The 144,179-nt window shown below is 35.6% G+C and overlaps 6 protein-coding genes across 10 annotated transcripts in view; 2 read left to right on the top strand and 4 right to left on the bottom strand.

Moving 5' to 3' along the window:
- Positions 1–12,730: 12,730 nt before the first annotated feature.
- Positions 12,731–51,662, top strand: klf7a (Kruppel-like factor 7a). The gene is made up of 4 exons (XM_052547071.1): positions 12,731–13,073; positions 38,281–38,911; positions 43,439–43,562; positions 46,298–51,662. The coding sequence occupies exons 1-4, from the start codon at positions 12,885–12,887 to the stop codon at positions 46,347–46,349; spliced, it is 996 nt and encodes a 331-aa protein (XP_052403031.1). The 5' UTR covers positions 12,731–12,884; the 3' UTR covers positions 46,350–51,662.
- An 11,659-nt stretch (positions 51,663–63,321) lies between these two features.
- On the bottom strand, positions 63,322–117,261 carry hecw2b (HECT, C2 and WW domain containing E3 ubiquitin protein ligase 2b). Of its 3 annotated transcripts, none has more exons than XM_052545789.1 (30): positions 116,792–117,261; positions 93,517–95,193; positions 86,982–87,089; positions 85,912–86,006; positions 84,190–84,265; positions 83,503–83,672; positions 82,937–83,079; positions 82,730–82,830; positions 81,394–82,073; positions 80,171–80,486; positions 79,146–79,247; positions 78,865–79,015; positions 77,241–77,341; positions 77,009–77,133; positions 76,568–76,753; positions 75,770–75,922; positions 73,810–73,909; positions 73,557–73,653; positions 73,394–73,477; positions 72,775–72,884; positions 71,195–71,315; positions 71,004–71,117; positions 70,630–70,782; positions 70,356–70,454; positions 68,719–68,848; positions 68,496–68,642; positions 67,127–67,241; positions 66,850–66,935; positions 66,659–66,771; positions 63,322–65,522 (listed from the first exon to the last, which is right to left on the bottom strand). In XM_052545789.1, the coding sequence occupies exons 2-30, from the start codon at positions 93,848–93,850 to the stop codon at positions 65,411–65,413; spliced, it is 4,422 nt and encodes a 1,473-aa protein (XP_052401749.1). In that variant the 5' UTR covers positions 93,851–95,193; positions 116,792–117,261; the 3' UTR covers positions 63,322–65,410. The 3 variants fall into 3 exon arrangements, with proteins under 3 accessions (XP_052401749.1, XP_052401751.1, XP_052401750.1); XM_052545791.1 differs by having other exon boundaries at positions 75,788–75,922; positions 116,792–117,260; XM_052545790.1 differs by lacking the exon at positions 116,792–117,261 and adding an exon at positions 105,777–105,897.
- Positions 117,262–118,493: 1,232 nt separating this feature from the next.
- Positions 118,494–130,090, bottom strand: gtf3c3 (general transcription factor IIIC, polypeptide 3). The gene is made up of 18 exons (XM_052547241.1): positions 129,907–130,090; positions 129,646–129,724; positions 128,407–128,681; positions 127,672–127,795; positions 127,335–127,526; positions 126,263–126,428; positions 125,842–125,989; positions 125,000–125,138; positions 124,698–124,798; positions 123,965–124,136; positions 123,681–123,883; positions 122,569–122,670; positions 121,580–121,715; positions 121,176–121,401; positions 120,248–120,438; positions 119,950–120,074; positions 119,300–119,452; positions 118,494–118,708 (listed from the first exon to the last, which is right to left on the bottom strand). The coding sequence occupies exons 1-18, from the start codon at positions 129,991–129,993 to the stop codon at positions 118,586–118,588; spliced, it is 2,742 nt and encodes a 913-aa protein (XP_052403201.1). The 5' UTR covers positions 129,994–130,090; the 3' UTR covers positions 118,494–118,585.
- Positions 130,091–130,386: 296 nt separating this feature from the next.
- Positions 130,387–137,626, bottom strand: fastkd2 (FAST kinase domains 2). 2 transcript variants are annotated; one of them, XM_052547204.1, is made up of 13 exons: positions 137,553–137,626; positions 136,732–136,813; positions 135,941–136,575; positions 134,969–135,072; positions 134,779–134,887; positions 134,144–134,267; positions 133,922–134,061; positions 132,865–133,037; positions 132,561–132,724; positions 132,275–132,487; positions 131,104–131,188; positions 130,901–131,015; positions 130,387–130,739 (listed from the first exon to the last, which is right to left on the bottom strand). In XM_052547204.1, exons 3-13 carry the CDS (start codon positions 136,538–136,540, stop codon positions 130,611–130,613), a joined length of 1,956 nt encoding a protein of 651 aa, XP_052403164.1. In that variant the 5' UTR covers positions 136,541–136,575; positions 136,732–136,813; positions 137,553–137,626; the 3' UTR covers positions 130,387–130,610. The 2 variants fall into 2 exon arrangements, with proteins under 2 accessions (XP_052403164.1, XP_052403165.1); XM_052547205.1 differs by having other exon boundaries at positions 135,941–136,572; positions 137,553–137,607.
- A 206-nt stretch (positions 137,627–137,832) lies between these two features.
- mdh1b (malate dehydrogenase 1B, NAD (soluble)) lies at positions 137,833–141,769 on the top strand. Its single transcript, XM_052545832.1, has 9 exons — positions 137,833–137,854; positions 138,011–138,123; positions 138,229–138,363; positions 139,485–139,627; positions 139,715–140,229; positions 140,686–140,827; positions 141,050–141,225; positions 141,327–141,466; positions 141,601–141,769. Exons 1-9 carry the CDS (start codon positions 137,833–137,835, stop codon positions 141,649–141,651), a joined length of 1,437 nt encoding a protein of 478 aa, XP_052401792.1. The 3' UTR covers positions 141,652–141,769.
- Positions 141,770–143,558: 1,789 nt separating this feature from the next.
- retreg2 (reticulophagy regulator family member 2) overlaps positions 143,559–144,179 on the bottom strand; it is a 10,497-nt gene continuing 9,876 nt past the window's right edge. For both annotated transcript variants that reach the window (XM_052546107.1, XM_052546108.1), the window contains exon 9: positions 143,559–144,179. This exon is cut by the window's right edge. The gene's annotated coding sequence lies outside the window, so the exon portion shown is untranslated.

The raw sequence follows: 144,179 nt of genomic DNA, 5'->3' as shown, positions 1-144,179 counted from the left end.
TCCTTACCAGCAAAAAAAAGCATAATTCTAATATATTTTATACTGTTCAAAAGTTTTGAGTCAATAAGAACTAAAAAAAAAAAACAACACTTATTTAGTACACATGAAATAAACTGATTCACATTTATAATGCTACAAGACATTTCTATTTAAAATATTTGCTGATCTTTTGAACTTTCTATTTATCAAAGAATGCTGAAAAATATATATCACTGCCTCCACAAACATATAAAGAAGCACAATGATTTTCAATACTGACAATAATACTAAATGTTTCTCGAGGAGCAAATCAGCATATAAGAATGATTTCTGAAGGATCATGTGACACTGAAGACTGAACAATTTAGCTTATCCATCACATGAACAAATACACTCACCACCCTGTTTAATTGTTTGGTAACAGAAAAGTGTAGATGTGTTGCAGACGATTTGCTGAAGTTTAAACAGAGCATCAGAATGGGGAAGAAAGGGGATTTTAAGTGACTTTGAACATGGAATGGCTGTTAGGATTTTCACCCACAACCATCTCTAAGGTTTACAGATAATGGTCTGAAAAAGAGAAAATATCCAGTGAGCGGCAGTTGTGTGGATGAAAATGGCTTGTTGATGTCAGAGGAGAATGGGCAGAATGGTTAGAGATTATAGAAAGAGAGCAGTAACTCAAATGACCACTCGTTACAACCAAGGTATACCAGATTACCATCTCTGAACACACAACACATCGAACCCTGAAGCAGATGGGCTACAGCAGCAGAAGACCACACCGGGTGCCGCTCTTGTCAGCTAAGAACAGGAAACGGAGGCTACAATTCACACAGGATCACCAAAATTGTACAATAGAAGATTGGAAAAATGTTGCCTGGTCTGATGAGTCTCGATTTCTGCTGCAACATTCAGATGGTAGGGTCAGTATTTGGCGTAAAGAACATGAAAGCATTGTCTCAACGGTTCAGGCTGGTGGTGTAATGGTGTGGGGGATATTTTCTTGGCACACTTTGGGCCACTTGGTACCAATTGAGCATCGTTTAAATGCCACAACCTACCTGAATATTGTTTTTGACCATCTACATCCCTTTATGACTATAGTGTACCCATTTTCTGATGGCTACTTCCAGCAGGATAATGCACCATGTCACACAGCTCAAATCATCTAAGACTGGTTTCTTGATCATGACAATGAGTTCACTTTACTCAGATGGCCTCCAGTCTCTAGATTTCAATACAATAGAGCACCTTTGAGATGTGGTGGAAGGGGAGATTCACATCATGGATGTGCAGCCGCTGAACCTGCAGCAATTGCATGATACTATCATGTCAATATGAACCAAAATCTTTGAGGAATGATTCCAACACCTTGAATCTATGCCATGAAGAATGGAGGCAGTTCTGAAGGCAAAAGGGGGTCCAACCAGCTACTAGCAATGTGTACCTAATAAAGTGGCAATTGAGTGTATATTTTAAAATAAATATAATATAACATTTAGTTTCACATTTTAAATATTGCTATGCAGCCTCAAAAAGTATAAGATACTTCTTTGCAAAACTTTTTTAAAAAAAAACATATAGACTTTTTAATGCATTGTTAAAATACATTATTAAAGGAGGCTAAGTACATTTCCAGCAAATATTGACTTGGCAACAAAAGTAACCATCCAGAACACCCTAGCAACCCCCTAGAAACTGCCCAGAAGATCCACGCAGCGACATATTAACAACTCAGATGTGACGGTTCATTCACACAAACGTAAAACTAAACAACATGAACACTACTCCTTTTCTGCTATAAAAAGCATTGGAACTTCTTCTGGAAGTGTATTTTTCGATTAGTTCCAATATTCTTGGTGTTAAAACGAATTGCAGTATATGTAGGGAACGACAGTTGGGCCATATAAAGTTTCATTAGCATTTATGTCATCTTCATGTCATATACGATATTTGTTTATGACTGCCCTCAAAGCATTTTTTGGAGGAGCAGCACTGTCGCCTCTGTCAGGATGGGGCATGAATAAATAAATAAGCCCCCAGCTGTATGCAGAGCTGTGAGCAATCAGCCAGCTTCAAAAGCTCTAATAATGAAAGTGGTGTCCCACGCCTTTTGCCTATTAATGGAATCTCTCCACCCCGAAGGCCAGCTCAATAGCGCGCACACACACAGTCCGCCCAGTCATTAGCCTCTATGGCCTAAGATAAACAGCACGCTTCGCCTCGGCCCATTACTCCCCGTCTAGTGCGGTGTCAGGCCCTGATGAACTCTGTCTCATGGGCCCCCTGATGCACATACAGCCAAGAAAGGTTATGAGCCCACCCAGCCAAAATTGGCCTTATGAAGGGACGTAATTACAGTGTCCCCGTAAAGCACTACTGCTCCATCAATACTGCATGAGCTCCACCGTGGGGGAAGGTATGGGCCCGGTGACAGAGATGATATAGGCCCCGAGGCAGCGAGAGCTACCGCCCCCATTGTTGAAGAAGGTATGATACCAAACGAGGGCATGGTAGTGCAACTCGCATAGTGTATGAAACGTTGGTTTTGACAGCTACCTGGAGAGCTCCCGCAGTCCAGACAGGTGGAGGAGGATGTCGACGTCTAGCTGATTGGGTAAGAGACAATCCCTGATGAACTATCTCAGGATGGGTCTAATTACTGCAAATGAGCACAGCAACGTCTTCCTAGAGTGATTCCTGGTGAGCAGTGTGGCTGAGCTATATGATTTAGCCCATTTCTTCCTTTTATCTGCATTAAAATGAGCTGTATAGACCACATGCTCTATAATGATGGCAGTCTTGCGGTTTGGCATCTGACACAAATGATGCAGGCTAGAAGAACACTGAGGGACTGCTATGAGCCATTTCCTGCCCAATCGCTGTTTTGCCCTTCAGTAGGGCACTTAGGGTTGGTTATCTCAGTAGGTGACATCTGCATTGCACTGCGAACCTCTGTTAACTGAGAGATCAAATGTTCAATGGAATGTTGTTAGTCATATTAAATTTAGTCAACAAACCTGTATGGACCATTTGGATTTCTTCTTTAGAATATACAGTAATGGCAGGTTGTTGGGGTACAAACTACATAGGATGCCACTGACCCAACATTGTCCTCTAACCACCTGTCATTCATATCTACACTCATCTGCAAAACACAGAGGAACAAAAAAAGTTATGCTAATGCAATAAAAGGCTTGCAACACTTAATGCTGTGTTAACAGCTTTTTTTTCAATAACAGCATACAAATATGCTTATGTTCAACTATCAAGCAAAAGTACAATGGGAGGCTACTATCTATCTATCTATCTATCTATCTATCTATATATATATATATATATATATATATATATATATATATATATATATATATATATATATATATATATATATATATGGTACAGTTGTATAAATTTCAGTCACCGAAGGGGAAAAAAATGAACAAGAATGGCTTGTGCGATCAAGTATTCTAAGCTTTAAAGATTAAAACATGATAACTGTGAAACCCAACTAACTGGGATTAATTACTGATAGTGAACCCTTAAAACAATTAAACTGAGAATAAGAGCTCAAGATTAAACAAGATTAAAGGATTAATCATTTAATGAAGAATTAAAAGTGACCCAGACCTTATTAGCTGAGAAAAGGCCAAAAACAAATCTTTGCTCTAGGCTTAGTTTTTGGTCACTTATGGATGAAAAAGAAATAATGTTTATGGAGGTGGACTTAATAACAAAGGGCAAACTGAAAATGGATGCACTAAAAGAAAGTATTGTACCTTGATGACTCGTTCAAACAAAATTTTGCTATCAGCAGAACCTTTAAACCACATGTACCCTATAAAAATATTCCCAGACTAATTTTAAGCTTTGAAAGGAATCAATATTGGTAGCTTTTGTTTTGAACAGCGCAAGCAGAAAGTTTATACGAGCGGCAGAATTACATGTCGTGATTGAAAGACACTTCCTTTACATTCTAGCACTGTCATTTACAGCAACTGCTATGATTTTCCTACCCGGTTAAATCTAGTTTTAAACCGTATATTCACATGTGTACCACAGTTTCAATCTACAAGACCAAAGAGTTCTGTACAAAGAGTGACAAAGCCATCTATCCTTCTCTTTCATTTCTGGAGGTCATGGATTTTGTGGCTCTTCACTGTCCCAAAAGGATTTCATCCATGTTCACCATCACATTTCTCACTAATCTGAAATCTTAATAGAATTCCATGGCTGAGACACTCTAGTAACAGAGGTTATCTGGCTAACTGGAGGATACACTTGAGAGATTTAGCTTAAACACACACACACACACACACACACACACACACAGGCAGAGGCATATGAAAAGCTGAACCAGAAGCAAAGAATTTAACATTACAGGCATTTGGGCTTAAACATAAAGCAAAAATATAATTTAAATTGTTTTCTCTCAGAAAACCTAAAATGTTTAATTAAATTTACTCATTTTTATTTTCATATTCTTATTTGAAAGCACAAAAATTAACCTGTAACACAATCTGTAAAGCACTATGCAATAAGCAAATATGTATGTACTGTATGTACTTATATGTTAGTGCTGTCAAACGATTATTCACAATATATATATATATATATATATATATATATATATATATACACACACACATTTTAATAGTATAATTAATGTGCTTAAAGACAAAAAATTACAGCCGACTGTGTATAAAGTCCCATATCACATGACACATGGTATGCGGTGTTTCCCCCTAACAGCAGCATGATGGGAGAACAGACCAGTTGTTATTGAAACATTCACTGAAAAGACCTCACATTGTGCTGTTACTGTCATCTTTTGCAAGATTCCTGGAATGTGTTTGGCTGAAGCCACATGAAGGTCAGGAGACTGAGATCAGACACAGAACATGTGATCTCGATGCTTCTCCAGTCAACAACCAACTGACAGCAAGACTATTCTCATCCATATTTTCATTCATCCATTCATTTGATAATATACAGATAGGCAAGTAAGTAAGTATATAAATACATTTAGGGTTAAGAAAGTGTTAAATGTCTGTGTCTTGATATCAAATACCTTAAGACCTCAGAAAAAATGAAATGGCTCCATCCGCTTGTGGACAAGTGTAGCTTTTGGATTCTCTGTCTTTGTTGACCTCAGACTGGACAAGTTATGAATTCCACGGATGCCTGAGGGCAAAGACATAATTAAAAAAGAAGTTATTTCACAGAATCATAGCGCTGATGAAAACAGTGCCTGAGATGGTCTGCAGGGGCATGTTGTGTATTGATTGGAGGAACCTGTTATCAGTATCCTCGCATGAACTGAGGGAGCTGAGCGCTCATGATAAAGACTGTCTAGAGTCAGAGCAGACGTGTGCGCATGGCCTGAGCTGCTGGGGAAATGGATGAACAGACAATCTTTATCCTTTTAGCTGAAGTGTAGCCTGTGTCTGAAACCTCACTGTTCGCTCAGTCACACACTTACAAACAGCATTTTTGATCCCTCATCAGCAAACTGCCTTCATACTGACCTCTAAGTTACAACAATGGGATCTAGAAAAGAATAAAAAAGCAAATATTTCATGCATCTTTTTGGTAAGGGTTTTTTTTTTCAGAAGCTCCATCAGATGCATTTTTTTTTTTTTCACCAGCACAACATCACGTGCAAGGAAGAACACAAAAGGGTTTGTACGTACCTTGATGCCTTCCTGCCTCCATACATTGCCTTGAGAAAGTTTCTGTACACTTCAGTCAGCATAAACAACAACTGGAGGTTCTAGGCCAAGTCTAATTCTCAAGCAAAGCATTTTTATCCACTAGACATTTGCAGATTTTCAATGTTTCATCAGCATAACGATCAACAGTACTGATTATATTTCTACCACTCACAGCCAATTTAGGTCCAATAAAATATAGCATCCATTGTGGCTAAAGTCTACAGACTCTCTTTAAAACATAATATTGTATAATGCATAAAAACGTTAAATGGTTCACGTTGTTCAAAGCTGTATTTTCTTTGTTCTTTAATGATGTTAATGCAAAAATTGTATAGTGCGGATGTTATTTCAGCACATCTCATTGCATCTATCCCCAGACATTGGCACAACTTACCCCAGTAGTGGGGTAGATTGTAACAGCAGAACCCTTTGTATTTGACATTAACTCAAATAATCTGTGATTATGCAGTGCACATCCAAGTAAGTTCAAATTTTAGTAGACATGGTGAGTAACATGTATCAAAATTTGAGACATCTAGCACAAACAGTCTATGAGTTAGTGATGCTTAAACAAAAAGTGCATATGGTAAGATTTAGGTGTTTTGTATACAGTAGTGGTTTGGCACTTAAAGAGGCATATGTCACTCTCCAGTTGATGAATGATTTGTGTAAAGACACCCCCCTCCCCCTCTACACAAAGACACACACCAGTCAGTGAATGTCATTACCTGACAGCTGCTACGCTGTGTCCGTTGCCATGGATTCCTGGTGAATGGCTCAAATCTGTGACCTCTGACTTCTCTTTTGTGCTCAGTCACCATGCAAACATCACAAATCGCACACAGTCCACACACTGAACTGTTCACTGCTCATCTGAGACACATCTGAATTAATCTCTGCATTATGTCAACATTATACAAAGCTGAGCTATAATTGCCTTCTTTCATTTCACATATCCAGCACAAAAAGAGCTTCAGTGGGTTCTGATCAATGCAGATTGGTTTTTATGGAGATTCTCACTAAGCAGTCTTTTGATTTTCTTGTTAAATGCTCTTTTAGATGCTTGTTAAAGCTATTTCAGAAAAACTGACAACGTACAGATCTAAAGGGAGCTTGATCAATGAAAATTATGCTCTTTTAAATGGCTTTTGTCTTTATGCTGATGACTTATTTAAATATATTGACTTGCATGTATACATGTTTGTTTGTTCCCAAAGCACAGTTTTACTGCTCGGGTTCAGCACAGAGCATAAAACTGAGTTAATCTGATTTATGGATAATTTGATTAAACTGAGTTTATTCCGACCTTATACTGCAGGTATCTTGGCATATTGGAGCACAATTTTAGACAATGCTGAGACACGTGAGATTACTGGTGTATTTTTCTCAGGACACTAAAAAAATTAAAAATAAAAAAAACATAAAAAAAATGGAATTTTCTCAAATCATTGCCACCTAGGAGAATCTAGAAGATATTAAGGAGATCTACTTTGTGATATTTTCAATAAGTGTTCAGCATGCAAGCCTTCAGAAGCTTCTGTAAAATCACTAATTACCTGAATTGCATTCAAAAATTACATCTTCAAATCCCATCTCTCCTGGGCCCGTTAATAAAACCACACAGACTAACAAAAGGCAAGCGTGTTTATCAATATTCTCCACAGAGACTACATTTGCATCCCTGTAACCTTTCAGAGCAAGGCAGGGAGGTCAGAGGAAATTTCCTGCCTATGTGCCATTCTCTCTCATTTAATTGGCTTGAGAGGCTCTGCCCTTTGTGGTCCTGTCTGCATTTTCTCTTGTCTGCTTTCTGCTGTTTATTCCTCTGGCTTGGCATGAGAAGCACCAGCGCAGCATTAACTGTGAGAGCGAGCTGAGAGGGCGTTTTGTAGCACTCTATTCTTTTTTCTTGAGCAACGGGAGGTTTAACATTCAGAGTCAACAATAATGATATTTCCATTACTTGTACTCCTTCAGGATGAGTAACTGATTAAAAATAATGATCGGAATCTAGCCTCAAAGTTAGATGCAAAAATAAAGACTATAGATACATTAATGCTCTGTGTCTATTTAACATTCAATCACGACAAAAGTATTCTTCTTAATCTGTATTTACATCCTGCTTTCCAATATGTCCTCTAAACAAGCTGTATACCCTTGAGAAGGCCAACAATATTTGCATTTACTGTTTAAGTTTGTCAAAAGAATGAAAACGACAAACTCAACCAAGCCTCAAAGTATTTTAACAATGAAAGCCAAAAGAAAATGTCTACGTGTCATATGCTTTCTATACAAAAATATTTCGTAAAAAAAAAAAATTAATTGATTAAATTATTTATTGAAGAATATTTTAATATTAATATAATATTCTAAAATAAAATAAACCATACATAAACCATTCATGCTGGGTGCTCAAAGCCATCATTCAACAACATTGTTCAATATAAATCTGTTATATAAAATATGAGGGAACACTGTTGATTTAACGTGATTGTATGAAGATTCAAAATGACTTAGCATTTGTGGATTAAAAAGTAAAGTATGGAAAGTAATTGCTTTTTTTACACTGTAAAAACAGGCTTTTGCCATTTATTCTCAAGAATTAAGAAAAATCCTAAAGCACAGCATATGCTAAATTATGTGTTAGATAAACAGTTTATTTTATCTTTGGTTGTGTTTTTCAAAGACATCCATCATTAGCAGCTAATAAATTGAATTTCATGCACATAAATTCTTTTTGATTCTCGTGTCTTGCACTGTGGCATTACATTAAAGATGAAAAACTCCAAATACGCAGTTTGCTGCCATTAGCCTTTTCATGGTGGTGTGGTGGATGGCATCTTTTCCATTATTAATGCCGTAATACCACTAACTGTCAGTAAATAGCTATGTCAGCAGTGAAACGAAATGCAGGAGAGTGGAGATTAATGTATTCGTCAGTGCCTCCATGTGGTTACGGACACATTATGGCCTTTGCCATAAAAAATCAGGGCAATATGACTGTACTTATTGTAGAGATAAGTCAGATGACAGGTTTTCTGAAGCAATACGGTGACGGTAATTGGCTTTTTGGTTTAGATATCCTTTAAAGTCGGTGCAACTGCTTTAATATTAATGTAAAATCAACAGCGCTTTTTGGAAAAGAAAAGAGAAGACTTGCAGAGATGTGCGGTGCACAGAAGGGTAAAAGCAGAATTTGTGTGAGGGCAATGCGAGTTCACTTCTCATTACTTTGGTGTGAGACATAAATCAAGTCAGATTACAATTTAAAAAGTAACATTTTACATTTTTCTGAAGAAACTATAAGTGCTGCTTGCCTGTGTAACAGTCTTAATGCTAGGGTATAATGGATGTCAAAAGCCACAAGTTTTTTTTCTTTCTTTTTTTCTTTGGAATAACATGCGAGAGTAGATACATGCATTAAGAAATAAACCAGGGTCTGTTTTAATTTGATGTTAAGTTTTAAGGCCTTTTTAACCCCACAAATCACAATTCTGTCACATTTAGTCATGTTGCTTCAAACATGCATGGTTCTCTTTCTTCTGTGGAACAGAAGAATTATAGTCTTTTAATGTCTTAAGTTTTTCAGATGTGTAATAATTCTGTCATTAAAGACGTTGTAACGTGACATTTTCTGGCAATAAGGAGCTAATAAATGTCTAAAATGTTTTTGTATGATATTTCTGTTTACTATTACTTCAAATAAATAAATAAGCAAAAATCTCTTTCACTAAAAAAGCTCTATAAACATTTCACATCATATAATTTTTTTTTAAATAAATGTATTTTCACTTGTTGTTGTCTAATACTGTATTTTTGTTGAATTTTTGCAAATACATAAATAAGAATAAAATATATATATATATAATTGATTGTTGATTGTTATTCTAGTATTTTGATATAATATAGTTTGTTTTGCACAGAATGTGGAATGGCATGAACACACACAATAAAAAAAGAGTGAAAAACTTTCATATTTTGGGTGAAATATCGTTTGACTTTATTGACATATATAGTTTACTGAAATCATCTCGGTTTATGCATGTAGCATGGTTCCCCTTCTAGGGAACTCCACACTGCGCCTCCTTGCCATGCCCAATGTGCCCCCTAGGGGGCACAGCGTGGAGTTCCCTAGAAAGGGAACGTCTCGGGTTATGCATGTAACCATGGTTCCCTGAGAGGGAATGAGACATAACTATTGCCATAACTAGTGCCAATAAACATATTACATAGCTGTGTTATAAATTATGTGGAATGGCAAACACATTTGGTGTTTGTTTGTGTGTATAAGTTATAGATAGAAAGAGATAAAGAGGGGAACGTGTCAAATGGATAAATGTCAGTGGGCGCTTCATCGACAGCAGGCCCTCCCCTCCCTGTTGAAATGCCATGTGTAAATCGTAGTTCCAGGGCCGACAGCCAGCCTCCCAGAGCAGAATAATGAGATTACAGCACTCGCTGCCACTGTGGACACACAGGGGTGGGCTGGGGAGGCATACATAAACCTGGCTTACACAAAGAGAGCAAATCAGCTACATTTCACACACGCTGAAGGAAAAAGTAGGCTTTACACTGAGGCAGATTACAATTACCTCACTTTCCAACTGTCTTTCACAGTCGGTCTCTCTTCAAGTTACGTTATCTCTCCAGTCTCTCGCTCAAATCAACTGTATCCAAACCAATCATTCACATATTTGCATAACATGCAGTTAACATGCAGAGTTGATTTAGCAGAGATGAGAGTATGCTCAGATAACAGGGGACACATTTCTCACAATCTCTTTAAAAAAGTCAAAGCTCCAGGTAGAAATTAAAAGGGTCAACATGTCATCAAGCTCATTGTCTAACTCTAATTGATTCCAAAATGCATTAAAAATCCAATTTATACAGACAATGATTAATTCATTTGTGTGTGTGTGTATAGACATATGTTTAGTTTGTGAAACTTTCATAAGAAAGTAAAAAAGGATGATTCAAAGGAAAAAGAAAATTCTTAATAAAAAGGTTAAACAAATAATAATAAAAATAAAAACTGTTTAAAAAACAAAAACGGAGAATGATACATAGCAGACCCCTGTAGACTATGATGACTGTGTGTCAAGGTCAGTAAGTATATTTGATGGACATTTAAGTTCAGCCTGCCAAATAAGAAAGGGTTCAACCCCAAGGAAACTTAACTAAATTCATGCTTCAAAAATGCTATATATTTTTTTTTCTTTAAATGTTTATAGACATATATTCTTTATGTAAATTTTATCCAAAAAAAATATTTTTTTAAACACATGAATCAACATGAATATAATATTATTTTTTTTATGGGGGGGGGGGGGGGTCATTACAAACTTTATTTGTTATTAAGTTTGTTGCAGCCTGACCTTCTTAAGATTTTTGGTATGGTTTAATTATTTTTTAAATCAATACCAATTTGCTGATCTGAAGTACCTCTCATGAAACATATTTTATAATCCAAATCCGAAGAACCATGCCAACTCACATCCATATAGGTCAGTCATATTGACACGTGAGAGGACGTTCATAACTACTAAAACCTCAAGACCTCACTTTTGATGGAACAATCCCTCTGTCCCCCAGCCTTCTGTTTTAATAGCACAGAGGAAAATCCCAGTGTCTCAGACCATCTTGGATGAAAACTGCTATAGAGGAGAGAAACACATTTGTTCTTTACCTCCTCCGTCTCCAGAGTGTTTTTTAAGGTCACTTTTAGACTCACCGGTGAATTCATGAATTCATTCATACCTCGTTCCTTCCATCTACAGAGCAGGTACCAGATGAAAGAAATAACACATGCTCACCAAGAGCCAAAGTATCATCTTGTGAAGAAAATGAATAATTCAAATCAAATGAGCCATAACAACTAAAGCCTATTCCACGATTCCCCCCACCCTCCTTCCCCCACCTTTTCTTTCCAGCTGAAGCGAAAGAGCGAACAGATTTGGTCAAGATTTTCCTTTCAGAGCCTCTCACAGTTTATAGGTTCCACTTATCTAATTACATGCATGACACAAGGTCAGGGATGTTGTGAGATGGCTGAGGAGTACTTATAGTTCAAAGAGGTACTCAAGCTTATATGCCATCTGATTTCCATGTAAATAACACACGAGTTAAGTGGCACATAGCAAATCAAAAGTCAGGGTTAGACAGTGCATGATAGACAAGTAAACAGACAGCTACTGTAGATATACAGCTAGATAAAGACAGACAGACAGACAGACAGACAGACAGACAGACAGACAGACAGACAGATAGACAGATAGACAGATAGATAGATAGATAGATAGATAGATAGATAGATAGATAGATAGATAGATAGATAGATAGATAGCAGTAACAAAAAAGTAACGTAACATTGTTAATCTTTGAAGTAGAAACAAGTTAAAGTTTTTACCTTAAGAAATTTTGAATACATGAAAATTTTAGTTCAAGTTGAGAACGTTTTTAACTTTTAGCAAACACATAGCTATGTGTACTTGTGTCATCTATTCCTGTGCTTCACTTCAGCTAAAATGCAATTTGAGCAAATACATCAAATGAAATAAGAATTTCATAAGCAAACATTTTTTTACTGACAGTAAAAGTAATAGTTGTTTTAACCGTGCTATCGCGAGCAAGGTTTATGTCAACATTTGCTTTGTTTTTACGTTTAAAGTGTCGTGCATTAATTGTATATTTTTACCACTGTAGTCTGTTGAGCAGACCCAAACCACCACGTTGTGGCTCTCTGGATGCTCTAGCTTCGAATGAGGCTCGAACGCTGATTCGCACGTTTTATAGGGGTCTAAAAATAGCTCCGCTTTCAAAGGCGTGTATGTTGTGAGTGACAATTCTGAAAACCAATCGAAGATCCACTACACATTCGAACTCCTCCCACTGTGCGAGTGTAGCCCCGCCTTTACGAACCTCCACCAAAGTTGTCGTCCCTTTTTTCCTTATATGGTTACGCAAGAAGTTGATTGACAGAAAAAACACGCCCCCTCGATTCGCGGCCATCCGCAGACACTACGCTGGCTCCACACTCTGACTGACACAGTAACCTGTGCGCTGCTGTGCTGCCCTTCCAGAAACATTGTGAGGAAAGAAAACAAATCTTCATGGATGGATCCTTTACTTTTAAACACATTTTAGTATCAATAGTGAACTGAAACGTTTCGGTTTTCGCGATTGATCTGAATGTTTCAGTCGCTCGCGCTGAAGCGAACGCGGATTCCTCGCGCAGAGAATCAAAGTCTCTCAAACGCACCGTTTAGCTGCACAAACATGGATGTTCTGGCCAATTACAGTATTTTTCAAGAACTTCAACTGGTTCATGACACTGGCTACTTCTCCGCGATGCCGTCTCTGGAGGAAAACTGGCAGCAGGTGAATTGCTTTTTATCTCTTTCTTTTTTTTTTTCTTTTTTTTTTTTTTTGCAATTTATCCACAACTTTTTTTTACACTTGTCAGTGCGCTCCTGCTTGTGCGCGCAACTTATAAAGACGCCATGAACAGTATTTATTGCAACTCTGCATACTATTGCATATGCATTTAAAAATACCACGTGGTAAAAATGTGTTGATGTTTTAATGCCATGCCGCATACTTCTTGCGACCAAGTGCAATGTAGCTAAACATGCCGGGAAATTAAGATCTGAATAATACAAACAGAGGCTCTTTGAATAATAGATCTACATCTGTCCTATCAGTGTTTTTTCAGTCCCATCGGCATTGCACAGACTCTCGACTCTACTGCATTATAAATAAATGCACGCGCGTGATTGACTCATGATGTGTCTGGCAGTTAAACGTGGATGACAGAAGTATACAGTGCGCACATCTATGCAACTGTGAAGAGTTTTATGTATAATCAACTCATTCTCATGTAAATGCCACTTTTTCTCATCAACGAGGATGGAGACATGCGGCGCGTGGACAAAGCACACTGACATCCACCTGGACGCTGGTTTATGCACCGGCGTGCATTCATAACGATTTGAGATTTGTGAAATCCATTTAGAGAATAGAACTGGTTTGCACCGTGCACATGAGAGTAATGCCAGTGGTACGTCGCGGGCGCATGGATGGAGGCATGCTTTGCGCAGAGTTGAGCTCTCCGCAGTGCTGAAGGGGCAACGCGTGGTCCATCCATTGATGCCGGTGCATTGCCTTCTCAACGTGCATTGATTTTTAGATTGCTCGGCCATTTTTATTAATCTATGGGTTGTGATTGCACTGCCATGCATTTTTTTTTTTCAGTAAGAGAAGTGAAAGCATATGCATGCAATGGTGGCTGCTTTGGCACCCTGGTTTTTTGGTTGGATTATTTGCTCTTTATGCCTCTAACCTTGCATTTTGATAGATCGTCATGCATTATTGGTCATTTTGAAATTGGATGCAAGAAAATCTAAAATGTAATGCGCTAATTCATATGCACATGCATAAAAATAATTACAATGTGTACTTTTAAAAATCAACTTATAAAGACCATTAAGCGAAATGCAAAGAATCTAAAGGTTATTAAAAATGTTGAATGGTAACAATTTACAGAAACTAAAATGTGCATTTAATTTTTTTTTTTTTCTAATCTAGAAGAAAGTTCATAGATATGACTGCAGTGTGTAATGGTAAGTGAGTTTGTCGGAGCTTGAAAGCCAGTGTTTGGCTTTGCTATTGACTTTCAGTGGTTTGTATGAATAACAAACACTCAAAGACTGACATTTGACCTCAATAGAGCTCCTGTGCCCTTGGTGCTCTATAATGCTAAGTGATCCTAAAGGCCAGACTTCTTCCTCCAGAGCAGCGAATATTGCTCACAAACCGTGTAATCTCTAGTAAGTTGAAAGAAATAGGCCAGAACAGTAGAGACCTTCTTCCAAGCTTTGATAGGTCTACAAGAGTTTCAAGATTTTCACCTCAGGTTAAGCTTCTGCTTGTTTTTAGATCTGACTGAATGCGGTTGGTGATGATGTGTGAGACTGTGTGTAAAAACATCCTGACTTTAGCTAAGCGAAATGTCAGTCATCATATTGACACGTTGCACTTGAAGACCTCGGAGGCCGTTTCAGGTCATAAATATGATATTACTAGAAAAATCCAATTCATTTTTTTATGCGCAGCTCAAGTATCCATCTATGTCAAGCAAGAAGCTATTGCAAAGTGTTGAGGAGGGATTGAGTTGTCGCAAGATTCAATTTAGAACAAAAGTTTCTTGCCCGAAGCCACTCCATCAACCATTACATGCCCTATAGCCATGACAGAGGATATCCAAAAAAATCTCACCTTGACGAGACTGTCAGTGTGACTCACCTACTCCTGTGGAGAAGGGTACCTGCAATATTGGAACAGAGAATAGAATGGCGCCTGTTCCCATCGAAACCGAATGACCATTCTGGAACTCATGGGATACTGTGGCACATCAGACTATTCTGGAGTGCTTTTGTCTCGCAACATCTATTTTGAGACTTAGGGGAACTTGAAATGTCTTTTGTTCTCATTGCTTTCATTTCAACTGTCTGGTATTTTTAGACTTGGTATTGAAATCTTGCTTGCAGCTGCAATAACATGTTGTGGTGCATGCGGGACAAGAGAAAGAATGCCTTTATGAGATGTTTCCCACTGTTAAGCCATAATAATAAGCAATAGAGGTGGATGATATGACCAGAATATTTTAAAAGAATAAAAAACTAAATAACATAAAAATAAAAAACGGAATAATTACTATAGTGTGAGTATAGTGTGCTTTTATACGGCAATTCAGTGAATAATAATGTAATAATGAGTTACATTTTAGACGTAATATTGAAAGTGTTTTATTTTCTGTCAGACAAAACTTGTTTGAAACAAAGCCACTGCAGAATGTTTGCAACACACAATAGTGGCGTTACTGAATTATTCAGTGTTTTTGAACAAATCAGTTGAGTGAATGATTCATTGACTCACTCACTTGCTTCGCTCCTGACCGGATCAGTTTTTTAAAGCACGAGTTGAACGACTCACTCATACAGACGCTTGTCACCATCTACTGGTGAATCAATATAACCAGCAGAAATAATCGCTGAACATTTTCAATACTAAAACAAAAAACTGACTATTAAAGCAAATATTTGTATTTATTTCAATTGTTTAAATTAATTTTGTGGAAACATCTATTTTTGCAAAATCCACTGATTTATGCAAATCAAAAGATAAGATGGTTCATAACATGACAATTCTGACATCAGTGCAGAAACTCTTACTCAAACAGTACTCTCAAAGAAGTGAGTTTTAATTGCCCTGTTATACCCCATTCTGTATTTTGTTAATCACATAATGTTAAATAGTCCTGCCCTCTTTTAGCCCACCAATGCACATTACCCAGCTCTAATAAGTAGCATTGCTTTATGAGATTATGAAAATGTTAATGGATGTAGATATCAAAAATAGTACTTTTCCCACAGCATGAGATTTGAGTCATTTAATGGCGCTACAGTAGTTAATGGTGCTTCCCAGCTGTTCTTACATGATTTGTCATATGGCAAGCAATGAACTACTAATAAGCATTAGAAGTCTGACTGACAACGCAAAAGGAATTTTACACTTATAGTTCTTTGAAAGGTCTTTTCTACATTTAATTTATGTGGTAATACTATAATCACAGAGAGGATGTTTGACCCCCTCATTTTAAAATGTTCTTGTATTTCTACGTCAGATTGTAATCAGGATGTGGTTAAGAAAATGTTTTTACAGTTTTGGATCTTTGCGAGCTCCGATCCACCACAGAGGTTTTTTCTCTTGCATCCTCAGGCCAGGGCAAACTCTGTAACTGATACTGTAATGACTCTCCAAAGAGCCTAATGCATGTGCTACGGCAGCACATTGTGTGTTTCACAGTGTCAACTACTTACAGGAACGCTTCTCTAAAGTCATTACGTTGCTTTCTTGACTAAATGCCCCAAGGAAAAGTTGGGAGAAAAGACTAAGAATAAACCAACCCTGTTTAATCCATTCCTCCCAAAATGATTTTTCAAAGTTGTAAATAACGAGTATTGTAGTGCGTTTTACAATAAAATATTTAGTTGTATTCAATATAGGCTATATTCAATATTTTATTTCAGTTTTTCTATGTCAATATTGTGTTAATTGCTTTCTCTTTTTATTTATTTTTTTAATTTGCAAAAAATTGCTTATTATGTGTTTTCTCAGTTTAACCAAACTTTGATGCAATGCCAAAAGAAAAATGACCCCCAAAACTTTTTGTGTCTTTTTGTGTATTTTTTGTGCTCTGCCAACAAAAATAGTTATAAAAAAACTAATGCAAAACTATTGCAACACACAGTAGTGGCATTAATGAATCAGTCTGTTCTTGAATGAATCAGTTGACTAAATGATTCAGTGACTCATACATGAAGTGTAATGTTTTTTCAAAGCTGTAAATAACTGGAGTAGCTTTTAATATATATATATATATATATCTGTTATTTTACGTCAACATTTTGTTGTTTAATTCGGTGTTACTTGCTGTTTCTCTGTAAAATGTACTAGCAATTTCCGAGTAAAAAATGTTTCTGCGCCTAATTTTTTTCACTGTAGGCAAACCTCGATGCAAAACAAACCAAAACATGCTACGTTTCTCATTCCCTCTCTGAAATCTATCCTATGTCATGTCCTAAACTACTGACCGGCTCCTGTAGTTGCATGCTTATGAGGATTGACAGGAGGCATTGAGCAAAAGTGCCAAGCATGCATATTCCGTGCTGCAGTCTCTGCCACTCTGAAACCCTGGCTGCCGAGAATACAGAAAGAAAAAGAGACTGAAAAGATGAAGCCATATTTGTGTATACTTCCCCATTCTTGGTTGCATCACAACTGAGTTTTGCACGCAGCAAAACTGTCTTCAACCCAAGCTCAGGCCCGTCCAGGCAGTGGCCGCAAGCTCTCACATATCCGCCTCCTCATTTAGGCCCATGGATCTGAGCGGATTCCCATTACCGTAGGCGATGGCTGTTGAAATGTGCATTATGTAATTCTCTCAGCGCCACAGCTGCCTTCTTACAGTGTGTGAGTCGGCCTGCCGGAGAAAGCCAAACCCAGCCAAATCACTGTGAAATCTTAAAGAGGTTTCCGGATCACATGGCTCCATGGGCCACGTCTTCATGCTGGGAATCAGACCATAAGGATCATTTGGTAAAATACACAGAGTTCTTCCTCTTAAGAATAATTTATGGACTAGATGTTTAGTGCATGTGCCTCGCTTGGGAAAAAAAAGAGACTGGCTGTCCATTGGCTGACTTTTTTTCAATTCTAAAATGTTACACAAAAGAGACTTTTTCGAGCATCCACAACCGCCTCACAGCCAACGCATATTCTGAACCAGTATGCATCCGTAAATGGGTCCATTCGCACCCTTAAGAGATTCCATTCACACTTTTCACTTGATTGCATGGCCCTGAGATTGAGTCCTCTACATTATCGGATGTGCTGGCTCATATTAACTACATCACAGTCCTCATTTATCATTGAAACCAGCGACAGATTTTTGGATAACACGCCGTGTAATGGAGCTGAAATGATCTGGTTGCTTGAGATAACATCAGTGCACCGATCCCATTGCTACTGACAAGCATCAGTAATTGAAAATGACAAAGTGATAGCGCTCTCCATCGCATGAGTCAATTCTGGGAGTTATTGCAATATAGTTGTCATGCGGAGAGCATGGCTACTGCTTTAAGACAGTCGAGTCGAGCGAGAAATGTGGGAACCTTATAAGAGGTGAAGCGTCTTTAAATATGTAGAGATATCATTAGTGCCTTGGCCTCGGTTTCGCTGTATCTTCTGACAGGTTTACTTCTGCGGGTGGATTTTAGGTGTAAAAAAAGAGCCTGTTTCTTCAGTAGTCTTGACTCCCACAAAGCAGACATATGGCGCTTTATCAAGATTGCTTAAAAATGTGGTTGCATTCTGCTCTTACATGACTTGCTTGACATTGTTTGATAATTCAGTGATTGTGCAGCACCCGCCTTAAATAATATTCAGTATGCAGTTTTCTGCAAGCTGGTGACATAAATTTTGTTTTAAACCTTACAATGCCCTACCCCCCCAAAAAAAAAAAAAACTACAGAAATGCATAAAGGGTGTCAATGTAAATGCAAAGTAAATGCATCCTGTTTTTTTATATTATTGTCAGGGTAATGAAACAATTTAAGAATTGTACTATGCGCAAATGTTTTGAAATGTCCATGTGTTCACTTCCTGTGTAAATATACAATTAATATGTAATTTATTATACTATTTTAAATTATCGGTTACATTATTTGATCCAAAATATAGTAGAAACAGTAAATTTGGGATATATTTTTACAAATTAAATAGGAATTGATGGTAATGTGAAATTTTCTGCTGCAATTCGGTGTCACGTGATCCCTCAGAAATCATTCTAATATGCTTATTTGGTGAAACATTAAGAAAATATTTATTATTGTTAACAAAGATAAAACAGTTGCTGCCTACTATTTTGTGGAAACAATGACACATTTAATTTTACAAAAGAACAGTATTTACTTGAGCTAGTAGTCTTTAAAGTAAGTTTTAATCAATCAAAATATTCATAATAGGGTACTATGCATATGTATATATTTTACTTTTTAAATGAGGATTTATTTATGAAAATAGGCCAGACACCACACCTTAATCAGGGGTGTGTTTCCCAAAAGCTAACTACAATAGATAGCTAACGATGCTTTTGGGAAACGTTTATACATTCAATGATTATTTGATGGCTCTATCAATATAATCGATACAGGACAGAAAGTTCTGCGCAGTTGAATTTAGCTGGATTCAGACTCCCACAGCATCATGACCAGTAACCCATAGGCCATGGCTCCGCCATCACCGGTGACATTTTTGTCAGATAACCTAAAACTTTTCCCCCATCCTTTTCATCACAAACTCGCATGCACTTGCATTATGTTGTCGCATATGACACTTATCTTAACAATGACAACAGTCTTCCCACTGCCGAGCTCAAGTGCAACTGTCAGGGTCACCCTGTAACAATACTCAAGCTGACCCCTAGCAATCCAATTAGACTCCTGCACTACAGCAGTGAGTAGGCAACCCACTCTAGGTGCTGAGATCATTAATCTGACTGGGGCCAGATGATTGCCCATGATGGTTGCCACATTGAAGGGTGATGAAAAGGTTAGCGTCTGATGAAAGAGAAGACGGGAGATGGTGCACTCATTTGTTGAAGGCCTCTGGAGTAAGTGTCAGCACCCAGAGCTGCAGAGCGGGGGAAAGGGAGTGAAGTGGAGCATCTTTATGTATGAGTCCCAAATCTAGCGCAGACGGGAGACACAGCACTGGCACTCAAGGCTCTGATTAACAGGCAGAGTAGAACTGAGTGCTTTTTTCACTCGCGCACAGCTTGACAGCAATTTTTTTCCTCATTTAAGATAACTTTTACAAGGCGGCACAGGGCAGGGAATGACTGGACCGGCAATAACGTGCATAAGAAATGCAAATAGTCTCATCTTCATGTGGAAAGTTTCAGGAAGATTGGTATTTTCGAGTCAACGTGGAATCCAAATGAACCCTACTTTAATATATTAAAAGTTTGAAAGTTTGGTCAGAATACTTCAGAAATTAACAATTTAAATAATTAATAATTAAATTGATCAAAAGTGACAGTAAAGACTTTTAAATTGTTAAAATGTTCTATTTCAAATAATTGCTCTTCTTTAGAACTTTCTATTCTTCAAAGAATACAAAAAAAAAAATGCATCAGTTTCCACAAAATTATTAAGCAGCAAAACTGTTTTCAACACTGATAACAATCAGAATTGTTTCTTGAGCAGCAAGTCAGCATATTATAATGATTTCGGAAGTATCATGTGACACTGAAGACTGGAGTAATGATGCTGAAAATTTAGCTGCGCATCACAGGAATAAATTACATTTAAAAATGTCAAAATAGAAAAGAGTAGTGTTGTCAAATGATTAATCGTGATGAATTGCATCCATAATAAGAGTTTTTGTTTGCATAATATGTGTGTATACGGTGTATATTTATGTATATATAAATACAAATGCATATATTTAAGAAAAATATGTTATGTTTATATATGAAATACATTTATATATAATATAAAATATAATAATATTAATATATAAATGTATAAACGTAAATATTTTCAAAATATATACTGTCTGTATGTATGTATATTTATATATATACATAATAAACACAGTACACATACATATATAATGTAAACAAAAACATTTATTCACGATTAATCGTCTGACTACTAGAAAAATATTATATTTTAAATTGTTATAATATTTCACAATAGTACAGTTTTTATTGTATTTTCATCAAATGAATAAAGCCTTGATAAGATTCTTCTCTCAGAAACATTAGTGCGATTTATCGGTGCAACATGTTCCAAATTGTTTATCTGGGGTCTTAAAGGAGGAACTCGGAACATTTAACACATAAAGGCTTTTGAACCCTTGTATAATGAAAAGTATCTCTCCGATTTCAGAGGGATATTGTTAACTCTCATTTTGAATCATATTGTTTGCCATTGACAGCAGGATTATTAAAGAAACGCGTTGCTAAGGAACAACATTTTGTTCCAGCTATTGAACTTGTTTGTTTTGCCGTCGTTCTCCTCATTGGTCACTGTATGGAATCTCACAGCCAGCGTCTCCTGCGATACCTCCAGAGAAAGTCTTCCAACAGACCTTGAGAGATACATTGAAGGACAATGTTCTCTCGGTAAACATCCCATCGCTTTTCTTCTCTTTTTTCATCTGAAGCCATCAATCACCGCCGGCAACGATTCAGCCTCAAAATAGGTCATGAAACATAAAGCGACAAGAGGCATTGTTTATCAAGGTTTATGCAAGCTTTAATCAATCACTCCATCTATTGCTGCACAGAGAGACGAGTAGGACGCTATTTTGCAAAAGAATTGAAAGTCAACTTTTTTTGTTTCACATGGATTGATTTTGAATCAATTATGCACAAAAGCATGCATTGCTCAATTGTTACAATAATTAGACCTTTGCATATTATGACATGAAAGCTTTTGCAAAACCACATATGAAAGACCATCATGCTGTATGCATGCACCATGCAAATGTGCATTTGTGCATGCATTTGAGTGTCAGATGAGGGATTTCTCTACAAAACATCGCTGAGCTCAGCACTTCTACTGCCTCAGTGTCTGTGGCGCGTGTGTGTGCGTATGTGACTTACTCAGCCGTGGCATATATGCAAAGCCAGCTGTATTTCCATATGCTCCAAGTTACCGTTGTCTGAGTTCCACATGACCTGGCCTGGCTCCAGTACTGGCCTGCATTGTAACACCTGGATACAGCAATACCCAGCTTCACCACCACCCCATCCCTTATGCTGAAGCAGGCAAACACATTCTTTCTTTCTGACTGCTTTGCAGTTGCTGCTCACTGGAGGAAGTGAAAGGAAGGCTAGCAAAGCACTGTCCAAATTTGGATGGACATCAGTCAAACTGAATTGGTTCATGTCAAGATTGCCCAACATTGGCAGCGTGTGTTGTATCTTAATTATATGCCCACAAAACGAAACTTGAAAAAGATCAAATGAGGCACTGGTTATTAATATTTAAAGCTAAACAAATCATTGATGTCTGTAAGACTGTTTGTTGTCTGGTAGTGGGAAAACATAAGTTTGATCATGTAGAAAAGGGATTTTCAAGCTGTATTTGTGGCTTTTTTGAAAGTCTTTTAATAGAATATGACAATCAATCCGGATTATCTCATGTCAACAGAAAGAATGAAAAATAACATAATATAAAATTCATTTAAAGTAATTATAATCTTAATGTAATTCTATTTTGTACTAATTTATATATATATATATATAGAGAGAGAGAGAGAGAGAGAGAGAGAGAGAGATTCCTCTGTATTTATGCGGTCTACTTTTTTCTAAAAGGAGTTGGTTACAAATTAGTTACATTTAATTAATCTCTCAAACATATTTATATATGCATATGTTTTTATCTTTTGAATTTTTTGAATCTCCCAATTTTTCTTTAGAAGAGCCTGTACAGACTCACCAGTTCTTGTGGCACAAGGAGGTTTGTCTTTGTTTTAGCATGGGAGAGCTATTTGGGTCGGAAGTTATTTTGGGATGCATTGCTAGAAATACCTGTGGGAGTGAGTAATAGTTAAAATGAGACCATCTTTAAGTTAGTTTGTGTGTACTCATTTACACGTTTAGCCATGTTCATTCGAAATCAACAATGTTATTGTTGTTATTCAGATATATTGAAAAGCATAAAAAATTCCAAATATACAGTATGCATTTCTCCAGCCCTCTTTAAAAGGCTTCATGCTCTGGGCTTTTTGGTATTCAATCATCTACTTCTAATTAATCCAATTATGAGTCATTTGAATCACAGCACATGTGGAGCCGCAAACTCAAGCAGGTGTTAAAAGATCATCCTCCCCATCTCAAATCCCAAGGTTTCGCTTTCACTCTTGGCTCGGACTCTCATATTCATTCCTCGGAGGTTGAAACATTACCCACGTGCCTCGAGAACAATAGGCTAGCGCTGCCATCCGAAAGCATGACTCACCATCCTCCATTAACAGGCATGTTAATCACATACTGGAACAGAGAAGGATCAGCTTGAGTAAACGGGTCCAAGAGTGGGAGTCTTGAGATGTCTGGACTCCATCTTGCATCCTCGGTTCACTCTAAAGACAATACAAAAGTTGGCTGTAAATTATTTGCAATAACTCAAAATGGCCACAGTAAGTAGGCTATAGCAGCTCTGTCTTAATGGACTGAACTCAATGAACTCACCGTGGAAGGGAAGGCGGGGCTGTCGCGCTTCCCTGAGATGGAGGGAGTATGAAAACGGCAGCTCTGCGCTACCTTGAGGTGCATCCGCTTGCAGTTGGCTCAGCGGATTTGTTCGTTTTTATACCGTTGCGTGTGTGTGTCTACAGTAAGAGGGGATGAGTTTAGCTACAGCAACACTTCCACCCTATAGGGAGAATGTGATAGATCAAAATACTGTTAAACTGAGGAGAAACGAATTTGTTTAAATTTGTGGCAAGGTGTGTATGAAGATGCTCCCATTGAAACATTTAAATCAGAAATGTTTTACTGTCAAGGATGCCTGTAGATTTTGGAATTGATAGATTAGGTTAATCAACCAAAGTGAAAATCTCAAATTGCCCAAAATGTGTCCAGTTTCACTAGAAATTGCACATCAGGATTACACCACTACGCAATGGATCAAGTGAACCTTCAAAGTTCAGGGCCATGAAAATGTTAAGTAGCATTTAATAAGTCTTAAATGTTGTTTGCGGAGGTCTCTTAGGCTAATTTAAAAGCTTTTAGCTAAAGTTTCCATCAGAGTCCATGAATTTTACTGTTTTCAGTTTGAATATATTTTAAAATATAGTTCATTCCTGTAATGCTAAGCTGAATTTTCAGCATCACTACTCCAGTCTTCTACTCAAGTGTCACATGATCCTTCAGATATCATTCTAATACAGTATATTGATTTGATGCTCAAGAGAAATTTCTTGATTATCAATGTTGAAAACAGTAGTGGAAACTTTTTTCCAGGATTCTTCGATTAAAAAAGTTACACACACACACACACACACACACACACACACTATATATATATATATATATATATATATATATATATATATATATATATATATATATATATATATATATATATTATGTGTCATCCAAACCTTGATGTTAAAACTTCACTTTTAACTTCTAAATATGTATTTGTTTGTCAAACTTGGTCTTAACTTGGAATTAAAGTCTTAAAATGTAATTAAACACGCAGATATTCTGGTATTAGGAGTATGTTTAGATTGCACTTTGCCAGCTATTGAGACTCTTATTAGAAAATGGGCATTATGTTCGCACATGACATCTTCACAGGAAAATGCTGCCGAGTTGAATCTAAAAATCAGCTTCTCCAATATCATAACCCACACAGACAGAGCAGCCTTCAATTTTAGAAATAATGATTGTTTCTTGCTACTAGAGTTACTGAGATATTTAAGACTCGCATGCAAGCAATCCGCCAAAGAATTTTGCGCAATCACCACAGTACAAGCCAAAAATCCCTCGCCTTTTGGTCCGAAGCTGGCCAAAACTAAAAGCTGCATCGGATACATCAGAGCAGCGCTGGGAATCTCCCCACACCAGGCCTGTTGCACTGTGTCGAATGTGCGCTGCATAACAACACAATGGCTCGCCGTAGAGGGATGTTCACTGCCAGCTTACCCAACCCAAGCCCTTTGATCCTGCCCTTTGTAATGCAAATCAAAAGGAGGAGAGAGTAGGACACCAGGGAGAATCTTCATGATGGTACCATGGTTCATGCTGATAGAGGGGGTGCAGTTGTCAATTTCTCACTCAAAATTTGGGCTACACAGTTCATCTGGATGCATTGAGAGCGTACTGACTCATGAAGGTAAGATATGGAGCCAGTATCTCTGGTGTCTTGATGAATGTGTACAATCCTTTATTTCTTGTAATGGCCTTTTTGCCTTTATAGGACAGCGGAAGAATGGATAGGATCAGAAACATACTAGTGGTTAACCAATATTGGTTTTTAATGGTTGATGCTAATGTTTAATGAGCCATACAATACTGAAAAAACAACTTGATGACAAATGAGATAAAATCACTCATCAAATTCAAATAAAATCAAATTCATTTTAAACAATATTTACTGTACACTGGAAAAATAATGATGTAGGGTTTAAAATATTCTTATTATTATTTTTTTTTATGATACTTGTGACAAAACTTTTGAGTTTTTGTTGTTGTTGTTTTTAATATTGTAATGTCATCCAATGAACCAATCAGTATTCTGTCAAAAATCAATTAATGAAATATGTTACAATAAATTGTATTAATTTATTGTAACATTGTTAAATATTAAGGACAATAACTGGAATTAATTTAGGCCATACAGACAATAAACTTCTGTGTAATTTTTTTAAGTAAATGTATATTATTGATCTCATTAATTTAAAATAACATTTTATCTATTGTAATTATAACATCATTCAGTAGCAAATTTGGTTTTCCGTAATACTTTTTCTAACACGATCATTAATAGAGCCTTTAATGAATCAGAATCATTATTCACAATCCCATACCTACTAATCACCGCCCTGCAACATGTCAGAGCACTGCATCTCCCATCTCCGATTTAGGAAAATGGGGTGGGAATGTGTTGTTTACATTGTTAAAGCTGACTTGTGATCATAGATCCGCACATCATGTTTTCTGAAAAACATTTCCCTTTAGCTCATTAAGCAACGTCGCCTAGTTTTTCAGCCATTATCCTTATTTTGCTCCACGCTTTAATGCTTTTGTCTTTGTGGCTCTCATTATGAGGATTAGGCCCGCTGCCTCGTGCCACAACAGGTCGTCCCATCCTCAGGGCAGACAGCCGCCCCTTGTATGGAAACAAGCTGTTAACCCTCAGTTAAAATGAGCAACACCCCCTTCGCTCCCCTGCTATCAATGGATTCACACTGAGACTTAATGCTCTATGAGTGCTTTAATGAAAATTGGTGGATCTTGATAAGATTAGTTTGCATTGCCAGACTGCGGCCTGTAAGGCAAGCCGTAAACACATAAACACCCAAATCCTGTTAAAGCTAGATAGTGGATCCTGTACGGCGCTTTAGCATTGTCGCTCGGATTATCTCTGGCACGCCGTCTTTATTTTGCTTCAAGAAGCATCGCTGCACGGTTCAAGCATTCGAATCAATGGGAAATATATTGGATTGACTTTGAGGCACCACCGCTAATGTTTCTTCTTTTGTAAATCCTGATTTAGCCCTCGCACAATTTTTCGTGGATTAATACGACGTGCTGATAGCAAAGCGCCTACTCCCTTTTAGCTTCCACTCAAATCATTGCGAGGGAAAATGTCAACACTAATTCATATTCAAATTAACTCCCTCTGACAATTAGAGTGACAAAGGCCTTGACGCATACATCGAGAGCGCAGGGAACACTGGCGAGGTGCGAGGTTGCAGAGCGCACAAAGCGCTATTGCGCGCCTGACATAGTTTTGCTGATGAAGCGTCTGACTGGGGCTCTGTACCCGTGCAGTGACCTCTAACCCGGGGTTTTTAACACGGCACTATATTGGCACTGTGACTGTATTGTGCTGAACTGCCTGAAATAATGCAAAGACTTGCTACCAGAAGTCAGCTGAGCTTGCAGCCAGTTATCAACAGCTCACTGCACTTAAATGACTCTCAGCTGATTTAGTAGTGAATCAGAAACATACAGTGTGACCAGAGCATGACCAAAGAGTGATTAGTATTTTTTATTTATTATTTTAAATCTTTTTTTTTTTTTTACTGTGAATAAGTGTGAGTTCTTTTATTATTATTATTGAATCAAAAACATACAGTGTGACCAATGTCGTCTGATTCATAAACTAGTTATTCTTATGAGCCAGTTCTTTCTAGTGAATCAGAAAGGTACAACACAAGTGTAGTCTATTAGTCCCTAAAGCATCATAAGCCTAAGTTGATTGTAGCTCCATTGGTCAAAGCTTTTGGGATAATATCTTTTTGTATTTCTACTGACTGATTGGCTATATAGTTTTTTTATAATGTTACTATAGTCTCTCTCTCTCTCTCTCTCTCTCTCTCTGTTTGTGTGTGTGTGTGTGAGAGAGAGAGAGAGAGAGATAAAAGTATTTTATTTACAAATTTGTGTATTTATATTTTTTTTATAATTTATCATACTATTAAATGGAATGATAAAAATAAATTATAGTTCTGAATAATTAAAGCAGAGTTAAGTATATATAATTAATATATTACATTAATAATATATATTATTATAGAAATATTTAATTATTTGAACAAATGTATTTATAAATGTATATATATATATATAGCTTCTAAATATATATATATATATATATATATATATATATATATATATATATATATATATATATATATATATATATACTATTTTTGTTTATATATTTCTAAATTTATGTTTATTCATGCATAAGGTTGACAGGGCGCAAAACTAAATGCCACTAGAGAACCTTGTTTAGCTTGCAATAGTCACATTATTGGCAAGAAATAACGGTCAGTGCACATTCTTTTTACGTTCGAGCCCTTTCTTCCTCAAAGAGTAAAACTAGCTTCTAATGGCATAGTGCTGATTGATCCACACACATCAGAGAGCTGGTTTATTGCTAATTACATTGCCTTTCCCCCATAAGTGCGAGCATAAGATTAGCACTACAGCTCAGGAGGGACTGGAACACTTGGAGTGCTTCATTTGCCTCCGGCTTGTAAAAATATACCAGGGCCTCTGTGTGAGTGTGTGATTTCTTAATTGGCGTTATGTCATATCTGCTATATTACAGACACCTGGTTTATCAGACCTGAAATACATGCTACTTCGTACCTTTAGCACCTTTAATCTTGGACTGAAGATATTCTGTTTGCAGAGGTTCTTTGATAAGCACAGGCATAATTAAGTCATTATCCTCTTCTGCCGTTATATGCGACATGCTGTGTTTGGAATGGGACAGGTCCATATATCAACAAGGAGATGACAAACGTCCTCTGAGAAAACATTTACATCTTTAGTGGAGGCCATTGTTTTGTCCCTCACTGCTCAGGCTCCTATTAATGCTTATGTCAACAGGGCTCTTCCGGATGCATTTCACGAGTGCCAGCTTTGCCTTTATGGTTACTTAAAAGTGTCAGGAGGCATTAGCCTACATTCAGCAAACGGCCGTGCTCCGATAATGTGAGCATTCGTACACTTAGATCAATGTCATTCCTTTGAGGAAGTCAGCAGGGATGCTTAGAAACTACTCTGGAGTCTGTGTAATAATTTAATACGTTTTGTGTATAGTTAATTTTAGGTTTACGAAGTCAAGCAAAACCGTAAAAATATTTATGTGAACATATACAGACACTTGGCTAACACAGTGGCCAGTCCAGCTTAGCATGCATTTTTATGTTACTGTTGCGGTAACAAACTTTAAAACTCAAAGGGGTTCTTAAATATTTCTAAATAGATTTCTCTTTGAGTAAATCTAATTACTTAGGTAGCTGGTAACAAATATTTATACAGTCTAGCTAGCTGTAACTAACTTGCTTAGTGAGATTCGAATTTAATTATGATAAAAAAATTTTTTTACAAAGTATAGAGTATTCTAAATAGCAATAATAATAATATATTATTATTATTATTATTATTATTATTATTATTATTATTAATTGTATATAATTGTATATAATAATAATTAATCATAATTTTAATACAATTACTTATAACATCTTTGCTCAGAAAATATGTATAATTAAATGAATAAAAATATGAAAACATTTTAAAATATTAAAACACACACACATATATATGATATAAATTATTTGTATTATTTTTGTTCCATATATATATATATATATATATATATATATATATATATATATATATATATATATATATATATATATATATAGTACTATTAAATTGAATAACAATTGTTAAATTAATAACAGTTCATTAATAATAATTTAATAAATTAATATTTAGAAACATATTTAGAAAATAGCTTTCTTGCTCAAAGAATATTTATAATTTATATATGATATATATCATTTGGATTAATTATTTATAATATTATTATTATTATTATTATACTGATATTATTATATAATAATAATACTGAAAGTGTCTGTCGATCTATCTATCTGTCTATCTATCTGTCTATCTATCTATCTATCTATCTATCTATCTATCTATCTATCTATCTATCTATCTATCTATCTATCTATCAAATGTTTAGTAACTTGGTAATATAAATGCTTCGAACTTACTACAAAGTCTTCTTAGTCAGGTCTGGCTCTTGCATCATGGCCGAGACTATGTGCCAGTGTGTGTGTCTGCAAGCTTCCTGCAGATGAGATGTAGGTTATTTTTAGGCGCCGCCTGGCGAGGCTGTAAATGGGAGGCAGGGCGAGTTGTGAGGGCCACTGTTGATGAGATCACGCACGGCCCCATCATTCCCCCCGTCCTATCGATCGGCTGCAGCCTGAAGGGGGATTGTGTCTCAGGGTGCCGCCAGCTGGCCAGTCCCTTCCTGAATCAAAGCACTGGCAGGTGGTCATTTGTGGTCCCCCTCTCCCTTTAGCCCAAGTCTTACATTACAGATCAATGACTGATCAGAGAACAGGCTGGATGAGTTTCACTTCTGAGCCCATCCGTCAGGAGGGTGTCATTGGAGTAAGTGGATAGCTGGAGTCGGTGTGTGTATATCTAACAGGGCCTGGTCTTTTAAAAAGCCTTTGGAAGGGTTTCTTTGTTGTGTCCAGTGACTAATCAGCTTTCATGTGGTATATCAGACACTTGGTATGATCAGAATGGCAACAAATACCTTTTTGCGTTACTCATTCAGGAACTTACAGAGATGAATAATGTTCCTAATAATTAAATGAATAAAATACACAAACTACCGATCATAAGTTTAACCCTTTAACTGCCTGCTCAACCAAATGGTTGATTTGTCACTTTATGGTAAACGTAGAAAAGCTAAGCTAATGTTTTCAGATAATCCTTTCTGCTGTCAGAATGTACTATTTGCTGAGAAATATAACTTTCTGATCATTCATTATAGTTCATATTTTCTGATTTCCATAGTATGTGTATGAATTCTGGTACTTTTGCCATAAAGTGACATATCAACCATTTGGTAGAGGCCGATATTTTAAAAATTATGGGACGTGTTGAAAAAAAATACATTGAGTGTGGTAACTAATGACATAAGGAGATAAGAAATGCAAACAAAAAAAATTTCAAATGCTTTTTTCTTGGTGGGGCAGTTAAAGGGTTAAAATAATTACGATTTTTAAAAGAAGCCCCCAAGGCTGCATTTATTTGATTGCAAATACAGTAAAGACTGTAATATTTTGAGATTACAATTTAAAATAACTGTTTTCTTTTTTAATATATATAAAAAAAATGAAATGTATTCCTGATTAGCTGCTTAATAAAAAACAAATATTATTTCTTATTATCAATGTTAATATTTAACTGCTTAATATTTTGGTGGAAACCATGATACACTATCATTCAAAACTTTGTGGTAAGTATGGATAAACATTAAAAAAATAAATGTAACTATATAAAAAATAATAATAATGAGGATATTTATTTCCCAAAAATGCTAGTTAATGTTCATAAGACCAAAATTTTAGTATTTTTTTTATTATTATTTTGTATTATTTATTGTAACAATCAGTCCCCAATCCATTCCTCCACACACACACACAATAAATTATTATAAATTTCTTGTTCTACTGTTATCACCAAATATTGGATTCAACCATTTTTTCAAACTTGTTTTCTTGGAATCAAGAAAGATTTGGTGATAAAATAACAAAATATTTTTAAAAGGCTGGTCACAGGAACACCTAATAGTGTAAAGGATTTTCAGCACAGCACAACAGTTAATGCATCTAAGTGCAGATGCTTTTGAAAGGAGGCCGATGTGGAAACGTCACGTGTCCCGAGCAGCACACGATTCTTCCATTCTCGAAATTGGAAATGCAGGGTCCAGCCGCAGAGGAAGATTATTTTCCACAATTGACAAATGTTCTAGTACAGCGATCAGCAACCTGACCTGACCTGATAAATGACCCCCGTTCCCATGTTTTTGCCTCTCCGCCGCCAACGGCCTTTAGCTGAGGACAGCTGATTCTAAATCATCTCCCTAAAATTAATAGAGCAGTTCTCTGTCAAGTTGCTTAACAGCTGTTTGCATTTGGTCTAGATGTCGGTGCTGCTTCTCTTCCACGGGCTCCTCATTCATTTTTATAACCAGCTTGTTTTATTAGCTTTGTCTGCTGGAAGGATGCAGTGCTTCGCTGTTAATTGGTGCGCCACATGACGGTATTCCCGCTGCGTGACATGGTGCATGGGGAAGATTGTATGAGGGTATCTCTCCTTTCTCAAATCAGATTACCCTATATTAAACTTAATATAAAGTGAGCAATAGCTGGTCTTATATTGTGCTCACCCGTTTTTGTCGTATATACATTGGTATTGTGATGGGTTCGATGCCTAGGGGCCGTACTGAGATGCAAGAGGAAGTGACATGTTGTCACAGGTGCACAGATGCAGAAAAGATAATTGCGCAGCGGGTTCGACTACAGAAGACAGACGTGTCAACATCGCTGCCATAACAACCGATCGCGAGCCAGGTTCATCACTTTACAGATGATAAATCACGCCAAACCCGCGGCGAGGAACAGGTCACAAATCGGCAACGATGGACAGGCTTCCAAAGAAAAGGGCACATAAGTGACTGACAGTGAAGGGCCTTGTGTTTCTTACTCTCATATTCTCAGCTGCGCTCGCTGCGGGGCACGTCACAAATGACTCACTTTATCAGTTCAAACCTCACCATGTTTGACAGTCGCTCCTTCTACGATGTGGTGCGAGATGCCGGCAGGGGGTCTTCACTTGCTCAGTTTCTGCACCCAGTGACATTAGATACTGGTAGATACATGCACGCTTTATAAGGTGGAGTTAAGATGCAACTGAGGATTATTATGATTTAATTATTGGTGTATTAATTTTATACCATATCCTAACTACACTCTTAACTCTTTCTCCGCCAGCAAATTTGAAAAAGTTTGGCAGCCCCCACCAGCATTTTTGATCATTTTCGCTAAAATCTCATGGCCTCCAGAATATTTTGTTGTTTCAGTGTCTGAACAATACATCAAAATAAAAGAACAGAGCCTTTGAGAAAATCAAATTTTTAGCTAATACTACATCTGGATCATATTCAGTATGATGATCAAAGCAAAGATGCAGTAGATCACTTCCATCAGCAGCCCCAAAATTTGCACAGTCCTTTACCAGTTCCTGGATCGACATTTCACTGGATAATAGGGAGTTTTCATTTATATGTTGATGATCACATTATTTTCCATATGCATATGCTTACATATGAAATCGCTAGTTTCTGCTTCGTCCTCGCCTGTGTTCTCGATCAGCACATTCTGGACTCATTCAGGAGATGTGTAACAGCTTCCCTGAGTGTATACCAGTGAAAACGCAGAAACCCGGAAAATTCGGCAGGGAAAGAGTAAAAAATTTAGGGTTGCTTTAGAAGAACCATTCTGGGTTGCCAAAACAACCTTTCAGTGAACTGTTCAGAGAACCAGTTTTTCCTATTGCGAAAGCCATTTTAATAATCTGAGGAACAATTCTAGGTTTCCAAGAGAACCAAAAGGTTCTATATAGTGAAAAAGATGTACTTGAGATGTTTTAAATGTTCTTCACGTCAAGAAAAATGTGTTCTTTTAAGAACTGTTCTTTAGAGGAAAAAAAATGGTTTCTTTTATGGAATAACACACATACTATATATATATATATATATATATATATATATATATATATATATATATATATATATATATATATATATATATATATATATATATATATATATATATATATATATATATATATATTGTGTCAGATTTTGTTTAAAAATAAATAATTAATACAATTGTTTTTACGACGTTTCATTCATTCCTATGGCAGGTGAAATTGACCCGTGACACCCACATAAAATCCTCGAATACACTCAGTTTTTGTATATGTGATCCATGTTCAAGTGTGACAAAATTAAATGAAAAAAAATAAAAATAAATAATAATAATAATAATAATAATAGAAATTTTATTAAGAACCTTTATTTTTTTGCATATTGGCACAGCAGAATTTCAGCAACACATGAATGTTGAAACTTCTGTATTAAAAGAGCCGATTAAACAGCCAATTAAAACATATTTGGTGGAACAACGGACGAAAAGATGTTTTTCATTTTTTTTGTTGTGTTTCTGTGGTGATGTTTTTGTCATGTTCATTTTGGCTGCTTAAATACTTCAAATCAATCAGCTGAGTGTAGAACCAGTTCTTTCTGCACTATTTTTAAATTGCCTGTCTATGTATGGATCAGAACAACGTGTTTTACCGTTGCATCACATCTTGCCAAATTTATAAGCATCTCGAGCCTCAAATATTGATTGCATTTTTAAGAGAGCACGTCAAGAGGAAATAGTTAAAAATGTATCTCAGATACCAGAGTTCTGTCTGCATTTTTATTTTTAAACTGAAGAACATGTGCACCAATTCTAACCAATTGGACTACCAAATTAAAATTGAAAAGTTTATGACCTTCAGGTATTCATTCTTGATCAATCATTGCGCTATAATGCATGAACATTTCTAGCTGTGATTTTTACTATGGTATATTTACATGGTACATATAAATATAAACATAAACACATGGTTTTATATATTCATAATAAATATACACATAACACACACATATATTATGTAAACAGAAACGTATTTTGGATATGATTAATCACGATTAATCATTTGACCGCACTAATATATATGTGTATAAAGGTGTGTGTGTGTATGTATATATATATATATAATTATTACTTTATTATAATTATATATATATGTGAATTTTAATATAATAATGTATTAATAATAATGTTTGTTACTTTTAATAATATTATTAGAATTATATTACATTTAAAATAATACTTTTATTCTGCTGGTATTATTATTAATAAATTCGATAAAAAAAAATAATAATAAATCATAAAAAAAATAAAAAATCACCAAGTAAAATGGTTTTAACTGTTGCCTATTTACAATTGCCAGCTCGTTTCTTGGGTTGTGAATATCTGCTGTTTGCTTGCATGTGTCTCATTCAATCAAGACAAGCTGTTTTTTAGAAAGTTTATGTAATGCTAATGGCGTTTCATCTAATTGGTTTTTGCAGATGAAAACTGTGTGGCACTCTGTCTGTTCATACTAATTCAAACATCTCAGCTTCATGTATACCTAATAGCTTGGCTTGGTTTTCTGATAGCTATGAAACGCCTGGAAGACACCGAATGACCTTGACTTGGGACTTGAGCTTTGTTTTATGTCACAGTCTCTCACAGATCATGTGTGACCCGCACAGGGACTACAAGAAGAAATTCAAGCCATCTGTTATCAAACTGAGCGACGCTCTGCCTTTTTATTGCCTGTTTTATGACAAAACTGGGGCGTCGAGTTGCGAGCAGTTTTGATTAAACATCCAAATTGTCAGAGATTTGCGAATCCACCAGGTAGCTTTTACAGCGTCGCTTTCGACTCGACTGGCATCCAGTCTGCAGCACAGCTAAATCACATGGCCCAAAGCGACCCAGACGGCACTGGACGCATTGAATTTGCTGCCATTTTAAGTAACAATATCCCCTGAATGTCACTTCCTCAGGGCCTGCGGGAGGAGGGGCGAAGAGACGGAGAAAAGCAAAAGAGCGATAAGAAAGACCTGACTCCCAAACGCCTCACCTTCAAAATCTATCTGCCTTTTTTTCCCGACGCACATATGCACATGTCTGCCCTTTCTCGATATGACGTGCTCACACGCACTCCCATGAACTCAGTCTGCCCGTGTTCCTGTCATACGTGTGACGGTTCAACAGCATGCAGGCATGACATGCCAGACCACCGCAGCCCTATAGCACATTAGAAAATCAATCCCTCATGTGTCGGCGTGCGTCCAAAGGGCCCATACAGTGCGCACCGCTGCCGGCGTGCTGAGTGGAGGCTTTTAAATGTCATTGGTTGAGCTGGGAAACATGCACAGAGATGCACAAGCCCATCAGCGCTTTCACTGAATGGAGAGTATCTCTTTACTGCTTCGTTTAAATGACTAATTACCCATCAGTTCAGGGCACAGCGAGAAACCATGTGTGTTTTTGTAAAAGGGAAAACAACAGATTTTTAGAAATGCAAATATTTATTTTGAACGAGTTGAGAGACGTGGTTCCTTAAGCAGATTGCTCGGAGACGGTTAAGCGAAGATGTGTGTCTTCTAACTATAGCGTCTTCTGTCGTGTTTCGATTTTCCAGGTGACGTCTCAGGTAATGTCAGTTCAGCTATGCTCTGTTTACCTGACTTCTGAAACCTTCAGTTCAGCACAGACATTAAAATGCTTTTAACGCTGAGAAAAAACGGCAGACGCTCCTTTCATAAAATGACAAGCAAACAACATCGCCTAGCAACAGAAGCTGCTCCGAACCGCCGTCGTGTTTGGAGCCAGAGATTCAAGCGAGACATTTATAGCTAGAGGCCAGTTTGTCTGAGATGATAGGTTACTGTTCTTTATGATTTTGTAAAAGGTTTGGGTCATGTTATGAGAAACATTTCAGAAAATAAAAACTTGACTTTACTGCTCTTTCTTAGACAACTGAGCAAAAAATGTACTTTTAAAGGAGGAGCATTTTATTATTTCCAATACACACAGACACACACACAAAAAAAATACATTCTTACATTTTTTGTAACTAACACATGTTTTATTTTTTATTTTATGTAATATAAATAATACAATTTAATGAAAAAATAAATATTTATAAAAAAAAATGAATTTGCTATTATTATTGTGTGTGTGTATATATATGTACAGTGTATATATAGCTTTTTATTGCATCCAATTTTCTAACATCCTTCATTATTAGTGATATTCACAAAAAAGTATTTATCTGTTTATAGTTATTTTGGGGGGAATTATTCATTTTTGTTTTTGTAATTTAATTTTTTAAGTCTTTCAGCTTCCAACTGTTTTTGTTCCAATTGGGTTTTTTCAATATCCTTTAAGCATATATGCATTAATGTAATGCTCAGTTGGCAAATACCAAATAAGTGTTGGTAAATATTAGTGCTCAAAAGATCAATCGTGATTAATCACATCCAAAATAAATGTTTTTGTTTACATAATATATGTATGTGTACTGTGTTTATTTATTATGTATATATAAGTACACACACATTCAATATATATTTAGAAATTATTTACATGTATATACATGTATATATTTATATTTTATATTATATATAATTATTTGTATTATATAAACAACATATTTTTCTTAAATATAAACATGCATGGGCTTGTATTTATATATACATAATAAATATACACAGTACACATATTATGTAAATAAAAAATATATTTTGGATGCGATTAATCATGATCAATCAATTGACAGAACTAGTAAATATATGCTCCACCCAATATGGGCTCTAGCCATATTTTAATAAACTCATCAAACACAAAAGAGCATTTAAATTTTTTTTTTTTTAAAGCAGTTTACAGTTTTAAAATATTGTTCACTGGAAGTGGTTTTGTGTTGTTTAATTTCAAAATAAAGAAAATGTTATTGTTCTTTATACTGTATGGCCCCTTGAAGTATCTTAGTAACTCATAAGTTGCCATTAAATCGTATCGTGTTGATGCTGCTGTTCTGTGCACAATTCTTTAGACTGAAATATAAAAACTCATCCAAAATGGGAGAATCCAAGTCTGATGGCTCTTTCTCTTTCACACACTCTCTCTCTCCCCTTCTGTTTGAAGAGCCAGTTTTGCTCCACATAAAGCGCTCTAACAAGCAATCCAGGCCAGGTCTGTTTCTTCAGCTCCAGAGAGCTCCAGTCTAGCCTGTGTAATCAATCACAGTGTAACCATCTATTCCTGAAGACCTGCTGAAGCAAATGATATGCAGTAGCAGTCTCAGTACCCAGTTAACAGTCCAGAGAGGGGTTAGTCTGAAGAAAAAGAAAAAAAAAACACATTACTTTACATGCAGCGCTAATGAGGTAGATTAGCATTTAATTGCTTGGGTTGTTTAATAGGTACAAACAAAATGCAATATTTAAAGTGGTATTAAAAGAAGAAATGGATCTGGTGTCAAATAACAACCGCATTTTAAATGCATCTCAGTGACAGGACTGAGGCCATATAAATAAACCTACAGGATGTAAAGTATTATGACTGATGACTAAATCATGTAACCAGCGCAATAAAAGTGTAAACACGGATGTAATTCTAACATAATTTTTAATGCAAATTATTAATGAATGATTTCTGTATAAACGGCATTCTTTTATTACTCATGTAATAATGCTATACAAAAAAAAATATATATAATAATAATATTGCATTGCATTCATAATAGTGCCAATTTCAAAATAAAATTGTTTAAGGGGTTATGATTCATTTGAGAGTATTTTCTACGAAAGCTTAACATAAAGGTTTTGTGAATAAAGTACAAACAATTGTCAGAAGAATTGTTTATGAATGCTTGAAGTTCTATATGAAAAAAAAACAGCAAATCAAGCGTAATTTTACAAATAATAATTATCATTATAATGATTTTAAAAATATCTCAATGGTTTTAGATCACAAAATGTTTATATATATATATATATATATATAAGTATGGATTGTCACACGACTGGGTTCAAAAATACTTCATATAAATTTTTTTAAGAATAATTTATTCAAATTTTGAAGTCTTATATTTTTATGAAGTCTTGAGGTTTTACAACAAAATTGTAAAAAAAAAAATTTGTCAGTGGAACAGCAAAAATAATCTATGTAAGAATGGCATATAAAAAAAATAAAACACCTTAATCTTTTTCCACAGACATGTCTGGAGTTGGAACGCTATCTGCAGACAGAACCCAAACGACTGTCTGACCTTTTTGATGAGGAACTAGACGGTCTCCTTACCCCCTCCTTCATGAAGGAAGATGCGGATGAAGACCTGTTAGACCCCCTCCTTCCTAGCCTCAACGACCCCCCCAGTCCTCCACCTCCTCCTCCTCCTCCTCTTCCTCGCCTCACCCCACGCAAAGAAACTCTCTCCTCCACTTCCTCTACTGTGACCTCTCCAGACATCGCCTTAGGGGTCAACGCAGCCCAGCTGAACGCCGTCACCTCCCTAACACCTCCCTCATCCCCAGAACTGGGCCGTCACTTAGTCAAACCCACCCACACACTCAGTGCCTCGCCCGACGGGACCCTCACGCTCAAGCTAGTGGCCCGAAAGGTGGGCTTGAGTTCTGCCAAGCTGGTGACGGCCCACCCGGTCCCACTTTCTCCCCAGCACGGCAGCAGCGGAGCACAGAGCGACGGAGAACAGGGCGGCACCTGCACCGTGGGAGCTGGCGAGATGGCAGAGAACAAGAAGAGGGTCCATCGCTGCCAGTTCAATGGGTGTCGAAAGGTCTACACCAAGAGTTCACATTTGAAGGCACATCAGAGGACACATACAGGTAAGCGAATATATTTTTGAAATTCACTAATTATTTGCAATTTGATTATTGTGCTGATGTTTTCTCATTTTTCAGTGAATGGTCCTGCATTGCAAAGTTCCCCAGTAGGTGGCAAGTGGACCGCCTTTGAATTAATGAATCAGTGAATCATTCACTTAACTGACTCATTCAAAAACAATCAACAATTAACTGTATTTATGAGTGAGTCATTGAATCATTTGAATTAATGAGTCAGTGAGTCATTTACTTAACTGACTCATTCAAAAACAATCAGTAATTAACTATTTTTATGAGTGAGTCATTGAATAACTTGTGCAACCGATTTGTTCTAAAACACTGATTTATTCAGGAACAATTTAAAAAAATGAATTGATTTGTTCAGAAGTACTGATTCATTCAGGAATGAAACAAGTGACTTTCTTTATGAGTGATTCATTGAATCATTTGTAGAAATGATTTGTTCTAAAACACTGATTTATACAGGAACGCTGCAAATTACTGCATTTGAGTGAGGCATTGAATCATTCATTCAACCAATTTGTTCTGAAAAACTAAATCATACAGAAATAAAAAAATGACTTTATTTGAGTGAGTCATTGAATGATCCATTCAACAATATTGTTTATATATATATATGTGTGTGTGTGCGTGCATGCAAGTGTGTGTGTGTGTGTGTGTGTGTTAATCTACTAAAGTGTTTAGTTTAGTTGCAGCTATAAAACCTTAACTTGCTCTTACAGTAATAACATGACATATTTAGAAATACTCAGTCAATTCCACCACATTTATCATTAATTTTCTTATTTTGCACAATCAATCTAATTGTACACAACAAGCTACAAGCTGATGTAATTAATGGTACTTCGTCGTCGCCTTGGCAGCGTGCCTGTCTGGCCCCTCGGCGGCAAACATCTTCTCAAGGTTGCGACAGTACTTCCTCAGCAGATTCGAACGGTGCAGGAAATGGCCATAATTCTCTGTCTCTTCGATCTCAATCCAAAAGCACTCAGACTGCTGTCCCAAAGCTGTCCACGGAGTGAATAACTGCCTCATGATGGATAGACCAGCTGAAATGAGACGTACTCGTCTGTATATTTCCCTATGTCTGCTGCACGCCTGTTAACACACCAGAGTAGATCCCCATTTCTTGAAATCAGAACATGCCACATGTTAATGGCTCCCTTCTGATGTATTAGAAAGTATTTAGGCCGTATATATTATGACACGAAGATTGACGGTCCAGAATGCAGAATACCAGGACGCCTTGTCAAGGTCTAAAGAGGACAAGAAAGCGCCATAAAAGTATTTGAAATAACTTGTGCACTTTCCAAGCTTTCAGAAGTCTTATAGTAACTTTAAGTAACAATTCTCTGAAAATCTTACTGTCCACTAGTTCTTAAATCTAATTTGTGCATAGTCAAGCTTGACGTGTCACGCCATGTTTAATGTGAATTAGACACAAAAGTAACATACGTTAAATATATTGGAACACAAATAATATTTGAGAATGACATATGTGTATGCATTTATGAAATATAAAAATCCATTATAATATAATATAATATAATATAATATAATATAATATAATATAATATAATATAATATAATATAATATAATATAATATAATATAATATAATATAATATATTTTTTCCTATAGTTTTTGATCAATGAGTTGAGTTGCATTGAACTCTGATACAAACAATATATTATAGAATGTTTCAATAATTTTCCTAGAAAATTTATCATATAACTCTATTATTCATTAGCTCCACTACAATTAATTTTCTAGATAGCATTAAACTCTGATACCAATGATGATTACACTCAAAGTATTATATTATATTATATTATATTATATTATATTATATTATATTATATTATATTATATTATATTATATTATATTATATTATATTATATTATATTATATTATATACTTACTCGTCAACTCATTTACAATTAGCAAAATCCTATTTTGGAGGCGTTATTACTTTGGCAAATTCTGTGATTGAGATTTGTACAGAAACAGAGGCAGCCTGAATGGAAATGACATTTCCCTCTGGATTGTTTTATGAATGGCGTTCGGGAACTATATAGGAGCAGGTTTTTAGGGAAATGCAGAGGGGTGAAGAGGAGAACGTGGCAGCACTCGTTTCCACTTTGTCCGTTGTTCTGCATTCTGTTATAACAAAGTCTGATTCGTAAAAAACATGGAAGAGCAGTGAAGGGCAGAAAATGGCTTTCTGCTTGGTGCCGCCGTGAGCCGCACAGATCATAATGAGTCTTTCTGTCTGCAGTTTAACTGAGAAAATGTAATTAAGCGAGACTCCGGCACCTGTAAGGGTGCAGAGAGAGAGAAAAAGTGTGTGTGAGAGAGGAAAGGTTGTGTGATGGGGGTGGGGAGTTGCCAGGCAACTGGTGTGTCTCTGAATGGGACTCTATAATTGGGAACGATTCTCGGGTCTCGCCACTGGTTTCAGCTTACACTGTTAACCTCGTCCATGCACTTTCATTCCCACTGCACATACGCACATATATCCACTTGTACATACATGTATCATGTAACATCCCGGTTGCCAGGCAACTGCATCCTCCCCTGCCAGTATGAGCAGTAATTGGCTGGTGGCACACAGGGACAGACGATGCCAGATCGAGCCGGCTCCACTGCTGCCTCCTACGTTACGCTCCTGCCTGGTTGCTAGGCGACAAAGTCGAGCATCCGAGCCTCCCTGACTTATAATTGGCTGGTGCTGCGGTTGTAGGGAGCGCAGGTCTAAACCTGTCCTGCTTAATGTGGCTAGCTATTGAATGTGTGAGAAAGGGAACGCAATTTAGCACTCTAATTCTGATCTAAATATAACTTGTTATTGTTTTTACGGCTCAGAGTGAAAGTGTGGCCGTCATGGAAGCATCTTCATGCTAAACAAAAAGTCGACACAAAATTAATTTACAATGAATTTTTCTTTCTTAGTGGTATCTGTTTCAAATTTCAAATCGATTTTTATTGTATTTTTTTATGTAGGATTATGTACATTTTGTAATGTAGTTTTTTTATGAATAAATTAACTTTTAAAATAAATAAATAAATAGATAAATAAATAAGCTTCAGAAATAGCCAAATAAATACACTTTTAAAAATAAATAAATAAAGCTTTTAATAAAAAATAAGTAAATAAATAAATAAATATTTAAAATAAACAAATAACTAAATAGAAATAAATAAATAACTATATAAATAAACCTAATAAATAACTTTTAAAATAAATAAATACATAAATCATTTAGTTTTTTTTTATAAACAACCTAATAAATAAATAAAAAGAGCAATTTTAAAATAAATTAAAATACAATTAAAAAAATATATAATAACCGAATAATCTAATAACCTAATGAATAAATGAAAGGCCAACTAAACAACTAAATACACTTTTAAAATAAATCAGTAAATCAAAAACCAAACAAATAAATAAAATAACATTTAAATCAAACAACAAAATAGGCTTTTAAAATAAATAAATAAGCTTACATATATATATATATATATATATATATATATATATATATATATATATATATATATATATATATATGTAAATCTCGAATGAATGAATGATTGAATGAATGAATGAATGATAATTTTCAGTCAATCAATCACACGGGTAAAACAAATGTGTTGTAATAGTAGTACTTCCCACCTGAAACTACTTGGTTATTTGTTAACAGTATATTAGGTTAGTTAAAATGAATGTAGTTTGATTTTTTTGTTGTTGTTTGTTTGTTTTTTGTTTTGTTTTTTTATTTAAAAAATTATCTTTTTTTTTTTTTTTTGTCTTTTTTAATTCTGATTTCATATAGACTAACATGTATTAAGATCAATTTTGATTTCTTATTTGAGTTCATGTTGATTTAATGACTGCTAGTTAAATTTGGGAGCCGTGTGTGCATGAAAATCTGACTTATTTTATCGTCAAGCAATTTATATGAAGCTACAGTCTCGTTTCTGAAGATTTGTAGATGTGGCAAACAGTGGAGACAGGGCCAGCTGCTTGACAGTAAATATGAGGTTCCTCCCCATTACCCATCATTACTACTCCAATTATAGCCTCTCCCAGAGATCCAAATAAACTCTGTCTGCCCCCCATTTCATACATTCCGTTCAGCAGCGCTAATGAACGAGCGATGAGACCCCATACGAACCGCAGCCCTCCTACAAGGCAGCTCCCATCCACAACGAAAACATACAACATCAAAAATGTGCACGCAGCCTCTCACATCTGTTAAACGCAGTGAAGATCTCATTGGAAGCTCATTGAGTGCGAGTTCATTGGGTCCGACAGCTGTGCACTCTAATGACGATCATGTATTTCATAAACTCCAATTGTGTCAACACTCTTCCGATAGGCTAATCAACTTAAAACAAATGAATTAGACGGCTGGCTGGACCGAATCGCTGATTTCAAGCCCTCACGAGTAAGAAGGTGCGTTTTTAATCAGGTGTGTGTGTGTCTGTTTGTGTGTGTGTATCAGGGGAGAAGCCGTACAAGTGCTCATGGGAAGGCTGTGAATGGCGGTTCGCGAGAAGCGACGAGTTGACAAGGCACTACCGCAAACATACCGGCGCCAAGCCTTTCAAGTGCAATCACTGCGACAGGTGAGTCAAAACACCAGACGATCACCTGTGTGACGCCTACAAATGACAACTGATATGTCACATTTTTAAAAAATCTTATTACAACTCATTACACCTCAAATTATAATATTACACTTAATAATATGAAGTGTGTCATGACATCAAACAGTGAGAATGCTAAACTATTTATTTATTTATTTATTCATTCATTAAACCTTTTTCATTGTTTTATAATGATCTAGATGCAATATGAATGAGACATGTACATGTAATATAAATAATTTCTAAGATTTTGGCAGCAAGACAATTTAATGGTGACCAGCACCTAAGGTAGACAGTTTACCTGTACATATATTAATGCAAAAAAAAAAACTATTTTGTAATTATAAATATTATAAAATAAAAAAATAAAATATATATATTTATTTATTTATAATTATTTACAAAAAATATATATATTTTATGATACTACAGTTTATTTGTAATTTCAAAAATAAAAACATATCAGCCTCATTTAGTTCTTACTAAGCCTCGTTTAGTTCTAGCACCTTGAAGGGATGTTGGGAATAATTGGTCAGCAATTTGTGTGACCTGATTTATATCTTAAACATAATTTTTAATGGCAAAATCTAACACAGGTGTCTTGGGTCTAAAAATGTGATGAATAGTCGGAGATCTTTTCATTTTCAAATCTGTATGGTCCACCTGTCACCTGTGCCAGTAGATGTAGCTTAATGATTTAAAACATCTGCTATTCAGACAATGGTTTCTCTGTATTCACCAGGTCTTGTAGATACGCTTTCAGAGTGAACGTGGTGAGTGACAATGTCTGATCTCATTGGCACCCAAAGTAATAGACTGGGACCCAACCCGGACCCGGCTGACCATTTCAAATACACACACTACTGTGCAAAATTGTAGGGCCACTAGTATTTTGCCCAACAAAATAATGGCTTTAAGTCAGTTATTTGTATAATTTGCCATAGTGTGTAAGTAGGAAATATCAGTTTACATTTACAAACATTCCTTTTGCCATTAATTGTAAAAATGCAGTGAGATTTTTGTATGCACAAACAGTCTGATAACAGCCAGTGCTCCACAGAGAGATCTACGATTCCTCCCTCTGAAATCTCCCTTACCCTGTATCGTGCTCTCTCATTGGCTTCACCTGTAGATCTTTTCTGATGTCATTTCCAGACAAAGCACATTTCACAGACAGGTCCAGATATTTAGATTTCTAGGAATCAACAGTTTCTCAAGCCTTTGATAATCCATCATCAGTCACATGAACAACCAATAATTTTACAACATTGGGCCTTAAATTTACATATTAGTTACCTGAAGACTTCTAAACAAGTTGCGTTTTCAGATATTGTTAACTTAGTTCCAGCAATAACAGTTCTGTCTTAGACATTACTAAACTGAAATATTCAGAACAAAAGCTTTAATCAATGCAAATGCATGCTGGTACGCTCTAAATCTTCCAACATACTTTACATGGAAGTACTTTTATTTCATAAAACATAAACATCATAAAATATAAAACAAGTATGCATTTCCATTTGAGTACAAAGCCAAGCACGCAGATCTGTGCTTTCTTTCAGAACATTTTCAATTTGGGTGCAGTGCCTGTGAGACAGTTGCCTCCTGGTATTGACCAAGAGCTTCCACCTCTGAAGTGAATCTTAACTCGTCTTCGCTTTGATGTATAAATAGGTCCTTCATGCTTGTTAGACTTGCGTATCTCACTTTGAGCTCAGCTCCGCCCTCTCTTGTCATCCTGGCTGCTTGTACACCTTGGGGAATCCATTCGGCCGTTGTCGAGGGAGCCCTGGATTACCATTACAATGATGGAGTTGACGGGAACAGTGGAGAGCAGCATGCGGAGGGGCTCCCTGTCTCGTCTGAACAGTAAATACAGTAGACTAAGATGCTAGACCTGTAGCCGTGGCCCTCAGGCCCCTTCTTAATCCAGCCCGACTGTGTCCGGACCCCCTGTCAGGACAGCGTGGTGGGGGTGTGGAAGAGGGTGGAGGTACACCAGCTGGTTTGGTGCCTCCTGGCAGTGGCTTGATCTGCCATCTGTCCGATCCTGCCAAAAACACACCCATCGATTTCCCAATTCAGGTTCCTACCCTTGCCGTTTAAGGGCAGGTGAGACTTAGCATAAAAGCATATGTCTTAGGGACGGGTCAAGATGCTCCAAAAATCAATAGGTTTATCTAGACAAGGGGTAGTTCAGTAGTTAGGTAAATTCGGTTCCGGGTTTGAAGCTGAACTCAAGGACCGGCTCACTAGGACCGAACTTGCCTACACCTGATCTAGACTCTCATTTTTCAGAGAATGCTAAAAAAAATATAATTAGTATTATTATTGTTGTTGTAGTAGTTATGTTTGGGTACTTGGTAGTGTTAAGAGATCTAGAATATGATCATGCAGAATATGGCATTCATATGTGCTTTATAAACAGCCAATAAGCTAGTAATATACCTGCTAATAAGCAACTAGTCAATAGTGTGTTCTTAACCAAAATTTAACCAAAGTTTAAGAGACGTAATTTAAAAAGCTCTTATAATCAGTCTTTTAAAACTAAGAAACTCATCCATTTCATGTGTTGTCAGATTATATTGAGACACAATCAGCTCCAATATAATCAAATCCATTGAATGTTTCCAACCAAGTTGAATATTGATAGATGATGCAGATTTCAGATCACACAGGTTTGCTAATCAGTCTTTTTTTTTCTTCCCCCTCAGGTGTTTCTCTCGATCTGATCACTTGGCACTGCACATGAAGAGGCACATCTGACGAGGAGGAGGTGGCAAAATGGCGAGGTGGAGGAAGAGACGGAAGGTAGAGGGAGAGAAGGAGAGGGATTATGGAAAGAAGCCGGATACCACTCAGGCCGTTCGCTCATCCCACCAGAGAGTGGCGTCCTGTAGAGGAACCGATCAGCACGGGCTGAACTCAGACCAGGTCTTGAGGTTTGGTCGGCCATGTCTGACCACGAGGATGAAAATTCGAAGGTCTACAGATCTGAGAAGGTGGTATGACATCTTATGTCACTTAAAGACAACGTACTTCAGTAGGTTTTTGCCTAATTCTCAAAACATCAATGACTTGATTTAGATACTATTATTACGTTCCGACTTCTCTGAGAACCATTTAAAGCTTTCATCAATTTTACATTGAGTACGCAGACTGTCGCAAACAGACCAGCTACCAATGCATCTGGTTTGAGTTACTGCACGTGGTGTGCAGGAAGTGTCCCAAAATCATCTTCTCAAGAACCTTTGGAGAACATTGTAGCAATAGGATGCCAATACAAAGAGATGGATTTTTTCTTTGTTTCCCATTTTAAGCAAAGATTATCATTCTGCTTTGATTCCACCAATCCACAGCCAAGATGTAAAGTGGAGCATCCATCCCAAAAAATCTGGATTTCAAAGGTAAAGTGGAATCACCCATCGCTCAAATGTGAATCTGACTGGGGGCAGTGGATGAAACACTCTAACACTACCTTTTCGTAGACAGACAAATCTCTCTCTTTCACATCCCTCATTGACAACCAACAGCTGCGCAGCGACACTTTGAGACTTTTTATAAAGGAAAAAGAAAATTTAAAATAAAAAAAGAGATCTTTTTGAATGATGACTATGTTATATAATTCAGAAGACATCTTTTTTGCTTTTCTCCTGTGGATGTGTACAAAATAGAAAAAGAATTAAAAATGGACCAAAAAAAAAAAAAAACTGCCATATGCACAAGCGTAGAGTAGTGGATTCTACACTGGCACAGACGCATCTGAGGTGGACTTCATTTCTATAGAAACGCAAACTTTTAGTGGCGAAAAGAAGAAAAACAATGTTGTTGTTGCACACGTTTTGAGCATTACTCAACATTATTTATGACCCATGAAACGTTATCCCATAAACTTGGGTTCCTTCGGGATTTCTAAGACTAGCATGAAATGAGAAAAGCACCATGGTTTATCTGCCGACTTCAGTACAGAATAATGACTTCCATCATTCAAGGCAGAGATTCGCAATCACAACGTTTAGATTTTGTAAATGCATCACAGTATGTCCTGAAAAACTGTCCAGACAGACATTTCCCATCAGTTATTTTAGTTTGCACGGATGGAAGCATTCGCTGGTCCTGCAGGTGACATCTACATGTTTAGACTTGTGATGTTTTTGTTTTTTTTTCTTATACATTGCATATCTGCCTTGTGTTCCCGGTAAAAACAGCTGTACAGTGTGTAAATTGTATAGTAAAAGTGAGGTTTAAATTACAACGTACAATCAAGTGTGGGATGGAAAGTGTTCCTGAATGTAAGGTTGTTTGATTGTGGACGGCCCTGCACTTATGCAATCATTCAGACCACGGAAAGGCCTGATCTGCTCAAGATAGATCCCACTGTGGCTCATGCATGAAGATCTACACAAATGCATGTTGATGAAGGAATAATTCACATCAGATGAGAAATCGCTTATTGTTTACTCACCCTAATGTCATTCTAAACCAGTATGACTTTCTTTCCTTCATGGAATGCATTAGACGGTTAGAAGAATTTCAATAGCATTCTTCTTCCTACAGTGAAAACAGGAGGATGTCAAACTCCAAAAAATTGACATGGAAGCACCAAATCTCTCATTCTCACTCCCATATTTTCGAAATGGCAAAAAACTATTATAAGACATGGAAAAAACATAGGCTTTTGGGCTTCAAATTTATCTTCATGCATAAATGTTGCTTGAACAAAACTATAACATTTCCAGATTTAATTTTAAATATAAGTTGTATTGTAAAAATTCAGTTCAAGTCATACAGCTTTGGACCAACATGAGGGTCAGTAGTGTGTGAACTATCCCTTTTCCAACAACCTAACATAGTTGTTTTGTGCGCATTGTGGTGTAAACCACATTTGTATGATTGAAATCAGAGGCCCAGATCTGAAGATGTATAAAATGAGCACAAAAAAAAAAAGAAAGATTTATTTTTAACCATTGCATACTGTATATAAACATCAAGATGCTGATTCAAAGACTTCTAAACCCATGAGATCAATGCATAAACAAATTCAAAATGTAAATTTTGGATAGCATAAACATGATTTTATTTTTTTTTATTTATTTTTTTTTTGCATATCATGACAATTATTAACAATATCTATAAGATACAAAACATAATATCACCCCAAAAATAGGTGATGGACAAGGATATTCATGTCTTGTTCAAGCCGTCTGTCAGTTTCTTTTGCTTCTCACTCACTTGTCTAACATGGACCAACAGGAGGCCTGTCTGACAGAATGGCAGTATTGGTAATGAGAAAGGAATTGGGCTCTCCCGGCAGCGGCCAGCACTGGTCGCACCCTCAATGGGGCGGAACGGAGTAGGACCACACTGGGGGTCACATGCCACACTTATGCTGACCGGGAGATCTTATCCCAACCGCCCGACACAGTCAATTTCACTGTGTAGCTGGGTGTCAGCTTACCTCCCTCCCTGGCTACATTAGCTCCAGAAAAAAATAAAAATGACACAAGGTCACATCCAATGTCCTCAAGAGACCATTGTATGAGCCACTTTTCCAGCTAAAATTTAGTGCATGAAATGTGCTTTTCATAGAGGATTTAAGACTGCAACCTGAAATTCTACAATTTATCTTTTCAGTTTGTAGTTCAGAAAACATGGTCGTGGGATATGCAGACTAGGAAGCAAAGCATCATTTTGTCCCGCATTTTTGGGCAACACAATCCATGTAACATCTCAAAAACTATTAGAAGATCAATCCTGTTGATCATGTATGCAAGATAATAAATTCAGTTTGACAAGAAGTTAGATCTGAAATGGATGCAAACAAAGGCATCAGGTATTTATTTTGGGTCAGTGGCGAGAAGGATGAACTGCATATGAGAAATATCATCATAGAACCTGTCAAAAACATGCTTCATATTTCACCTCAAAAACCGAAATAAATAATATTTAAGACTTTTTTATTTTTGGCATTGTGACATTAATACCCAATTCTCATTTAAAGCTGCAGTCTGTAACATTGTATTATTATTATTATTATTGTTTTATAAAAAAGATATCCAAAATAAATTTTTGGGCAAGTGCATGAGCAGCCAGTGTTCAAAACTCTCCTCAACTTAGTTTATAATAATGAGTGGTATTGGTAGGTTTTCACGGGAAATACAAGCATGCTGCCATTTGTCTTAGCATCATTTAGTCACATCTGTTAAAAAACAATAAGTTAGTAGACAATTTTGCATGTGAGGATGATGCATGTGGTGCATCAATAATAGCCTTTTCTCTCAGCAGCATTTTGATGGCAGATTGTAATCCAGAAAGGTCCAAATGACGATCATCTGTGACAACTGGAGATTCACCTGTAATGCTAATACACAATAAATACAAGTAGTCATGTGATGCTGAAGTTAACATTAACATTTTGAGTACAAATTATAACAATAATAATAATTTGCATGGTTTTATGTGGTATTAGCTAAGCGATTGTCAGATTATCACCATTGGGAGTGTGATGTATTGTAATGCTTTTTTTCTTCAGTTGGTCAGAACAAAAATGGAAGACATGTTACTGACTTGTTCAGTTGACATTTTTCGGTGCAATTTTCTTATTTGGGTCATACTTCCAAGATGTAAAACTAGGTGATTCCAAAGTACAGTGGATATCCACACCAATGCAGTGACTAACAGGCACACTTGCTCCTCAAAACATTAGATTAAGAGAAGCCGTGCCGATGCACAACCAACATAAAGATGATAATTCTGCAAATTACTGCATTTGCAGGTTTTAAACAGAGATGGCGACAAAGAGGCAAAACTTATGGACTGCAGCTTTACATTTCAAATTTAAATGTAATATTGTCACAGTGCAAAATAATTGTCATATAGGCTTCAAACTATTTTAGGTGAAATATGACCTACTGTAGGCATTTCTCGTCGGATTTTGTGAGGATTCACAATGTACCTGGATGCTCATGGGACAGAAACAGTGTTTATTAACATTACAAGACTTGTGTTCAAATTCTCATTGATCTGTTGATCTAAATCCATATGAATCAAGATATATGATGTTCACTAGTAGTTTTCCTTGTGGACTTTTGACCATTTATTCACTTTAAGTGCACATTTTTCTCTAAAATCCTTCTTTAACATCCTCCAGCCGGACCAATTAGGTATCTTACCTTGGCAAAAACTAGCTAATGAGTTTGCCTTAATGGTCCTGAGAAACCCCACGGAGCAGCTCATTGTCTGCTTTTTAGGGCTTGTTTTATGTGCACTGTCTTTAGTTTCTCTCAAGTGTGTATAAACCCTGTATGTTAGCCATTTAAACAGCTTTAAATGGCACAGACAACTAACTGACCTTTTTGATGGGATAATGCAATTATTTGTAATTACCGATGCACACTTGCAGGTTCGTTTTTACATTCAACAATGCAAAAGTTCAATCCTAACGATCTGGCATGAGCTGAGACACTACTAAACATGCAGGGAACACTAAATTAGGAGTTTGAATGCATTGCACATCTCGTGATACTATGATTAGTCTGTATTAGAGGTCTGTTGTTTTTGGATTGACGCATTAGTCTGTACGTTCAAGTTAGCCGCTGGTCTCCATTCAGTCCCACTAGACATCTGAAGCATTGTTTTCTTTGTACCCTTCTATTGCTCAAAACGCTGTGCTAGAAGCTTTCAAATGGATGGTATGAAGCTGATAAACAGAGTGATTTCCAATGTCCGTTGCACTCGTAGCGTAGTTTTCCACACTTCCCGCTGTAAATGAAATCTGTTTCGATCCCTCTGCTTTCCGCTGGCTTTTCATGCTTTCCAATTTGCTCCAATATTAATGCCGTTTTTTAATTTTGATGTTTTTTTGTTTTATTTGCTGTAAAAAGTGTTTGCATATATTATTTGTATTATATGATGTTAGTATGACAATGTTCTTTATTAAGGAAAAAGGAAAAGAGTTTATTTTTGTTACTGGTTTGTTTCATAATTCTTTTTTAAATTGGTATTGTAATATATCTATGCAAGAACTGTTAAGTGAAGCATTTTTATTTAAGAATGTCATTATGTGTAATAAATGGTAGAATCTTACTGATACTGTAGTCTCCTTGTTATTTTGTACCTATTTTAAATGCCCTGAAGTCAGAATGTCTTGGAATAATTCTACTGTGCGTCCATTTCAATAAGGAATGTATACTGCTAATGGAATTTCTATCATCTGGAACCAAAAATACAAAATGATTCTAATGGGATCAAAAACAAAGTAATTTCCAAATGAAAAATGTTTCCCAATGCCAATTCCTTAAAAAATGTTTGGTTTTATTCTTGTGGTTGGATTCTCTTTTATATGAATTAAGGTAAGCAAACTCCACATCCACAATTCAAATATATAGGCTATATAAATATTACAAAATTGAAATAATGTGCAAAATACATTTTTCAGACTGCCGCACATTTCTGAGTGAAAACTGTTTCTAAAAAAACAGTTTTCATTGCAAATATTAGTGTACAACTTTTGATGTAAATCAACAATCCACATTATTACAGGGGGAAAAAATGTGTAAGTAAAGGAAAAATAAAAATGTTATGGAATATATTGATTTTGTTATCTATATATATATATATATATATATATATATATATATATATATATGTGTGTGTGTGTGTGTGTGTGTGTGTGTGTGCATCTCATTATTCCATTTCAAATAAGAAAACTTGCAGGTTACTTGCTCAGTCTCTTACACTTAATAAACTAATGGCTTCCTTGTAGCTATTTGATTCTTAATTACAACCCGAAGATGCTCATGAATATATGTATGCATCTTTCTCTCCACCTCTCCATCTATGCTTCTTTATCTCTCTTTCTCTGTCTGTCTCCATCTTTCTCTGCCACTGTAGTGCAATCTCTCTCCATCCCTCTCTCGCTGTATTTTCCCTTGCTCGCTGTGTTGCAAATTTGGAGCATTGATAACCAAGTTGATGATTTCTCTTCCATTTATTAAGCCTTTGCCCGTGACAAACAGATAAAAGGGTAATTCAATAACTAATGGATAATTAGGGTGCAATTATGTACAAGAAAATGGCCTTGCACAGTGTATTAATTCTGCAAATGTATTCTGTATGGGTTATTCCCAAAAGATTCCTCATCTATAACTAATGTACATAATTGAAACGGGCACCCTCATCTTACGATTCATTCTCTTGTATCTGTCTGACTTATTGCCTATCATTTTACAATTACACTGACATGATGGTTCGTGTCTAGAGTGCTTTGGAGACTGGGAATCCATTTGCAATAGAGAAAAATCTCTGAATATGACGTTCCTTTCACTTAAATGGTGAACCACACAAGACCTGTCCAGATCATGCGCAGGTCATATTTCACTCCAAAATCCAGACAAAGAGAATAAAAAATCAGATTTTGCTTTCTGAAAATGAAGACCGTTATAGCATTAGTTTCATTAAGCACATTTTAAACCCCAGTTCTCATTACCACAGTGCGAAACAATCTCATGCACATTACCATAATAAATAAACCAGAAAGAACAGATTTAAACTGTATAATATCTACGTACATTGTTATTGTATAATTTATACATTTTTAAATATATAATTGTAATATATTTTTAAAAATTATATATATTTTATCTATTTTTACACACACACTATGAGAATTTGACAGTTTAATTATCATGACAATAACATCACAGTGAAACCAATCTTAATGGTCTTTAATAACAGGATTTGTTTTTTTATGCAAACAATGTATTATTCTTTTTGAGTATATTGAAATATGACAGGTTCCTGTTCTGTCGTTCTGTTGGTGTATAAAATACATGTTTGTGTATATACAAGAAATATCTATTCTTGCTTTCAAATAGCAGCAGGTTGGAGGCAAAAGATTTACTCAGCATTGCCTTGGCTTAGTCAGCTCTTAGCCTCACAACCAGCATCAGTGCGTGTATATGAATGGAAGCGTGCATTTTCTGCTTTTGGCTTGGATTCTGCTTATTTGCTTTAAACAAAGACAGTCCCGGGAGAAATACTTCCTAGAAGCCGGGGGGGAGAGGGGGATGGAGGATGTGTAAGGAGAGTAAATGACAGAGGAGAGCAGCTCTGGGGGCTTTACTGCCTGGAAACAGGGGGCTGGAGGGATGCGCTGATCAAAGACACTGACTGGAGAGATAATACCAGACAACCCAGTTGTGGAGCTTGCTTTAATTGTACTCTGAAGACGTTTGCTTTGAGTCGTCTGGGCTCTTTGTAACTCATTTCTGTGTCTCGTAATGCGTCTCTTATGATATGATAAGAAGATGCACAACTGACTGAAGATGGCAGTTCTGATGAGAAATGCAATCCGTTGCTGTAGAAATACACAGGCTTTTAGAAGTAATAGGTAAATGTCACATACATTCACCATAAAGAAAAAGATATATTTTGGCATTTTGTCAATATTTTGTAATTTTATTTCATATTATTATTACATTTTATATATCTGTGTTTGTGTGAGTGGACAGTTCTACAATATCTAAATGAAACTTTAATATTTTTGGATGCATGTCTGAATGATAGTTTTAGAATTAGATATCAGATTAAATTATGTTAACTAACTATATTAAATATGAATATAAATGTATTTTTTGTGAAATTTATATTTTATATCACGATTGTTGACATTTTGTCATGAAGAAAACATTTATGTGATGGAATAATGAGAATTGCCACTGAACGTATAATAATAATAGTACAAAAAAAAAAAATCAATAATAAATAATGAGAATCGCAAGAAAAAACTAGAGTCAAAATCTATAAATTAAACTTTGTGATGCATTAAAATGATGAGAATTGACTGGGTAAATCTGGTTAATTGTCATGAAAATAATCATGTAATTAAAAAAAAAAAAATCTTTATTTCCTCTATGCCATTTGTCCCTAGTGTTGTCTTCAGATTCACCCAACTAGTAAACAACTTGCACTGTGAATGTGCATCCTTAGCTATAGTCTAAACTAATCCATAAGAGTGCAAAGGACATGCACCTCTTTCTGTGAGTCTAAATTGTAGGCTATATTTGCAATGTGGAAATTTTAATACCAAGGTTGTTGTTGTTGTTGTTGTTTTTCTTACTGAATACTCACCATAGGTGAATACTGGCCTGGCCGAGAGGAGGTAGAGTTACACAACCACTGCTTTGATCACACATACATAAAAACATACCCCACACTGACTGCATAGACTAAACACACTGCCCTTCAACCCCAAGGCCTTCTGATCCCACTGTATGATTCAGTGTGGTCCTGCACATACATATAAAGCACAGATACCTCCCACTGTCTTCATAAACTGTCACTACCCCTTGATCCTGCTTTAAAATTCATCACGATCAAATGTCAGCACAGAGACACGCACAAAGAAATCCACACATTGCCCTATATCTGCACTGACCTGTTCTCTAATTTCACATCTCATCATATCACACATACAGTATACAGTGATGGCGTAATGCTTTTCTGGCACAGAAGAAATCCGACCTCACGACGGAACAAGCGTCACTGATTCTGAATCCGCTACGTGTTCATGAGACCCGACTGTGACTAAAAAGATTGCGACAATAATTGTAAATGAACTTAATTGAAATCAAATTTGTCAGAAACTTGTGACGCGGCGGTAGTTCCTTCATCTTCCAAGTGCATGTCAGTGTTTCCTTCACAAAAACAACTAAGTTTGGCCACAAACTAGAAGATTTTAAGAAGCACGATTTTAAGATTTATCAGTGTTTTTAGTATACACTGTTATATGAGCAGCAATAAAACAAAAAGATTTGGATCTCGCGATAAAGCTCCCTGTTCACTTCGAATCAGAAATAACCAACAAATGACTCAAATCGTTTTTCTGATTGATAATGCATACTGGTGTGTCTTACCATATTATTTTAGTGGTATTCTTAAATAAGTCCAATTGTTTTTTGTTGTTTTTGTGTGTGTGTGTGTGTGTGTGTTTCCAAACAGGCCCAATCATGGAGCGTGTTTATGCCACAAATACAATCAGCATTATTAACTATTTAATCATCTATACACAAAATTTGAAAAAGTTTAGTAACAAAAATGTCGAATATTAAATAGTAATAACAGCACACAGCAGTGACTGTTGTTAAAAGGTGAACAAGTTATGTACACAATTACTAAATGCTTCAGTTTAGCAACAAATTGTCCCTTAATATTTTTTTATATTTTTAATATTGTTTTTTTTTCTTTCAGTCTGGGGCTGTGCAGTTTCTTTTCAGAGTCTGATGCAAACCTCGATATGAATTGAGGTCGCAAAACTGTCATAACTCCTCGTCACAGGGGTGTTTTTAAAATAGTGCAGGTTTTATGTTGTGAAGTCTCTAAAACGTTCTTTTTCAGTTGGGTTCTTTTCTAAAACATAGTGCTAACCTTAAAATGATTTGAGGTAGGTAAATCTGTCATACAGTCGCTCATCTCTTGCATCATTTCATATTTGGAGAGCTGTGATGTGGGATGAAAGCGCGGCATCAATCAAACAGAAGAGTGAAGTCACTCTCTCTCTCATGTTAAATCCCGACATGTTTGACCTTGTGTTTGCCGCACGCTGACAGCATATAATCAGTGGAGCGTTTGTGTCGTATGAGTACAGTCCATGTTTAATTTATACCAACAGCCTGAATAACATTGGCAACTTTGTGCCATTACTCTCAGTTCTCACTCCCTCACCTTTTTTTTTTGTCAGATTGCTGTTTTCTAATGGGGTCTGACAGTCTGTATCAAGTCTGTTTAAACCTTAATTCATCCAGGCACCAAGACAAAGGGGTGAATTCTTCTCCAGCCTAATTGAATTAGTCCTTTAACTGAGAATCTCAGCGTGATTGGAATGAAATGTAGGCCTATTCTTCAAACGGATCGCGTTTTTCAAGTGTCAACTACTTGTTCGACCAAACTTATGTTTATAGAGTGTGGCTATTTGGTTTCCCATTCATTCTTTAAAGCAATAAAGTGGCGATTATTCCCGATGATGAAGCATCAAACCCTGAGAAACTTCACTGCCTTCTTAAACACCTGGAAACTCTTGGAGATTTAGCTGCTGCAGCTTGGTAATACCAAATCAAGCTCCTTTGGACGGCGTCAGTCTAGCGTTAAGGGTGCGTTTTCAAAGTGGGAGAAGAATCTGGAAGCTTCAGAGCTCTTAATGCGGCGGGACAGGCCTTACAAAGCCTACTGGCGGAGAAACAGCAGAATCATTGAGAGCTGTCAGGTATCTGGCAGGCAGCTGGCAGCGGTTACGGGACATTATTGTCACATTTGGCAGTGTTTACAAGCCTGCCAAGTTAGAAATAGAGTTCAGCGTCTCCGCTTATCTTGCTCCTCACTACAGCTTTATTATAAACAAGCCTGGCGTGGTTGAGAGGGTTTACTACGGTAGTCTGCTTTAGACTCCAATTCACCACCCTCGACAAATTCATTTGATTCACTCACAAGAGCGTAATTCAATTGTTTTATTTTATTACGTAACACTTTGACTATAACTAAAGTGTTAGGTCGGTGTGCCAAACCATAGATTTTGTGTTGTAACCGTAATATAACTGTGGTATATTTGAAATTATACCACAGTAGCCACATATAAAACCATAAATAGCTTCAGGTTACCATGGTTAGTTAAATTTAACAATGGCTTCTATTGTATTCGTTATAAAAACAACACTGTTTATTACTGCTTAGTCATTTAGAAATAAACTGTAAGTTACAAAAAGTACGAGGCATCAGATAAAATACATTATTTGATATGTACTATGAATATTTACAATTTTTTTATGTGCCATTGGGTATTAACATACTTAAAAAAAAAACGTACTTATTAAAAAAAACTGTTTTATAATGATACCAAAAAAGTTTTTAACAAAATATTATTTACTATAAATCTACAACATTTACAAATATATATATATATATATATATATATATATATATATAATTACTTCAATGATATGTTACTAAATTAAAATTATAGGACATCATTTAATTTTGTAGCAGTGGTTGGTACAACTAAAATCTATTAAAAAGATTTTACAAAAATCTTACAAATTTAAATAATTTAATTAATTAAAAGGTCACACTAGAATGGTTGACACTTAAAAGAAATATATGATTATGCAAACGATACAGTAAGTAAAATTTATTGTGGAATCCCAATAAAAACCAAAACAAATAGGAAAAATTTTTGACAAGCTCTTTATATAGAATCATAAAAAAATATAATATCAAATATAAAAAAAAGTATAATAGCAACTCGATTATTAAAAAAAAAAGGTCTATCATTTTGCTTAGAGAACATCAGAAAATAAGTCTAACAAAATAAATCCACAATAAATATTAAAATAACCCAACAAATAAACAAAGAAAACATTACGGGTTTCAAATGAAATATGAAAACGCATTAATGTATGTGTTTGTTATTTTTTTAAGTGGAGCTGAGATGGAGGAATATTGACAGTGTGCTAATTTAAAGACTCTCCACCAAACATCTTGCTTCTCAAAAGGGAATAAACCTTCCTCAAAGTCCCTTGAGTAGACAGGTTGAAACAGCATTAAAGGTGCTTCTGAAGAGATGCTGTATCTGGTCACTCACCTCACAGAGACGGTTTAGAAGTTTGATGATCACACTCACTGGATTCTCCATCTTCACACTGACTGCTTCCTGTTTGAGGTCAAGGGTCACAACTGTCTGTCATAAAGGAGCAGAGCGTACCAACATGATACAAATTTGGCATCAGCTTCCACCTCTGAGCGAAACATGAAACAGATGACTGTGATACAAAAAGCCTTCAGAGATATAAGTTTAGTTGATAAACGTTGATGTATTGAACATGAATACTGAAAACAAGAAAAAATTACATTCTGACACTGTGTTCAACTATCTCATCTGGTCGATAAAGCTCTTTCTCTAAACTCTGAACAGTGCTTGAAGGAGACACCAGAAAGTCAAGGGGGTCAGTGGTGAGCTAAATAGACATCTCATTAGGCGCACTAATGTATTCTTTTGTGTTGTCCTGCAAATCAAAAAGCCCAAAAATATTTCCAATTATTGGAAATGTGTCAAGCTGACCTGTTGTAATTAACACTTAATCATCATGGCTGGATTCAGAAAAAGCTCCTCATTAGTCAACACCTGTCTCCAGAGATCCAAACCGCTGCTGCTGCTCATGAGAGACACACTTCACATACAGCTTTTTATTCAAATCAGCCTTCATTTGACTAAATCAACTATGCATTACTCATCACACAACGGGGCTTTTATCATGGTGTCACAATTTTACATTTCTAGAAATTCTCAGAACTTGCACAGAATTTTGTTTTAGTTGATTAGCATTGGATAATATAAAGATTTTTACCAGGACCAGTGAACAACCACCTACTGTAGTAAACATCCTAGCAAACACCAGGGGCCTGTACCGTGAAGCTAGATTAAGCTAGATAGGTTTCAGGTTAGTTTGCACCAATCCTGGGTTTTAGGTACCACTTAAGTGTCTTGGCTTTTAGCGGCATTCATTGCCGTAGTAACTTACACGGCAATAACACGGCTAACCTGCTCCGGGGCAGCTGGTGTTCTGGGTTAGAGATCTCAAACTGAAGGTGGACCAATCAGATGTGAGAAAAGTGACACATGTCTAACACAAAGTCACTCCCCCAGTTTATCTTGCTCCAAATTAAAGGTCACTAATGCTAAGAAGAAAAAAGAAGTCTGGCTTTAACGATAAATACTGAGTCATTTTATGATTTATATAAAAGCGTCTGCTAAATGCATATTTTTTTTTTATATATAATTATTGTGATTCATATTATTTTTTTAATTATTTATCTTTTACACATAAGCAATTTTAGTTTAACATTTATTATAAATCGATTATTTTAAATAAATATAAATGTATGCAGATCATGTATAATATGAATAAGCTGTAGTATCAAAAGATTGCACCATTTAAAAAATAACAACTCTGACCTTACATGTTCGAGTCTCTATCACTATTTATTTTCAAATGTACAAACTAAGTTAACAAGTTTCTCTTGTCACTGCACTGATAGAGCAATATTGTTTATCCTTCATTTTTAATTTGACGTTTAAATTTGTCATATTCTTCAATCTCTTAACCTTAGTTTTGAATCTCGCTGGGTCTCTCGCGAGAAGTAAATCAAACTTGCTTTGTGTTGCAAGGCTTGTGATTGGCTGTTCGCCAGTGATGTCACACATTCATGTGCACGCGCTCCACAAACTCAGAATCAAAGCCTGAATTGACAAAGAAAGTTGAACAGCATCATGGTACCAACAAAGCCGGATTGGAGAGGTTTGGTTTTGTCAACTTAAAACTAATCCTCTAACCCACTGCAACCCCATAACAACATGTGGAAAAAACACTTAGAAACTATATAGAAACCCTAAATAAATAAATAAATAAATAAATAATTATATATATATATATATATATATATATATATATATATATATATATATATACACACACACACAGATCATAAAACATACATACACTTATACATACATAGACTAAATATAAAGGCATTCTTTTGTCTGTTGTGTTGTCCCACTAGAGGAAGTGCTGTTTATTCGATCCTCTGCTCCTCTCTTTCTCTCGGGCTATGCATAATGCAAGATAGCCTTTCCATTCCACTTCCTCCTGCCATGGCTGTAAAAATAGACCCGTGGAGGTCCACGCCGTTCCTGCTTCGTTATTTTATCATGCATACTCCTGTCCTCCACAATGCAAGCGATCGCATCAGAGCTATACGTCAACTTCACCACAGATGTGTTTTGTAAATGTGTGATGATAAAGTTTCTGGTGAGCTGTGGCTGCAAATTGTCACACGGGAGAATTGATGTCTGTCTGTTTCCATGGCTCACGTTTAGTGGGTATTTTTCAGAGAAACGTTTATCCATGTCAAGATAATTCTCGTGATTGAATAGACATGTAAGCATACGACATCCATTTGGAAGGAATGACAAGGAATATTCAAGATTCAAGGCTTTTACTGTCACCATTATGAAAAGTTTCAGGATCTTTTCTTGGTTCTGGTGCTACAAAGACAAATGTAAAACTCAGCCACAAGCAGGATCTTGAAAATAAAAGGAATTTACAAGTAGCCTAATGAAGAAGATAAACTATAACTATAACCTTAACCCTAAAATCTGTCTAGTTAGTGAAAATGTTATTCTTGGACTAACAAATTGTTTATGCAAGATCATAACTGTCCACAGTACTCTCTTACAAAAACATACTGTGGTGGTCCAATGATATAATGAATGAATTACATTTACTTTTACAAATACTATGATACTATGATAATTCTTTACAGTTTGTAGTCAATATGTTAGATTAAAATATAGCCTTCTTTACCACACAAAAACACTGTGTTGGGACGACAGATATTTTGCACTCTCTCATTTTGTTATTTTTATTATTATAATTTATTTTAAGTTACACTTTAAATCAAATCTGTCTGGCATTAGGCTATGACAGTCTTTGTCTGTAAAAACATAGGATTACCATGATGCATTGGCATTTATATAAAAATTACTATGGTACTACCAGTTTTCATAAACTTGTAACACAGTCGCACTATGGATTTCTTGGAGTAAATACCAAAAGTACATACATTTCCATGAATAGTACTAGAATCCTGTAATATTACAGTAGAGTATTGATATTGCTGCAGTAGCCTACTGCTTTGCAAGACATAAAAAAAAAAAAAAACAGCAATACTTTGGTCCTATAATATTACTAATATATATCATATTAATATTGTATTACTTTATGAATATTATTTCAATATAAATTGTTCATATATATATATATATATATATATATATATATATATATATATATATATATATATATATATATATATATATATACACACACACACATATATATATTTATATATACACAAACAGCATGGTAAAACCAGCATGGTAATACCACGATAACTTCTCGTCTTTAGTTGTTAATTGTTAATAGTTGTTAAGATTTAGTTTGACTTTAACCAACAAAGACATTTACAAAAAATACATCCCAGACAACATTTTGATCTGTAGTTTTTTTTTTTTAAGAACCGATTTAAAAAATGTAAACCCTAACCCTAAATATGATTTTGTGGATTATTTAGGCTTGTCATTCCTCCAGCAAGGGGAAGATGCATCATTCTGTTGAGTGAAATCATTCACAGGGAATCTTTTAGAGGCACTTTGAGCTTTTTTACTCCCTCAAGGTCAATAACTCAATATGTCTGTGCGTGTGCATCTGGATGTGCACATTTGTGAGATATTGGAGTGCACGGAATGACAAGTCAAAATTGTCAGTGAATTGTGAATCTGTGCACACACATCTGATGCATCAATACCAGTAAGTGCATTTACCATAATATTTTGAGCCAAAAAAGAGTAACCTTCCTGATTTATTATTATATATCAGATGAATTTCTCACGTCCCATGGGATCCTACACACCAGCTGTTACAGCTCAGGGTCACCCCCACTCACTTTACACACACACACAGAAATAGAGCATGGTCCATGTCACACTAAAAGCACAAGGGTTTATGGGTAGTGTCAGCAAAGCACTACTGAAGAGATAAAACAGCTGAAATAGGTTTCTAAGGGACCCTGGAAATACTGCCTCATTGAACAGAGGCTGAGGGCCCGGCTTTCACACAACCGCCAATCAAGGCCCGTGTGATTGTGCGGAGAGAGGCTTCTAGCACCCGCATCAGCACGCTCTTTCATGCGGCAAAGACTTGATGTGTGCGCTTTACAGCGGAAGGTGCTAATTAGCATCTATTCTCATGCATCTTGCTCACTGCCATACTGTCAGACAGACTGAAATCTGACATTATTGTGCAGTGTATAATAAAGCGGCTTTGAGCTCTCTCTCAGCGAGATTCAGAGGTTAATAAACATTTCAGATTAGATGGACATTTGAAAAATCTCTGATGCTGTTATGGCTGGAGACCCTCGAAGGAAACCGTATGGGTGGTCTGCCATCTGCTGTTCACAAACAGACATGCATGCGAGACCTATTATTAATTTAGTATTCATGATGCATTGCTTTGATTCCATATGAATGTTTTAGCATGGTTTCTGTAAATAGTATAGAATTCCGGTTCCTTGTTCGGGATGATGTCAAAAGCTCTGTAAAAAGGAAACAAGTTTCAATCATTTATTATAAATATTAAAATGCAGATGCAAGTTTCATATTTTGTGCATTTTATATTTAAATGTCTATTGCTGATTTATTAATAACAAAGCTGTTGAGGCTGATATTTACAGAAAACAATGTCATAACAACCTTAACACAAAAAGAGCCCAGTTTGAATCAGTGATTAATTAAGCTACAGTAAATCACTGTAAAATGTTACGTTTTATTTTCTTTCCCCTTTAGTTTTAAAGTTATTAAAATTATTATTTTAGCATTTTATTGGGTCTTGGGGCTTTTGGAAAGCACACGTGTGCATTAAATGGTCAGAATTGATCCAATTAAAAAAAATATATATATATATATATAATGTCATGCATTATATGTACTTTATAAACACTAATAAACAGCCAATATGTTAATAATAGACATGCTAATAAGCAACTAGTTATTAGTGTGAATTGGACCCTATACTAAAGTGTTACCGAAATCAACATAAGCTGAATCGGAATATGGAATCAAGACTCTGAGGCATTTTCCGTGAGATAAACAGCTTTATACAATCATCTGTGCTGAAACAAAAAACAGAAAAACCCAAATGTGGAGCTCTGAAAGCTGTTATCCAATCAACAGTCGCATGTTTTCAGAGCACGTGAAAGTTTCAACATTGAAGTAGTACAGAAAGCTTTTTTAGTAACATCAGCAGAAAGCCAGAACTTATGTGTGACCTCAGTCTGAAGCTTCTGGGATCTAGAAAGGCAGGGAACATTTAAAGGAACAGTTCACAAAAAAAAGCAAATTCTGACATCATTTACACAAGATTTTCTTTCTTCCAAGAAACACTGGAGTTTTCTACACTCAAAGTTTCTATTCACTTTCACAGTATTGGAAATAGCAGTCTGGACAATCTGTGAAATAACTTTTATATTCCACAAAAGAAACAAAGAAGGAAAAAAATGCATTTAGGTTTATAAACCTATAACCTCAGTTTTTTTTTTTTAGCTGAACTATTCCATTAAATCTCCAGATAAAGCATACATACATATTTTCAAACACCGACAGAAAGCATAATTGTTTCCCCAATGTAGAATCTTTTTTTATATTGTGTGTAAAACTTCATCGTGAAAAAGCTACTCTAAAAAGTCAAATTAAGAGGAACAATTGGGGCATTCAAAAAAGGCTTTTATTATTATCATTATTTGTTTTTTTCAGAAATGTTTTCCTTTTTTTAATGAATCAAACATGGACAAAGAGGGTTGGGACAGTCTATGGCTGCCCTAAACCTTTGGTACATTCAGCACAAATATCAGCACACCACTGCAAAAAGCCTTAATACAAAGATGAAGATCTATCTGGTTTGTCTTAGCGATCTAACCGGCCGTAATCAAACTGACAAAGATGATATGCTCGTGTTTGTCTTCCAAAATTTGATGGACCTCTTAAAGCCCCATGGCAGTTTCAGCTCCACCTCTGATATTAATTCCTTACACAAAATTCAGATTACAAAACATTCAAGAACTAGAGTACAATCCATTGTCCCGCAGCCACGGCAGTGTTTCGTAAAAGGCTTGAGTTGAGTTCACGCAAATGGAAAAGTCTGGAATGTATCGATACGGTTTTGTGGGCTTGATATTCCAGGATCAAATCATACAAGAAAACACGATTGGACTCGAGAGAAGAGAGTGGATAAATGAAAGGAGATTCAAGAAAGCTGCGTCTGCAACATTAATGTCCCACTAAAGCGATATGGAAATAATAATTAAGTCAACATGTAATGGTAACGCAAGCTATTTTACTCCATTTAAATCAGAAAACCTTATTATATCACAATGAAGCGTATATGTAACACAAACAGTGTTCGTTTTAATTTCATGCTGACTTTGAGTGTTTCTGTAGCTTCGTTCTGTGGATATGTGACCACTCGATTTGTTCAAATGTCATCAGAAATAAAATCGTGTAATCCGAGGACAACAGAAAGGCCAAGGTTGGACTATGAAGTCACAAAAACCATCTTCTATTGTTGATTTCTTTTTTTGATCACATTTGTGACATGCCCTTATGAAAACGTCGCGCGTGAGAGTATATAAATAACCAAATTCATTCAACATGACAGCTACTTGGACAGCATACGGTGTCAAAACAAACATATGAGAAAGACTAATGTAGAAATATGACAAAAAGAAGAGACAACATCTAGATTTTTTTTTCAGTTCAGTATAGAGGGCAGCGCTGTCATGTGTGATAGTGTTTGAGACGAACACAGTATTTGTTCATTCACGCTGCATTTTGATGCTCTGTAGAAAAGTCTTTTTTACAGATAAAAAGAGAGTCCTTTGGGTTTGTTATATTCCTCATTTGAATGAGCATTTGGCTGGTCACGTCCTCCTCGATTCATCCCGAGCCGATCAATGTTTGCATCTGAGAAACAGTCAGTCCAGTCCAGCTCACTGATGGGTTTTTTCTGTGTCTTTCTTTGCGAGGAAGTATTTTTAAGTGATATGGTGTACCAAATATACGTCTAAGTGCTTCTGGTGTCTGTTTTAGATGCTTACTTCCTTTGTTCTTCCTGACGGGTCGTGGAAACTAAGTATATTTGATCGGCTCAAAGTGCGAAAATCAACCTTCACTCCAAACCGAAAGTGCTGGTTTCCTCCACTGCCGTCAGCATCTTCTCGTACAGCATGGAGAACGAGGGGTACGGGGGGAGGTCCAGACGATTGAAGCACGTGTGAGCTCTACAACCACAAATAAAGACAGGAAACTTCATTTTCAGATCATAGCAATTTCTCAACTATTTTTGAGTGACTGTATTATGAACTGCCGCTTGATTGTGCCATCTTGTGGATCACATGAGCAATGACAACTGTGGGAAAAAACCTCATTTAACATGAACGGTGATATTCTGAGGTATTTTTGTTTGTAAAATTAAGTTTTTTATTTTACTGGATTTTTGTAATCCATCTGTTTTTGTTCTTAAAATTAGTGCCAACAAAGTATGAAAATATGAAACCAATTTAGAAATACATAATAGACATCAACAAAAACATTATAAATATATGCATATGAAGTATTTTTTTAAAGTTTGCTCTATTTAATTTGTATTTTTTAAAGAAATAAAAATAAATAACAATGCATTAAAATGTCATTAAAAGACATTATATATATATATATATATATATATATATATATATATATATATATATATATATATATACAATTATTTAATATTAATTATTATAATTTATTATTAATTAATATGATTATTATTTATTTTAAGTAAATACTTTTCTTTTCAGCTTTCTATTCATCAGATATTACTGAAAATAAAAATGATCACAGTTTCCACAAAAATATTAAGCAGTTCAACAACAACAACAATAATAATAATAATAATAATAATAATAATAATAATAATAATAATAATAATAATAATAATAACAATAATAATAATAATAATAATGTTTCTTGATCATTAAATCAGCATCGAAGAATCATTTCTGAAGGATCATGTGACACCGAAGACTGGAGTAATACTGCTCGAAAATCAGCTTTGCATCGAATAAATAAATTACATTTTAAAATATATCAAAATAGAAAATAGTTATAAATATCTAACATATAAATAGACTATGTTAGATCAAATAAATGCAGCCTTGGTGAGCAGAAGATACTTTTTTCAAAAACATGATTTAAGTAGTGGTGGGCATCTAACAAAGAAATGCATTACAATGATGATTTAAAATAAATGTAGAGCTTAAACATAAATGAATTCTGACAGACATGGAGTAGTTATGATTTCATGGCATGTGGCATTTAAAACTGTGACATTCCAAACTTTTAGAAACAGGATCTTGAGTTGAGTTGGGATTACCGGGGCAGAGAGGAGATTTTCCCCCATTTCTCCACACAGAAGCGGCGCGGCCCGTTGCTGCCCCTGAGAGAGGCGAAGCCCTCGTACGGGATACTGGACGTCCCTGTCACAAACTGAGACAACAGAGTCATGTCACACCCAGGTCACATAAAAAATAAAAAAAGAGCTTGTGTTTCTCTTTCATCACTCACTTGCAGCAATCGGAGCCTCTGCTCGTTGTTGAATCTCTCCACTGCCGCCCAGAACCAGCGAATCACGATGTGGTTATCATGATAACCTGGAGGGAAAACCAATAAACGTGTCCTAATAAACTCGAGATGCGACCTGTAGGGCTAGGAGATGCTATAAAAGCCCTCAGTCTATCTGGAGGATAATATTTCAGTCATAACTCCGATATCTTGATTCCGTGTTTTACCCAGAGTTTTGGACACTAGCATGATGGTGGTAATATCATTCGGTCACGGTTACCTCCTCTATACTCTGTATTGTTCCTCCAGTCTCCCAGATCGATCTCCGCCGTCCCAGCGATCACCAGTTCCAGCTCCCGCGCATCAAACACCGACACCAGCCGTGCATCTACAACCTGCGGGCAGTTCACAACCGTAACACATCTGCTTCCAGCTCAGGGCCAGCGCTATGAGATATCATGGGATGCCTGTATTCCTGTTGGGCAAGGCTATAGAAAATGATGCACCTGAAGATTGAAACATTAAACCTACCCGGCTGTATTCATTAATTCATCTTCTTTTCTCGTTTCATTCAAGGTAACACTAAATCATTTCAGATTTTTAAAAATGCATTTGATTCCTCGCTGGCAAACATGATCTTTTGTGATTTTTATATTGTGATCCTGTTCCTTTTGTAGGTTTTCATGATGGAAGAGGCATTATAATCATGTAATGACCAGGCGTACTGAAAGAAAGAAATTTGACTGAAAAGCTAACGTAATTTGATTAACAACACTGACATTTAGAATTTGACCCTTTGGGTTTTTAATATTGAATTCAAGTATGTGGAAAGTATGTGCTTATGACTATAACCTTCAGGATTAAGAATATTTTGTAGATGCTTTCAAGATTTTATGCAGATGTAACACTACTTAAGAGTTTAAAAAATGTAATATTATTCAATTATATTAATTAACAATATATAATACAGTTAACTCTTGATATATGTGAATTTTTTCTCCAGTAAGATGATTTAAATGTTTTTGAAGGACATCTTTTACGCTTAAAGTTGCATTTATTTGATAAAAATTATAGTAAAAACATTAATATGGAAAAATGTTATTAAGTTTAAATTATCTGACTGAATGAATTCAAAATGTAATATATTCCTGTGATCCGCAGCTGAATTTTCAGCATCATTCCTCCAGTCTCCAGTGTCACATGATCTTCAGAAATCATTCTAATCTACTGATCTGCTGCTCAGGAAACATTTCTCATTATTATCAGTGTTGAAAACAGTTTTGCTGCTAAATAATTTTGTGGAAACAGCGATGCATTTTTCATTCTTTGATGAGTAGAAAGCTCAAATGAACAGCGTTTATGTGTTTTTGCCACATTATGTCACTTTTGATCAATTCAATGCATTCTTGCCGAATAAAAGTAATAATTTATTTTAAAAAATTAAATAAAATGTTCCTGACCCCAAACTTTTAAATGACAGTCAAGACATCTTGCTCTACTAAAGCAAGCGAAAGCACTTGAAAATGCACAACGACCCAAATCTATCAAACAGAATTTCAATAAAAAAGCATTCTGGAATATCTCATGGCAGCTCGACATGGCAGAAGTTGCATGTTTTAATGTGACTGAAAGCTGCTGTATTTGAGTACCTCATAAAAGCCCCGCACCAGGCTCTCCGTCTGTTGGACCACCCCGCGCTCTATACGCCACTTCACCATACGCTCGATGTACTCCTTCTTATTCCTCTCTGACACGGGGATATTAGCACCGCCAGGCTTCAGCTCGCGCTCTGTGATCTAACACACACACACACACTTCTCTGAGACAATGGCGAGAGCTTGTGCAAGCTTACACAAACGGTCACACTCTGACCTGTCCGAAAACCTCCTCGTTGACGGTGAAGGTCAGGTCCAGCATGTCTTCTATGTCATTGTCCTTCATCCACTGAAGACTCTGATGAAACTCCTCATCAAGATACTCCAGATCGCTCAGATCACACGGACTACACACACACACACACACACCAACAAAAACATATGAACTAGAAATAATGGCTCTGCTCTAGGTAATCAAACAGAATGTGAAGTCTAGTTCCAGGATTTCTTGACGAAATCTCAGATTTATGTTAGTATTTGTTAAATAGTTTTAGTTTAAATATTTATGGTATTAAAATAGAGATGCGCTTTAAAGGTAATAAAAACTTGAAATATTAGTTCAGATTACAGGGTTTAAGAGAAATAAAATCTAAAAAGAAAGGATTCTAAAAATTACTTAAATGTTCCACTGAAAAAAAAAAAACATACAAACAAACAAACAAAAAAAAAAAACATTAGGGTGAGTAAATTGGGGCTGAAAACAAATATTCTTTGTTTTATTTTGTAATTTTGTTTTATTTTTCTCTTGTTTTTCTTGACTGAAGCAGGTATCAAATAGTAAAATCATCTGATAACAATGACATTTAAAAACCGACACTTCAAAGATCATAATTATGTAATTAAGCCGTTAAAAATCATCATATTATGATATTACGCATTTATGCACTTATATATATATTTTTTTTTTTATTCAAGATTTTTTGTAGCCATAACTGTACTTGTATTATTTTTACATTTGATATTGTTAAATTATATTTAACTAACATGAGCACATATATGAATTTTATATTTTAGATTAATTTTACTCCGTCAACTATAGAATTTTAAATTATAGATTTTTTTTTTCAAATACACCACCATTCAACATTTTATAATATTATTATAATAACATATATTATCATGTATCATATTAGCATTAATGCTAATTAAAAAAGAATGACTAAAATGTTAATTTATTATCATTATTACATTATCATTACATTAAATTACTACATTTTATATTATATTAGTATAAAAGTTAAGGTAACACTTTAGAATAGGTAACACTTGATAACTATTAACTACGACATTTCTCTCAATAAATTCTTAATTTGCTGTTCATTAATAGTTAGTAAGGGAGTTGTTAGGTTTAGGTATAGGGTAAGATAAGGGATGTAGAATAAGGTCAAGTAGAATAAGGCATTAATATGTTCTTAATTAGCACTAATACATGGCTAATAATCTAGTAATATGCATGCTAATAAGCAGCTAATAGGTGTTTCCTATTCTAAAGTGTTACCAAAGTTAAAAGTAGTTATACTTTTTAACACTTAAACAGAACGCTTGATATTAAAGTGTATTGTCATAGTCATGTCATAATGACATAATCAATAACTACAGGGTTGGAATATATAAACTTAACAAAACAAAAAAAGAAAATCAGTGCTATTAATATATTTAGTTCAATGTTTTATCTTCAAATACTAACAAGATCACATTTAAATAACATTCAAATAATGTCCCTGCTTAACTTAAAACTCAATATATATATATATATATATTCCAGCTAGAATAAGAAAACAACAACAACTACTTTTAGAATTTTAATAACAGTCTATTTATTATGAAATAAAGATTCAGAAATGTTTAACTCACATTCGCAGTAACCCTTTGTAGAAGGGTCGTGTGAAGAAGGCATCCAGCAGGTACTGATGGATGAGAGCGAGACCCAGAATACGACCACTAAACCGAAACCTGACATGACAGAACATGTTTAAAACTTTGAGGTACATTTCTGTTAGTTCAGTCTGGTAAAGGACACCTTAAAGGCACAGACTGATGGAAGGACCATCGGAATCCTTCTTTTAATCTTGGATGGTCATCGATCAAATCAAAGCAAGCTTCGAAACGAAAGCAGATGTGCACTCACCACTCATGGTGGTTGTCGACGAAGGCAGACATGGGGCTGATCTGGACGGTGTAGGTGTCATTGGCTGAATACTCAAACAGGCCGTAGTATGGGTTAAAAAGCTCCCGTGACACCAGAAAGAAAAACTCTCGGGACGGGCCACTGTAGTCCAGTCTGAACGGGAGACAAATTAAACCAATGTGTTCCCAATCAAAAAAATGGAATTTTTTTAATAAATAACCATCATTAAAATGGTAATAATAGCAATAATAATCATTGTTATTATTATTACACAATAACATGCTTTAGATATAAGGGTATGACGATTTATTTTTAATTAAGTATATTTTGATATTGGTTGTCTGGTTATGTCTTAAAACTGTGGAAACACTGACCCCTCTTCTCCAACAAAGCTGACGTAGAGTTTACTCCTCTGTAGATCTTTGCGAGAGTAGCACATGATCTGATTGAAGGCGTCCTCCAGGAGATGATCCCTGCGGATTATCAACCTAAAACACGCACAAGTCAGCATGAGTGTGAAAAGGTGTTACAAATGAAGACCTCAGGGTACGCTACACATGCTTACTTGACTTTGCCCGGACCCTGTCCGTAGCCTTTAGTCTCCAGTTTGCGATAGAAATTCCGAAGTTTGGCTTCAAAGTCCCGTTTGTACGGTGCAGGGGCCCGTGCGTTGGCTCGCTGTGTACCTGAGAGGGGACAGATCATGGATATTATACAGTACGGCTAAAAAAAAAGAGACTCAAAATCGGCATCTTGTTATCAAAACGTAAATACACGTGTAGAAAATGTATAGATTATGCAGAAGAAATCAATTTTATTTGTCAAATCCGATGACAAATTAGATGTCTTTTATATATCAGATATTTCTCCCAGAGCTAGACTATTTAATTTAAACACAGAATAAATTCACCATCAAATATTGCAACACTATACAAGAACAACCTCTGGACAATGAAAACATCCACTGAGAAAAAAAAATAAAAAATAAAATGTAAATATATAAATACTACTATTACTACTACTAATAATAATAATAATGATAATAAAAATAATAATTATTATTATTATTATTATTATACAGGGTTAAAAATGTCTTTGTTTTCTTGAGATATTAAATAAAATAAAATATGAGAAGGGATAAATAAAATACAATTAATACAATTAAAATAAATAAATACTACTACTACTGAAATGTTCAAGCCTGTATAATAATAATAATAATAATAATAATAATAATTATTATTATTATTATTATTATTATTATTATTATAAAGGGTTAAACATTTTTTTGTTTACTTAACATATCAAAGAACAACCTTTGAACTATAAAAATCGGAGAAGGGATAAAAACAATTAAATAAATAAATAACATTTAAATAAATAAATACTACCACTGCTACTACTACAAATTATAATAATTATTATTATACAGGGATAAACATTTCTTTGTTTTCTTGAGATATAAGAACAGCTTTTGAAGTAAAAAATATAGAGATAAATGAAATTAAATAAATAAATAAATAAATAAATAATAATAATAATAATAATAATAATAATAATAATAATAATAATAATAATAATAATAATAATTATTATTATTATTATTAAAATGGATATGGTCCAAAACTTTTCCAAAATTCTTCAGTATAAGTCCAGTTAAAGTTTATCAGAACGGTTTCTTTTCAAGCAAAAAAAATAAAGCGGCCGAATTCCCAGAACCCCCTCTGACCAGTGAACAGTGTAATCCCTCAGCGTCAGCGGTGACTAAAGTCAGATCATGTTGAGCTAGACCATGATTCCCCTCTGGCACCGTGATGTCCGCCACTCTCCAAACAGACTTGTGAAAATCAGAGTGTCAGTATAACGGTTAAAAACCAGCCTGCAGGGATTAACCAGAAACCCTGAACTCCAACTATACATCAAATCCCAAATAGCGGATTTGATGCTTTGGCAGCTAACTGAAAAAATACCCAGGAAATCTGGTCGACCACATGTCAAGCTCTACAAGCAAACCACAAAACAATGCTGTGGAGGGACAGTGGAACCAGAAACACTGTCTCTTTTGTTTGTAATTAGAATCATCTTCTCAAACACGATTCATAAATGTTTCTTGAAAGATTTTCGATGTGACTGAAAGGAACTGACCAGGAGAGTTCTGAGGGGAGGGGACCGGAGACCCTCGAGGTGACTGACAGTAGCTGGGGTGCAGTAAGGCATGAGGTGGCACATACGACATCACTTCCTCTTCAAACAAGCTGTAGGAAGAAAAAGAGACAAAGATTGTTAGCGTTTGGAGGTGAACACATGTATCCTGAAAAAAAAAAACTTATAACATTATTAAGATACATTTTAACAAGAAGCCAAATTTTCTTCATTAAACAACCTTGATCATATTTGCTGAATTAAATATAATATCATTAATATCAATAAATTGCTGCATTTTTCCACTCCTTTGCAGATTATAAGTTAAATAATATATTTTGAATAATTATTTTTCTCATTAAATCTTTTGACATATGTCTGCTTTTTTATTTTAATAAATGCATTAACGTTGAAACATACATAATTTGAAAAACATTAAATATGTTATGCAATTTTTACATTTATATTAACATCATCAAATTAGATCATATTAGGCATTTTTTGCAAATCAGTAGGAATTCGCTATTAGAAACTGTTTGATTTTAAGCTTAAACCTTACTAAATGAATTACTTTCAGGCATGTTTTGCAGGGTAAAATATGCAGAAATCACTGGAGAAGTACCTGAGTAAAATCACCAAGTCTGCGTCGCTGGAGAGGCGAGCTAAACCCGACGCTCCTTCATTACGAATAAACTGCACCTTCTCCCTATAGATCAGAAAAGTCAACATTTTCATAATCAATATCTCAGGTCTGAGGTTTGTTTTGTAATATTTCCGAGTCTCACCTGAGTGAGTGATTCCTAATGAGCTCAGGCTGCCTCTCCTGAAGGATCTCAAATATGTTCGGCTGCCGCAAAAATGCCACGATTTTGTCATTATAGGCTATAAAGAGAGGAACAAAGCAGTTGGTGAAATGTCAAACGAAGCCTCTTCAAAAGTTATAACATCTTTGCGGCACCACATTTTTATTAAACAATGCATTATGAAGGATTTAACAACTAAAAACTTTCTGATGAAGCTTGGCTTGTAACGACTCACCGACAGGAACTACATCTTGACACTGGTTGCGATTGGCTGTGAAGGTGTTTGAGGGGCGGGGCAGTACAGCGGGTCCAGCATGCCGAGGGTCATCGCCCACCTGCAGCACAAAGACATAGCAGGAAGTGACCATAATGTTTAATTAAAACATTAATTAAAGTCAACTTGCACATTATAGAAAATCGTGTGTGTGTGTGTGTGTGTGTGTGTGTATATATATATATATATATATATATATATACACACACACACACACACACAAATTTTTACACATAAAATTGCAATCTAATGCATAATGATTTATTGTTTTAAATTACAAAATTTTTTATAAAATGTAAATATGTTTTCTGTGTTTATATAAAATAATGTTTTAAAAGATTAATGTGCACATTAATATTTATTTAAAAAATTTGTAAGATTAAACATTCATCTATAAATATATTAAAAAGTAAAGAATATTTTATTTATTTTTTGTACTTTTTAATATACATGCATTAAACTAAAATGCTTAATCTAAAAAAAGATATAAAATAATTATGTAATGATTGACAACAATAAATGTATATAAAATTCATTCAAATATTATACATACATGCATAGCCTTCAAAGACAGATCTATATATTGATTCATTATGTAATTTTCGTGTAAATACCAAATTGCGAGTCTTCAGCTGTTTTTCCATAATTCAGTTGATATTTGCTCCCTAGTGAGTGCACTTTAAAGATGAAAGCTTCATTAAGGGCCCTCTGACTAAAGATCTGACAGCTCTTTTGCTAAAGATGAGCGGATTGTAAAACTTTTCCTGTCCTTTATTCCCGAGGTGTTTATATGAGAAGGGGGACTTTTTTAATTAAGTGGGATAATTTGCATTTTCATGTTATGAAGACACAGGATTTAAAGATTAGTGGAATAATATTTAGACACAACTTGTTTACACACATCCAGATATGGTCCACTGACAAACACGCACACACACACATGCATGCACACACACCCGCATGCACACACACAGGGGACTGTGGGTGGACTGATGTGAAAATGACACAGTGCATGCTGGGACGCAGCGGAGGCCGACACTATGAAATTAATCAGCATATCTAAAGAGGCCTAAGAGGGCTATCTGTTCTCCACACGGCCACCATGGGACAGAAGATCAGATTCCCTAATGAGAAACCTGCTGAGAATCATTTATGACGTAAAGATTTATGTGAAACTGCTACAACTAAAAATATATTCATTAGTATGTCAGCTTTTCTTAGCATTCTATTATTGGTTAAATAAAGGTTTATTATGATCAACTCTACTGTGCAAAAGTTTGAGGTCAGAAAGATTTAAGAAGTATATTTTTTGAAAGAGGTCTCTTACACTCACCACAGCTGCATTTATTTTTTATTTAAAATACAGTACAAACAATATAGTATTGGGAAATATTTGCACTATTTAAAATAACTGTTTTCTATTTTAATATATTTTGAAGAGTGATTTATTCCAATGATGTACAGCTGAATTTTCAGCATCATCACTCCAGTCTTCAGTGTCACATGATCCTTCAGAAAAGCGTTCAAAAATATTCTTATTATCATCAATGTTGAAAACAGCTGTGGTGCTTAATATTTTTGTGAAAACCATGATGCATTTTTTTTCTTTTTCAGAATGTTTTTATTTTAAATAGTAAGTTCAACAACATTTATTTGAAATTAAATCAAGTTTGTCTCCTAAAAACAATACAATTTGGAAATGTATTTTAACTATATTTTTGCGAAACTAAATTTGTTTCTATGGTGTTGTGAATGTTTGGCCAAATGACAAGAGCCTCAAAGTGTAATGCTTAGGGCTAGAGGTTCATTCACATCCATTCTGCAATGACAACTAGTGCACACCACGTGGGAGGGGCTTGGATTCTAATCTCAAGGCTCTGATTGGAGGAGGCCTCTAGTGAGGCGTGTATGGAGGGCTCACCAGGCGTCGTGTGCTCACCTCCCCTGCGCTGTGACTGCGCTGGCGGCTGAGGTGCTGGCGGTGGGCCAGGAGGCTGCTGGGACGGGCGCTCTGCAGCGGCAGTCGGGGGTCTGTGAAGGTGGTCGCCCTGCAGTTGTGGTCCACGAAGAAAGGCTGAGAAGAAGTCACAATCATGGCCAGTAAGTAGGTTGAGGGATTTAAAACCACAAACGTGACGCTTATATTCATGCTGAAGCACTTATATGAATGCACCAGTAAAACACATAAAATATTTACAGTAAGTGTTATGGTTGTACTCTTAAGGCATATTTTAAACATTTATCTGCGGTACTGTACACCTGCTTTCCTGCTAAGTTTCCATTATAAGTGTATTACTGTAAAGCACTTCCCGAAAGATCACAATGATGTTATGTGGCAATTGACAACTAGCCACTCAATGACGCTGAAAATACAGCTTTGATCACAGGAATAAATTACATTTAAAAATGTATTTAAGTAGAAAATGTAATATTTCACAAAATAAATATTTTAGTGTATTTTTAAATAAATACATACTGCATAAGAGCCTTTTTTCCCCCCAAAAGCATGATAAAACTCTTCCCACTCCCAAATTTTGAATGGTATATATTGTTTATTTATTTATTAACTTTTTTGCTCTATCAAATATGATATTATATTTAAATCCAAACAATAAATAACATTGTATTTTAATTAGAAATGCACAGTAAAATAAAAAGCAGTGGGTAGAAAAAATGGCTGAAAAGAGAGACATGTCCAGAATGTGAAATGTTTCCAGACCTTTCCCGTGTGGTCGTGTTTCATCTCCCAGCCCCGCGGCAGATCCAGCTGTTTGTTGGCGAACATGTTGAGGAAGGCAACCAGGTCTCGATTGTGCTGGTAGCGCTCAAAGTGGTGCGCGTCCCGTCGCACTTTACTGATCATGTGTTTTAGACACGTGTTACTTGTAAACATGCGGTAGGCACTCTGAGAAAGAAAAAAACATCAGACAAGAGTGTTTCGCAGTGTTTAAGTAATACTAATCGCCTTCTAAAAATCAAAAATGCAACAAAATAACTTCTATAACATGATACTTTTGAAAGTATTGGTCGCCAAAATGAATGATGGAACCAGATGATGGGTTTGGGGAAAAAACACCACAACCACAAAATTCCTTCAAGGGATGGAAAATTGGCTTGTGGTGAAAAAAAGTGTGAATAATTAATGTGTTTGGAGACTTACAGGGTTGGAATGCAGTATGGTGAAGAAATCGGGGCTGGTGAGAAACTTGGCGCTGGGGGACTGAAGCAGCAGAGACAAGCGCGAGCGAGAGCTAGCGGGCGCAACCACGCCGTCCCGACGGTACTCTGAAAGAGAGCACATCTGTTTTCCTCTATTGCATATTTCCTTGTATCTAACTAAGCCGGCTCATCTGAATGCAGAGCGTGTATGTGGTGTGTGAGAGAGAGAATACCAGGTATGGAGGGATGCAGCAGGTCGTTTTCCTCTGTAGGCATCTCTGCAGCCTGTTCGTCGGTCCTCTCATTGGTTATTGTCCTCCGAATACTCTGATACCTGAACAAAACAAAGACATACATTTACTGGTATATCTGCATGTATTTTTCACAAGATAATCTTTTTACATTGATAACTGTACTTTATCATTCATAATTCTATTGTGTTGCTTCTGTAATGTATTCATTATTATTTGTAATAAGGTAATCAGTATTATTTCAGCCTACTTTACCGTTTTAACTTAATAATGAAAAAAATATATAAAATAAACTACAAATTTATCATACATGTATAATTTTTTTTTTATTATTCTGTACAATAAATATGGATATAGATATATGTACGTATTTTAATACTTCTATTCAACAAGAATGTATCAAATTTACAGTAAAGGCAATAAATTACAAAAAAGTACAGTAAAGGATTTTATGTTACTAAAGGTTTATATTTAAAATAAATGCTCTTTTGAACTTTTTTATTATAATTCTATTGTATCAAGGAAAAACTAAGGTTTTCAAAAAAAGAAAAAAAAGAAAAAAAATATATATATATATGTATATATATATATATAATTCTGTAATGTATTTATTATTGCTAAATTAGTTTTCTATTTCAGCCTACTCTACCATTTTAAATAAAATAAAATACTAAAATTAAGTAATCATAAATGTTAATCATATATGTATCATTTTAACTTTAAAAGAAAAAATCTCTGTATTATAAATATGGATATTGATAAATAATAACATTTATATATTAATATTTTTATTCAACATGATTGTACACAATTTATAAGAAATTACAGTAAAAAACATTTATGTTACAAAAAGATTTATATTTAAAATAAATGCTGTTTTTCTTATTCTATTCTATTGAAGAATCATGTGGTTAAAATATTACGGTATTCACATTTATAAAAAAAATATATATATATATATATATATATATTGAAACATGATTATAAGAAATTTTTCTTGAGCACCAAAAAAGAAACATAAGGTACACATGTAATAATAAATATTTTATTTTAATTTAGAGCACATAATAATGGCTAATGAAATCAAATGGATGATGCTAAATTAAATTAAATCTGTGAATCACAAAAAATGTATTTCACAAACAATTCTCGCCAGTCATGACATTGCATTTTGCATTATTTTTAGCTGAGAATGGAATATTCCACATACGTTCCTAGACTTAAAAAAAGCTTTATTTGAATCTAATTTTCACTGACATTTTATTCTTGGCAAACTTTTAACTTCGGATGCTGTACACAGCTATGCTACAACTGCTTTTGCAAGTGAAATGCATGCTAATCAAGCGAAATAAATTGAAATCAAGTTGAGGGACAGAAAGCGGATGAGAGAGCATGAGAGATGTTTTGGAAGAGCATGATAATGGCAGAACAGATTCGGGTGCTGTGGTGACATTTTTAAAGAGCTGTTTTTCCATACAAGTGAGGATTAACAAATGGCATTTCAGACGCCGATAAATCCAGAGATACTGGAGCTTAAGGTCACGGTGTTCTCAAAACTCTCCTCTAATCAAGGCTGATTGATGTCTGCTGGTGTAAACACACTGACCTTCGGTTGAGCTGCTCCATCTGCTGAATGGAGTTGGATCTCTGTAGGACCTGAGGTGCAGGTGGAGCAGTGGGCCGCTGCCAGGTGGTGGTTCTGTTCACATGATCCACATAGAAAATCCTGCCGTGACTGTCTATACGAGCTTCCCAGTCTACAATATACACATTTAAAGTCCACTTATAATATTATAATCAAACATAGTCATATAATGAGAGTCATTTCAAAAGATACTTTAGGACAGGTTTGGTGAATCTCAGACAAATACTAAAATATTCTCTCACTTGGTGGAAGAGGCTCGTCTACTCTCTGATAGCGGCTGATGTCGTGACGGACTGAAGGAAGAGACTGCATTGGCTGATGGCCGTTCACTTGAGCACTGGCTCCTTCAGAAGGGCAAGATGGGTTATTTGTGTTGTGAAAGACAACATGCTGTACATACATTATACACAATTTATTCATGAAGTCTCCTGTTATATAGAGCCAGATAATCAGTTAATTATATTTTATTTGAGGAGAATTAATATTAGATTAATAATATATTGACTTATAAAAAGAATATTTTATATAATATTAAAATAAAATATTTTCTATTTTAAAATTATAATAAAAATAATTATTATTATTCACATAATAATATATTTTAATAATAAAATAATTTATTATTATTTTTCCTTATTGTACTATGTATATTTTTTGTATATATTTTTTTTATTATTTTCAGTGCTGTACTTGATATATTATTTTATATTTTTATATTATAAATATTATATTATTAATCTTCCTAATATTTAAAAACGATATATTTTAATAATTATTATTTTATTTATGGTGACATTCATTTTGTATATGTTACTATTATTATTATTATTATTAAGAACAACAAATCAGACATACTAATTTATATTTTAATATAATACATATTCTATTTTATATTAATATATTCATTTTCTTAATGTTATATATTTTATTTAATAACATAATTCTTATTTGTATTTATTCTACTTATACTACTATGATCAGCATTAACAACAAATTCATGCTATTTAATGATTGAATGTTCATTAAATATAACAGTTATTAACAGTTTACATTTATTTCAATAAAATAATATTTGTAATAAATTAATTTAATAAAATATTTTTTATTCCCTTTAATATTATAATATTATTATTTATAATAATTATATTATATTTTTTATTTAATTTGCATAAAAGTTATAACTGATGGTAAAAGCTGACAGAAGATTGATAACCACTGTCATAAATAAATAAATAATAAGAAGTAAATAAATAACACAGGAAGTTACCCATCTCTCCATCTGTTACTGTGGCAGCCTGTGATGCGTCAGCTACCCTTCTCACATCATTGGTTAATTCCGGCCCTTCAGCCTGTGATGCGTTGCCTGATGCTTGCAGACTCCGCCTCCTCTGCCAGATTTCGGCATCTTCCTCCTCCTCATTGGCCGGCTCACTGGAGTTCCCCTGCTCTGGCTGCTCAGCTGCTGTGGCTCCGCCCCCTTCACTAGCTGCATTACTGGCAGATGCTGAGGACTCTGTGACTGTAGCGGCCTCTAATGATCCTTCATCCCCAGTGACCACCTTCGATGCAACTCCTTCCTCATCCTGGAACAAATGGATTAAGTATAATGATGCAAAGGAAGAAAAACTTCACAATACATATTGAGAAAATTTACGATGATGATTATTATTACTTAAAATAAGGGCAGAGATATGTGTAAAAAAAAAACAAGCAGTTTTATGTTTGATTCAACCAAATAATTTCTACTTACATTATTTCTACATAAATAATTTATTAAATATTTTATCTTCCATGGAGATTTAAAACAGACAGACAGACAGAGAGACAGACAGACAGACTGACGGACAAGACAGAGAGACAGACAACACAGAGAGACAGATATGACAAGACAGAGAGACAGACAAGACAAGACAGAGAGACAGACAACACAGAGAGACAGACAAACAAAAAGACGGACAAACGACAGACAGACAGATGGACAACAGACGGACAACAGAGAGACAGACAGAAAGACAGACTGACAGACAAACAGAGAGAGAGACAGACAGACAGACGGACGACATACGGACAACAGAGAGACAGACAGGCGACAGACAGACGGACGACAGAGAGACAGAGATGGAAACAGACAGACAGACGGACAAATAACAGACAGACAGACGGACGGACAACAGAGAGACATACAGAAAGACAGACTGACAGACAGGCAAAGAGGGAGACAGACAGACAGACGACATACGGACAACAGAGAGACAGACAGACGATAGACAGACGGACAACAGACAGATGGACGGACGACAGAGAGACAGACAGACAGACAGAGGACATTCAACAGAGAGACAGACAGAAAGACAGACAGATAGGGGACAGTCAACAGAGTGACAGACAGAAAGACAGACAGAGACAGACAGACAGACAGACAGACAGACAGACAGAATAGAATAGAATAGAATAGAATAGAATAGAATAAAGCTGGCAGACCCTACAAACCTGTATTTTGGCAGCTGGCCGTTGAGAGCTTCCGGTGCTCTGTGTCGAATCTCCAGAGGCAGCTGCTCCTTCCTGACTGTCCTCTGCACCTCCATTTTGGTTCTTTGTGGTGCCATTGCTTGACCCCGATGCTGTGGCCTCCGTATCTGTGGCACTGCTCGCCGCTTCCGACTCAAGCCTCTCTTTGACAGGCCCCTCCCCTTTGTCCTGTTCAGATGAAGTTTGTCCACCAGGCCGCGGACCGCCATTGGTCAATGCCGGATCCCGGGAGGCATGTCCCTCCTCGTCTTCATCAGAGTCTATATGTAACATAGCATTAAGTCGTGTGTCGGTGGGGAAACTGGATCGTAGTTTAGGTGAGGCAGCCCCAAGAGGTCTGTCTCCCGGGCCCTTAGGGGCCTCAATAGCATCGAGATAGTCGTTAAGTGAGGCCTGACGATGAGTGTGGCCCGGGGTTCCTTCAGCCAAGTCTGGGGCTCCGTTTCTCAAGAGCCGATCCTCACCAGGGTCCATCATGCACTCATCAGTCCTAAAGGTGTCACCGTGAAGGGACCCTTCAGAGCCGGTGGGCGAGGGACCCCTGGCCATGCGGGATGAAGGATGCAAAACATCCTCATCATCTGATGGGCTCCCTGGATCTCCATTCATAGAGGAAGCTCCCAACAGAGACCCCACAGCATCTACAAAAGCATAAAACTTTTATTTAGCAATCAAATTAATCAAAAGTGAAAGTAAACACATTTATAATGATAGAATGATTTCTATTTCAAATAAATACTGTTCTTTTGAACTTTCTATATTTATCAAAGAAAGCTGAAAAGGGATCTTGTGCAGAATTAAACACAAAGGGGACCCAATAACCCCCCGCCCCCCCCCCTTAAATTAATTAATATATATTTACATTACATTTACATTTGTGTTTTACAAGAAATGTAAACATGATCAAAAGTGATCAATGTAAAGTGAACTTTTGTAATTTTACAAAATATATAGACAGTTACAACAAATTTAAATTTAAAATACATAATATTAATTCCCAAAAATGTTGATATTAAGCATCACAACTGTTCTCAAATTTTATCAAAACAGCATATAAGAATGATTTCTGAAGGATCATGTGACACTGAAGCCTGGAGGAATTATGCTGAAAATTCAGCTTTGAATCACAGGAATATAAATATATTAAAATAGAAAACAGGTCATTTAAATTATATTAACATTTCACATTTCCATCAAATAAACGCCGCCTTGATGTGCAAAAGAGGCTTTTTCAAAATCATTAAAAAAATTTATGAACCCTAAACTTTTGACTGATATTGAATATAGTAATCTGTACCTTCATGTCCGTTGGAGGTGATCTCCATCCTGAATTGAAGCTGTCCACTCACATGTTCTGTCGGCAGACGATGACCAAGTGTGTAGCTCACATGTTGATCCCTTTTTCCCCCGAAAATAAATCGAAGATAAAAATTATTTTCTTGTAATAAAATCTGAGGATATATATTATACTCATACATGAAATATTTCAACAGTGAATACTGACCCAGCGGTATGTCTCTCCAGCAGTCTCTGCACTGGCATGGTCAGCTGACCTAAAAAGCGTTTGATGATCGGGCGACTTTTTGCAAATTTGTCCTTGACCTCGATTTCCAAAACATCCGTCATCAGAGCAACAAAAGTATACTTCTGCAGGCCAGGGGAAAAGAAAAGTAGTATGAAAATTATGGTATACAGTTATGTTTTTGTGCAGGGGAAGTAAAATCGTAATTAATCTTACAGTAATGTATATTCAATATTATATAAGATCTTATTTACTTTAAATATACCTTTTGGAAATGTACCATGGTAGAATGCTTAGAAATTCCCCCATTTAGGAGATGTTACTAACTCATAGTGCAGTGATTTCTGGAGAAAGGGCACTGTGCACAAGGGCACTATGCTTTTACTGAAAACTTCTCGTTTCGGAGTCAGCCCTACTTGGTTACATCCCATTAACTGACAGCAGGGACGTCACCCTGCAGCATCCAGAGGTTATGCGCTGAAGAACCAACACAAACGGCACACCTCATTATCCACCACAGTCCATGATCACACATGAATATGAATTACCTCTCCGTGCCACACAGGGTTAGTGGTATTGGATATGATGGAGCTTCGTCTCTCCTGGCCGTGGTGAGTGAATGCAGGGAAGCCGTTCCTCTTGCCTGGCTGAATGCTCATCTTCAGATAGGGGTCCGGATTAAAAAACATGCCCCTCTTCAGACCCTGAGCCCTGATATCTGCAATAAACACACACACACACAGTGTGCTGTCTATCTGCACTAGCAGCTCATTACCACAAGAGGGCAGATATATAGAGGAGTTTAATTAAGACAACACTTCACTATTATGTCAGATTGTATATTTTGTTAGAATGAGATGCATTTCAAATCATTTTAAAATGTGCCTTAAAAATTTAAACCATTCAGATAAAAAATTAACTATATTACTTGGTGCATGAATTGTTTATTGATAATATAAAAGATAATTATCTTTATTTACATGTAATGCATGCATTATTGCAGTGTTTTTAAACACCAATACACTGCTTGAAGTTGTGCATTGTAATGATTTTACCACGGTTAAATAAAGGTTTGGATTGTAAAAAAAAAAAAAAAAAGGTCTGCCTCTCAAATGGCAGAATTCATATACTGTATGTATAATATATATAAATATATATAAAACAGTTTCATTAAGAAATCCTCTGTCTCTTTTACTAAAACGAGAGTATGTGTAGTAATTATCATCTGTTCTTACCTGACAGAGTAAAGCTGACTAATTTCCTGCAGTGTTCAGTGACCGCCTGTCCATCCACCAGCCCCTCTGCCCCGACCTGGAGAGGACAGCATGACACACAGTTACACATTATGATATAGAGACACAGAGCAGAAAGATCTTATTTTCACTGAGATTTATATATATATATATATATATATATATATATATATATATATATATATATATATATATATATATAATTTTTTTTTATGTTAGCTTGAGCAATTTTGCCGCATTTGTTTGTTTTTTTATTTTTAAGATATATATATATATATTTTATATATATATATATATATATATATATATATATATATATACACACAAACATATACATTACATATACATAAATACTGTGTGTGTGTGTGTGTGTACCCATTTTTTTAATAGTTATTTACTATATTCACGTATGTATTAAATATTTCTTCCATATATTGATTAATTTAATAGATTTTACAGCTGCATTTTTGTTGAATCTATGGTTATCATGTTAAATTCAGAGAGGTTCAGGATCATGGTTGTGAATAATTCAATGATGTTATAATGTTCCTGCTCATTAACGTGACAGTGTGTGATTTATGATTATAGACTCTCTCGTTCAGCCACAGAGCCTCAACACTGAATGACATTATAATATCCATATGTTAAGCCAATTCACATTTAACTCACATTAAATGTGTGTATTTTTCAGTGTGTATTTGCACAAAACGTGTTCTGCATCGATCCACATCATACAAAGTACCAACAGTAATTTTATCAAAACGTCATTTTCAAAATATAAGTTCAGAATTCAGATACAGGAAACTATCTTCATCTCATTGTTTCCCAAATGTTCCATTGCCAGAGGAATCAGGGATAGTTTTGGCACATGATCTGCCATATTCTTTCTCTTTTCAACAGCACACAGATAAATCAGTAATGCTCTGTGAGTGAATCGGTCCGCTCACTGTAGGGTTCGAGCTCACAGAGGGTGGAATATGCCCTTTGCACTAGTTCTGTGGCGTCGTGTCGGCAGCCCAGCGCTAAGCATATCAAAGAGCGCTCTCTACTTCCTGTGCATTCCCTGCATGCCTGTGAACATGATACGTCTCAAACTCCAGCGTCTGATAATTGAGCTTGCAGACACACAGGCAGAGAAGGACTAAGAAACACACGCAAGTGAAAATGTGAAATGTGGCTGGATTAATTAAGTATATTTCTTTTAAATTTAATGACACTACATTTTATATATATTTATTTTACATTTTTACATTATGTATATATATATATACACACACACACACACACACACACACACATACATATATATATATATATATATATATATATATATATATATATATATATATATATATATATATATATATATATATATATATATATATATATATATATATATATATATATATATATACACATACACACACACACACACACACACATATATATGTCCATTAACCTCTAGGGCACAGCTCTGACATATAAATAACTAAAAAAGGGTTTAAAAGCTGGATAAATCTACTGTTATGAAATGTAACATTATGCCATTTCGATGAGTAATGCTTTCATGTGTTTAACTCAAGTTCACATGACAAATTCATCTTTATATTAATCATAATTCAAGGAGTGTCTGATCAACATAAGCATTTTGCAGCTCAACAACTCAACTAACACTTTTAAATCCAAAGGTGAACGCAGACTTACTGTAACTCCAGGGTTCTTGACCGTGATGCAGGGTGTTATGGCCCTCAACGCTCCACTCACTCCATGATAATATTTGAAACAGATTTTGGTCTCAGCTGAGAAATATAAACACAAGATTATTTTTCTCAAATATTTGAAATATAAACAACACATATCTCCATTATTATTCTCACATAATAACATTTTTTATCAATGTTTCGGTCTCAGGCAGCATGTTCATAGACCATCTAATCCATAACGAACACAAAAATGCCAAGAGCTTTCTCAAAAGGCAAGCTGTAATCTGAATGGCTGGCTTTATGTAATTCCCAGGAATCAATGCGCACAGGATTTTTTTTTTGTCTGTTGATAAATAAAATGTTTTACCTAGGCTGCTACACTAAAGAAAATAATGGTATAGAATCTATTTTCACTCAGAAAATGCTTGAAAATCATACAAATATTTACAAATAAACGGCAAGGAACACACTGAATCGAATATGAAAAAATGTAAGCAAAAAATGTAGTATTCGCACATTTTTTTTTACAATTCTGAAAGAAAAACTACAGTGTACAGTGTAGCATTAAAACATTATTTGTTTTGTTTTTACGTAAAGTATAGAGGCAGATTTATCTCAAATTAAAACTCAGGTTATTGTGATCAAGGCAGCAACTATTCGATCAAAAATTCAGTAAAAGCAGTAATATTGTAAAATATTATTAAAATTAAAAAATAAATAATATATAAATTATTATAAATATATCATACATTTTAATATAAATTAAATAATGTGGTGTGTGTGTGTTCGTGATTTATTTCTGTGATTAAAGCTGTATTTTCAGCATCATTCCTCCATTCTTCAGTGTCAAATGATCCTTCAGAAATCATTCTAACATTCAGATTTGCTGCATTTTTTTTTCTGCAACATTTTTGCTGCCTAATATTTAGCAGAAAACCACATTACTTTCTTTCTTTCTTTAAGTTCTGATTTAATATGCTGATTTGATCATCAAGAACATTATATTCATTACTAACTCCCAGTCCTGCTTCTTGAAAAAGCAAGTGCATGTTTGTCGAAGCTCTCACTTACGCTCCATGAAGTACGGTCCGGGCTCCAGTCTCCAGACGATCTGCCCTCTCTGAATGCCATTCACCCCACGGTTCTTCGAATCCCAAACCTTCGCTGGACACGTCTCATCTGTGACGGCACAATATTAATCTTATACATAAATAACTTCACCAGCATTCAAAAAATGTGCGGCTGTGAAACAAAAGTGTTGGTTGATCAATTGTGCTACACCTCAGGCCTATTCTCTCAAGCCCTTAAAGTCTTTTCTAAGGGTCTTGAGAACAAACAAATGCTGAAGAGTTTGTCCTGAAGGTACGGGACCATGTTCCTAACTGATGTTAACTTTTCAACTCAACATGCCCCTGATCAATAAAAACTCTTACCTGCTCCCATCTGTTTGGCTCTCTCAAAAATCCAACTCCATAAAGTGAACAGTAATACAGCTCAATATAATCATGCATGCATAATAAATAGAAGCACAAATGCACCATAAAATAACTATATATATATATATATATACACACGCACACTGACAATTTTAGATTTAATATTGATGTTATACATTAATCAGCATTTGCAACTCATTTTAGAATTAACATTGTTAACACTACTGTATAGAGTTTTAATTAATACTATATTAAAGGATTGGATGCTGGGCTGCCATATACTTCATATTGATATTAATTACATTATTACATTATTTCTTGTTTGACTATTAGTCAAGTTATGGCAAGAGTGAAATTTGTAACCTTATGTGTGCTTATGAGATATTAAAGAATCCTGCTTTATGCTGTACTTCTACTCTCTAAGATGATGACTTCATAGTGTGTGTGTAACAAACATACTGATAAAACTCTAGCTAGGGCTAGGCCTTGAAGTTCTGATAAGTTTTCTGCGTATGTGTGTTAGTATCTGTCTGTACAGGGAGAAGCTCAGACTGTCCCAGGATAAACGTTCAACTGCCAGTGTCCAGCGTATCAGATATACGTCTTTGGAGAGACGTATTGCGCCTGACCTCGAATCGCTTGTCACCAAAATAGTCAGAAGATATGTTTGAATCGTTTACGTCCATATGTGGAAACTGTCTAGATTAAGTTTATTGAGATTTTAGAACCAATCAGAATTTTGTTGACTAATGCATTGACGCAATCAGTATCCTCTGTCAAGGTAAAATGTTTTGTTGTTGATTTTGAATTGTACTCAGAGCGGCCTACGAACTCCATCGAGAGGACTGAAGCTGACTTCTTTTGATGAAACTGCAAACCATGTTCTCCAGTAAATTTTTCTTTAACTGAACGCATCTCTGACTCATATCTGGTCCTTGGGTTTTAACTGTACATTCCCCTACAATATATAGTGTTAATAATGAATATGTTAATAGTAATGCTTATATTAATTCTATAATATATCTATATATATTTATATCTGTCTATTTATCTATGAATAATAATACAATTGTAATATAATAATACAAAAATATAGTGAATGAAAGTGTATTAAATATTTATATATGAAGTAAACATATACGATTTAGATTATTTAAATACGGAAAATTATAAAAAAAGAAAATATTAAGTTTAATCAGACGTGGGACAATTGATTATATTGATTAAGCTGGACTACAAGTAGAGCATCGAGTGGCAAAGTATAAAGAGGGCACAGCTGAATTGATTGGCAGTGATTCAAAGCAGACAGGACGCATTGTGGGTGAACTATTGAGTCTATGAGCACATTAGCTTCAATTTCCAGTCTGAGCCTGTATAATCAATACAGCCACATAAACCAGAGCCCCGATGACACACTGCTGATTATCTCTCTCTCTGTGACACAATCGGTTTCTCCTTTCCGCCCCCTAATTCTGGACAAACAGCATCTGAACAAAAGAGTGAATTACATCTAATGACGAAACTCCCAATTAAGCAATTTGTCCACACGAGGGAGAATTAGGCCTTATTAAGACAATTATTTCAGAATGTGATGACTCAAATATTCTTTTGAGTTTTTGTAAAATTTTGTAATTGACTAAATTAAATTAAATTAAATTAAATTAAATTAAATTAAATTAAATTAATTGGTCTAAATATTGTGGGTAAAAAAAAGCTTCACGGCATGCTATATACACTAAATAAACAATCTGACGTTCACGTTTTAAAAACCTTCCCAAAAAATGATCATAATAATAAAAGTGCATGTCTCAATATAGCTATATTATTATATATGTGCATAGCCCCTGTAAACAAATAAGCTAAATATATCTAAACGCAGTCAATGTATAATATAGTCTAATGTATGACTTTAGTGAGATGTGAAAATCCTATGCATTCAAAAATAATAAAAAAAAAAAAAAAAAAATTGCACATTATGATCCTAAATCTATTTACACAAACGGCCATGTCTATATAATTGTTGGTAAACATTGACTTCTAGACTCTTTTTTTTCCACACTACATCAGAAGTGAGTTTCTGTGTTCAGCCCCTGTTTCTCTCTAGGTGTGACGGCAGCCAGTGATCAGTAATTATGGGACACTTTTCATTCTGTCAGACCCTCAGTAAATAGTCCAGCCTTGTCTACTGTGATCAACAGCAGCTCATCTGAAACTATATCACAGTGCTGACACTGGGCCTCTGTTACTGAACGTCTACAAGAAGCCACAATTCACCCGGCACTGTCACATGACTCACGTAAAAATCAATCATCTCTGACTCCAGCGCCGTGTGCATCATCCAGCTTCCCGGAAAAACCAGCTAAATGCCTTACTGGAAAATCAGGATATATTCTGAGCACACCATCAAAAATAAGACAAATAAACAAAGTTAAAGCAGATTTATTCAATTTTTCATTTGTGAAATGTAATTTGACATACACAGCTGTCTGTGACTCTTATGAACCTTCTTAATTGCAAATTCAATTATGGGTATCTTGAAAGATTAATTTTTAAAGTAAGAAATAATATATATTATGATTTTTTTCACCTTTTATTTGGATTGGATTGGAGAATTAAGCACATTTTGCCTTCAAGTAATCATTAACGTATTATTCTTTATAACAATTCTGCTAAAAAAAAGTACAAAAAAGAAGTAGAACAAATATTACCATGATAATGGTATGATATTACGTTCGATTTATTTTATCATTTATTTTTCATCTTTAGGAATGTGAAGATTTGCTTAATTTGTCATGACAATAATGTCATAATGCAAAAAGGATTTAATTTCCTTATGGAATTAAAATGTCTTTTAATATTTATTTTATTTCACTTTAGGCTGAGATATAACCAAGTATGCTGTTTTTAAAGGTTTTGTGATGAGTTAAATCTTTTCACAAAAATGTATGAATACATTAAAATGTAATGCAGTACATCTGAAGAGGATATCTTTTTTACTCCCCCTCAGGCCATCCAAACGTCGATGAGTTTTAGTTTGGTTTTTTTTTAATCTGAACAGATTTGGTCAAATTTAGAATTACATCATTTGCTCACCGATGGATCCTCTGCAGTGAATGGGTGCCGTCAGAAAGAGAAACAATCGTGCATATTTTTCTCCTGATTCAGACTGTTTGACTTTTCCAATGGGGGAAGTGTTATATTGGACTTATATTTTGGTCAGAATCAACATTTAAAACATCTTGATGGATTAGTTTTTTTAAAAACATGCAGCCTTTTGCTTCACAAGATGTTGAATGATGGACTCCAGGCGTGTGGATTATTTGTTGATTATTGTGATGTTTCTATCAGCAATATTCTGGTCTCTTTCTGACGGCATCCATTCAATGCAGAGGATCCACTTTTAAGCAAGTGACATGATACACTTCTCCAAATCTATTCAAAGGAAGAAGCAACCTCGTCTAAATTTTGATGTCCTGAGAGTGAGTACATTTTCATCAAATCTTTGCATTTTTGGGGGAGCTATTCCTTTAAGGCAATTGTTCTTTTTGTGTGTAATATAGGTCATAAATCAGGACCTGGTCACTCCCATGGGGAAAACAAGGCTGTGAATGAAACTCCAGAGGATCTGAGTGGATCGATGGCTGGCACAATCCCTCAGCGGAGGCCTTTCTCTGGGACAGACCACAGAGGAATTCCCCAGCCCTGATCGATGGCCCATGAACCGGCTATAGTAGTGTGAGGGATCGGCTTTCACTGACCATGACTGTCAAACAGATCTTGAACCCTGCACTCATACTATACTGTACATAACACAGCAAGAATGAGAATAAAATCTCTTTTACTGACACTTGTACTATAAATAATATACTTTATGTCTGAGAAGAATAAGCAAGTTTTTGTCAATTAATCATCAAATCATATACAAACAATATTTTTACTATGCCTGAATAAGACATGAGTAATGACTTCATGCTGTTGTGGGTGCTTGAGCGGTTTTATGATAATAATATCCGGGTAGGATTTCAAAATGAAAGACAGATCACAGAAAAGTAATAGCACAGTGAGATGCACAATTCCAGGTATCATTACCAGTGAACGCACCACTAAATTCCCACTTCCAAGAATCTAAATCTATAGAGATTGTATTTCTGAAGCCTTGATCAAGCTTGATTTGATTCAAGCTAATGCTTTACTTTAGCTGAGAAAATTCTCTAAAGTATCATTTTTCTTTCCATGCAAGGAGGACATTTTCACTAGTTTACATTACAACCATACCACAAATGCATGGGTTGTTATGGGTGCACATGCTGGTAGTTAACTTCCAACATTGTTTACTGTTGTTTGTTAGCAATTTAAAAGGCACTAGACCCAGAAAGATGTTTTAATGGATTAACCAATCACACAATACTATTAATTAAAGATCTTTAAATAGCTAAATATCACTACACTACACAGAGGAAATACGACGAAATATCAAACACAACAGTGTGTCCCACATTACCTGCAATCACTCTAAATGACACAGTAGAATATTGTCTCTGAACGTAACAAATGTGCGTAGCCTATAATTCACTGCAAGTCAGTGAATGGTTAATTGTATTGCAGTTGCTCTTATAGTCTGTATCTAGGGATACTGGTGGGTTGAGTTTGTTCATGGTTGGTTGGCGTCTCACGAGACACATTTTGCTCATCCTCCCACCTCTCTTCTACAAATCAAAACTACAGCATTTATGGGCTCTCAAAGCCATCAGAAATAGTGCTGAGTAACTAGATTCAACCATCAGCGCAAGTGCGGAGGAGAGGACGAGATAAAACGTAGCTAATGACACAATGCAATTAAGCCAGAGTCAGCAGTTCATCTGTTTTCATTTGCTCATTCACTTGCAATCACTTGCTTCATCAACATATTAAACCCACACAGTAGGTCACAGTCGGGCTGGGCGGTATAACAGTATTTACTGTGTATAGAAATGTCTGGTTCATATTACGTTGTTAATTGTAATGGGAATGATTTAGTTTAGATGTAGCATGTTGCACATCTAATATTCAGTGTGGACACAGTGTTCACTTTCAGAAATATTCTTACATTTTGGTTGACGCCAGTTATATTTTGGTTTAAGTCTAATCAAATTATAAAAAACACCTTTCACATAGCATATTACCCCAGTTAATTAATTAATTAATTTACATATATATATATATATGTGTGTGTGTGTGTGTGTGTGTGTGTGTGTGTGTGTTTGTGTGTGTGTGTGTGTGTGTGTTCTTGTTTTTGTTACATATCAGGACACAACTCTGTATAATGACATGGGAATGACACAGGTATTACAAGGAGAGGTTGACTTATGAGGACATAACCCATGTCCCCATTTTTCAAAACACTTATAAATCATACAGAATGAGTTTGTTTGATAAAGTAAAAATGCACAAAGTTTCCTGTGAGGGTTAGGGTTAGGTGTAGGGTTGGTGTAGGGCCATAGAATATACAGTCTGTACAGTATAAAAACAATTACGCCTATGGGATGTGTGTGTGCGTGTGTGTGTGTGTCAGGGATGAGTAATGAGCAAAAGCATTTTGTTTGTTTTTTGTGAAAGAAAAAATCATAAAATCAAAACAGCAGAATTTACTGTCTTGGTGCTTAGTTTCACTCACATCGGATTATGCAAGTAAAGTGTGTTACTAACAACATTTCTGTTGAATTCAAAATATACAAAACTGTATATCATGCAGTCATTTTGGCCTATGCAGAGTACATGACAAAAAGTCAGAATTACCAAAACTTTCTAAACTGCAATCACAATATATATTCTACAGGCCACATTCTCTGCATGAAAACAGAAGACAAATGTTTTGCTACCAAACAGAATTGCAATCTGCTTGCTTGAGCTTCCGTGATTAACAACATTAGCTCAACCAAACCTTTGACCAGAACTACCTGTTTGTCCAAAATGTAGAATGAGGAGGTTTTTATTATTTTCTGCAATTTGGTTAGCTATACTATTATAAAAAGGCCTGCAGGTTGTGTTTCTATTACTAGAGAGAAAGAACTGGTTATACAGTGATGAAAAAGGAACAGAAAATTAAGTAACAGTAAGTAAATACAAGTTTACCTTCCATTTAAAGGAATTACTTTCAATAGAGAGTTTTCCCACAACCCAAAACATCTTACCGATGTGGTACAGCCCAATCCAGTCAGTGGCATCCACCTCCTCCTTGATGTCCCAAGAGATGACCAGGTTTTGCCCTCGCCCAAGCGTGAACTGGTATGTAGAGGCTGTTAAGGAGGAACGGCTATCTGATGTCACCAGGTCCGTGTCACTGTTGGCCCTCTGAAGGCCCATCGGTTCGGGAGCTCCTCCTCTAGAGCTTCCAGCATTCCCAGAGCCACCCTGCGCCGAAAGGCTGCGGAGGTTTTCCGGGCTCAGCGTGTAGCGCATGTGCGGGCTGCGCCTCCGCACCACCAGGAGATGTTCACGGGCGGTGGTGGTAGTACCGGTGGCCATGGTGACTTGGGTGGAGGGGTGGGAAGTGTGGTGTGGGGAAGGGGTTGGGTGATGAGAAGGGGGATGGTGGGGGCGGGAACGGGGAGGGAGGACTGCCGTGGCCAGCGAGGGACGAATGGTGGAGGTCGGGAAGAGATTGAGGTAAGAAAAAGGTGCCAAACGGCCAAAAAAGGGGAGGAAAGGGGTTGGGATTTGGTTTCAGGACCAAAAAGCGCCAACAAGCCCTAGTCGGCAGAAGGTTTCTCCTTCATTAAGTTCACTGGAAGTGCCGGGGTCATCTGAAATGATGAGCATATATACTTGATGTCTGAAATCTTGGGTTTATGATCTCTACGTATCTTGAACACAACTAATCCAGAAGACTGGATTAATTTTACTGGGCCTCCAAAACCAGCCTCAAAGAGTATTTAATCCCAGCCAGATCTCTCAAAAGTCATGCAGAGGTTGTTTCTGGGTGCCAAATGGTTTTAAAACAAGGCTGAGATTTGGGTTCAGTCCCAAGACTGACCGGTTGGCAAAAACCCTAGTTAGCAGAAGTTTTCTCCTTCCTTAAGTTCTCTAGAAATGGAATATAATATCATGAGTATATGTATTTGACTTCTGAAATTCCTAATGAGGTAACAAACACAACTAATTCAGAAAATTGTGGGGTTTGTTGGCCTCAAAGAACATCTAGGACCAGTTAGATCTCTCAAAAATTCATTTTCAAAGTCTTGATGGTGGAAGTCATGAAGAGGTTTTTTTTTTTTTCGATGCCAAGTAGCCTTAAATCAAGGTTAAGAATTGGGTTTAGGCCCAAATAGGCCAACAAAACCCCACTCACAGCACTAGCTGATGAGGTTTTCTCCTTTTCCAAGTTCTCCGGAATTGAGGTTTGGCAACTAAACAGACGATTATATAACCCACTTCTGAAATACCCAACAGCCTTGCATTTATGCCGTTGAGGTATCAAATAAGCATCCAATCCAGAAAAGAAAACCCAACTCAAAGGCTGTCGGAAACCAGTCAGGAATCTCAAAGGTCCATATTCAGAGTCTCAGAGGGACAAAATCATTGCAAGACAAAAATTAACTGAATATAAAAACTTTCTCAGTATCATAACAGTTTCTGTCCAAATCATCTGCTATGAACATTACTGCTTCCTTTTGTTTAATGCAGGCTGGATTGTTTCTGTCCATTTGTAGTAGCCAAGAGTGGAATAAAAATTGGACTTGGGATGTAAGGAATCAGATCTTTGCTTTGCCTTAAGGTCCAGGAGACTGGCTGAGACAGTGTGGGAATCCTCGCAGGGTTTTGGTCAATGGGGCAGGTACCAGCGGACAGAAAGGCCGGACGAGTGATCCCTAAAAGAAGCAAGAAAAAAGGAATGTTGTGAACAGGTAAAAATACAGATTTTATGAACTACTCAAACACATTTTAAACTAATTTACAGGGGCTGTAAAATGACCTTAGAAAGCTGGTAGCATTATTATTTTATTTTTACACAGAGATTGATAGTTTTATTAGCAAAATCTGTTGACTTTAGCCATGTTTGTTTCATTATACGCCAACGGTGACACATCAAAAATGACAAAAAAACACTTCTTTTGATTTATTTGTATGCCTGTAACTCAAATAGTATTAAAGATATCTTCGTACCCTTTTAGATTCTGTCTCTTAACAAGCTTTCCTTTTTGTATCTTCATTTTAAAGGCCTTCATGGTTTAGTCCCAGAAATATGGAGATCTCAATATGGGTCCATGAGTAAACTGGACAAATGTACACTTTCAGTGGTCAAAAACCAAATCTGGGTCACTCTGCATACAACAGATACTTGTATGCAGTTTCCTTTAATTAGTAATATCTGAAGAACAGAAAGTGTTAAAACTAGAAATGCATCTTGGTATTTCCTATCAACACAACTGAATAGACCATAACTGTTTGATTGCCACAAATGTTCATTTTCTAAGGTTTGCATGTCTCTAACACTTAACATATTACAGATATTTTAAAAGTCAACAATAAATCATTTGTTGTGAATTCACTTCTGCAACACTACAGTACATGGGACAAGCAGTTTGGAGAATGGATGGATGCTTTAAAAAAAAAAGCCAAGGTGCATCACTGGGTGATCCTTTTTATTAAACCCTTTTTTTTTTTTTTTTACTTCACGGATTACACTACCTTTCTCCTCCCTTTTTTCTCTCACAGTCAGTCCTGCTTTCTCAAAGTGTAGATAAGAGTGCATCTCCCCAGCGGATCCTGAATTAGATGTTTCTGCTCGAGTGGTGGGCGCAGATTTCCAAAAGGGTGTGAAACACTGAGTGAAGTGGCCTGCCCAGCTTACCTCAGCACGTTCTGGCCAACGACCAAACACAAGAGCCTTCTATACTACTGCCAAAATCATCCACTGCTTTTCTGTGTCTAGGCCAGTCTACAGTCACTACCTCATCCTAATACCTTGTTTTGAAGCATGTTATTATATACCATAAATAAATCAAAGGTATTGCATCTTTTACCATAATACAGCACTGCTTTATACATTTTTTTGCAAAGGGACTTTATCAGTTAAACGCTGCCTATAAAAAGAACCAGAGCAGCTCTGGCTTATTTCTAAACAATGAAAATGTTTAATTTCTTAATTTTATGTTTTCAAATACACCACAAGTCATTTGCTTGTGACAGAGTGAAGCCATTGTGATAAATCGCAGTGCACTGGTTTAATATGAATTCAATCACCCAGATCTAGAGAAATGAAAAGAAACAGAGACAGATGGAGCAACTAAGAAACAGAAGAAAAAGTGATGAAACTCCGGAAAGAAAGTGTGCTCGAGATCAGACGGTGCAGTAGAAGTTACATAACTACAGCGGAGACAGAACAAGAGAGAGAGAAAATGAAACCCATATATCAGATATGACATAAGAACACAAGAAATGCATTAGATCCTAATCATCACACTTTAATGGCAACCAGCCAGATTGATGCATTCATGATTGTTCAAGATAGATTTGATTTGTAAACAAATCATTATTTTAAGTTCCTTTTGATAAATTATTGATGAAAAACTGTTTACCACGATTTGTACACAAATTGAACTGATCTGAGAAGACTTGCAGTGAAAAAATGTTTGTAGTACTTGTAGGACACTTCTATGGTGCTTTTATGTCTTTTTGAAGCTTTAGTCCTGTTGCACTGTAATTACACTTCAAACAGCATCCAACAAATTTTCTTTTTCTTCTTTTGGGTTATAGAAAAAAACAACCATTATGGATTGTAAAGGCAAGAGAGTGAGTAAATCATGACAAAAAACATTTCATTATTGGCAAACATTACACAGCCTTTCTAAATACTCTGGAGAGAAAGCACAAAGCTCGGTGATACTGCAGCATGCCAAAAATAGTCACATTTCAGATGCTGCACACTAAAATATCTCCTGAGCTGCTTTTTCCCCCCATACTCTCATGTGCAGTTGTGTACATATTTCTGTCTTTCAATCTGTACAAATTGATAAATAAATAAAATATATTTTGCCTTTATTGTGATAGGACAAGAACAGAGCTTACAGCAAACAAAGTGGGAGAGAGTGAGTGGGCAGGATCGGGAAAAGTCCTCAAGTCGGGATTCAAAGTACGCGGGACGCCCTTTGCGCAATATCGCTGTATTTTAGCGCTTAGTGTTGCTTTTGTCAACGAAAATTATGACCAAATATCTTCGTCAACTAACCTTTATCACATGACGAAAACGAGACACAATGGAAATACTGGTCATGTGACGATGACTATAATTAAATGTACTGTATAATGCAATATTGTTGACGAACAAAAACAAGACTAAATTTGGTTTACATAACAAAAAACAACGAAACGAAACGTTATAACATTATTTCATCTCGTTTAGTCACGTTATTATTATGTTCCTATGAACTGTTTCTTACTTCAGGGCTGCATCAGGTCGCACTGCACAGACGCAGACGACATCACTTCCTCAAGCCTCACTCGCGGCATTATTCAGAAGACGACAACAAACAAAGTTAAGTCTGACACAGAGAAAGAGACCGATGTGTGTCCTTCTAACGTGTTTGGTTGGTAAAAGAAATGTTGTAAATTGAAATCAGAGCATCTTCCGTGTCAGGAATGGATGTATTCTTGAGTCTATAAGGTAACAATGATATAATTAATGATAATATAATAAAAAAACAAATAAAAATGAAAAAACGTTTGGCTAAAATAAAATGTTGGTTTCCTCTATACTACTAGGTACCTATACTATACTGACTGGGTTCAATAGAATTGCATTACTAAAAAGAGACTAAAATACAATTTTCATTGACTAAAACTAAATGTCATCAGTTTTCGTCGACTAAAACTAGACGAAAACAGTCATGGATAATTCTGAATAAAGACTAAAATGCTCAGACATTTAGTTGATGGGAACTTGACTAGACTAAAAAGAGTATGAACGTGACTAAAACTAATAAAAAACAAAAATGACCTCTTCACACAAAGACTAGACTAAAACTAATATTTAAATAACACCGCCAGAAACAACATTTGTTAGCGCACTGCCCACAAGGCCATTGGCACTAACATATATAATGTTTTTTAATTGTAATCTTAAAACAGTTTAAAGTTTTAGGGGTCAGTAACTTTAACTTAAACAACTTAAACACAAACACTGCAGCACACCTGTGAACAGTTTTCAACACTGATAATAATAACAAATGTTTTATATGACCACATGACGCTGAAGACTGGAGAAATGATGCTGAAAATTCAGCTTTGAACAAAAGGAATAAATGACATTTTAAAATACAGAAAACAGTTTTTTTTATTGTAATATTGTTTCAAAATGTTACTGTTTTCACTGTATGTTTTGATCAAATAAATCAAGTAAATAAACGTATTTTAAAAACAAACAAAAAATCAGAAGTGTAATACTATTTCTACTGGCAGTTCAGTTAACCATGTCAATACACTGTTGTAAATGTGACTGAATAAGTGCAAGTACTACAAAAAAAAGGCTGTTGAGCAGGAGTTGAGAAGGTCCCACTGGGCGCTCTCGGTCTGGTGCTTATATAACCGCCATGCTGTTCACTCACTCTCCCACACATCTCTGCTGCATTGTTTAAAAGTGGGGGAAATGTCACCATCATTGAAAACTGGAAGAAGGGAGGTTGAGGAGTGACAGGTGAAGTATGTGTACCTTTCAGTGAAGCATACATGTTTGTACTCTTACTCTGAAGAGCGCCGGCTCACTCATGCTGTCAAACAGAACACGCAAGCCAGTCTACTTGGCTGGAAGTGGTTGACATTCAAATGATGGTTTATATTATACTATATCTACCTAATCAGCAGTCAACAATGATTCACAATGATTCAATTACACATCTCTTTTTAAATAAAAAAAGCAGCAAATTTTCCATCCTCTCCAAGCCTTTATGAGCTTCATTCTTCTGCTGAAGGAGATATTTTGAAAAATGCTGGTACCCAAATGAATGCCAGTTGCCATTCAATTTCTCAAGTATGTTTTCTTTTGTGTTAAACAGAAGACAGGAACTCTTACAGGTTTGGAACAACTTGAATAATGCATTAATTTTTATTTTTCATTTTAAATATCGACACCGATAACATTCACCACAGCTTTACAGACGTCACACTAACTCACTTGCGATGTGTTGTACTCACCGACAGCATCAGATATTTCAGGTATAACAGAGATATTCTCATCCGTTCTCACCTTTTTTACGGCTAAAATTAGCTCTCGTCACAGTTACGCAAAGCTTCCAATGAAACGGTTCATCATTACTTCAACAGCTCGTCTGTACGCCGCTGTCAGAGCAAATCCTCAGAGGAGCGACTGCTCTATTTTACAACAGCAGACAGTGAAAGCATTGTTACACGTAGCTCATGCACATTCACATGGTATATTATAGATAAATTAATCAAATCATCTGGCCATTGGTTAGTTAAACCAAATATTAGGCTTTTATGGTTCTGGAAAGCTGTTGTAAACAGCATTTCAGGTCTTGTCCACAGTGGTCAAGAACTGCCCAATTAGATGTCCAGTAAGAGCATGGCAAAATCTGAAATCAATGACACCACAATAATATACAACAAAGTGGCAGCTGATTCAAATGCAGCGCTCTCTACAATGCAGTGGGAACTTCGGTTACCAATAGGAACAAAACATATAGGCTGCTATGCATGAATGTTTTAAATTCAGCAACTATTGTATTTTTTCAAAATGCAAAAATAAGGGATGTGCACTGTATAGTTGCTACAACTACGCTTACTTTAACATCAATGGCAGCTTTACATTGCAAAAAAGGTTCCTCATAGTGGAAAACAGCTCTTTACATGCTTAAAAATGTTCTTTGATTTTGTTCTTTGGGGAATCAAAATGGTGCTGCTATGGCAGGAAAGTTCAAACCAGGACCTGTTAGCCAAAGTTGGCCAGCGATGACCTTGGGAATAAAACATGGGAATAAAACATACACCGTTGAAGCATATTTTCATTTCTAATTTATATTTTAATTTTTTTGCATTCTTTTTATTTTCAAATTATTATTATTTTTATTTTTCAATATAATACATTTTAATATAATATAGCTGGCTATGATGCAACACTTTTGGCCTATGGCCCTAAAACATGTTTTATTTGATTTTTTAAAGGGGTCATTGGATGCCCACAAAGTAGGTACGGCTCTACAGGGTCTTCATGAAATATCCGTAACATACTTTGGTTAAAATTCATCATTGGTCATGTAAAATGAAGACAAACGAAGGACTTACGAGTTTGGAATGACATGAGGGTGAGTAATTAATTCATTTTTGGGTGAACTATCCCTTTAAAGATGCAACTCGAATTAGAATCCTCTAATTAAACAAACACTCAAATGTGTATTTTAAAGCAAAATATCCACATATTTGCCAGAAAACACAATGGTTTTGCCCATAGTGACCTGCATTAAAACAACAAATATCTTTACAAATCCACATAATGATGAGTACTGATGAAAACTGAAAGAGAGCCTTCAAACATTCTGATGCAGTTCCATCCTCACTCCCGTGGAGCCTTTCCTTTCCTCTTAAACTCATCAATTAGTCTCAGATTGCTCTGAGAGCATCACAGCAGGTGAAACTAAATAGGATCAAGAGGAGTTTCACACTACCAGAGGAGCTGACAGCAAGTGTTAGATATCTCATTCGTTATACTCCTCTTTATGAGATGGTCAGCAGGATATCTTCACACCAGAGCACTCCACACTGAAGATAAAACCAGAAGGGTGAAGTTTTAAGGAAAACTAGGTCGGTCATTTTCCTGATGCCCCACACATACCAAAACTACACAGAGCAGGACTTTGAATCTATTTAAAAACATGCCACATCTATGAAGTCCCTGGATTTGCTTTAAACACGACAGTCTGTCAGTGAAAAACATGCAGTGTTGCTACAGATTTTAAAGCGTTTTGATTAACGGTATTTCTCAGATATGACGTAACAGCACCACTATTTGTTAAAAGATGTAACACTCTTATTTCTATAATGTTGACACATGCCTAATCTAGTTTAACTTTAAATCTTTTTTTGAAAAGCTTTGTGCTTTTGAACAAAATATGTTGATTGTTGAATATTACTTTTACCATTCCTACGTATGAAATTATGCAGTAGCTTCAGAAATAATACTACAGTGTGTATCTTAAAGTATTACCACCTACTATCTCTAAGGAGAACTTCAACCTAGCTACTTTTTTTGTAGAGTAGTGGCAAAGATAATTTCACGAGTTAGTCATCTTGGAAACACAAACAGGTAGCAATAGTTTCTGCCCACTTTTATTTGCATTCAGAAAAAAAGGCCATAAAAGCTATGTTTTCAGTAGTTTGTCCAATAATGGAAACCAGAACGAAGTTCAGTCTTCCAAAGACTTCCGATTAGTTTCTGAAAAACAAACCAGTGTATACTTCAGCTCATTGACAACATGTCTGCTTGCACATGCACGAGCTATATGCTAGCATGCTAACTGGCACACTCACAGTAAGTGTGCGGCTGATGGCAGGGTGAGGATTAGCGGGTGAATGGGTGGATTTAGCAGTGACAGAACTCTTCTATTAATCCCTGTATTACCACGCCAGTCTCATCTCATTTCTGTGGCCTGATCGGCCTCCCTCCATCTCTCTCTCTTCACAAACACAACTGCACCGACTCTAGTCTGCAGCCATCTCATATTTTATCTCTGCCTCCTCCACCTGTCCTACTGAGATTTTTCATTACGCTGTAATTTTTACCTAACATGTTTTTCCTAGACTACACAGCATATGTCTCTCTTATCTTTTTGGATTACTATAATTCACTTTATCTTTCTCAAATAATAAACAGCTTATCCTCTTTTTATGCTGTCTATTGTGCATAACTATTGTAAATTTTAAGACTGTGTCTAAATAAATAATATGCATCCAAATAGCAAAAGATTTATTGTACTTGCAAAACATGATGTGACGAAGCAAGGGTTAGTGTTCTTACTTTCAACTGAAACAAAAACTATTAAAATAATTTTAAGTTAATGAAATTAACCTGAAGAAAAAAAATATATAAATAGAAGAAAAATAAAAATATATATATAAAAATAAATAAAAGGGCTAATATTGCCTTGGCAAGTAACTGAAAAAAGTACCACTAAAAACAAATAATTTTTTTTTTTTTTCATTTAATAAAATAAAATAAAATAAAATTACTAAAAACTGAAAAAAAAGTAAGGCTGTTTAGAAATCCTTAAAAGCAGAAACTACTAAAATTACAAAAGCTCATGAAAAAAATAAATACTAAAACTATCAAAAATATAAAATTAAAACTGAAAATATAAAAATAAAAAGGTATGTCAAATATTAAAAAAGTAGTATGTAGATAATAAATAATGTAGTAACATATAAATAATACGAAAATTATCTTTCAATTAGTGTCTGGCCCAAGTCTGGAAGCTAGATATGATCATATAGATATGGCTCCCTCCATGAATTTTTCACAATGACAAATGTCCATTGTTTTGTGGTCAGAATCCCTGCTGAACTAATCCAGATTTGGCTCAAATCCAACCAACAAATCGCTCTCAATCACTGAGAGTAGAGATTAGTCAAAGATTTCAACTATAAGCTAGCCATTAAGGAATTGGGGAAAGGATGAATACAACAGATCGTTTTCTCTATGAATTCAGTACGAGGTAAAGCCTTTCAAACAGCTGCTTTTTTATTTTTTGTCCAACATCACATGCAAAAGAAGACCACTGACGATGCTACAAAGTCCATGTGGACACAGAGTGTGCAACTGGAGCATGTTTATGTTCCTGTTTTCAAATTTGTCTGAGACTAAACACATTTAACACCACACTTTCACTGAATTTCATATTTACAAGTTGGGAAGTAATTTTGATATCAGCCAGGTGCACTCAAATCACGAGGAGCACGAGGGCAATGTACATTTTCTACAAAATATAAAAAATAAGTTCTACTTCTATAAAATGATATAAAGAATGTACATCAGGTGTGTTTTTTTGTTTTTTTATGTTTTCAGTTTGGGAAGGTGCTAGTGTTGCTTTCGTCAACTAAAATTATGACAACCTTCAATGAATCTTTATCAAATAACGAAAACGAGACGAGATGCAACGTAAATGCTGGTCGTGATGAATTAGTAAGTAAGTAAAATTTATTTATATAGCACCTTTCACAGACAAGAAGTCACAAAGTGCTTTACAGTCTGTTAATAAAAAGGATCAAACATGCATACAATAAATCTACCATAACACAACACACAGAAACACTCTTCACAAACATGAAATGACAAGTAAACCACTGCTGTTAAATAAAAGCGAGTCCAAAAAGATGCGTCTTCATGTGTTTTTTAAAAGAGTTGACAGAACCCATAGTTCTCAGTGCTAATGGAAGTGAGTTCCAAAGCCTCGGTGCCACAGTACAGAAAGCACGATCACCTTTAGTCTTAAGACATGTTTTAGAGACAATTAAAAGGTCCAGACCAGAAGACCATAAGAGCCGACCCGGTGAATGTTTATGTAAAAGATCCTGAATATAAAGAGGTGCCTGACCATGCAAGGCTCTATAAGTGATAACTAAAATTTTAAACTGCACTCTGAATTCAACTGGGAGCCAATGAAGGTCCTTGAGAACTGGTCTTATATGAGACCACTTACTGGTACCAGTCAACAGCCTTGCAGCTGCATTTTGTACAACTTGTGGTCGCTCCATAGACGACTTATTCAAACAAGTATACAGAACATTGCAATAGTCCAAATGTGACGAGATGAAGGCATGAACAAACATCTCCATCTCTTTTCTTGAGACCACCGATCTAATCTGAGCAATGTTCCTAAAATGGAAAAAACATGAGCGAACTACAGACTTTATATGACTGTTAAAACATATGCCTCTTTCCAGAAAGACACCTAGATTTCTTATTTCACTACAATCTGAAGTGGCTGAAACCCCTAGGTTTACCTAATCCTAGGTATAATATTGTCAGGAGCAAAGATCATCATTTCAGTTTTATCCTTATTAAGTTGCAAAAAATTGTTTGCCATCCATTTATTAATGGAGACTAAACAATTCTATAGAACTGACAGTTTATCTAGACTATCAGGTCTAAACGAGATAAATAACTGAATGTCATCTGCATATGAATGATAAGATATTATTTTAAAACTATAAATAATCTGTCCAAGAGGAAGCATATACAAGATACAACATAGGGCCCAGCACAGAACCTTGTGGCACACCACAGGACAAAAGTACAGAATCGGACATAAAGGATCCAACAGATACCGAAAAAGACCTATCGGACAGATAAGATGAAAACCAATCCAGAGCCGAGCCAAATTAAATGTATAATGCAATTTTGTTGACGAATAAAAACGAGACTAAATGTGGTTTACAAAATAAAACTTATGCTAAAATGTATTTTCACTTTCGTTGCCCAAAACGAGACGAAACTAAATGTTATAACGTTATTACATCTGGTTGAGTCAATAGTCACATTATTAATTTGCAGTATTTCTGTTTCTTGTGTCTCACTTCAGGGCTGCATCAGATCGCACTGTGCCTCACTCACGGCATTACTTAGAAGACGACAACAAACAAAGTTAAGTCTGAACGTATGAGTATGAACGTGACTAAAACTAATAAAAACTAAAATGACACTGAGACTAGACTAAAACTCAAATTAAAACAGGCCACCAAAAACAACACTAGAAGGTGCTGTAAATTTTAAACATAATTCATTGTAATTGTACAATGCTGTCGGATTTTTGTTATTTGAGAAGTTCAACTGGAAATTACAACATCATTAATAAAAAAAAAATTCAACACGACTTTAACGCAGTGAATCCATGTTAAGGAATCTGAATGTTTTGGTCTACCAACCTATAATAAACAATATAACCAAAATCATATGTTGCCTATGCAACTAACTGAAAAAAGTTAGTATCAAAATTTATAAAACTTGGTTATAAGATACAATATAAAAATTAGCTATAAGTTATAAAGACAAAAACAACAAAACTAATAAGAATGACAATGACTTAACAAAATAGATAAAAACTTAGACAAAAATTAAAATAAAGTAAAAATAAATACTATAATGTTACATAAATAATAATAATAAAAAAATCAAATTAATACTAAAATGACACAAAATGTAGTGGGTGGTTGAGGTGGTTTCAGAAGAGTCTCTGGCCCAAGTCTTTATGATACTCGGGAAACTAGATGATTATATAAATCTATGTAAGTTATGTTGCTCGCAAGGTAAATGTTCATTATTGTAATTTCATTATGGTCGCGCACCATTAGAATTCACATTTTCCTGTTGATTATGTTTCAGCCATAATCCATCAAATCTAGAAATTAAAACCTTTCAAACAATTGAACAAGTAACCATAAACCTTACCCCTCCATCTGTCCAGTTAGTATGGTCCATACAACTTCAACTGCTGGGCACTGGACCGCGCCAACATGCCTACAGTAATGGGGAGGGTGATATCTGTCTGTGGCGCCGACGCCTGTGGCTGTTACTCTGCCAGGAACAGTCAGCTCACCTAAGATGCATTAGCTAATGATCTTACATCCTGCCCCCTCCTCCAAGCACTTCCTCCCGAATCTGTTCAGGCAGCGGATGACTGACTCAGCGCTCCCGGTCTGAGGCGGCACGGCTAAATCCTGCCTAATGCCTCTACTGAGAGGCCTTACCTTTGAACTTAGAGCACTCAGGCACAACACTACAACACACACAACGCTAAATGATCATCAATATAAAGGCTTCAGTATGTGCATATTTCTTCTGCTTTATATATTGAATATTTTGATCGACAATTAAGTCACTGATATTACAATTTAAATAAAATTAAATAAACACGTACATAAAATCAAATTATAAAAACTATTAAAATTAAAAACCTAACTTAACTTAACCTAATTTAACTCAACCTAATGTAAGCTAACGTAATGTAACGTAACCTAACCTAACCTAACCTAACCATGGAGAACATAATTAGAAGAAATTGCACTAAATTGAATGTGTATTTGTAGAGGACTTCAAATCTTAAAAGTATATAAAAACTGTGCTTGTAGATAATATAATACTAAGGAAATAAAAGGCCACTTGTGTACTTAAAGACACACTTGAGCGAACATTTTAGATTTTATTTTGTACCAATTATTTTGTATCTGTATTTTGTATCTTTACAAATGTTTTATTCTATATCAGTTTTAATAATCTTGTCATGCTTTTAAAAAGTACACTTATTTTGATGTGTTGAACAACACAATGATAATAACTAGTCAGTCAGTGGATATGGCATGGAAAGTTAAAATATAATAATTGTACTAAATTGCTACTTCATTTCAATTACAAATTTAAACACAGCTTAAATGTTTGGTAACACTTTATTTTGAGGTGTCCTTGTTACACGTTACATGTACTTACAATCACGATAACAATTAATTATGCATAATTACATGCAAGCAACCCTAAGCCAAACCGAATCCTAACCATTCAATTAAGTACATGTAGTTAATTAATTTGATTCAGTTCTTAAATGTATAATTACACTGTAACAAGGACACCTTAAAATAAAGTGTAACTAAATTTTTCATAGAAATGACAATGACACATTTTAGTTTACCATTAATGCTTGTTGTCAGTATAACGCAGTACACTTTAAACATATTTCAATAAAAATAGAATTGTGAAATTACATATAAAAGATCTACTTAAGTCCTACTTATGTGGGTCAAAAACACTCTTAAGTTATTTTGACAGCTTTTAATATAACATGAAACTATAACACATTTTCCTGTTACCGTGTCATATTACAGCAACGAGAGCAATCACTGTATAGTTATTCATATAAGCTCAGCTTAAAACTACACAGCAAAACAGCTACTGATGCTTTTAGCGTCATATTTTCCGTCTGCATTTACATTTCTCAGGTCAAGTGTAGATAAGCTTGAGATTTAGGAGCAAACATTCCCTCAAAGCAGACTAGCCCCCGCACAGCAACACCTCGTATCATTTCACTGTTTATTTATACAGCGTTGAGGGTGACGCTATTTATAGATGAGCCAGCACATCCCGGCCACTCAGATGCCAAAGCACTGACCCATATCTGAGACAGGTTTCTGCATGCCAGCTGGCGTTCACAGCCAAACAATAGACTAATGTAGCATGTTCACACGCTTCCTAGTGGTACTAATGTCCGTTTATTCATGCATACTGTTATCATGAGTGACCATACTGCCTGCTTAGCAACTCGTTTGTAAGATCTTTACAGTTTCTATCTGCTGATACAAAAAAACCTCAGAGTAACTGTGAATTAGCAAAAGACAAAGAATGAGAATAGTGGGCAAAAATACAACTTTAATATTTCAGTTGCGGGATTATAGTAAACTAAAGCTAAAACCAGTAAATAACTGAAACCATTAATTTAACTGTCACTCACGTTTTTTGAACATAGACTTTATAGTGCACGTTCCAAACTTAAATTTGTATAATTCATGAATGAAAACATTTTGTAACATGATATTGATGTGCCATTTATATGGTAATGCAATGTCTGATTTTAAAATAATTTTAATTAACAAAGGTCAGAACTCCTGTTATAATGTAGATTTTTGAGGGTGCACTCTTTTCATAAATCTATTACTTTTCCTACATCATTTTTAAAGCGGAGGTGAAACGGTTTCACTCAATATCCTGTTAATCTTGAGTACCTATAGAGTAGTACTGCATCCTTCATAACTCCAAAAAGTCTTTAGTTTTATTATATTCATAACAGAAAGATAGTCTGTACCGATTTTTCCCGGAAAAACATGACCGACTGGAGGCGTGACATGTGGGCGGAGCTAAAGAATCACGAGCGCCAGTAGGCTTTTGCGTTGAGAGCATGTGGAGGCTGTGACATTACCTTGAGGAAAAAAAAACATCATCCAAAACAAACCATGGCTTACAGTCAGATTCAGCCGTTTATTTATGATCCAGAATCAGATCCCGAGGCTGAAACTGAACGAGAGCAGCAGCAGCAACGACTCGCTCCGAGCGGGGCTCGAACCCGGGTCTCGAACCCGGGTCTCCGGCATGGGAGGGGACGCAATAACAAGGAGGCAGAGATATTTGAAGCAGTTTTTCTCACCGCCTGCGGTTCGAACACACAATCGTGACCCTTTTTCGTTGGGATTGCATCATCCTTAAGAAATAAACGATACGCAAATCCGTCGTCAAACTGGGCTTTGTTTGCAAAACAAGCATTTTCGAAATGCAGGGAACAAACACAAACACTTGCACAACTCCGCTGATGCTCTGTAAAAATAAACTCCATCCACTGGTCCCTTAATGCTGTTTTTTCTTTGGTAATCTGTGCAGGGATGTCTTGCCCTGGCAACCAAAAACACACTCCTTTAGTGACATTTCGCGACGCTCTCGCTCTGATCAGTGATTGTCTGTGCTCAGTCTCTCAGTGCTCTGCTATACAGGAGCGCGCGCTCTTCCGGGAGAAGTGCCTCAGGACCCATATAAGGAAATTCCGCTCCATCTAACGTCACACAGAGCCATACTCGAAAAAAACTTTCCGAAACTTGTGACAAACCGGAAGGAGTATTTTTGGAACAGAAATACTCCTTCAAACGTACAACTTAATTTTTGAAACTTTGTCCATGTTTAGCATGGGAATCCAACTCTAAAAAAAAACTCAGTATGCATGAAATAGCATTTCACCCCCCCTTTAACAAAAAGCATTGGTAAAATATATTTTTGGGAGTCTTAGACCTTTCCAATGATATATAGTTTGTCAAGATTAGATTAGATTTCATTGTAATATAGTGAAGTAAATGTAGGCGTCCTGTATGCAGGTCAGTGACAGTTAAAGGGTTAAATAAAAGCAATAATAAAGTTTAAATGAAGAAAAATGAAAGATAAAACCATGAACTTATATTTTAGCTAGTTGCCAATGCAACATTTATAATTTTTATTTTGTTTAACTTGATGCACTGAAATAACTAAAGCTAAAACTGAAATAAAAATTATTAGAAAAAATGTCCATTTAATAATAATAATAACAATAATAAAGATAAAAGCAAAACAAAATTACTAGAACTAAAGTTTTAATTAAAAAAAGAAAATATAAAAATCTAAAATATTATAAAAAACTGTAACTGTATCTTAATTACACTAAAATAACACTGATCAGAAATAGAGGGAGAGAGAGTGAGAGAGAGAGATAAAAAAAAGACTTTAATTGTAACAAATAATCTCACATTTGTCCACCGGAGTTTAAAAAAAAAAGTCAAAAATGTCTCAAACTGTCCTCAGACTTGCCAAGAAAAGTCAGATACATTGCAGAGCATAGAGAAAACTTACAACACAGCAACAGACAAGACAGACCAGGTTACTTTATAAAACAAGGTCTGTAGCATCTCAGTTCAACTGACATGCGAATCAATCATCTGTTCATCATATTTATTAAAGCACAGAATCAGGAGGTATTTTATTTCAACCGCAGAAAGACATCAATACACAAAATTTTTCAAGTTTGTCTGATTTGTTTGTTGTACAAGGTGGAAAATTCTGTTTTATGATTGGTCAGATCGGCTGTCAATCAAGCGGTTTGTGAAGGGTCATTTGGCACATCTGGCAATCTGAGACAAAGCGCATACTTAACCCAAACATCCAAAGTCTAAGAGCTACTTCTGAGCAACAAAATTTCTCAAGGCTGACTAATTGTGCAAAAGCCATCTGGCTGTAGAATAATCCTAATAAATCAATAAAGGTTATCTAGGTTTATCAGACAAACATTTCAGCCCGTATTGACAAATAAGGCAGAGAAATACCACATCAGTGTGAGCGCACTGTTTGGATGAACAATAGGCCATGATGCATATTCTATTTACGGTACAGAGTGATGTAAGTTGTGTCTAAGTGTGTGTGCAAGTATGCATGCTGCTCAAGGAAACACCAGGAAAGAGCCTTGACTTCTTCCTGCGATTGCTCTGTGCACAAAAACACATAGTCAAAAATAAAACACACAAATTAAGCTTACATGGTTTACACAATGCCGCAGGAACAATCACATACGTTCATCCCAGGATTCAACAGCAAACCTGATCATGTAAACATACAAATGCACAAAATTAGAAACCAACTTACAATGCATTTGATGCAAGGAATGTCTAACTTACACACACTTTCATGGTGATGCAATCAAGACGCCCACCCAGTAAGCCAAACATACAAAAATGCATTTTACTCACAAATCATGTTTAGTATAATTGGGATACTTTTATAGCTTATACATAACATTGGTTTTGTAAATGTTTTTATTTTTTACAGCGACTTTCACGTCAGACAATCAGTAACATTTAAAATGTATAGACTACATACACTGCATAAAACAATTTTAATAAAACAAATTCTATGCAATATGAAAAAATGTTTAGTGATTTCACACAGATTATGAATCTCTTTGCATATTTGCTTAAAATGGATGTTTCATGAAATGACAACAGAACAAAAAATATTTCAAGTTTGTGGATTTCATTTTATGTCCAATGACCTATTTTTACCTGCTTAAAGGGGTGGTTGATTGCGTTTTCTCTTTTTTAACATTAGTTAGTTTGTAATGTTGCTGTCTGAGCATAAACAATATCAGCAAAGCTGCAGCGCTGAAATTCAATGCAAATGGAGATATCGTCTTTTAAAATTATGTCAGTTTAATTCCTACAAAAACGTGACTTTCAAGCAACCCCATACAAATAACGTGATATTTAGCCCCTAAAATGCGAATTTTACCAAGACAACCATGCCAAAAAAATTTAAAAAACCTACATTTTAACCCCGGGAAGCAATTTTTTTATTGTAAATCTGGGAACCTCCTGGAATCGCGATTAGTTTTGGACTAGTTTTGAGAAGCAACAGGGCAGGATTTGTTGTGAAAACCTGGCAACCCTGATCTGAACACACGTGCTGGAGATAATACTTCTAATTAAAGGAGCGTCTATACTGATGAGATGTGCATGAAAATCGCATTGAATTTTTTGCACAGCCCTAATTTATACAAGTACTTTTACATAGCTATGAGAAGTATTAAACATGGCAGTAGCAATTACAAACAACAGCGTATCTAAAAGTATGAGACAACAACAAACAAAAAAAAACATGCCATTAAGAGCCGTGCTTGCAGAGGTTCTGCACAATCCTCTTCGATAATATTATCTGCGTCTCAATCGGGATCAAACTGATAAGCAACATGGCATACGACGCCATTGTTTACAATATAACCGGAGCACATGCTGCTAAGGAGAGAGGAGAGAGACGTTTAGCCAATCACAACACACTGGACTAGGTAACCAATCAGATCCCGGCGCGTATTTCTGAGGGAGGTGCTTCATAAAAGCAGGAAATGATCAGTGTGTTTATAGGAGAAGGGACAGAGTGGTGAAGAATAAAGGTAAATTATGTGAAGAAAAAAAAAAAAAAAAGCATTGACATGTTAGACTGCACCCAAAAAACACAATCAAGCCTAGAACAAAAAAACTGTGAACCACCCCATTAAATCAAATATATCAGATATTAGTTTCAAAGCAGAATAAATCATCTCGTGAGGCAACTGGCACATCTGACAATTTTAAAATTATCTCAGGAAAGGCGCATGTAAATTACCATTATTTTTTTATTTTCTTTTTTTGTCCCTACTTCTCGTCTTTATATAACAGAGATTTGTTCTCAGCATAAGAAATTAGATATACAGTCAGACAAAATGAATATAGTAAAATCTTGCATGCAAATTGTTGTCCTATAACCAAACAAAAGAACCCATTTTTGTTTTTAATAAAAGTACTGTTCACCAAGTCTGCATTTATTTGATAAAAATACAGAAAAACAGTAATGTTGTGAAATATTATGACAATTTATAACATTTTAATATTAAATTACATATTTTAAAATGTGATTTCTGTGATGCGCAGCTGAATTTTCAGCATCATTACTCCAGTCTTCAGTCACATGATCTTCAGAAATCATTCTGATATGATTTACTGCTCAAGAAACATTTCTGATCATTATCAGTGTTCAAAAGAATAACCTCTCCAATAAAAATCCTTTGTGACAATGTCTTTATCATAACTTTTGATGAATTTAATGCATCCTGTCTGAATGATAGCATCAGGCCTAATTTCTAAAAAAAAGAAAAAAAAAAAGAAGGAAAACTAAAATTCAATCATAATATCGGTTGCACTTTATTTTAAAGTACGTGTACTAACATACTTATAGTGTACTTACAGTGTATTTATCTAAGAAAGTTCTGGTAATACAAGGTAACTACATGGGGTAGGGTTAGGTTTAGGGGTAGGTTCAGGGTTAGTACCTATTACTATTATATTTAATATAGGGCCGGGACTTTAACGCGTTAATTGAGATTAATTAATTACATAAAAAAATAACGCGTTAACTAAGATTAATTAATTACACAAAAAAAATTCCCGCATTTTTAATAACTTATTTTTGCACTGCGGAACGTCTCTCACTGGATGAGTTTCGGCGGACCGATTATACTGGAGCACCAACTAGCGTTCGCATATCACCGCAGCAGCACATGGAGCCTCAAGTATCACCTAAACGCAAAACATATAGCAGCTAGCGTGGACTTTACACTTTATGTTGAACTATGTATTATTTTGTTGGTGCAACAGTTTATGTTGAACTCTTTATTGTTTTGGCCAAGATTATTGAGAGTTGGACTTAGTATGTTATGGCCTCTGAATCAACAGAGAGATGTTTTCTAATAGTCAGTGTTCCCAATGTTCTGAATGTAATTGACAGTTTTGTGTTTTACTTAAAATACACTTTACAAAAGGTTCCAGCACATATAAGCTTCCTGAATTTCTGAAATGTACTATTTCTAAATTGTTTCTAAATATGCTATTGCTACACTTCATGGCAAAAATTGCACTGGTCTGCTAGACTTGGTTGAACAAAAATAAACAATATTTTGTTGCTTAAGCTTATGTATTCAGTCATTATTCAATGGTATACTATAAATCCATGTGAAAGAAAATTACTTCTCACTGTTCCCAGATCAAATATTTATCTGCGATTAAAATGCGATTAATTTCGATTAATTAATTACAAAGCCTCTAATTAATTAGATTAATTTTTTAAATCGAGTCCCGGCCCTAATTTAATAGTATTAAATATAATAGTTTATATTTATAATTACTATAATAAGTAGCCTACATAGTATGTACATGAGGAACAGGACTGTAAAATAAAGTGCTACCATAATATCTTACAGACCCCAACCCTTTGAATGGTAGACTGTATCAGTACTAAAAGCCAATAATAAGCACTATAAATGTGTGGCAGAGAAGCACCTGTCTAGATGCCCCACATGGATTCTGCAAGATAATAAGGTAAGTCAGGTCATGCTCATGAAACTCTGGCAGGCTTAGTTGGTTTCACCTTACATGACTTTGACAAAACACTTGACAAAGAACTGATGAATGATGGAATTCAAATTGTTCACATTGTTCCTGTGGCTCAGTGGTAGAGCATTGCATTAGCAGCGCAAAAGGTTGTAGGTTTGATTCCCAGGAAATATGCTAGGTAAAAAATGTTAGCCTGAATGCACTGTAAGTTGCTTTGGATAAAAGAGTATGCTAAATGTTTAAATTTAAAATGAGTTGAAATGCCTTCCTCACATGGTTAATTTGATCTATCTGTCAGAACTTACTACAATATTTCAAGGCCTTTTAGCATCTCTTAAAACCTGTTCCCAACTGTAGTATAGGGGTGGTGTTGGCGCAGATAAGACACATGCCTTTGGTGTGAGAGACCCGGGTTCGAATCCACTGTGAGACATCAATGTGTCCCTGAGCAAGACACTTAACCCCTAGTTGCTCCAGAGACGTGCGACCTCTGACATATATAGCAATTGTAAGTCGCTTTGGATAAAAGCATCAGCTAAATGAATAAATGTAAATGTTATCAAATGTGCATGCTATTTCAAAAAAAAAATATAATAATAATAAAAATAATCTTTTATCAAAACATCCTCTAAAACAACCTTCCTTTTCCACTCACGAAGGCCTGAAGGACCTTACATTTTATTATTATCATGCTGTTTCAGTTGAACATTCACCATATTACAGAAGTAAAATTGCTTGCGATTGACTTAATAGTAGGTTGACTTTATCTAAAGTGCATAATCAACTGTAACTTTAAAATAACATTACATGTTCAATTCCTCATGAATAGATGCCAGTCTCTCAGTGGAGGGATACGAAGTAAATATGCAGAATGCAAATACCCATATCCTTGCTAATCTAGTCAGAAACTAAACACATTATGGGTTTACTTGATCATTAGGCCTATACCATCTCGACCACAGAGCTAATTGTGTCTACTCATGCAATACGAAAAGTAAACATGCCAATAAAGTACAATGAGTTGAGCCGAATTGATTCCTGTAGACCATTATTGAAAGCTTCTATTGTCCGTCCATCTCTACAGCCCTCTCAAACCATATATTACTGTCCAATGAGGTCAGACTCTATCAGTCTCCACCTTATGCTGCTGCTGTTCATCCAAAACTGTCTGATCCGATGTCTAATAACATCTCTACCCACAGAGATGAATCCATACTTAGATGATTTGATCAAACATTGCAAGGCCCAGACGGACTTTTTGCATTGTAGCGCTAAACTAAACAATTAAATCTGAAGAGTTTAGCTATTTTATGAGTCCAAAAGAACACTGGGAATTTCATGCAAAGCAGACTGTATTCACAACACCTGAGCGGCTCTCAGAAATGAATCTGAATGGATATCCAACCAATTGAGCTTGTTAAGAAAGGCGAATATTGGATTGAACGAGAACCAGGCCATCCTGAAACTGAGTCTAGGCGAGGCATTAATGACTGAGCCACCAGCTTTAACTGTGTCATTTAATCCACAGATCACATAGATGGTCTAAATAGTCCTGAAGTGGGAATTTGGAGCTGCTCTTCAAAGCAAAGCTTCATATGACCTCATTACTTGTGATGAAAACTAGTCTTGGAAACTTTCGGCTAGGCGTGTCTGAATGACTTTTTTAGACATTTTGCCCACAACACAACTAAAAATGCATGTTATCTGATTGGACAACCAGAACTCACAATGTAAAACCAAAGGAATAGAAAAATCCAGAGCATGTGGCATTTATCGCCTCACACTTCAGATCTGCTGTACAATTAACCAAAACATTTTTTTCCTTACAGCCAGATGTCTTTAGAAATGTCATTTTGGTGTTTAATAGAACTCAGTAACCCTACAACTGACCTGAAAACCTATACATAACCACCAAAAACTGTAAATAACCATTTAGACACAACTCAAGCACCCTACACAGCAAATATCGTTTTAGAAGAGTTTTCTTCACGAATACTAAGAACCACTGAAGTACATATATTTGTGCCTACTGTATAAAATACAAATGTAAATTTGATGTAGGCTATAAAAACAAAGTCTGAATCAACACTCTACATAAATGATGCTGGTTATTACACATTTGTATACTGTATTTATTTTTAAGCACAAAAATGCTCATAGCTATCAGTTTTGGCCAAAATCCCAAATGAAATCTGCATAAATATTGTCAAATTAATCTGATGTGTATGCGAGGCAGCGATTTACTCTAAATATGCAAGAAAATAACCAGCTCTCAACCTAACACGGTATATTTTGTCACTTTTAATTGATTCATGCATATGCACACATGAAGTCCTGAAACATTTAAGGGCCCAAATTCCCCAACCGTAAGGCAACAGCAAACACAACATATTTAAATAGATTATATAATATGCATGCTTTTGTTTCCATATTCTAAGGAACAGGTGCTCATTATAATGAATTTACCATTGCATCAAAACAATGGATGTGCTACACTGGTAATCAATATTTTAGTAAACAAGTGCATGGAAAACAACCAGGTAGTAGGCTACTTACTGTTACGGTCTTTTTGTGGCAAATGCATAATAACCAGTTCGATGCACCAGGAAACATAAATTTACTCCACATTTCAGACTTTAAAAGTGCCTTGAACTGAATGCAATAGAATTTGGCCCTCAAATGCTACAGGTTCTGGGCGTCTTATTATTTGGGTTAAACAACAGAAATCTATAACCTGTGGCATTTGAAGGACCGATTATATGACATGCAATTCTAGACCTTTAAAGTAGTAGGCTACATATTGTACAAAATTTTTATGTTATAAATGTAATATTCAAATCACGTAATTTGACTTTTTTTCATAAGAATAACTACCCAGCAATAAAGTGCAGATTGTAACGCCAATTTGATTTTTACTACAACATTAATGCATGTATTAATTTGCCAACTAATCCAAATTAAATGCACATATAGGTAAACACTGTCACTTACCGTCAAATAAAGGTGATGATGAATTGAGAGCTCAAATAAACACACGGGGATGCTCGGACCAGCTGATGTGCGCAGCTGAGGGCCTCTGTGAGGGTCCAGCGCACTTCTTCCTCCTAAACCATCCGTCTCAGCCCGACCGAACCTCTCCGAGCCCAGCCCAGAGGATATTTACTGCGCAGTGTGGGTCAGCGTCCACCCTGGATCCAGCCGCGTGCATCTCTAATTCATTTACAAAGAGCCCCAGATCCGCTCAGTGCCTACCTCAAACCCACTGAAAACACTCGTACCGCAACCAAAACACGCGCGTGGTCGGATGTACAGCTTCATCTAAACGCTCAAGAGATGCGTTTCGCTGAATGTTGCTTTGCATTTGTGTTGGATTAATTCCACGGGCTTTGCGTCTGCTTTTGTTTTGAGCTTCCGCGCAGCGCACGAGAGGGAGGTGTCCACTCACACTGATGTGATGTTCGATTCGCCAACGAGTCAACCTTCTGAACCGGTTCCTTTGAATGATTCGTTCTAAACGGGTTGTTCACACACAACTGGTTCAAAGTCTTTAGCTGTTCCGAATCTTTTCGTATGTAAGACTGAGAGAGTTAAGCTAAAGTTAAACAAAATAGTCGTCAAAGAGTAGTTACATAACATTAAATGTATTTTACAAGTTGAGTAGTTCTGTTAACATGTAACGGTAGCTTAAAAATACAACACGGTGAAATGCTAAAAACAACAGCGGCTAAAGACCGAAAATAAAATTGTGCATTGCAAGACAACATTCCGAGTAAATAGCGCCACCTTTAAAATAAGTTGTAGCTACACAACATTATATTAGACTATAAATGTAATTTAACTGAACAGTTAAAAAATAAATTGCCATTCGGTCTAGACACTAAAGCTGCTCTGTTTGGATACTTGTGGAAACAACTTGTTGAAACACTTCTGTGAAGACTCAAAGGATTCATTGGAGCGTTTGCTTGGAAACGGTTGATGGTAATGATTCAAATGAACTGATTCAATAACGTGAACTGATTCATTTCTTATAGTCGGGGGTTAACAAGGGTGGAGACGAAAAAAACAAAAACAATTAGGTTTTATAATAGAACAGGTCGCCTAAAACTGTACCGACCAAAACAAGCAGATGTTTACTTCACAAGACATGATAGATGTAATTAATGGACTGGAGTGGTGTGAATTATTGTGATGTTTTTATCATCGTACTCTCATTCTGACGGCACCCATTCACTGCAGAGGAGCCACTGATGAACAGTTGATTATTTCTAAATTTCTCCAAATCTGTTCTCATTAAGAAACAAACTCGTCTACATATTGGATGACCTGAGGGCGAATATATTTTCAGCAAATTTTCATTTTAGTAAACTATTGAAAGCACTGTATTAAAATAAATACCCTTACAAAAAGTTAGCACAAGGCTGAATTACTTACAAAACAAAGTGTTAAGAAAAGTCAGTTTGGAGCTGAATTAATCTCCATATTAGGTGTTTCCATAAAGCTTAGCTTTCCTATATACGTTACTTAACAGCACATAAACTCAAACTCCAGCTACAGGATTCCAATAAAATCATATTTTATACTATTTATCCAAAAAAGGTGACAATTGTATTGTACTTTAAATTCTTTGATTTAGTTTTTCTTGAATTGAAAACTCATTCTTCACCTGAACTACACATAAAATCATACTCGATGCAAAGATTTAATAAATACATTTATTGAAAAAAAAAAAAATCATAAATTCATTTATAAAATCAACTATACTCCCGAGTCTGATCACGCATCGAGTCAGACAGTACAGTACGTATAGATGACATGGCGGGCCATTTCCTTATTACCACTGGACTGGTAAATGAGGGACAGGTTGTAGGCAATCTCTCTTCTCAAGTCCACTTGATCATCATCAATCCCCTTCAAATGACAAGAGAAATCATTTAAAGTCATAAAGCATTGAAAACAGCCTATTAATATGTGGATATATATATATATATATATATATATATATATATATATATATATATATATATATATATATATTAGAGGTGCTCCGATCACGATCGGCCGATCGCTATGCGTATCTCCTCAGTAAAGCCGGTTTTCTAATCAGCGGTTAATTCCATCAGGTGCGTGATTTCACATAGAGTAGCTGTTAATACACAGAGCCGTTGTTAATAGAGAAGATGCGCAAATCACGTTAATTTTCAGCGTTTATTGGCCCATCTTCTCAGTTAACAACGGCTCTGTGTAGTAACAGCTGCTCTATGTGAAATCACACACCTGATGGAATTAACCGCTGATTAGAAAACCGGCTTTACTGACGAAATGCGCATTAACGATCGGCCGATCGTGATCGGAGCACCCCTAATATATATATATATATATATATACACACACAGCACAGAGCTTCTGAATGTGTTTCATGTTGAGAGAATTTGGGAGATCTCTGGGATGATTTATGGATGTATGTTGGATCATACAGATATTAAACTGAAAGCATCTTACCTCCAGTTTGAGTGGGGGGAGGGTGAGGGCTTTCTCGTAGTAGTGAATGGCTAAATGACCGAGTCCCAGCTGCTGTAAAGCCCGAGCGATATTATACAGAGACTCCTGACAATGACCTCGGAGATCCACATAGCGCCACAGGAACGAGAAACCCTGATAAACAACCAAAACATGTGGGATTTATTTATCTATCTATCTAAACAGGGACATCTTGTTGACATCCTCCCATTAAAAAAATTAATACAATTATTACTTAACTTTACTTTAGGACCATTAAGAGTTTTTGCGACTAGTCATTATATTTATGACAATTAAGCACATTTGCCCCATAAATTCTCATTACTGCCACATGGGCATATGAAAAAAAAAACAGATAAAATTAAATAAAATAAAAACTCAAATACATTTGTAATACAACCCCCTTGAATGAAGCAGTAAATTAATGGGCAAAATGTATAAATATAACAATTAAAAAAACATATTATAATAAATTAAGTAACTTTATTAAACCAAAACTTTTTTTCTTTATAATTTCTTTCTTTCTTTAAATTTTTTTAATAGCACAATCTAATAAAGCTAACTTGAAGGGAAATTTCAGCAACTTTACTCCCAAAGGTAACAAGTTCAGAAACACACACATCTTACTGTACCTGCACAATGAGTGGATGCCTTTTCATGACAAACTTCTGACAAGCCATGTGAAAGAATGTGAGACCCACAACCAAACTATGAAGAGGATGATCGGGCTGGTTTCTGAACGCCTGCATGTACTGACCTAATCAGTGAAGAGAAAGTATATTAATCATAGTTATAGTAATAAAACATTTTTAATGGTGCATTTTTCACCAATTATGACGATACTCAAACGCAAACTACCTATGAAACACTCATGTGCAAAACCTAGTAATAAACACCAGAATTGTGGGATAGCAAATGTCTAAACCATACCAAGTGCATGTTTGAAGGTCCCAGAAACCAGCGAGGTGTGTCCGTTGAGAAGGTAGAGCGCATGGTTGTCGGGATGTTTGAGCATGAGACGCAGACAGAAACGATGATGTCTGGCATCCTGAGAGTGCAGGGTAACCTGATTAAACACGTTCCACAGCTGAGTCCGTTCCACATTGTCCATTAACATCAACCTGGAACAGATAGAGTGTACATATAGAAAGTACTTAAAGACAAGTTCTCTAGTGAGAAAGAAGACCAAATGGTCACTTAAAGCCACTTCTCAAATCAAATTAATTCCACTTTGCGATCAAATGAAGAAACTTTTAGCCTCCAACTTGATTTTCAACCCACTATTCCTCAGAGAACCATTTCTCAGATATTAGACTTGAGGTTATCTTGAGATTTAAACGAATGTTGGCCCTTGTGTGATTGTTTATGCCGCTAATTTGATCATGGTTTCATGCATGAAACTCCCAATCCGACATTTCCTCGCAAACTGTATTTATTTTGGTGGTAAATGTGGGTTTGTCTGTTTTAAACATATTTTTTATTGTGTTCAATTTATATACATGAAATAATAAGAATGAATGAATCAGTTAAATTAATCAATAAATCATTTTAACTAAAAACTGAACAAGTAAAATAGAGGACAATGCATGATTCTGTGTTTTAAACATGATAAAACTATGATCAAATTAGCTAAATACTGTATAAACAAGAAATAAAAAAAAATATTTTAAAACAAAGAATAGGAAAACGTGCATTTTACATCTTACACCAAAATAAATAAAATTTTCGATGGAAAATTCGATGTAAATTCTGTGTTTTAAACATGCCTCAAATAAATCAAATAAGCCAAACCAGGTTTTGATTCATTGGCTGATTTTATTTCTTTAGGATGCTGAATATTTAGACAGATTTATCTGACCTTATGTAGTCATAAGCTTTGCGGAAGTTGCGGTCGAGGAAGGCGGCGGACAGGCCGAGGTATTCCAGCTCTTTGCGCTTCACGCGGTCGTCGTAGAAGGAATAGTACTCTAAAGTGGAGTCCACTAATAACTCGGCCTCAGCGAAGCGCTTCACCTCGCACAGAACGGCCAAACAGCGCAGTAACAGCTTCCACCAGTCGTCTCGAGAGAGGACACTCGTCTTACCTGAGAGAGAAAGACATTGAGATACTAAGCCAGATGTGGAGACAATTTGTTGACTTTAAAGAACCAGAATGCTGGGTTGTAGCATGTAAACATTATCGATGGTAGAATTCATTCTGTGATCCTCAAGACTGAGGCACAATGAATGAGTGTTACTGTAGCTAACTCTGATGTGCTTCACCTATCACATCCAGATACGCTGCCTCCTGGTCGACAATCTCTGTCAGGTTGTTGCTTGACACTTTAATGAGCTTCAGATGTTTGACTCCAGAGGACCTGTCGGAGACGACACACACCTTAGCCCTCACCATCGCCACCTTCACGAAACAGAAAACACAAACTTTAGATGGAGAGGATTCATTTAGAGTCTCCTAAACCTGGTAGTCAGAGAGCAGGGATTAACAACTAGCGCTTTAAGAGTGGTTTGCTACCAATATTAGCTGGGTAATTGAATAAACATTGATATAGGCTGCTTCAATTGTATACGGCCCGATTCATCAGATTATTCAGGTATAGATAAAATACGATGGCAGACTATTAAAAAGATTTTCTGTGTGATAATCATATACATTATTTAATTGTTTTTTTTTTTTTTTGGAGCCTAGGTGTGCCAACTTTTTTCAGTTTTTCATATAAACAATGTGTTTAAAAAATATATGGTATACCTATATTAAACTGAATCTGACAATATATTATACACAGTTGCAAGTAATGAATTAATGAAAAATAGTCTGATCAATCAGATATACACATCAGCTCCAAAAGAAGAAAATATTTATGTCCTCACCACAGTTGACGTTTCGAGCCTAAAAGCTCTTCATTCATGAAAATTCTGCTTTGCATCACAGGAATAAATTACACTTTGAAATATTTTCAAACAGAAAGCAGTTACTTTAATTAGCAATAATATTAAACGTTTTTGTATTTATTCTTTTTTAATTATTCTTTTTTTAATTTGATTTATTTATTTATTTAGATCAAATAAATGCTTCTTTGGTGCTCATAAGAGACTTATCTTATAAAAAAATATTAGTGAATGGTAGTATATGCTGCCATTTCTGTGCATCTCTGCCAGAACTTTATTATGTATATATCATATTATACTTGCTACAAGTCACACACGGCTCTCTTTACATCACTATCAGATATTTAGCACAGTCTGATTCTGACCTTCAGGAGCATGGACAGCATGGTCAGTACAGTATCAATGTAATCATCAGTGCGTCCTTGAGCATGCAGAAGAGTCGAGCGATGCAGCAACAGCTTCAGTTCCTGAAAAACAGCACACACATAATCAAACACAAGCTCAACTCAGTGTCCACACATACAAACACTACTTAAAACACTACTTAAACAACTTAAAAAGACTTGCAACTGTTGGTCTTTCTGATTCTGCTATTCTGCTATTTATCAGGTAGAACACAGTCTGTGGTCTTGAAAGACTGTATGTCATCTGTCCTGTCAGTTTCAAAGGGTGTCCCTCAGGGATCAGTTTTGGGACCTATTTTATTTTCATTATACATAAATAATATGTGTGATAACATCCCAAACAATAAAAATAATCTTTATGCAGACGATACTGTTATTTATTGCTTCACGTCATCAGCTTCACAAGCACTTCAAGGTTTAAAGTCAGCATTTAATAATGTTCAGTCTCGCCTTTGTCAACTTAAGCGTGTTTTAAATATAGATAAGACTAAATTAATGATGTTTTCGACCTCTAAAGTGGAACCAAAAATCTTTCCTGATATTTTATCATTGCAAGGCACTAAAATTGAATGTGTTATTTGTTATAGATATCTGGGCACTGTATTGGATAGTCAGTTAAGTTTTAAAGTGCATATTGACAAATTAATTTCCAAACTTAAGCTAAAACTTGGTTTTTATTACAGAAACAGAACCATATATTCATTTAATGGTAGAAAATATCTGGTATCTGCAACATTTCTACCTTTGTTGGATTATGGTGATATACTATATATGAATGTCCCAACACATTACTTGATATAAAAACTAAAACTACAAACAGCTACAAACTCTGCTCAAATGATTTGATGCTTCTCAAAGCTCCTAGGGTTCGAACAGAGATAGGGAAAAAAGGTTTTACATATAATGCCACCTCCCCTTAGAATTACCTACAGGATACCATAAAGCTTACCACGTTAGCGTCACTAAATGAGTTTAAGTTACTTTTAACAAAATAACATGTTTTAACCATAGGTAAATTAGGTAAAGAGATTTTAATCTGGTTTTAACCTGGTTAGATAAAAGAACTGAACTACCTGCTGGGCAGCAGAAGAGTCCTGTGCAAGGGTTTCAGCATCATACATGGGCTCCAGGGCCTTGAGGGCCATGTTGGGACGTCCCAACTGCTGCTGGAGGGTGGAGAGGGCCAGACGCGCATCTAGATGGAGTGGAGCCATTTCAACAACCTTACTGTAGCTCTTTACTGCAACCTCCAAATGACCAAGCGCCTTCAGACACTCTGCAAACAAGATGACATGTCACGTCATTTAACTAATATTAATCATTGCTTTTCCAGATTTAGTGCAATAAAGCATGGAACCTGCATGTCGGAGCCAAACGACTGCCAGGTTGTATCTCTCCGAGCAGACAAGGGCGGAGAGCAGAGGCAGGGCAGAGTTATACTCGCCCTCTTCCATAAAAGCCTCGGCCACGTCCAAATACAAATCACCCAGCTCCTCTGGGCTCTGCTCCATCAGTGACGTCAGCATGGGCTAAAGCCGAAATGTCACCGGCAAGAAAATCAAATATGGATGAGACATCAGTCATCACATTTATTCCATCATTTTAAAGATGTCATTTGCTCATTTTAAGTGTTAAAATGTTGCTGTTACACTTTATTTTAAGGTGTCCTTGTAACAGTGTAATATATACATTTAAAAACGGAGTAATATTAATTAATTACATGTACTTACTATATGGTAAAGGTTTGGATTAGAATTACTTGCATGTAATTATGCATAATTGATTGTTAGTATAATAGGAAGTGCATGTAATGTGTGTAACAACATGTACAACCTTAAAGTAAAGTGATATAAAGTATTCCTTCTAAATGTTAAAACAGCATTCAGCAGGTATTTGTGAATATACACAATTTAAAATAAACACAAATATTTTCCTTAAAATAGAAGGCATGGGTTTGCAAATGTTCAGTTAAAACGTATTCAATACAAGGCGAGACATTTTTTTTAAACAAACCTGTTTAGAAACCAAAAACGTTAGTTGGAAACGAGTTGTATAAATGAGAGCTTGTGCACGTGTGTAAATGTGCTTACATCCAGAGGTTTGATGACGTTCCGGTGGATGAGACACACCATCATCTTCACTCTGATGTCAATGGGGACATCATCAGGAATCTCCACCTCTATGATTTTGCCTATGCATTCAAAACATAATGCTATCAGACTAGTCCTGCCAAACTAAAATCTACACTGCAAAGACTGCATAATATAAAGCACACAATGAATAGAAGAAAACATGCCATTGTTATTAAACATTTATTTATTTGTTTTCATTATCATCATTACCTGTGGTACAGCATTACACATTATGACAAAACATTTATTTTTTGTCTTACCTTTTTCCTCTTCGGATTCTTTTTTCTCCTCGTCTCCTTCTGTGTCTTGAGCAGACGTGTTGTCAGCCGTCTCCGTCTGCGTCTCGGTCTCCTCCTTCTCCTCTCTTTTCAGAACGATCCCACAAAACTTCACCAGCACCTACAGATGCAAACATTTTACCATTTCCATTCAAATGAATACAATAGTTGTAAAAAGGTGAGCAACTTAGAACCATCTTGCATCAAGTGTGAATTACGACATGAGATAGTTTAAAAATTGTAAAGATATTGTTTAAAATCACCACTTTGTAACATTTTTTTACATTATAAACAATGATTTTAATAATAAAAATAAATTAATATAAAAATTAAAATAGCTAAACAATCTTAAATAATTACAGAATACTATTTTTATGTAAGTGTGCACTGACATAAAATGTTTTATATTTCTTTATTCATTACTAATAATACAATTCATATTTCTATATTCATTAGATTTAATTAATACAGTAGTTCCAGTCTTTAAGGTAAATATAATGCATAGGCTCATTGTTATTTATAATATTGGACTAAAATATATATATATTATAAATTGTTTGTAAACATTTTAGCAACTTAATTGTGGAAAATACCGAATTATTTCACGTAATTCTGCACTGATATTTACAAAGGATTTAAATCATCTTCCTACTCCGATTCCTACTCAATTTTTTCAATTACAGAGCCACTTTAACTTTAGCTACAGTATTTTTTCTGTCTTTTTGATAGTTACATAATGGCATCACGTCTTATCCATTACCCTGTTCTGCTCTCTATATTTCACTGTTTGCCACTGAAAGCCTGCTAGTCTTTTCTGACCTCACCTCCAGAGCTTTATCATGTTGGTGATTGGCTATGTAGAGTTCAGCAGCCATGTTGACACACTCATGTGAGACGAGTTCAGGATGACTCTCCAGAGCTTCCTCTATGACTCCGATAGCGGACGGCAACTCGCTGCTCTCATAGTAACTCCTGAAATAAACACATGCACAGTTCTGGGGTTACAGACTATACAAGCAGAGATATGTACTTCATAGCTTTCAGAAGCTGTCATGGCATTAATGGAACAACCATGAGCTCATTAACATGTAAACAACAATACAGATAATAACAGAGGCTACTTACATGTGAAGTCTTAAAGGTACAGTAGCAAAAACTGTTTATTAGTCAGCGAAAGGGTGGAAGGTCCTGAAACTAAATTACGGGGCAAAAAACCTTGTCTAACAAAAGATGAGAGCATCGTACTTAGCCATGTCTCGTGAGAGCTGCATGAACTGTTCTCCGTCGGAGGGAGGCAGCAGGCTGAGGATGCGGCGATACCCGTCCATGGCCTGCTTGTGCTCCCCGACCTGCTCATACAGGCTTGAGCGCTCCCACAGGTACTGAACGTTACTGGGGTCACATTTAATCGCTGCGAACAAAGCAGTAGACATCATGTTCTTGAAACACATTTTACAAAGTCATCTCAGTACTTTAACCTCTGCTGAATTAGAGTCACCTGATTGACTGTTAGTAAACAGCGATACACTTCATCTCACTTTTTATTTGATTTTAAAGCCAAGCCAAATATTTTAAGAAACTTTTTTCTAAGATATGAAGAGCGACAGATTTACAACAAGAACAAATAAGAATAATTATAACAACTATAAATAATGAACAAAAAAGATATTCTATACAGAATTTTTATAAAGTACCGTAATATTATTGTTATTAGTACAGAAATAAAACTCCAGATAGATAGATAGATAGATAGATGCAGACAGACAGACAGATGCAGACAGAGAGACAGACGCAGACAGACACAGATGCAGACAGACAGACAGACAGATAAGATAGATAGATAGATAGATATATGCAGACAGACAGACACAGACAGACAGACAGATAGACGCAGACAGACAGACAGATAGCAGACAGACAGACAGATGCAGACAGACATACAGACAGACAGACAGATAGATAGATAGATTAAACTGATCAGCAAGGACAGTAAAGGCCTGGTTATAAATGCATGGTTAGAAAAGTTTGTTTGCACTTCTTATTCAGGAAAAAATCCTGAAAAAATGTATTATGGTTTCCACAAAAATATAAGCAGCACAACTGTTTTCAACAAAGGAGTAATGCTGCTGAAAAGCCAGCTTTGCATCACAGAAATAAATTACATTTTAAATTATGTTCCATTAAAAAAAGTTATTTTAAACTGTACTAATATTTCAAAATGTTACTCTTTTACTCCATTTGTAATTAAATAAACGCAGGCTTGGTGAGCAGAAGATAATTCAGGCCATTGAACAGCAGTGTAGATACGCATCCTGACCTTTAGTGTAGCAGATGATGGCTTGTTTGACATTGTCCTGCTCCAGGGACATGTCTGCCAGTTTGACCCACTCCTCACAGTCACTGGGGTTCAGATGAGCAGCGATCAGTCCGAACTGAAGCGCTTTCTCCATGTCCCCCTGATCCTCATAGATCATAGCCAGTGTGGAGAACGGCTCATATGCCAGAGGAGCTGAGAGAGACATGAGGGTTTATTCAACGACACTGCTGATTAATGTGAAGAAACCACTACAATCAAAACACTGTGTCTCTTTTTGTTCGAGTGACCGGGGTCAACTTTTATCATCACAGCAAATAACCACAACAACAAAACTCACCTTGGCGAATGATCTCCATGCACATCAGGATGGCATCATCCTTTTCTCCTCTGGCGTAGCGGATGTTCGCCTCTCCCATGAGTCCTCTGAGAGCCCGTGGTAACTTACTGCGGTGACGTCTCTCCTAGAAAAACAGAAACAAACCAATCTGCTTATAATAAACTGAAGAGTTGATCAATGCTATACAATTATCATGATCAAAAACAGTGATTATTGATACCTGTATACGTTAGCAAAAAGTTATTTCTGATATTTATTTATTTAGAAACTCTTAATCTATTACTAAAGTACTTCCTGAATTTATAAAGCAAAATATAATGAATTAACTATTTTTATATTAATATATAATTTTAGTAAAATATTTGTATATTTTGTTTAAATACACATTTAACTATTTAACTTAAATCAGCATTTTTAAATGCCTAAAATAATAACTACAAATAAAAACGGATTAATCTTAAAATAAATGAATCTAATAAAATCATAACTAATCATTAAAGAATACTAATTGTATGCATCAAGTGTGCATCATGACATATGCATATAAATGCATCAAAAAATAGAGAGAACTCTTCTGATACTTCTTTATGCAAAAACTCAAAACATAATAAATAATAATAATAAATAACCCATTTTAGCATATGCAACTAGATCAAAATGTAAAATATATATATTTTTTATATTTTATTGTCATTGATTATTAATGCTTCTGACCTAGCAGGGCAATCTACCAACCTTCATCATTTTTTTATTCTCACGGTTCAGCTCCATTTCTAAGGCAAACACATCTCCGGGTGTGACTTCATTGCCATCATTGTCCTCCTCTTCTTCTTCCTCTTCTTCTTCTTCATAATCGTCGTCGTCGTCTCCATCCTCCTCTCCGATGTCTTTCCACTCCATCTTCCCATCTTCATCATCTTCATCCTCCTCCACACACTCCTCCAGTCCCTCTCCGATCATGGAGGCAAACGCTTTCTGAACAGATGGACTGACTCCTTCTTCTGCCGTTTCTGTTAGAGATCACACAAAACACAGCTTGTGGTGTGAAGTTGTGTGACGCTGAATACTGATTCCCACCTGCCTTTTTCAAATGCTCTTGATCTGTTTGCCATACAAGCAAGAATATGAAACTAAAATATGATATATTATCTGTCAGACAATCAATAAATCCTACGATCACATTTTTGGATCAAAAAACAAAGTACTGTAATAAATTAACTTTTCATAAGAATGCATTAAATTGCTCAAAAGTGAGGTTAAAGAGATTTATAATGTTACAAATAAAATCAAATGAACAAATACATTTTCTTTTGAGCTTCTGCTTATCAAATCATGTCATGTGACACTGAAGACTGAAGACTGGGAGGAATGATGCTGAAAATTCAGCTTTGGATCACAGAAATAAATTACATTTGAAAATACACTGAATTAGTAAACAGTTATTTCAAACTATAATAATATTTCTGAATATATCTTTTTACCCTCTAGCTTTTGAATGGTAGTCTAATTTATAAATACATTTCCTATTTAATACACACATTCCACAATAAAGTTATTATATTTTGTTCTGTGTGCATTCTGCCATACGTTTATCCTAACTTTAATAAATAATTTCATAGAATTAATGTTTTTCACCTCTTTGCCTCATAAATCTCTTACTACTCTATACACAAATATATACTACGCACTGGTTCTCAACAGTGTTATTAAAGATAATTATCTACTCCAGCCTGCAGCATGCATATTATTCTGAAATTCATACGTTACATCTTTGGTATCAAGATGCATACAAAATCATCTAATATTTCATTAATTAAATTAATGCCTGATTTAGAGGTTATATTAATGTGTTTTGTGGGACATACACACACACACACACACACACACACACACACACACACACACACACACACACACACACACACACACAAACACACACACACACATATATATATATATATAGTGATATAGCACCTGTGTGACGGCTCCGTGTTTCTTTAGCGCTCGGTTCAGAAGTGTCCTCCTGATCAGCTGCTTCATCATATTCTCCCTTCTGCTCCAGAAACACAACACGAGGCACATAACACTCCATAACACTTCAACAATACCATGGTGCATGTAAAGATCACACTCCAAAATAAGCGCTTAATGTACACACATTATATATGCACTGTAACAGACTGGAGATTCAGACACGTTCATACTGATGAGAGAACAAAAGCGGAATATTATTACCTTATCCTTTGCTTTTCTTTCCTCTCTCCGCCTTTCAAACTCCTCGAACGTTATCTTTCCTTCTAAATAATCATTTAATTCGGACATTGTAGAAAATGACTAAGTTTACTGCATCAGTAACACGCAATGTAAACACACTTACGCGCGTGAGCGCCGTCGCACGCTTCCTGCGTTTCTACTTTCAGCCAATCAGAGAACGAGCTCAAATTCTTCTTCGACGGCGAACGAATCGCTATTTGAAAAGACCCACATCGCCATCAAGCGTGAAATGAGTATAATGGGGAAGATAATAAAATATATATATGTATATTTAAATATTTATTTTTATGGAAATATATAATCCTTCGAATTTTTGCTGTTAGTACTTCCATAATTGAGGTTTTGCACATTGTTTTTGGCTGTATAATATTTAGTAATTATATATATTTATATATATAAATAATACATTTTTCTGAATTTAAAACCACACACACAAAAAAATAAAAAGTCAGCTTTTTATTATTAAAAAAATTCACTTCATATTTATTCTTTCAATGATTTTAATATCTCGGTGTAGGAGGAAGAATACATAACTGTACAATATTGATATTATACATCAATAAATATTATGTATCATATATCTGTCTCAGAGTAAGATCAAATTGGCCTCCATGCATGAGGGGGAATTAAATAGAACAGAGTCGCTCTCTTAGGAACAGTGAGTTTCACTCTGTTTTCTGACTGTTGTTCAGTATTTCTTGTGTTGCAGTGGATTTCTGTGCAGGAAAAATCAGCTTGTGTAGCATTTCAATCTTCTCTTCCTCAGTTTTTGAGTTGAGCTCAAGGACAGGAATCTGAACACAAGAAATATAGGAGGAATGTTACTGAGAAAACCAGAGATTGAATGGTCGGTTGAATCTCGTGTTGTTGATAACGATAATGATAATGATACATGACTAAAAAACAGAGTCACTTCTATTCCATTCAGTGTATATCTGACGGATTTGAACCTTACCAAAACAGGTTTATAACCAAGTTTTTCAAGATGCCGAAGTTTGATAACCAAGCTGGCTCGAGGATGTGTTGTACCGAAGCAAAATGAAGTTTGCGGGGCGCAGACCACTGCAATCCTGAAATAAAGAACAAAGAAGAGCTGGTTAATATGACTGCAAAACTACCTTGTAGCATTCATCCCAGCTGTTTTGTGTTGTGTTTTACCTTTGGGCACACTGAGGTGACCCAGAATCCTTTGCACTGAGGCCACAGGTTTCTTCTGTTTGATGAGGCAGTGTGATCACACAGTCTAAAGCAAAGACAAGACAGCATTTCAAACAACATGTACACAGTCTACTCCAACATGAACATAGTAAACAGCCATAATGCCACGTTTGAAACAAGTTATTCTGTTGGAAATGTAGGAAAGGTTTAATTGAGCATGCAAAATATGGTATATTAGCTTATTAATTTATATGATCATTTTATTATATTAGTATTATGCAATTAATATATAATTTGCATTTAAAAACCTACTTATTGTTTTATGATTTGTTTATAATTTATGTATAATTTATTTATATTCTATTCTGTTTTGTCAACATTTAATTGTTGATCATTCTATTTTCAACCATTTATTATTTTACAATAAACTATTTTCTTTTTCTATTTTATTTTGGTTGCTTTGTATTTTGTGTCCAGAACTTGTTTAAAGTAGCTTGTGAAGTATTTTGCATTGTATTTGACATCTTAATGGTGCTAAAACCTTTTTGCTTTTTTTTTTATTATTATTATTATGTAAAACATAAGTTCTCATTTTTAAAGTCAATTTGACTTGGTAATGTGTTTGCTTGACATACTTTTTTTCCCATCACTTTTAAAATACTTCAAATTGCACTGGGTTTGTTTGAAAGGTGCTATATACTGTAAATAAAGTTTGATTGCTTGATTTATAATATACTATTAAATATGATTAAATTATGAAGGAGAAATTATGCTGAAAATTTTATGAAAAGTTATTTTAAATGTAATTACATTTCACAATATAACTGTTTTATTGTGTTTTTAATCAAATAAATGCAAGACTGTTGAGCATAAGATACTTCTTTCAGAAACATTTAAAAAAAAATCTTATCTGACCCAAACTTTTCCATTAGTATGCAAATTATTTTCTAGTTTTTTTTTAATCTTTTATATTGGAGTAGACTTGACCTGGCCGTGTTTTTTGGCAATTTATTATACTTTGTTTAAATTGCATTAGATTTGTTTAAATAAAAATCTTATTTAGTTTGAATCTGACTTCCTTGCTGTGGTTTAATTCATTAATAGCAATATAACTCTAAGCTTGAACTAATACTAAACAGAAAGCTGCACAGTAACATGAGGTTCATCTCACCAATGAAATAAATGCTCTGCTCCAGCACACTGTCCTGAACAGCATCATTTCCCACAATGCTCCTGACTGCACTGAGCACTTCCTGGTTGGCTGTGACCGCAGGAGCAGGAACTGAGATGTGCAGGTCTGGGACAGAGGTCAGCTGAGGTTTATCCAGTCGCAAACACAGATCCAGCGTGTGCAGCCACCTCTGAATCTTCTCCGACTGTCTGCCTGCGAGGACACAGGAACTGATCACAGCTCAAGTGTGACGGTTTAATGATGTAGAATCACTAACCTCACTAACCTTTCTCTAGGAGCTGCTCCAGTGTGTCCTTCTCTAGCAGTTTCTCCAGCGGGGTTTGGGGGAAGTGCTCCAGCAATCCCAGACAGTAGATGGCTTTCAACAGGTCTGTGGGAGACATCTTTGGAAGGTAGGACTCTAAGACCATTGTGACACTGGCCAGAAACCTAATTAAAAAGCAGGAAGTGTTAACAGTAAATATTCTGATTAAAAAAAATCGACTTTAATTGTAAAATGATGTGCAAATGATTTGCAACGTTTGAAAATGTTCTTCTGAATGGTAAGTGATTCGGAATCAGAAGCTTACTGTGTTTTTTTCTCTTTCAGGTCGTGATTGAGGAGCGAAAAGACTTTTAAAACGGAGAGAAGGTCTTTCAGGGTCAGGCTTTCGGACTTCTGAATGATTCTCTCTGCAAACGCATCCAGCAAGACCACGGGTCTGAACAAAAGATTCTCAAATGATACTAGAAAGAGAATCACCTGGAAAACATAAGAAAATTATTCATAAAGAACAAAAATCAATTGCACTGCACTGAAGCGGATTATGCAATTCATCATAGACACTAGTAATAAACACTCCTTTCTGCTCTGACACTGTAATGAATATATTCAGGCCAATAAGTGAAATGATGGTTAATAATATGCATCAGTTGGTAAGACTTTTTTTATGCTTTTAGAAAAAGAAGTCTCTAATGCTCACCAAGAATGCATTTAATAATAATACAAAAACTGTAATATTGTGAAATATTATTACAATTTAAAATATCAGTTTTATATTTTAATATATTTGTAAAAATATATTATTTCTGTGATGCAAGGCTGAATTTTCAGCATCATTATTCCAGTCTTCAGTGTCACATGATCCTTCAGAAATAATTCTAATATGCTGATTTACCGCTCAAAAACATTTCTTATTTTTAATGTGTTGTTTTTTTCTGGATCTTTTGTAACATTATAAATACTTTTTGAGTCACTATTTGAGTGTAATTGCTGAATTAAAGTATTAAATTCATAATCATACCGACACCAAACTTTTGAAGTGTATGCTGTTTTAGCTATTTAGAAATACTCTTACTACTAAATATACTAAAATAAATCATATAATTCAAGTGAAATTAGGCAAAAATGTACTATATTCTATTCAAAGAGAAGTCAATGTGCAAAAAAAAAAAAAAAGACATGGGCATTTGTTTGGTACTTTTATAACCTGGCATAAAAACAATATTCTTTTTAAATTGCAAAAATAAGGTTTAATACTGCATGTATGAATCTTCTAATAAAAATGTGAGTGGTCCTCGACTTACTACCACGAAACATGAGCATGGATCAGTTTAACTGAAGTCTTAGATCAGCAGATATCGCACCTGTCTGTTGGACCACATTTCAAATGTGTTGGCCACGTACTCCGAGACGGAGCTGAAGAGCGTGTAGTTCCTGTAGTGAAGCTCATGGCAGGACTTCAGTACCGAAAGAAGTCTATTGAAGGGAAATTCATGCACGTTTTCTGCAGGAAGAAATGAGAAGTGGTCTTGATTGACTCATTCGAACGGTTTACTGTGGTTCTGGGAACATCCGCTCATCCTCACCAGCTATCTTCCTGCTGCAGACATCCAGCAGAGGTTTGAAGTTCAGGCCCATGGCAGCCAGGCTGGAGAACATGTACTGGGTGTTGGGTGGACTAAACCCATCTGCCAATGACAGAGCTTTGTTCTGAGGGAGAGCAGATGAGCCACTACTTCATTCAGACATTAACAAACGCCAATAAAGCCTTGAAGAGTGTTACGAACTCAGCATCATCATTTCTCCTTTGAGAAATGTCATGTCTGACATGTTTCTCAGTTCAAAATATAATACATTTTACATTGCATAAATACATTTTGAGACATCATGGTCATAAAAGAAAATTAGGAGTAGAAACAACATAATATTGAGAATATGATGTTAGTTACAATACTAAAAATTTTATATACAAAATTTATAAAGTTAATTAAACTGTAAAATTATAAATAAGGTTTGTAACAACACTCGTTAAGAAAAATAAGTTATCTCAATGATTCAAAAAAAAAAAACATTTCTTATGTGTATCCTTTTGATTTGAGTAAATTTGACCTGGACAAGCTTTTTTTGTGCTTTAAATAAAGAAAATGTACTTAGAATCACTTAAGATTGTACATTCAACACATTTTAGGTGATATACATAACTAATCAATTGTAATCTAACCGCCAGCTCTTTCTTCAGAAGTATCGGAGAGTTTTTTCCCACGGCGCGCATCATGCTCTGCAGAACAACCACATTCTGGATCTCAGGAATACGATCCTTCAGCAACAACCTTCCAGAATCAGGACACAGACTGATGAAAACACACACACGGATGTTTCATTTCAGAATTGGGCTGTATTCATTTTCAAACCTTAAAGCCTCTCTCAGGGCCTGAGCGTTCCTACTGTTTTCCATCTCCCGAATACAGGAAGCCAACACCGAAAGAGACCGTATATCAAACTGATTCAGCCGCTCCTGGATGGGGCAAACAGATTTTTTTTTTTTAAATACTTCATAAACACAGCAATATAGCAATATTAGCTCTTCTATTAGAATAAACAATTACTGTATTTTCCGGACTATAAGTCAAAAAAAATTTCATAGTTTGGCTGGTCCTGTGACTTATAGTCAGGTGGGACTTATTTATCAAAATTAATTTGACATGAACCAAGAGCAAACATTACCTTCTACAGACGCCAGAGGGCGCTCTATGCTGCTCAGTGCTCCTGTAGCCTCTCTCTGAAAACATAGAGCGCCCTCTCGCGGTTGTAGACGGTAATGTTTTCTCTTGGTTCTAAATAAATGCGACTTATAGTCCATTGCGACTGAAAAATACGGTACTTGAAAATTAAAAAATTAAAAAATTTAAAATTTAAAATTTAGGGGATAGTTCACCCAAAAATGAAAATTCTGTCATTAATTGTTCACCCTCAAATTTCATCTTCAGAACACAAATGAAGATATTTTTGATGCATTCCGAGAGCTTTCTGGCCCTTCCACAGACAGCAAGGATTCTAACACGATCATGGTCATGACATATATATATATATATATATATATGAGTGTCAGTAGGAAGTATCAGTTTAAATGTCCAAACATTATTTTTGCCATTAAATGTAATAATCCAGTGAGATTTTTGTTTGCACAAAGAGTCTGGGAGCAGCCAGTGCTCTGGAATTGCATGAAGAAACAGAACAAACTGAGACAGACTCAATCCAGAAGAACTGTGGCAAAGGGTTTATGGAAGCGTCTTGGATACATTGCTACAGTTCTTCTGGATCTAGTGGATTTCTGGATTTAGACAAAACCTCCAAAGTGATCAGATTCTCAGGACTTCACTCACCTGTGTGACGCGCAGCAGTGTCTGCACAACACGTGTGTTTTGTGACACTCCCAGGTTGATGATGGCCAGCAGACTGTAGGCCAGATCGTCACTCCTCATGCGCCAGGCATCAGCCACGGTGCGCTCACACACCTCCTCAAACACCGGGTGCTCAAACATCAGCTGCAGCTCACAGCGCCGCTGCTCGTCCGTCATCCTCTTCGAGCTCTCCCACATGCGTGAGAAGATGCTGCTGAGGTGCTGCTGCGACGCTGGGAACCTCTTCACCGTGTCCAGCACATCCGCCGGGCACGAACAGTTCTGCAAGTGTGTGTAGAAAGGAGTCCGTTCTGCTTTATCTGAGAGTTCGCTGGTCTCTGGAGAGGCAGCTGTTTGTCTTATCTGAGGATTAAGAACTTCTTCTGCACTCTGACAGTAATACCGGACTGGTGTTAAAGCGTGTCCTCGTGTGCTTTTTCTCCCCAGCTGAGAGGACACAGCAAAGCTTCTGCTTTTATAACATAAAGACGTCTGCGTCCATATAAAAGAGTCACATTTCCACAGCGGCGTGGATCTCAGAGCACACCGGAGCATGTTCAGACCGGATTTATACATGCTCATGTGATTCTCCAAAGATTCAGACAAAGATTAACCTGCTGCAACAAATGAAAATGTAAAATAGAAACCTCTGTAGTTACTAAAGTTTGTGTTCCTACTGTAAAATCATCAGCATCATAAAAAAAAGAAAATAAAAGAAAATAATTAGTTATTTCAGCTCAGTTGTAGCATATCATGCCTGAAACTGATCTTACTGTTCACTTGTTGTATTTGCTCTCATTTTCTGCGAATACATCCGAAAGGGTCACAGGTTGGGTGCAAGATCTGGGTATTTTACTAGAATCAGAAAAAAAGAAAAAACTGAATTAACACTTATCTGTATGCCCTGCTGCAAAGAATATATTAACAATCAAAGTATTAAATTATTGATAAATGGGTGTGTGTATATATATATGAAGAGTTCAGATGCAAAAGCCTCTAAATGCCATCTGAAATTTTCAGCTAAAATTAGGATTTTTATCAGGATCCTATATTTATGTTCAGTTATTTCACTTTAATAGCCTGGAAAAGGACCTGCACATTGCCATTAAAGTAAAATGACTCAACCTAAGCATAGGAGCTTGATAAAAATCCTAATTTTAGATGAAAATGTCAGATGGCATTTAGAGGCTTTTGCATCTGAACTCTTATATATATATATATATATATATATATATATATATATATATATATATATATATATATATATATATATAAATGCCTTATTTGTTATTTTCAGCTATATTATTTGTTAGTTTCCGTATATTATTGTTACGAAAAATGTTTTAGCCACAATACTTTTTATCCATAAAAAACATTTAATAATAAATACATATATTTAGGCCCACTCGTAAAAGAGGATGTGCTTTGTTTTTATTTTGTCTGCGTATCCTTGAACAGAATCCTTGAAGAAATGCGCCGCTATAGCTGTTTAACCCGTGCAATGTTTACATGTTGGCTGTTATTTATGGCACAGCCACAGACATACAGTTTAAGGATCTCGTACACGTTAATGGACAAAATGAAAGGATCTTACCCTTCATCTATGGTCCTCACGTGTGCAGAGCTCTCACTCTGAGCGCAGTCCTGACAGAAACAACGAGCGCGCGATTACTGCCTCACAATAGTTCCGCTTAAAAATGCCATATAACAGTTAAATTACACAAGTATAGCTTGTTTAATTCATGTTATATGTACATTTTTATTTTGGACAATTAAAAAAAAATCAAAAACAAGAGCGAAATTCCAAATGTTTCCTCATTATGGAACACACACGGTTACCTAGCAACTGCGGACGCGCTTGTGAATGGAAAAACATGGCAAAGTTTGTTCTTGCAGGTCTGTATGTTTTGAAACTGTTATATAATATATATATATATATATATATATATATATATATATATAGCAAAACCCCTGGTATTAAGATGTGTGTGGTCTATCGTGTCAGTGTCAACATCATCATTTCAATGCTATAACATGATCTGCGTTGGTCAGGAAAGGCGGATTGTCCTTATTATGCAAAGGCTGAGCTTCTGGCTGATGTGCTGCAAAGAAAGCTGCCTGAGTTTCACATTCACAAGATCTGTGTGCACCCCAGTGACTGGGAGGTAAAGCTGAGAAGTTCACGGAGCTCTTTCATAATGTGCACACAGTTCACAAGCTTCGTGTTCATTTATGTATCTTATTAATATTGAAGCATTGTTTCTGTGTAGAAATGGCTGGAGGACACCTGTGCATCACATGGCTGGGAGCACTCGTGCTCTCCTCTTGTCTGGAGAGAGCTGACTGATCGTGGAGGGAAAGGCCTGCTGCTCGGAGGCTTCAGTGATTTCCTTGAACATGCTCAGGTTTGCACGGGATACTCAAATAAAACAGGAATCTATTGATCTCAAAGTAATCAGAAAAATGTAAGAGCTCACCTCTGCAGAAGTTTCAGTATAAATTAGGGGTTTTCTCAGTGGCTTTTGGCTCTTTTCTTTTTTTTTGTGTGGGACAACTCTATTGCATAGAACAATGAATGCATGCATTAAAATCTAGTTATTATGTCAGTGTATTGGCTAATGCCACCGACATGAAGTGTTTTAGCCATCGTGTGAGCCACACTAGTGTTTATTTGTTTCGGTAACATGTCAAATAAGCCTGGAAATGTTTCTTATGTATATGCATATTTATTTATATATTTATTTGTTTTTACTTTTTTCTTGATGCTGTTTTTATCTAGCGGAGTGCTGTTGTGTATTACACTAAACATTAGGGGTTTTAACAGCAGGTAAAAGTTTCCAATGAAAAGTCAATATTGAACTACCCAGTCTTGCATGTAAACAGTACATCTGTATTTATATTCCATATCATAGATATTTCTGAAGCATACATGTCAGACAGATTTTGACACTGAATGAATCATGTCGCATGCATCACATGATAAATTATTACAGAATTAAGAGAACATACAACATATAGTAATTAAATGCATATACATACATATATAAATCTAAATAAAGCTTGAAGTAATGTAAAAATGGGCATCAAAATTGTATAAAAAAAGATTGGATTTCACTCTGAATCCAAATTAAATCGTCTCATGATCGAGAGACATCGGCTTTCTATTTCCAAGTGCAAATTTCAGTAATACATTCAAATCTTGTGTGAACAAGAAACACATTGCCCAGACATGAAAACTTACTGTTTTAAAAAAAAAAAAAAAAAAAAAATCTCGTGAGAATTTATCTCTGGGTGCTGTGCAATGAATATGCAATGCATAGAGGATGTGCCAGGTTTTATTCCAGCTCTAAATTAGTGCAATATATTAATTTAATTAAAATGAAACAAAGCCCTTTCTTTTTAGCTCATATTGATGTAAACTGCTACTACATTAAATCAGAAACTGATCAGTGACAATGCCCAGAGACCAATGCAATATTCAATAGATATTGCATGTGAAGATGATTACTTTTGTCCTCTCCTGCAGGGTTACTATGGCATCACCTCAGATATGAACTCTGATCTGATGCAAAAAATTTCAGCCGAGAATCAACAAATTAAAGAGCTGTGTATAGAGGAGGAAATCCACCGACAAATGTCCCTCAGACCTCTGCACATCTGGATCAGCAGGTGAACAGGTTTCATCAGGACCTTTTGTCTCAATATTTTTTTATTGCTACGATGCATGACATTTAACCTGACATAACCCTCTTTCAGTGCTCTGAACCCCATCTGCTACAGCCTCATTCCTCAGTTGTTCTCCCCGGGGCTGTTTCCAGGTCTCCCCACCTTCAGCCTTCACCTCATGGACGCTGACGGCTCTGAGGAAATGCTGCAAGGACTCAAGATGGAAACAGAAGACCTTGCCCAACATCAGCTACATGAAGTCACTGTCCATTCAGACCAGACACGGGCATTTCAGGAAGCCCACTTCATTATTTTTCTGGATGACCTTCAGCCTGCGTGTGAAAGTAATGATGTGCAGGATGACAAGGACCACACGGTGAACCAGGTGGCAGAACGTTTTCGCTGCTATGGGCAACTCATCGAAGCAAATGCACAAAAAGACGTACGAGTGATTATAGCAGGAGACTCCTTTGTTAATCTGAAGTGCTCACTGTTAATTGAGAACACACCCTCTGTTGACCCACACAACTTTGTGGCAATGACAACTCAACTAGAATACGAGGCGAAAACTCAACTTGCGCAGAAGTTGTCAGTAAAAACTGCAGGTAAAATAGTATTAACTAAATGTAATTATTAGTTCTAATATTAAATTGCAATAAAATGTGAAATTCAGTTCCGTTTGAAGCATTTTGAAAGTATTTATAATTTTCATATATATATATATATATATATATATATATATATATATATATATATATATATTATATGCTATCATATTTGTATTATATTGTATTTTTAGGTTTTTATTATTTTTATAATTTTCTATATATTTTTATTATTTTAATAATTTAAATATTGATTTATAAAAGTTATTATAATAATTATAATAATAATATACTATTATATTAATAATCATTGTATGGGTAAATTATTAAATCATTTATTAAAATACTTAAAAATATATATTTTAATCAAGTATTTATTCATTTGTTTGATTGATTGTTTATTTTCCTGTCTTTTGATGTCTATGCTTCAGTTTTCCCTTTTTATTATATATGCAGACATTACTAATGTCATTGTATGGGGAAACATCAGTGGCAGTTTCCATATTGACCTACAGAGGGCGAAGGTTTTCAGATGTGATGGCGCAATTTGGGGACCAGATGGTTTTTCTCAGCAGGTCCTGGAAATGATTTACGACGGGTAAATATAATTGTGGTGGTGCATAAATCATTTAAACCATATGGCTCTTTCATTTACGAATCATTATAAAGGGTATCAGTAAATAAAAAATCTGACATAACATGGTTAAACTAAATTGGCATCTTCAATTACATCACATGTGCATGTTCCAAACAGATCATTAATAGTCTAAATGCATGTTTTATTTGCTACTCATGTAATTATACATGTTTTATATACAAGGAAATGGCTGCAGACAGATTTTATGAATTTAGTGCATAAACACCGTACCACAATTTCATCAAAGACCAACAAAGCCACAGGAATATCTACAACAAATGGAATAATGACAATTTTAAAGGCCTGGAATAATGATGCATCTCCAGAGGACGTCTTCTCATTGGGTGTTATTAGTACAGGCAAGGCTATCGGGATCATTCTCTAACATGGAACAAATATGACTATCTATATAATGTATATTTTATAGTTAATTTACTGACTGACCTCTGTAAATCTGCAGGGCAGTTTGGGATTCCAGCAGGTTTGGTGTTTTCTGTGCCGGTGAGCTTCAGGGACGGCTGCTGGTCAGTGCGCTCGGACGTTACTGTGACAGATGAGTTGAGGCAAAAACTTAACGCTTGTGCTGATGAACTTAAAATGGTAAGTGCATAAAGTGAAAAAATGTTAAATGACAATGTAACATTATTTTGTCAGAATACAAACTTCAACAACAAACAATCAGAAAACACATGATTGGCTTTGATAATGCTGCTTAATGCATTCATTTGCTTTAGGAGAGAGACACCGCTGCTCGAATACTGAAGATGCATGATGGACTTCAGTGACACGACTCGTCATTATTCTAATCAGAACACTTTTTAGAGCTATATCTGGGTTAGTTAGCATCTAAATGCTTCAAATGGCAAGCGTGGTGACCTTGGCTAATAAAAATGTTCAGCTCAATACATGAAAGACTGTTAGGCTTCAATTCAAGTCAGGAAAATTGACAGAATGTGGGAATACTGGATGGTAAACGCAATTTTTGAAACATATCTTTTGCTCCTACTTTCAAGTCGTTTTTGTTCAAATCATCTGTTAAATGCATAGATGTAAACATAAATTCTCAGAAAAAGGGTACAAAAGCTGTGACCAGGGCAGAACCTTTTCAAAAGGAACAAGTATGTACAATTAAGGGAACTTTAATGTGTACCTTTAAAGTTCTTATATGCACCCTTTAGGGGTAAATAAGGTACAAATGTGCACCTCTTGAAAAGTTACTGCCTCGGTGATAGCTTTTGTACCTTTTTTTCTGAGAGTGTATGAGAGGACGTCAAGTCAAAAATGTTGCAAACCACTGGATTACTGGAATAGATTCTTACTCAACTTCTTGTGTTTTAAGTCTTTACAAACCTTGCCACTACCCAATAGTGTTTTTGTTTTTTTAACCCTGAAAAGTTCTTCATACTGGAACCTGTAAAATGTCTTGTTTTTGATGCCTGGGCATTGCTGTGCTCTTTCTTTCTAAGGTGTTCTGAGAGTTTTAGTGTGTTGCTATGGTGTTGCTAGGGTCAACTAGCCCAGGTAAAATAGAGCCAGAAATCTGAATCTTCTAAATGCAGCTTGAAAGCCCTTTTTACTTAAAAAGCATCCATTAATACCATAGACCTCTGTAATGTTTCCACCCTCAGAGATTTATCAGGTGCACTTATGGAGATTACAGTCACCTCTGACTTTAAGCAGTGTGACCATCTGCCTTACTTCAGCTGCCAGCTCACCACAGGCCCGAGGCCTTCACACACTGACTGTCATTATGTGAACGTTAAGTCATGCCTGGCTTTCTCTCTCGCTGTTCTCTGAGCTCAGTCAGCAGATATTTAATGCATGAGAAATTTGTATTCTACATCATCCTGCTTCGTCCCCCGATTTTAAACGTGGTAAAACACCCTTTATTAATTTACATATTGGATCCCTAAATAGTGCTAATAGAGTTAATATCATTGCAGTTATCTTTTTAGTTATCATTCTGGCCTTAAAGTAATAGTTAACTCAAAAGTGAAAGTTTTCTGAAAATGTAACATTACATATGGCATTTCATCACTTGTTCACCAATAGATCCTCTGCGGTGAATGGGTGCCGTCAGAATGAGAGTCCAAAAAGCTGATAAAGACATTACAATAATCCACACTACTCCATCAGTTAACATCTTGTGAAGTGAAAAGTTTGCAAGAAAAAAAAAATCCACTAACTTGAAACCATTATTTTTTTTTTTTGTCAAAAAAATCCATAATATTGCTTCCTCCACTGAAAAAAGACCATCCTTTTACATCAAAACGGTTTTGGACTTGATCAGTGCATATTTCTCTCCTGATTCAGACAAGATCATTTTATTCACTAGACGAAGCAATATTGATAGACAACCCATAGTCGAGCTGGTAGTTTGAAGTTAAAAATGGATGGATTTATTACAAACACAGCTTTTCACTTAAGTAGGCATTAATTGATGGATTATTGTGATGTTTTTATCAGCTGTTCAGATTTTCATTCTGACGGCACCCATTCACTGCAGAGGATCCACTGGTGAGCAAATGATGCCAATCCCCCAGATTTGTTCTGAAACAAACTCATCTACATCTGAAAACAATCCCCGTTTAAATCAACACAAAGCACTTGAAGTTGAAAACCAGCTCATGGGTGTATATTAGAGATACACGGAGGTGCAAGTCAGAGTAACAAAATGACATTCAACAATATATTTTGGAGTTAAATGCTCTAAGTGCTTTTTTATAGATCATAAAGCAGTAACAGCATGAGCAAAACACAATCACTATTACACAAAGATGACCTCTGTAAATATCTGAAAACACAAATCTCTGCGGTCTGGATCGGATGTGTCAGTTTGTGGGTATCTACAGGAGAAGGAGCAAAACGCAAAGCAAAAACACAGATACACACTGCTAACCAAACAGCTGAGATGCGACAAGCAGTTTGTTTTTCCACATTTGAACTAAAAATACAATCACAGCAACGCAGAACATATGTGCAACTATGTGGCGCAGGATTTTAGACCAATCAGATTTTACAGTGGGTGGGGATAAACAAAATTATAATATTTCTTTTCCTCATATTAGGACACAGTACAAGAATAACTTCTGAATTTAGAGGAATGTCAATCTGTTTCCAATCAGTCGACAGATCTGAAAAACATCCCATGTTACAGGCCTTAGGTAAATATATACATTGTTTTACACACGCGTTTCCAGTTTAAAAGATATTTCCCTTTAGTAAGATTAATAATTGAAAAATATATATATATATAGGATCATAAAATCTTCTATTCTTTCATTGTCACACAAGAAGTCACTGAGCTCTGACA

The sequence above is a fragment of the Carassius gibelio genome, chromosome B1 (genome assembly GCF_023724105.1).
Source record: "Carassius gibelio isolate Cgi1373 ecotype wild population from Czech Republic chromosome B1, carGib1.2-hapl.c, whole genome shotgun sequence".
Lineage (NCBI taxonomy): Eukaryota > Metazoa > Chordata > Actinopteri > Cypriniformes > Cyprinidae > Carassius > Carassius gibelio.
This window is presented reverse-complemented; position numbering and strand designations above follow the sequence as displayed.

Coding starts and splice junctions, on each gene's coding strand:
- mdh1b (XM_052545832.1), top strand. CDS start 137,833: ATGGCAAAGTTTGTTCTTGCAG. Junction 140,828..141,049: donor CTGGAAATGATTTACGACGG/GTAAATATAATT, acceptor TTTATATACAAG/GAAATGGCTGCAGACAGATT. Junction 141,226..141,326: donor ATTGGGTGTTATTAGTACAG/GCAAGGCTATCG, acceptor GTAAATCTGCAG/GGCAGTTTGGGATTCCAGCA.
- klf7a (XM_052547071.1), top strand. CDS start 12,885: ATGTTTCAGTCGCTCGCGCTGAAGCGAACGCGGATTCCTCGCGCAGAG. Junction 38,912..43,438: donor ACATCAGAGGACACATACAG/GTAAGCGAATAT, acceptor TGTGTGTATCAG/GGGAGAAGCCGTACAAGTGC. Junction 43,563..46,297: donor AAGTGCAATCACTGCGACAG/GTGAGTCAAAAC, acceptor CTTCCCCCTCAG/GTGTTTCTCTCGATCTGATC.
- gtf3c3 (XM_052547241.1), bottom strand. CDS start 129,993: ATGTCCGAATTAAATGATTATTTAGAAGGAAAGATAACGTTCGAGGAG. Junction 124,137..124,697: donor ACGTCATCAAACCTCTGGAT/GTAAGCACATTT, acceptor TTTCGGCTTTAG/CCCATGCTGACGTCACTGAT. Junction 119,453..119,949: donor GGCATCCACTCATTGTGCAG/GTACAGTAAGAT, acceptor GTTGTTTATCAG/GGTTTCTCGTTCCTGTGGCG.
- fastkd2 (XM_052547204.1), bottom strand. CDS start 136,540: ATGAGCATGTATAAATCCGGTCTGAACATGCTCCGGTGTGCTCTGAGA. Junction 132,488..132,560: donor GGAGCAGCTCCTAGAGAAAG/GTTAGTGAGGTT, acceptor GTGTCCTCGCAG/GCAGACAGTCGGAGAAGATT. Junction 130,740..130,900: donor TTGGTTATAAACCTGTTTTG/GTAAGGTTCAAA, acceptor TCTTGTGTTCAG/ATTCCTGTCCTTGAGCTCAA.
- hecw2b (XM_052545789.1), bottom strand. CDS start 93,850: ATGGCCACCGGTACTACCACCACCGCCCGTGAACATCTCCTGGTGGTG. Junction 80,487..81,393: donor GGCCAGCTGCCAAAATACAG/GTTTGTAGGGTC, acceptor CATTTGTTCCAG/GATGAGGAAGGAGTTGCATC. Junction 70,783..71,003: donor AGCTTTGTTGGAGAAGAGGG/GTCAGTGTTTCC, acceptor TCTCCCGTTCAG/ACTGGACTACAGTGGCCCGT.